Source organism: Diuraphis noxia, unplaced genomic scaffold (genome assembly GCF_037042655.1).
Source record: "Diuraphis noxia isolate RWA-SAM2 unplaced genomic scaffold, SU_Dnox_SAM2 contig0003, whole genome shotgun sequence".
Lineage (NCBI taxonomy): Eukaryota > Metazoa > Arthropoda > Insecta > Hemiptera > Aphididae > Diuraphis > Diuraphis noxia.
Window position 1 is genome coordinate 4,593,865 of NW_028301713.1, and position 144,179 is coordinate 4,738,043.

Below are 144,179 nucleotides of genomic sequence, written 5' to 3' on the forward strand. Positions count from 1 at the left end.
CCAGTTTTTAGATCGAGCATCGAGATTTGTGAGTAATCATTAACTTGTTTGCAGACTTGCAGTTCGATTGCTAATGAATCAATCAATAAATTAATGTTTCTGTTGTTTAATAAAATTAATGGATAAATGAAAAAGTTTACCAGATGTGAAGACAGATGATTCAGACTCTTCTGAATACTTTTTTAGAAATATTTTGTTTGAATCGTTTTAATTAGTGGAATTTTTATAGTAGATGATCTATATTTTTATTTTAAATGTGATTGCTGATCTAAAAAATGTCGTACATTTTAATTCATAACAGTATTATATCTTTCATATTAGTATAGACAGTAATAGAGTCGAAAAATATGCTTTTAATCGTATATATTGGTTTGGTACTTATAATTATAATATGCATTCTAGATACTTGCATAAATTATATGCTGATAATTTTACAATGGATTATGGTCATATTATATATTATTCAAAATTCTAGAAAATTATGATTAATGGTGATAAATGTATTCAAATTGTGTAGTTGTTCACTATTATTGGTGATCACCTGCAGGTACACAATGAATGTTTTTGTAGTAATGATGCCGGTACTGATTTTAAGTAATTTAGTTGCCTAGTATCACATATATGATATGTACTATGTACCTACAGATATTATATATCTGTGCCTAGTACCTATTAACTTAAGCTTGTAATGCAATTTGATAAAAGCTTGTTTAACTGATACAGAATAATAATTTACTAATACTAAATATTTAAATTTAAAAAGAATAATTTTTAGAATAAATAAAATATTAATTTTTAATTTTTTTTTACACATCTTATAATTATTATTTTATTATCAAGCAAGTATAACAATATTTATTATCAAGTAGTATAAAATAATAATAAAATATTCATTAGGTACATTGAAGATTGAAAATTATCACAATTACATGATACAATTATATGGGCAATTAAATATGAAAATAAATTGATTAAACATGTATTATAGGTACTTATTTTTTATACAGCTAGGAGTTTGGACACTAGATATTATAGGTAATAATAATATAATACTTCATAAGAAAAATTACATAATTAACCTATTTAAAATTTATAATATGTACCTACAGATTATAATTTACCAACTTTAATATTACATTGATTATTTCTACCTTTGACTTTAATTAAACTTTGCATATTAATTATAAACCATAATTAGATAATTTCTCATGCATATAACAGACACCTAATTGTTGTAATATTGTAACAATAATCAATAACCGTTAACTGAGTACGTGTTTAAAACTAATGTAAAAAAAATCTGAAAAAAATTGTCCATTTTTAGTGAGAGTTAAAAATTAAAATACTCAAAGTACTTATAAGTTATAACAGCTATTATACAACTCTGACAAATCATGAATTATATTGTTCTTGGTAATTTTCATAAAAAACCTCGGTGGTTATACTCGTCATTCCTATACTTACTTAGGTACCTATTTACGAAAATTATAATTTGTATGAAATCGTGTGTGAGACATATATCAATGATTGAAAGTTTTAAGTTATTGACTTATTGTTACCCTACGCCATCTAAGACAGTGGTTGTAAATTGGTGTGTTATTGGCATTTCCCGAACAATTTAGCCGATTAACTTCATATACCTATATTATTAACTATTGTTGCTTAACTTTGATATTAATCAAGTTATTCGTGACATGTGAACAAAATAATCTCAACATCTTATGAAACAAGAACCCTACGATCAGGAAAGACACGACTGCTACAAAAATCACATCCAGCAACATGTATTGATACCACGTGAGGTTCAGTGCTTCGGATTTCAAATGGTGGGCACCTTTGTGACGAAGCACATACTCCGTCCAATATAGACGACTGACTCTTGAGGCGTCATCGGACGGTCTCTGAAACGGTCTGCGGAGATTATAGCATTTTTGGTGTAACTGCAAAAAAGCAGTGCACTGGTAGGTAAAATAAATAAATGATTCCGTAAAATAATTGTAAAATATTTTCAAAAATATGTCACATAAGCATCCCGCATCCGACAAGGTATACAACTACTAAAATATAATATTCAACTGATAGGTAATATATTAATATAATATATTATTCAGATTCACTATAATCAATAATCATGCTCAACCCCATATTTTCCTTTAATATTTAATTTATTCGAATTATGATTTTTGATATTTAAAAATACTTACCAAAGACAACTTTTCAAATTCAAAAATCAGAATTTGAATACTTAGAGTGTCCTGTGGAGATACGCTGTTTTTCAAATGAGAACTCCCTGTTTAAATAACTAGACAGGTAGGCCCAGAGCTTTAGAACATCAATCATCACAATTATATTATAATCTGTAGATCATATTATCTACTTTGTGTTGTGTAAAACTTCTCTGATGGAGTTCAGAAATCGTTGTTCGGTGATTGACAGTAATTCCATTGTGATCGCCATGCCCGCGTTCACTAGACTTAGCAAGTTTCTCGGTTGATCGTAGTAAAGCGGAAAGCCCGAAACCGGAACACCTAGGTACGTCCACTGCTTCATACACGCCAGATATCCCGCCATGACTTTTGAACAATTTGACGTTTGGGTGCACTAATTATATAATAATATGATCATAATATATATAAAGATTAAAATAAATTAGCTAAGTCGTTAATCGATTTAAAACACCTATTATATTTACTTAGTGATTGTTAAATGTTTTTAATGAAATTTGTGGCCCAAACTTAAAGTACCTATAAGTACTAAGTATAATAAGAAGATATAGGTATCTACTAATGACATATACCTACCTATTAATAACAAATTTGCATTTTTACTATTTTATAGTAACTCTGAACTTAACGTTAAATATATACAGTTTTCATTAGTGCGACTAGTTATTAGCGTTGTATTGAATGTGTTAAAATATTTTGGTACACAATTAAATAATGATTAATAGTAATTAATAATAATGAAAAAAAAAAACACTCACACAGAACGTCTGCACGCTGAGGAAACCAGTTGACTGTCATCATCGCGTTGTCCAGTTTGTCTTCCATTTCACCTTCATATTTCCACAAAACTCTTTGATGAATTCGTCGGAATACATTTTTAAATATATCCAGTATATGGTCTGGTAAACTTGACATGGCTATGACTATATTGACTAGTATGACTGACCCAAACGTAAAATAAATAACTCCATGTGGGGAATTTTCAATATATTCTCTAATATTCTGAAAAATTAAATATTCGTTATAATTTTTTTCAATCTATAATAAATTTCAAAACTGAGATTTAACAGTGCTCCGGGATACAGGGAAGTCGGAAATTGGAACTTTTCAACTTTACTATAACAGTTTCAACTGTTTTACGGAATTTACTGTAATAACTTTAAAGTTTAAATTAATTAAAAATTCATGATAATCGGAGCGATCAGAATCTTAAAAATCTTAGTTGAAACTAACTTTCAAACACTCATACATATTGTGTTTAATTGGATAGATTATAGTAATTAATTACGTCGATAATACATTAAATGAACTATGAAATTATTAATATCATTATATTATACATTATATATTATATTATTACATATAAATATATATATTACAATTATTCTTGTATCGTGGAAGTTTTGACGTGTAAGTGACCTTATGTTCTATTTTGAAACAATACCAAATAGGTAGGTATACTTGAATGAGTTGAATGTAGAAACTTCAGATTATTATTTTACAATATTAAACACGTGGTTATTGGCATTGCTATTGGCTATTGCTACATGTTTTAAAGGAAGGTAGAGTATGTCAAGATTTTAATTTTAGAAAACGTAATTGTATATTTCGAGTGCTTTATAAATTTAAATATTATGTGTTAATGTTTTAACCTTGTATTATCTCAAGCAATATATAATATACTAATATCTCGTGTAACTGTGTAAGTTATTCCTTTATAGATATAAACAAAAGATATGGTTTTGAGATTTAGCACACCGACCCACAAATCAATAATAACAATAAATAGTTGACAATGAAATAGTATTTATGTTAATGTGATTCTAGTGTTACTGGTAAATAACTTTGTACAACTAATAAGAGTGAGGGTTGAATCGCACTTATTTTTGTCAAATTTCACTCCGGATAAACAAACGGTAATGTTAGAAATTCAAATTCCACCAGTTTAGATCATTATACATTAGGTATATACCCCGTTTATAAACGAATATCTCAATACCAATCGATGGTTGAAAGATGATTTTGATTTTTAATGTCTAGGTTATATGTTTATAATATTGCTTTTAAAATAACAATTAGCCACGTATACCATGTATTTGCAATATGCAATTTTTAATTTCTATGATTGCAATTTGAACACTATCTTTAAAAAACACGAGTGCAATAAATTCTATAACATTTTGGTTTTTATACCATTTCTATAATTTGAGTAGAGGGGCTCACTTTTCAAAATTTCTCAGTGTCACGTAGAACATGAAGTATCACACTAAAAAAGCACATTTATTAAGATTGCAATCTAGAGTTTTTACTTCGTGAAGTTGGTGAGGGACGGGGGTCAGCCATTGGGTTAATTCGACAGGTTTGGGAGGACAGTAGTCCATCAGATAATTTTAACCCTATTAATTGCACATATTATATGAATTTGCAGTGATGGGAGGAGAGGGTGCAATGAAATTATTTTTTATAATTAATTTTATGGCTATTTAATTACAATTTATTGTAAGTAATTTATTTGTAGTTTAAGTTAATTTTTTGTAGGTTGTAAAATCATTAAATTACTCACGTTACATTTTTAAATACGTTTTAAGAAAAAAATTAGGAAAATAAAAGTTTTTTGGAGGGAATCTATCCCCCTTACAATTAGGTACTCCCCTGGTTCTATTATTGAAAACTACTTCATATTTGCAATGAAGTTACTTTTTTAATCCTATAGACTATAGAGACGTAATGTATGTCGATCAAATAAAAAAAAAAAATTAACTTCTCTAATATAATGAATTGCAGGTCACCCTATCAAATGTTCATATATATAGCCATATTAAAGTCATCGTGTACTCGTATATTACTCACGGTTGGTAGTGTGCCACTGTTTCGATCCATCAAGTGTATTCCACCGACGTGTATGACGTTGGCGGGCAGTAACATAGTTAGCTCTGTGACGTGGTGGCTATTGACGAACACGATCGACGGTTTAGTTGGCTCGTCGATGTCGTACGGCTGTCGTAGGGCCGTGCGTTCGGAGTACCACCGGACCAGCTGCCCATAGGCGTACATTGCCGTATTGACCAACCTGTGCCGGAACGTCTGGACAGCAATGCTGAGCCGTAGAGCAGGTGCGGCACGTACGCCGGGTTGGCCGAGTGGCCGATGATGGACGGTTGCATGTACGTGATCATGGATGTCGGTACCACGTACACCATCCATGGGCAGCCCAATGGCAGCGGCCAGGTGTGCCACACACTCGGAGCCCAGCGGCTCGGTGTCCAGCAGGTCGAACTTGGCTGCCGCGTCAGTGCCGTTGACCATGAGCGCTCGAATCTGTTCCATGTCGTACACCGCGTCGCAGAACTGTCTGCTCCATCTATATTATTTAGGTATGTTTATTGTCCATAATACATTTATAACACAAATATTAATTAAATGTATTAATAATAATAATATTTAATAATTGCATAATTTAATGCAAATAATCACTTTTTGTAGGTATATTACAATATATTCAAATACTAATTATTAAGATTTTTATATCTTATTATTATAATTACAATAAAGTTTATAATAATATTATTTATATTATTATATATTATTTCGCTTATGAAAAGTAATATCTTCAATTGTTGAATTTTTATCCCTAATTCTGCCACAAACAAAACGGCATTTTGCTGAAGATAATATAATATGAATAAATTGAAAATCGAAAAACGAAAAAGTTAGAATTAATAATTACTATAGAATAGGTTAAAAATACTCTATGATAATTACAATAATATCATATTATCAATTTACATATCATATAAAAATTGTAATGATTTGCAGCGCGATCTACAAGATAAGACTATTGTAAACTGCCTCCTCGATGGTTTCAATTTGATTCTACTGTCGATATACAAGACGCCATCTCTATATTACTCTATGGTCTGCTCCATCGGACCACGGACGGCACGATGAACGATATCCGGCTGTAGTCGGACAGCACACGGGACGCCAGCTCGCCGCCGTGCCGGAGCAGCACGCCGGACGTGTCCACTTCCGTATAATTACCGTGCGCAGACGGCGGCCACTGCGCCGGGTACGATGTAAACGCTACCTGCACCGAGTGGCCGCGGTCAGTCAACGCTCGGAGCACGGCGCTCATAAAGTTCCAGTGGCTCTGACCGGGCACAGTTTCCACGGCCAGTATGTTGGCCGCGCGAAAACCAGTCGGCGGCAGTGGCGTCGCGTGCAGGCCCACATTCAAATGGTGTCGTAACGCAGAGGACGAGGACGATGATGACACGAAGATGATAGGTCGGCGACATGACAGCAATTGGAACTGGCCGCACGACGTCGAACGATTTATATACAACTTGGATGAGCAAGTGCCTCGAGAACTAAGCGCTCGGTAATCTGCGACGCACGTTGCCGCGATACAGCGGAGGACGGAATCGTTGACGCTCATCGACCACTCGATATATCGTTGCGTTGAGTACGATATCGATAGAATATTATAAGAATAATAAAACCCTTCTCGTTTTATGCTGGCCATTGTCGTACCTATAACAATATAACTACATACCTATAGGCCGTAGTGTTGGGAAGTTACAACTTCACAAGTTACTGCGTACCTAACGAAATCACTTTTTAAGTCATTTTTATAGTACCTAATTTAGTTACATTTTTTTTATTGTAAGTAATTTAAGTAAGCAACTTTAATAATTGTGGTGATGGTGAAGCTACTTTTTTAACTATTATAAAAGTAATGGAACTCTCAACCAAATAAAAAAAAGTAACTTCAAAGAATAACTTAATTACAATATTGAAAAGTGACTCATGACGTTATGTAATCACCAAAAAGAAGTAACTTCCCCAGTACTGTTGCTTATATAGGCAATAACATTAATAACTGATAACGGAAATAGGATAAACTCATAAAATTACAAAAATTACTTGAAAAATGTAATAAATTCCCTAAAAATGTAATTAATAAAAAATAAACCATACAAATATAAGTCTTTTGAAGCATATCTCAGCAGCAAAAAAACATCGTCTATAGCGTTTCAGAAAAACAAAAAAAGTCTACAGCATCCTTCTATTCCTTCTAAAAAAAAATATATATATAGTTACCTAGTGGGATATTTTTAAACATAGTCTGATATACATATTATTATTACGATGCGTTGATATGTTTGCAGACGATAAATCCGGCGCAACACAGATTGACGCAATCCATCACGTGTTATGTTTACATATTATTATCATGTTATTATTAGGGCTGTGAATTTAATGCACTAAAAAACCTTAAAAAATGCATTAAAAATGTCAAAAATATGCACTTAAAATGCAAAAAAAAGGAATATAAAATGTCAAAAATTATAGTATAAAATTTATTAAAAATGGTTTTTAATTTAATTTTTATATTTATATTAATATTGGATACAGGATATTAAACATTAGTACAAAAAAGTGTGTTTAATAGCTGAGAACAAATCTTTAATAAAAAAGACTGACGATTTAAGTGGACTGTATAAGACTTTATTAAACACGAATAGCTGTAGGGTCGCTCGCTGTGCTCGGTACAAGTTTCGATACGCGACTGCTTATAACACAAATTATCGCAAGTACAATATAAAGATAATAATATAATATGGCTGAGATAGCGAGCGGCGACAACTAATAAAGTAATAATAATAATAATAATATAATACCATTCGAGCGCTAACATACTCCCGGCATGAAAATATTAATTTTCAACATAAACAATAAAAAATAAAAAAAAATAATAATTTTGATTTGAAATACTAATAATACAATAATACAGCTGATATATCATAAGCGTATACTAAAAAGATAATAATAATATCAATAATTTACGAATCTCATTTTTCAATAAATATAAACATAACGATAAGAATCATTTACAAATTTTAATGAACAAAAAATATTCGACCAATGCGTAAAATAATATCGGTAAATAAGCAAAATGGTAATATTATAGAGATAGAAAAGGTGATCGATAACACGCATATACATTATGTAGATAAGGATAAAATAACATCGCATAAAAAGATATTCTGGGTTGACATGATATTTAATTTCTTATTTTGTAATAATATAGATTATAATATAGATAATTTTTATTCAATATTACCCTCAAAAGGAAGTGGGCATAATGTCCGAACCGCCCTTTTAATCTTACGGCCTGCCGACACAACTTCTGCTGACCGAATGATTCCATCGGATTCTCGAAAAACGTGGTCGATTACTCCCAAACTCCACTGTAACGGAGGCAGATTGTCCTCCTTCACTAGAACTACTGTACCTACGTTCAGCTTCGGACCCTTCTCCTTAGACCATTTGGACCTTTCCTGAAGCTGGCACAAATACTCTCTACTCCAACGACGCCATAATTGTTGGGAGTATTGAGTAACTCTACGCCATCGTGTTAGTCGATTAATCGGTGTATCGGTTATGTTTTCTTCTGGCAACGCGGTGAGAGAGTCTCCTATAAGGAAGTGCCCGGTGGTGAGGGGGCTAGGATCGGAAGGATCAGACGATAAGGTGGTTAAAGGACGTGAGTTCAAGCATGCTTCGGCGCGCGTTAATACAGTACATAATTCTTCGAATGTTAGGTGAGCTTCGCCTAATACCCTTCCTAACAGCGTTTTCATAGACTTGACCGCAGCCTCCCACAGTCCGCCGAAGTGTGGTGAACGAGGGGGAATGAATAGCCACTTTACACCGATATTCGTAAAATTCCGCTGTAGGTCTTCTTGCGATAGTTTCGATTGAAATAATTGATGTACTTCTTTTAATTTTCTATTAGCGCCTACAAAATTGGTCGCATTACCACTATATATAACAGCGCTTTTACCACGACGGTCGAAAAACCGGTTTAACGCGTTCAAAAATGCTTTCGTCGTTAAATCGCTAACTGCCTCGATATGCACGGCCTTGGTTGCTAAACACACAAAAATACACGCGTATGTTTTGATAATCGGTGATTTACGCAACGCACTAGATTTAATTAAAAATGGACCAGCGAAGTCTATGCCGCATTTTAAAAAGGCTCGTCCTGGTTGGACGCGGTCACCGGGCAAGTCACCCATAATAGGTTGAACAAAAATTGGTTTATTGCGGAAACATTTTACACATTTGTGAACCGTATTAAAGGTCCCCACACACTGCGGCGGTAGCGATATAATGGGGACCTTGTATTGTAATGTAAGTGCCCACATCGGAGCGAAAACCGCCGGCGATAACGCAGCGGTAAATTACCGCTGCAGGAAATTGCTGCATGCTACAATTTTACCGCTACCGCGGAACGATATAGGTATATTGTATACCTATATTGTAGATATAAATATATTATATCATAAATTATTGTATAATATATGTTATTTCTGACAAAACTAATTTGATTATATGAGTAGCTAACTAAATAGTAGCGATATATCTATGTAGTAATATCTAGTGCAAATAATGTGTAAACTTTTAAATTCAAAGAAATGTTCGTTTAGCTTTATATTCGTATACTATAATGAGTATAATATCGTATCTTGTATATTATAAATTATATTTTAATTTATGTTTAGTAGGTATACTTTATCTAATATTTCCAGAAATTCTACACAACATATAGGTATAACTTAGGTACATTTAATTAGGGACTTTTGATAATTTCATAATACACGTACAAGGAACTGAACTACTCAAATAATTTATTCTTAAAAGTTGGTATTTATTATGTTAAAATACGTTCCTACACCATTTCATTCGCCATTCGCTGTGGTGCTGTCGCAGTGTCATTTATACTCGACCTTACCTTAATATTACCTTAATAAGTTATCATGACGATGAATCTTTCTAAAAAAGAAGATATCTAGAAATTAATTCTCGTTGTGCAAAAATATCCTCTTATGTATGATATGACGTCGACAGAATACAAAGATATAAGGAAGAAGGATTATACCTGGGATAATATCATAAGTCTAGAAATGAACGGAGTAAAAGGTAAGTACATTATTTAAATGTATATAATATTAATATAGTAATAATTTACTAATTGCATTAAATAATAATTGTGTATTAGCAAAAGTATCATCGTATATTAACATAATATGAGTAATATTTTTTTTTTAAATATTGAAAACAAGTATACGAGTGTTCAACTGCATAATATTCTGCAATAGTATAGGATAATAATAATTAGAAAATTCAGTGGACAACTGTGTTTGTAAAGTTATGAATTAAAAAATTTTACAACATTTTCATGAATCTGTATAGATTCATTCGTTCCTCTTCGATTAGTGTTTTCAAATTCATGTAAGGCCCCTCGTTGAGTTATTTCTTCTTCGTTTGAATCCAAAGTGTAATCAATATCACAATTTTTTATGCGCAAGTAATTATGTAAAATACATGTTGTTAATATTATTAGCTTTGTAGTTTGTTATTTTAGTTAGATCGAATTTTTTTAAACTCGCCATTTTTTTGTTAAGATACCAAATGCGTTCTCAACTACCCGCCTTGCTCTGCACAGTCTATAATTATATGTATCTAGTCTTATGTCATTTCTTGATAATCGGTGTGGAAATGGTTTCATTAAATAACTTTTTAAAGCAAAAGCTTCATCTCCGATAAGAACCATTGGGGTATTTTCCTCTTGACCAGGTAATGGTATACTTTTGGAACGTTTAAATTCCCGGCTTCCAGCCGTTTACCCATTACAGACTCTTCTAAAATGCCTCCATCAGAATTTCGTCCGTAACCTCCAACATCAATACAAATAAATTTATAATCTGGATCTACAATCGCTATCAAAACAACTGAAAATTTTTTAAGATAACAAAAATTTCTAGATCCACTATTATCCGGACATTTGATGGTAACGTGTTTCCCATCAACACTACCGATACAATTTGGGAATTGCCATTTCTCGTAAAAACCGCGAGCCGAAGCTTCCCAAATTGCTGTAGTAGGCTCAGGCATAAACATTGGTCCCATTATCTTGATTATAGCTTCACATACTTCTACAATTATTTTACTAACTGTTGAAAAACCAACACGAAAGCTGTGTCCAATAGTTGACAGGGAATCAACAGTTGATAAATATCTTAAAATTAAAATATTCAATAATTAATACAAATAAGTTGTTTAAATGATAAATTTACTTAATAGATTTCATATTATTTTATAAATAACATATTTAATTTAATAACCTATATTTTTAAATAAAAATGTCGTTTGTACTAGACACTAGTCTTTGTTATACATTTATATATATGTATAATGATTTATCCTACCAGAGTTGGGCATTATTCGAATTATTCCCAAAAATCAAATAAATAATAAATTTACCTAAATCCTATAAATAACGTTCGTACTAAGGTTTTTTTAATAATATTTACTATATACCATCATTTTACATGTCAAAATAAGTATTAAATATTATTCATAATTTTAACGACTAAAAATATTCAGAATGAAAAATTATCCTTTATTCATATAAATAAATAAATTATTCATGCTTTTATTTTAGATTTTGAGCAGAGCGAATATTGATTTTAAAATGATGTGTTTTTTATGTGTGTACACGATAAGTTGTCGAAATAATGCTTCGATTTTCAACTTAAGTAGCTTTTGAGGTTAGAAAGTGAATCTAGTTCGTACACTGGGGATGTGAAATTTAGAAATTCACAGTAGTTTTCAAAAGAACCGGAAAAAAACAATAAAAAATTTAAGGAAATACGGGCATTTTTACGCAAAATCAATTTTTTGAGAAAATCGATTTTAGATATTGGTGTAGGTAACTCTAAAACAAATTACCGTAGACACTTGACATTTTTACTGGATGTTTATATTGGCATTTTCTATACTTGATAACATTTTCAAGCTATTTTTAAGTTATTTATAGAAATTATAAATTTTCCGTTTTTTTTTTTAAATTTTTTATTCTATAAATGTCAATAAGACTGTATTCATTGGATCAAAAAACTTGAGAATTTAATACAAGGTTCTCCATAAGTTGGTAGTAGCAGTTGGTAAATATTAAAATACATAGGCACGTTTTTTTCATAACCATTAGAATTTCAAAAATATTGAAAAAATTTATTTTATTGAAAATTTACAAATTCTACTCTATACAGTCTATACACTCCTTATTTATTAAATGTTTTAACCTTTAATAAATACTTGTTTTACATATTATTTTGGGTAATTTATTACTAATTAATATAAATATACTATATAGTTATTGAGATAGGTACCTAATACACTAAAATGTGTTTATTTTATATTTTAACTTTTAAAGGAGAAATTTAAAAAAATAAATGGAAGAACTTGAGGGATTCTTACCAGAAATATTTAAAAGCAAATAGTACAACTACGGGACAGGCAGGGGCGTCCTTGTGGGGGGGCGAAAGGGGCGATCGCCCCCCCCCCGTAAGGTGACTGACTTGCATAGTAATTATTAGTAAATTTTATAATTTATATTAAATTATTTGACATTTATATAATATGAAATTTCAGTAATTTCACAATATTATCTTGTTATCAAAACACGTATTCGCGATCATATAGTATCATACTAGTATCTATAAACCTTGCAACTACTCCACATGGCCATGATAACTGATAAGTGGAGTCAACTGATAAGTGTTATAGATTTAAATATGATAATACGTTATGTCGTTATGATAATATGATAAATTAAATTATCAGGATTAAATATTCCAAATGAAGTGTTTGAAAAAAAAATGGTTCATCACTCAGTATCTGAATCCCATATTCTCATGTAAATTAATATTTATTTTTTTATTATTTCGCCCCCCCCATAGCCAAGGTCTGGAGACGCCCCTGGGGACAGGCTGCAGGTGCTTCTAAAGAAAAGCATTTAGATTGCTATAAAAACTGGACTTGGGCTAAGCATTTAGAATTTTTAAGACCACATTTTAAATTTGCTGCGTAAGTGTATATAATATGTTGAATATGACGTATACATGTATTCGCATTAATATTTCATATTAAGATAAAAAATTTTATTAGCGTGTAAAATATTATTTAATAAAATATAAATTTGACATAATATATACAGCCCGTGTAAAATAAAATAAAAATGTTTTCAAACAAGTCAATTGACGGAATTTGATTAAAAATACTAGAAAATGAACTAAAAAAGCAAAATATGACCTAAAAATGCGAAAAAATGACCTAAAAAATTAAAAACGTCAAAAAATGCAAAAATATGCAAAATAAAAGTTTCATAGATGTATTCGTTATTACATAATTCAAATTATGTACTCATACAAAGCTATGTTTTACAATCACCAAAAAAAAATGCACTTTCTTATGAATTCACAGCCCTAGTTATTATTTTATTAATTATTGTAATACGCACTTTGACTTTACCTATTTTCTGCTGGAAAAAAAGCGTAAATTATTGTGAAGACGTTCACGTTCGTAGTAATATAATATATATATATATATATATTTTTTGAATTTGAATATCACGTGCCATGAGTGGTCTTATTTGCAGTTACATGGTACCTATATAAGCATAATAATATTATATGGTTATGGAATGTGGTTTATAATATGAACGATAGAATAGAATGAACTGGCATATACCTAGCGGCTTAAGTAGATAATGATATCGTTCAAAAGTAGGTACACCAATTTTCCATGTAGCTAAAAATAGCTGTGTTATATTACAAGACTTATGCGTAATAAAACATATCATTTTAGGCTAATGACCTGTGATGTTGAAGCCTTTATTCCAATAAAAAAAACAAACAAACAAACATATCATTAATCATGATCGTTTATGAATAGGTATATAATACATTATGGAACTCATCGTTTGGCAATACAAGGCAATTATTAGGTTAAACATTTATGTATACATAATTAAACTTTTATGCATAATCAAAACTTTTACGTTTGTTCAAGTATAAAATGGTTTATCGTTATATGAATAGAAATATTTTTAATGATACATAAAAGTATTTTATTTAAATATGATTTTGATTATTCCTATGAACGAAAAAAATAACTTTTGGACATATCAAGCCAAAATTATAAGTTTTTCAAATTTAATTAAAAATTATAGAGCTGATGGTTGGAATATGTTATTGTCCATCTGGAGACTATCTTGATTGCATAACAACAACACAACCACAACATTATAACGTGATGTCATCCAACTATTGTTTGAGTTCGGTCACGTAAGCCTCTTCATATATCATCTACATATCACTTAAAATCGTTTTCATATAATATAGTCAGAATTATTTGATACTGTTTTATTTTTAAAGAATTACAAGATAATTATAATAAACGATAAATAAATATTATTTACAAAATTTTTTTCGACTCGGGAGAAAGAATTATATGAATACCATGTCTTAAAAATATAATGGTTTAGATATGAATCAAGTCACAAGCGAAAATAAAACGCAAAGGAATGATTTCAAGCACTATTGCCTATCATATCGTTACGAAACGACAAGCACTTTACACATTATAAATTATGAACAGTATTACTATTAAATCATATCATAACATTAGTGCAGCTTACATTTAGGAAAATTGAATTGTAAGTATTATGTTTTACATCCTATGTATTTTCAAAATAAAAAATCGAAGTGTAAAATTTACGGGTCATTGCCTAAACGATAGGGTTTTATAATTATTAATTCCTAAATGGAATGCCAAATTTTCAGACAGTTGCAAATTTGCAAGTATGAAATTTGTCATTAATTATTATTTTTTTATATGCTTAGTTGTTAAGTAACTATTATAGGTACTACCTATATTAAACAATATTTATATTATATATTCATTATAGTCTATTATTAAAAGAATATAAAAAATTAGCTATAGAAATAATTGTTTTTAGTTATTTAACTGGTGACGTGGAAACCATATATAACATGAATTATTGTAGTAGACCTCCATAGCCCTATATTGGCTATATTACACAAATTATATCTAACCCTAAATGTTAAATTTTTGGGTGAGACTGCAGTAAGAGTGATTCATTAGAAGTATATCAAGATGTTCAAATATTATCCTAGAAGGAAATATTATATTATATCACTAAATTTATTAAAACCCTTAAGTTATTCAAATCTCAACATTTTATTAATAAAAAAAAATATATGATAATACTTATTAGTTATTATATCAGAAAATCAAAATAACTAACATAATTTATATAAAAATTATAACGATTTAAATTAACCACATATAAAAATTATAATTTATAAACATTCGACAATATTTTAGTTTTGATTATACTAGTTACAATTAATAAGCTCTTCATCTTATTTATTCAACAATAACTCCAGTAAATTTAAATTTGTATAAGTATAATTCCATTAATTTAACTAAAATATGATTTAATCTCTATATATACTTATGGTATACTTACTAATTAGTTACTATACTTAAATGGACTCATAAAACCGTAATTTATATATAAAAACTTTCCAAAATAAAGTACTTAACTTACACAATAGCCAATAATAATAATAATAATAATCTATTCTTGGGACAAAAATTAATTTACAATAAAATAACCTTATAAAATATTCAACATAAGATTAAGCAGTTACTATAAATTAAAAGTTGGGTAACATTTTAAATTATAAATTTGATTTTTCTTTATATTTAAACACGGCATGTATTTATGAACATTATCATCATAGTTAAAAAATCAATATTAGCATTATTACCTCTGCCGCCATTTAAACGTTTGTAGACGAAGATTCCACTCAAGTTTTATTTATATCTTTTATGTAACACACATTTTTGTATCAAATACTATATAATACTATATCATGATCTAAAATTTTGAACATTTCTTAACAATACTGAAAAAAAAATCCGAAAGTCCGTTATAACACTTATAACCCGAATGAGATCCTCTTTCGACATTTCAATCAAAGAATAATTATAAAAATGAAATAACTGCTAATGAAAAGTGCAAAGCGTTCAATTCCGATTGGCAGCGACAAGATATTGTCAGATAAGGTCGATTTCTCAGTAATGAACGTATAAAGGGGGGGTTAACACATTCACCTAGTCGTGTCGAGTGAACAACTTTCTCTGATTGGCTGAACTGCGTGGTTCCATTAACGTATACCATAATATGGTATATTTTATCACACGATACTTCTGTAACCAAACGTTACCGCATACTTAAAAGGCGGGTTCCCATTATACGCGTGTGCCAAGTAGGAACACGTAAAATGTTCAGCTAACAACACAGTAACGTGGTGGTTAATCATGTGGTAACCTTACCTGACCAACAAATTACAGCAAAGGATTTATGCGAACGTGTATAGTGGAAACCCACCTGAATTTGTTCAACTTTAGGTCGTGTGGTTACAGATATGTGCAGAAAAATGATAACGAAACAAATTAATTAATTAAAATAATAAAACACCTGGAAAGATCATAACTAGATACGACACGACACGACACAACATAAATAAGTCGGATTCACTGCAGCTATACGTTATGTGTCATGTTATTTGGTAACCATAATAGTTTAAAAGTTAGGCCGTATTTAATTCTTGGTATCCTCGGTTTTAAATTGGTAATACCACTATATCCAAAGTCAAAAGTCCAATCAGAAAGTGGTTTGATCGACACGACGTAGCTATGAATCCAGCTGAAGTGTAAACTCCCCTTTATTGTTATAAGCTTACAGATGTTAAGTAGAGTGTTCATGGTACAAGGTATGTGATACATGGTAGGTATATGCTATATGCTATAAAGATTATGGTAGAGACTGAACATGGTTTTAAAAAGTGCGCCAATTATTTTGATAATAACCATTAATGGAAATTTGCTTCGTGTAATGCTATAACTCAATAACTCTATAGGAGAACTGTAAACAAATAAATCAAATTTAAACGACAACTTATATAGCATCGATTAATTATTTCTTAAAATGTTATTGATGATTGTCAACTAACTATTTCTTAACAGTAATGTGACTTTGGTTAAGTTTATACAACTTTAATGTATAATATTGAAACCAACGGAATAGAATAAACGTCAAGTAAGCAAAAATAACAAGTAGTATAACTACAACAGTGATTATATCTAACAAAAAGTATTGGTACCAAGTCAGATTAAAAGCTTTAGAGTTCAAATGGGAAGCTCCGTTATGGCGAAGTACATATTCAAACCAATAGTTGACCATTTCTGATGGCGGAAGTGGACGATCCTTAAAGTGTTTCGAAACGATTTTTGCACGGATAGAGAACCTATACAAAGTAAATACAATGTTGTATAAATTCAACTTATTTTATAAATTAGCATAAATAAAAATAAATTACCTACCTATTATAAATAAAGTACCCATGAACATTTAATTCATTAGATATAAGATTTATGGTTCATATAAATAAAATAAAATGTTTGAGTTCCCCTCAAAATATCCCGTTCATCAAAATACCCCTCGTTCAAAATGTCCCAATTAAAAATATCTTAGATTAGCTAACCAGGGAAGGCCAACTATGTATGTAGAATTCAATATATATTCAATAGGTAGTCATTTATGGTTATCTCATTTTCACTGTATTTATATCATGCCGCGTAATAATGTACTATTAGAACTAACAAATATATTATTACAATTACGTAGGCCTTCAAGGAGCAAAAATTACATATCTGGTGAGCTACCCGTTAAAAAAAGAAAGTTTTCGAGAAGTTGGTTAGACAATTAAAAGAAGTGGTTCTTAACTATATGAACATGATGTTACTAAACCTAAGTATATTTAAAAGATATTGCGTGTAACTTTTCATTTAAAAAAAATCTTTATATTATGTATGTCATGTGTAATTTATTTATGTATAATTTTTCAAATAAAAACAATATTTTTTATATTATAGGGGGGGGGGGGGCGAGGTGGCCGAGCGGTCTAACGCGTCGGCTGTGGCTCAGCCCGACCGGGTTCGATCCTCGACCATCGGGCGGCATTTTTCTCCGGACAAGTCACGGTGTCCAGAGAACAAGTGCCGCCATCCCCCCACTCCGGGGCATGGCAGAAACCTACGGGTGCCCTAATATAGAAATTCTGCCAAAACTTTCCCGCACGTGTAACCAACTTGCCGTTCCATAAAAACCTACAGTACTCTACCCACTTCCCAATGGCCTTAGTTGCCGTGGGATAATTAAAAAAAAAATATATATTTTTTATGTATACTTAATTTAAAAATAATGTTATTTTAATATAATACGATAATAATGTACACTGCCAAAAACGATTAAAATTTAATTAAAATTTCTAAAATAATTTTAAAAAAAAACAAAAAATATAAATATGAATTAAGGGATAATATTATTGGGGATATTTTGTATATAGGATATTTTCAACATAGGATATTTGTAACGGGGATATTTTTAACGTGGGACATTTTGAACGTGGGATATTTTGATGCACGGGATATCTTGAGGGTGCACCGAGATGGTTTACCCATTTTTAATATACATTTTAAGATAATTATTAAATGGATGTAAAACTTAAAAATTAAATTAAATATTCAAATTTGAGTAAATATATTATAATAAAGATTACCAAGTTTTTTTTTTTTAGAAGCTATTCAAGATTCAAACATCATGTATTTGCGTATATGTATATTATTGTGATCATGGAATGGATTTTATTGTACCTAACTATTAAAGTAAGTATTATAAGATTAAATGATTAAAATATATGACTAAAATAGTTAATTTATATTTAAGAAATAACACGTAATATTGTAATTGTAATATACAATAATATTTAAATTATTTGCAAAGTTGAAAATACATTATTTAATCCATAAAAAATTAGCTGAATATTATAGTGGTAAATATTTACACATAAGATCATTAAAGCAACATAATGATTGTTCGAGTATTAGATTATATTTTAATAATGGTGATACCCATTATTGTCAATAAGGCCATGCGTAAAAAGAACAACTGTCTCAAGTACTGATTGATCAAATAAAAACAATCGGCGTTTTATCTAAATTCAACTGTTTTGAACTATATACAGTAAGATTATCTTTACTATAAAATTTAGTTTGAATTATTATAGGTAGACTGTTTGTTTATATTATATTATTTTAAAATAAAATGAAACCAATATGTTATTGATTGATTAGTGGTTATTTTAATTTGAAATTTATTATTAAAATATATTTATTACTTTATTGAAAAAAAAAAATTGGAAAAATTGACTTGATGCTGCTATGAAAAAACATACCAGTGGAGTTTACATATTTTTTTTCAGGTAAAAAAAATGTACCGGTGGAGTTAAAATTTTTTTTTTTAGGTAAATTAAACGTACCGGTGGATCGGTGGAATTAACATGAAAAAAGGTCTAAAAAGGTCACAATCGGTGGAGTTTACATGCGCCCAAATGAACTTTATTAAATTCACTTACTTTTTATCATTTAAGAGCTTGTTAATGTTTTTCAAAAACTCAATTTTATTAACAGTCAATAAGTCCATCGATAACGCCATTCCCGCGTCCACCAAATTAATCACATTTCTTGGTTGGTCATAAAAAAGAGGGAATCCGAGAACTGGAACTCCAGCGTCTACAGCTTCATACACTCCAGATATTCCACCGTGGCTTATGAATAACTTTACTTTTGGATGAACTAAAATTTAATTATGAAAAATTAATAACTTATAACTGATTTGACGAATTTGATATTTTCATAACTTACGAAGAATATCCCGTTGTGGGAACCATTTTCTGGTCATGATATTTTTAGGCAAGTCACTAATTTCACCATCATACTTCCACAATACTCTTTGAGGAACTTGTGCAAACACTTCAATAAATGTTTGTAGAATGTGTTTTGGCAATGTTGCCATTGATGACACTGATCCAAATGTAAAGTATATTACTCCATGTGGCGAATTTTCAATAAATTCTAATATGTCCTGGATAATATAAATTAAATAATTAAAAAAACTAATAAATAACAGAATTGTTGGTATTATTAATTATTTTAAAAATCTTATGTTTATTAATAGGTGCAGTATATAATTATAATCCAACACATTTTTTAGAAACTTTTTGAACATTGTTTGATTACTCGTAGACTTTGTTAGACTTTATATTTTCACCGGTTAACTTTTTGAGACAACATCAATAACAATTCGTATGCATAATATACGTTATTAAAGGTAGTGATTGTTATGTATTATACTGATATAAACTTTTTAGTTGTTGATTATTATTTTAGTCTTATAGAGGAGGAAAAATCAATGACCAATTTAAATAATTAAAAATAAATTGTTCGATAAAAACCCTGATCGGGGGCGAAGCTTCACAAATAATACAATTTTAATGGGAAAAAATAAAAATAAAATTTATATTTTTAAATTTAAAAATGTTTTCACTAAAGAAAATCCGTATGCAAGTGAGCAATTCACAATTTACTTAATTATTACTTTTATTTTTTATGTTAATAACCTTACGTAAATCCATGAAGCTAATGCAAGGGTTATACTAACCACATAACCATCTGTACCTGTTAAGTGCTACCCAACGTTATAATATACGCTGTAACTAATACCCAAATCGTTAATACTCACTTCCGGTAACACTTTGGGTGGCTGCAGATGGATGCCTCCGATCTGTATCATTTTGACTGGGAACGGTCGCGGCGATTCGGTGATGAAATGTGTATTGATAAACACCAACGATGGATTGTGCCGGATGCCGGCTATGTCGTAGGGTCTCGGTTCTCGGTACATCATCCGCACGTTGGTAAGCCACACTACAATTTTGACGTACGCGAACAGCGCAACGTTGGTCAGCCGCTGCATGAAGCCGTCCATGACCGCTCCATTATACAGAAGATGCGGCACGTACGACGGGTTGGGCTCGGTGCCGAATAACATTGACTCCATGGTTATCATCGATGAGGGGATCACATAGATTTCAGGCACCCGCATCTTGTGCGCCAGGTACGATAGGCACGGTGAGTAAAACGGCTCAAGCATAATTACGTCGTACCGTCCGTCGGCACCGCGGTTTAACAGGTCTCTGATCGGCTCAAACTCGTAAAAAGCGTCGCAAATGTCACGCTCGTGGCTGCGCTTCGGCCATGGAGGCAGTATGTTCATCACCGACCCGTACTGCTCGATCATTTCCATTGCGCCCCTTAACGGGTATATTGGTAACACCTGCGACGCATCAATTTCCGTGTAGTTCTCACGGTTGTTGGTGAGCAGCGGCGTGATGACGGTTACATGGTGTCGGACCGCCAACAAGTCCAGAATGGACTTCATGTACTGCCAGTGGCTTTTACTACCACACGGTTCTATCGCCAATATTCGCGCCCCAAATATGATCCTGGGACAAGATTGCACGGCTAGCAACGATGTCAACAGTAATATGTTCATCCTATGTGTACACTGTACAGTTAGATTAAACGATTGTGTTTTAGATTATTTGAACGTACGTATAACAAATGAATGTATCTATAATATCTATATTTTTAATGACGTGTTTATGTTTTTTATATTATTTTATTTGTCATCAACATTTGGGGTAAGAAAATTCACTTTTTTCTTCATTAGCATATTTTCTGATAGAAAATTAAACTTAGCTGGTGAATTTGGGAGGTAAAATTAGGAAATCCTCATAAGTTTTTGACATTGTGAAGAAATCAAAAAAATGAAATTGGAATCAATCTTATTTTTTGGTGTAATTCAAAAACTAAGAACCGTAGCAACTAGAAATTATATACAGGATATTATATGTAATATACAAAATAATTTTTCATACATGGTATATAATTTGGATTTTCAAAATATTTAACTATTTTTCAAGCTAAATTTATAGATTTTATGAATTTTTTAATTTTTTTTTTTTTTAATTATTGTAGATAAAAACTTTTCAAGTAAATACACGACTTAGACAATTTTATACAAGGATTCTTATATAACTTACTTAAATAGCAGTTCAAACATATTAAAGCTGCATAGGCAAAGTTTATTTTTATATTAATTTAAATTTTAAAGTTTCACAAAATTTACGAAAATTTTAAAATTATTTTGTAAGGAATTCATAAAAGTTTTTCTGTTCTTAGCTTATTACTAGAGACCGGAATTATATTCTTTAAAAATAGCCAAAATAAGATGCTAATAATTCTCTTAAAAAGTTTAAAATATTCTTCCAATATTCTTTAAAAATCATAATAAAATATGCCAAAAATATGATTTTTGCTTGGAGCTAGCTATTTTTGTGTAGTAATTCCATTTTTTGTCGGGCGTTGTTATCTTAGATAAGGCTCATATCTTATATACTACAGTGGATTGCAGCACATTATTACGTAGGATATAACAATCGTATATACGATGGACGATGGTATATAAATATATAGATTATAGGTAGTATATTTTTAATATCATATCATTATCACTATTATCGGACATAATATAATTTATATTATTTACGTCACTGCAACCAAAAATATCGAACATCTATACAAATTAATCGATATATTCTCTAATATTCTTTATTATACAAAATATTCTTTTATCTTGAAATATTCTCAAATATGCAAAAAAAAACTTTTGCCATTATTACACCTGTTTCATGATTTGTAAAGATTTCAAACCCCCGTCTGACTGCATAGCCTCATAAAAAATATGCAAAAGAATAAAATTCCGGGCTCTACTTATTATATTAGAAAATTTAATCAAGAATTATTTACTAACTACTTACTTTTTTTTTTAGTTTGGTTTGTTTTTGCATCACATTATTCTCTAATTTTATTTGATTACATAAACAAGTTTTTAATTTATTATTTAATACAGATATATAGATCATATTTTTATTTTAGATTCTGATTATTCTGAGCGGGATGGTACAATAAAGTGCTTGTTAGAACTTTTGAGAGTTCAAAATTGAATTTTCTGCTGTTTTTAAGAAATATTCACTTGATCATAATCGTTGTATGTATATATTTGAGTACCATTTAGCATAAAATGAATCACTCTGTATACTGCAGTAATGTGTCTACTTTTAATTTATAAGAACATACCAATATTATACTAAATATAGGAAATTTATTATGTTTGTTATGTATATTGAAATAAGTAAACTTTGAATTGCAATACTATTAAAGTGTGTAAAAGTACGATGCACAAAGGCAGTATGAATTAAGAATATTAAGATTCAACCAAAACAAAAATTAGATACATGCTAGTATGCTACAAAATTATTGTGCGTCATACATGTTACTATGTTAGTTATTACATGAACTACCTTTGCCATAACACATTTGCCTAATCTCCTAATCGAACAACGAAATTTAACATGAATAGATTCGCTGTATACCAATTGAGTCCCTATACCTGAAGGGGAAAAAAATTATATACTTATTGAGTCCCAGGTACAAACGAGATATATACTAATTGAGTTATATAAAATATAAAATCAACCGCCCGAGTCCAGACAAAGCGGAAATTATGCCGCAAAGACGTGTCTTATAAAAGATAAAGAAAAAGAAATTCAACATCAAATGCAGCCTGCTGTTGCAATCAAACAAAATAAATAGATTTGAATATGTACAATGCTTGTCCCATACATTTTTACCAATATAAAGAATTATAAATTATTATCATTATCTATATTTATTAAATTATACACAATTAATTATTCATACTGTATTATTATACCTCTACATTATTATATATTTATATTATAATAAAATATTTAAAAAAACAAAAAACATTTTTAACCATTCCTGTAGAATTTTTTGCTACAGATAGTCCTAAATCTGTAAAAATGGGAAGGAAAATATTTTTTTTTTTAGTTTGACGGGACTCAGTATTAAAACATGGACTCAATTAGTATTACACCTAAAATTTCACTGGACTCAATTGGTATACAGGGTGATTTTTTTATCATGAACCACTCTTTATTTCAAAAAGTATCAGTGTTTTTGAAAATATTTTTTTATAAAGTTTCATGTTGTTAAAAAAACAACGTTTTTATTGAAAAATTATGTTTTTTAATATTTTTTATCCTTATAATTTTTTAAGTTTTTTACTTTTTTGAATGACAACCTAGAGTTTTAATTTCATATTCCAATGTAGAATATTTTCCTAAGTATTTTGATACTTAAAAATCAAATTTTGAAAGAGTAGTTTATGAGTTATAAGTATTTAAAGTTTAGATTGGTAGAGTGGAGTGGTACGGGATTACCCCGTAAAATGATTTTTCCACTAATCCACTTCTCTAAACTTTAAATACTTATAACTCATAAACTACTCGTCCAAAATTCGATTTTCACGTATCAAAATACTTAGGAAAATATTCTGCTTTGGAATATGAAATTAAAACTCTAGGTTCTCATTCAAAAAAGTAAAAATCTTAAAAAATTATAAGGATAAAAATTTTTAAAAACGTTGGTTTTTTAACAACATGAAACTTTGTAAAAAAACATTGATACTTTTTGAAATAATGAGTGGTTCATGATAAATCACTCTGTATACCCTAAAACAACCAGGGACTCAATTCGTCAAAAAAGGTTATACTGGGACTCAGTTCGTATGCAGCCAATAGATTATATATAAGTTATATAATAGGGTATAGGTTCTTGCTCGTAAATGTGTGCACATAATTATTGTTAAATTTTCAAATAAATCTTCATTATAAGAATATCTATATAGTTGGATAATATTTACATAATTTATTTCTTAAAACCAAAAAAATAATCATTACAATTAATAATCAATTATAATTGGCTAAAATTTATATTTGGTATAAATAATTATATTTACAGCTAATATCTTTCTATTGTATAACATTTGTTTTGCAATTTATTTTATTGTATTTTATTATTTACATAATCTTTATAATATGCGCATTACTATTGTTTTTATTCCACTGATAAATTAATAAAATTATAAAGGATATCTATTCCACTCGTTCGTGATTACTAGTTATTTAAATTTGTGTGTAGTGGTTTTTTGGATAGAGAACGTTTTTATTTATTTATGCGTAAATAGAATTTAAGTTAAACTGTAAATAACTCAAATTTTTTTCTATAAATTAACTAACTGAATGATTAAAATACTAACACTCAGTAAATAAATAAACTGAAGTTCTAATAAGTTTATAATCATAATAATTATATTTATTTAAGTCATACAAATAAGTGGATTAATATTATCAGATAAAAAATTAAAAATAACAAATATTAATTGAAACTCGTAATTATTTCGGAATCAGTTCCAAAGTCAGGATACTTTTATGGACTATTGATATTGATATATATTAAATAATTAGTGAGATTAGATGACAAAATTTTATACTTTGACCATTAGTTTAGAGATAAATTATAAAAACACAATATCTTAAGTTCTATGGTAATATTGTGTGAGATTTAATATGTAAGTATTTGTAACTAAAAATTGTATTATATTAACTAGGAATTTCGTGTTTATGAAACTTAAAAAATATAATATAATATATAATAATATAATAATAATAATAATATAATATAATATAATCAATATATAAATGGACTGTATTTCCTTAGCAGTGAAACTAAGTTCATATTATACAAATATTAATACCTACAAGTTTTGTACAAAAGTTCATGTTTTACCTTAATTTTTTGTTTGTTTTCCCAGCCGCTTTTGAAAACTATTGAGAATTTTTTATTTTTGAACTTTTTAACTCTCAGACTTCAGAGTATTAACTAGATTCACTTTCCTACCAGAAAAGATACTGTTGAAGAAAATCGAAACATTTTTATTGCCCAAAAAGGCGATGAACGGCAAAAAAAAAAATTTTAAAACACCACATAATAATAGTTGTAAAATCAATACATTTATCTCTCGGCTCAGAATCTAAAAAAATCCTAAGTATAAATGTAATTTAAATTAGGCTCATTTTTATGGAACTATAAATAATAAAATTACTTAACATTGTTATTAAGACTTAATTACAATTTTAGTGGAAATGTTTTTATGACTAATTAAACATTAGTTAAATATATATAATACGTTTTTGTACTAACCTCCAATCTACGAAATCGAACAATAATTATAGCGATATTTGTGTTATTGTAAAAAAGTGCAAAAAGCTTACACACCACACAAGTAACTATATACGACATAAAAACCTGAAACCCTTATTTATATATACCTGTTAGTAATTACTTATATATAGGTACTCAAGTATACTTCAGATATTGGTTGGCAAATTTCGCAATAAGTAGCAAAAATTCATGTCAATGAACTTTAATCATCATCAAGATATGTATGTTCTGCACTCAATCAAGTCTTTAAGTACAATTGTTATAATCATAAAATTTAATTTGTACATTTCTGATACTTATATTGGCTTATTGCATGTTTTGCCGATTGTATGGATTATGAATAAATACTTGTGCAAGTGGAGTGCACAATTCTACAGAAATTTTAACAATCTGTATTTATCAGTAAAATAAACTGAAGAGATGGAAAAAAAATTATTAATATTAACATGAATACATGATTGAAAGGACCATCCAGACGGCTGTGGGAATTACTTATTAGTTGTAATTGTGGCACGTAGGTACTGTGTAGGCTTAGTTAAAGAAATCCCATGGCCAGTAGCGCTTGTGTCTTCTTATTGGATTTTCAGGAAGTTTGATCTAGGATAGATTATGACGTTTAAGATGATTTGAGTGGCAACGGAGGCGTTTATAATCAATCAACTTGTAATGGTAATTAAGATAAATATATATAAAGATAAAAGTTCAAAGAACTCAGATGCGTTTTAATTTTAAACAACTATATAGGTACCTATCTGTATAATAATTTTTATGATATTTTAGCACTCGAATTAAATAATTTAACAGAAAATGAAAAAAAAAATGAAATACTTATAGTTAATATATTTAGATTAGGTACTCAAGTATACTTAGATCTTCGTCGATACATTTTGCAATAGATAGCGAAAAATCATGTAAGTGAACTTTAATCAGCTTCAAGATATGTAGGTTCTGCACTTATACTATACAGGGTGTCCCGTGAGGATATATACCATCATTAGCTATTAGATTCGCCGCCTGGATTAAAACCAGTTTTTCGCTGTTTGCTTGTTTTATCCATGAACTAAAAAAATTATTAAAAATATTGAAATTAATGAAAATAAAATGTTGTAAGGTCAACATTTTCAACAAAATAAACTATATTATAAAGAATGTATCTAAAAAATAATTTTTTTTAAACTTTTACCAAAAAATAAAATTAAGTTAAAAAATACAATACATGTGGCCTTTGTCTTTGTGAGTCTGATATCAAAAACAGATTTATGATATATTCAATATGTTCAATTAAAAATACTTTTTCTTATATTCTGATTTCTGATCTATATATCTAAAAAAAATTAGGAGAATACAAACCTGATTTCCCTCCACGTTGACATACAATGCTTAGTCGAATTTTCTTTTTTTTTTAACCAGCTTTTTGTTTTTTTCCTATTAGTTTCAATCAATTCCGTTTTTTTCGTGTCTGTTACAACACCCTATCATATTTTTGTTAGTTATTTCCAAATTTTTAAATGATATTTTTTTTATAATATCAAATAATAGCAACCTTTAGAAATAATAAACAAAAAAATATATTCTATTTTTGTGCGTTTAATAAAATTACATTAATAAAATCGTTTTTAGATTCTTTGCTATAGCCTATGCTCTATATGGATTGAAAAATTTAGCTTTACACATCCTTTAAATCTCAAAAGACGAGGAATCTATTGGCATTTGGCATATATTTTTATTTTGAAAACGGACTATTAGTATAGTTTTTGAGTCTATTAACTTAAAATATTCCAAACTAGATTAAAAATATGGTTTAAATATGTACTACATTGAGTACAATATGCTGCACTTATTAAAATTGCTTAGTTACTTAAATCTAAACAATTCATTAAAAAAAAAAGGCTGTGGGTTACTGTAATGGATGGAGTTAAATTTGAATCCAATGATATTATATAATTGTATACGAAAAACGATTCTGAGCGAAGACGGTTTATCTGTCTAGGATATATTATAGATGATTAAAAATTTTCAAATCTTAGATTTAAAAAGAAAATTTTTTATGAATTTCTAGTTTCAAATAATTTGCGAATTTTCGTGATTTTTACGTATGTTGTCAAAATTCAATGATTGTAAAAAAAAATTGTGATTATAAATTTATTTTATTTTTCAACTGCTATTGTTAAAATGTGTTAGAAACCTTGAATTAAATTATCAAGCTTTTCTACCGAACAAAAAATTTTTTATCGATATTTATAGAAAAAAAAATCAAAAAAGTTGAAAAATTAAAATTTCAGTAAACAGCTCAAAACAAATCTCAATATTTTGAAAATTTTATAAAATATAGAAAATGTCTATATAAACATTCAGTGAAAATTTCAAGTATCTGCGGTCATTTGTTTTAGTCTTTTTCATGAAATTTTCACCGAATGTTTATAAAAGTATATTCTATCCACCATGCAATTTTCAAATTTGTTTAGAGCTGTTTACTGACATTTTAATTTTTCAACTTTTAAATTTTTTTTTCTATAAATATCGATAAAAATGTATGTGTTCGGTAGAATAGCTTGAAAATTTAATACAAGGCTCCTAGCATATTTTAGATTCTGAACGAAGTGATGAATGTATTGATTTTACAATGATGTTTTTTTTTTATGTTTGTTTTTGTGTCTGTGTACAGCATAACTAGTCGAAATAATGCTTCGATTTCAAACTTTTGGGGTGGTTTCCGATGTAAAAGTGAATATCCTTGGTGCATTATAGACGTCAAGAGTAAACATTTTCCAACAGTTGTCAAAAAAATCGAGAAAAACAAAAAAAAAAGACAGAAAAACGAGAATTTTCACGCAAAACCAATTTTCGACCAAATCGATATTTTTATATGGTTGTAACTCAAAAACTAATCACTGTTAAAACTTGAATTTTTCACCAAATGTTAATGTTAGTGATATCTATATACAGTTTAATTTTCAAAAATTTTCGACTTTTTTTGAATTATTTATAGACCACTGAAAATTTCGAATTTGCAAGTAATTTTGAAGTTGAAAAATCATAAAATTTTTTGTGTTTATAACTAAGAATTAAAAATACAAAACTAAGTTTTCCATAAGTTTTCCTTCAAATAGCTATAGATAGAACTCGAAGTTTCATTATAGGAAAAATTTTAATTCGTTTTAAATTTTTACGAAATAGCGTTACGATAACGATTCATCCTGAAACGATTTTAAATACATATTTGTTATTATTCAAAAATTATAAGTCGTAGATACTTGAAAATTGTATCAGTTATTTATATTGGCGTTTTCTTTACATGATTTAATTTTGAAAATATTTTGACTTTTTTCAAGATATTTACAGACAACTGAAATTTTCAATTTTTCTGAAAATTTTCTTTTGAAGTGTCGATAAAATTTTTTTGGCACTATCAAAATACTTGACAATTTAATACAAAGTTCCTCATAAGTTATTCTTATAGTGATTAAAAAATTATAAAAATACATGTGCAAATTTTTTTTTATTAGCATTTGAAATTCAAATATTGACTTCATACGTAAAAATTACGGCAAATTTCAAATTACCTTAGATAGAAATTCATAAAAGTTTTTCTTTTTAAATCTAAGATTTGAAAATTTAATACAAGGCTTCTATCATATTTTTACAATAGCAGTTGATAAATAAAAGAAATATATATGCATAATTTTTGTTTTAAAGCATTCAAAGTTTGAATTTCAACAAAATACTTAAAAATCACGAAAATTCGCAAATTATTTTAAACTAGAAATTCTTAAAGTATTTTCCTTTTATATCTAAGATTTGAAAATTTAATACAAGGCTCCTAACATATTTTTACAATAGCAGTTGAAAAACAAAATAAATATATAGTCACAAATTTTTTTTTATAAGCATTTACAGTTTGAAAATTCATAAAAATGCTCTTTTTAAATCAAGGATTTGAAAATTTTTAATAATCTATAATATATCCTAGACAGATAAACCGTTTCCACTCAGAATTGTTTTTCGTATACAATGATATAATATCAATTTGACTAAATACATCAAAATTACGGCAATGTTCAAATTATGTTAGATAGAAATTCATAAAATTTTTTCTTTTTAATTCTAAGATTAATTGAGAATTTAATACAATGCTCATAATATATTATTACAATAGCAGTTGAAAAATAAAAGAAATGCATAGTCACAGTTTTTTTTACAAGCATTTAAAGTTCAAATTTTGATTAAATACGTAAAAATTACGGCGATGTTCAAATTATCTGAGATAGAAATTCATAAAAGTTTTTCTTTTTTTTTTTTTTTTTTTTTATTAATTAGCTTTCAGTAAAAACTATTATAGCTCGACAATTATATAAGTACAAGATATAGATAAATGACAGTGTGGTGTTACAATAGTATATAATTACAATGGTATAGATAAGAATAGAAAGAAAGAAAAAAAAAAAAATTATATAATTATACATTGAGAAGAATCTTGATAATTTATATAATATTAATTAATAATATAAATTAATGAAATAGTATCATAAATTATAATGAGTGCGTAGTTAATTTGATAAAGATAATATATAGCGAGTTGATTGAGGGAAAAAAAATTGGATTATGGTGTAAATTGTTTTTGTAGAATAGTGGTGAGGAGGGAAATGAGTGAATTTATAAGAGCGGAGAGTTCTGTGATAAACTTAGCTAACAAATTATCATTTGGGAAATTATTATGTGATAAACTGTTATCGGAATTAGTGGTAGAGGCATAGGAAGCTACGGGAAGAAGAGGAGGAATTTGGAGAGGGGGGAGCGTAGGAGCAGTATTCGGATTTAAGTAATTTGATTTTTGTTGAATCGGCTGAGAACGTTTCTTATGTTTGAGAAGTTCATTATATTTTGTTGCTTTGAGGTTGGCTTGGTTTTTAATGATATTTTTGTACACGGGACAGCCCTTGTAGGAGGCTAACCTAACCTGAGCATAATGCACATTTCGCGGGAGTGGTAGGTGGTTTTGAGCATTCGGCGGAGAAGTGATTATCTCCGCATTTGACGCACCGAGGGTTATGGTGACAAAAGTTACTTGTATGAAAGTAAGCCTGGCATGACTTGCATTGAGGAGGAGCACGTTTTTTTTTTGGAAGTTCAATTTTGATTTTGGTGTGTAACAGCGAGTCCAGATTAAGAATGTCGCTATTATTGGTTGCAGGTTTTAGATCGATACGAAAAAGAGGCAGTGCATTTTTGTTGGTACGGTGTAAAATGTTGGTGACCTGAATAACTTCATGGCCTTTATCCGTGATAAAGTTTTGTATGTCTTCCACGGGCGTAGACGGGTGGAGGTGTCTGATAAATACACTATACGGTTTTAATGGCTTGGGCAAGTGAGTATGGAATTTGAACTGCTCGTTATCGGCTAGGTAATTAAAAATAGTGTTCCAGGCAACTACGGTGCCAGCGTGGATAATCAAATATTTGGGAGTTGATTTAAATAGAATGTTCGACGATTCAGTTATATCAAATAGAGCGTTTTTGAGCGTGGAAATTTCGTATCCTTCACTTACGTAAAAGGGAGGTGTCTAAACTTTAGTAGGAGAGGATGACTCCATGTTGGCCGGCGGCATATTGAGCTGATCCTGAGATGACAATTTGACGGGTGGAGGGCTGAACACCTCCGGAGGAAAATCAGCATCTTCGGAGAGAGAGGCGTATCTGTTGGGAGTAACAAATATTATGCTTTTTTGTTCGCTGTCTTTGGTAGACGATGATGATAGATTACGTTTTGGGATATTACGGGACATATTTTAACTGGGAATAGAACGCCATTAGCGAATAGCGATAACGGACGGAGGTCCTGCACGTCTGCTCACGATAAGCGTTTACGATCGACTGTGTTTTTTTCTTTTTAATTCTAAGATTTGATAATTTAATACAAGGCTACTAACATATTTTTACAATAGCAGTTGCAAAATAAAAGAAATACATAGTCACAATTTTTTTTTTACAAGCATTTAAATTTTAATTTTGACAACATACGTAAAAATCACGAAAATTCGCAAACTGTTTTAAGCTAGAAATTCATAAAAAAATTTCTTTTTAAATCTAAGATTTGAAAATTTTTAATAATGTATAATATACCCTAGACAGATAAACCATCTCCGTTCAGAATCGTTTTTCGTATACAATGATACCTATCATTGCATTCAAATTTAACCTACCCTAGTCAGAGGTCTATCCACCCCATCCCCAAATGTACAGCAGAGCGATACCCACTTACTCGCTTTTTTTTACAATGGCAGTTAAAAAATAAAAGAAATACATAGTCATCATTTTTTTTTTATAAGCATTCAAGTTTTGAATTTTGATAACATATTATGGAAAAAATAACGAAAATTCACAAATTATTTTAAGCTAGAAATTTATAAAAAAATTTCCTTTTATATCTAAGATTTGAAAATTTAATACATGGCTCCTATCATATTTTTACAATAGAAGTTGAAACATAAAAGAAATGCTTAGTCACAATTTTTGTTTACAAGCATTCAAAGTTTTAATTTTAGACAACATACGTAAAAATTACGAAAATTCATAAATTATTTAATGCTAGAAATTCATTAAAAAATTTTCCTTTTATATCTTAGAATTAAAAATTTTCTATAAGGCTCCTAACATATTTTTACAATAGCAGATGAAAAATAAAAGAAATATATTAGCACAATTTTTTTTTACAAGCATTCAAAGTTTGAATTTTGACAACATGTGTACAAATCACGAAAATCACGAAAATTCGCAATTTATTTTAAACTAGAAATTCATAAAAAATTTTCTTTTTAAATCTAAGATTTGAAAATTTTTAATCATCTATAATATATATTCTAGACAGATAATCTGTCTTCGCTCAGAATCGTTTTTCGAACTGGTTTTACTAACCCGTTTTTCTGTCATTTTTTTTTTTTGTTTTTCTCGATTTTTTTAAAAACTGTTGGAAAATGTTAACTTTTGACCTTTATAATGCACCAAGGATATTCACTTTTACATCGGAAACCACCACCAAAGTTTGAAATTGTAGCATTATTTCGACTAGTTATGCTGTATACATCAGACTCACACCCACACAAAAAAAACACACATCATTGTAAAATCAATACATTCATCACTTATTCGTTCAGAATCTAAATATATATATATATATATAATAATGCATATTAATATTATACCAGAAAATCATAACTAACATTCATTTATAAAAAATTACTACAATTCAAAAATAACAACATATAAAAATAAATTTTTTAAATAATCGGATAATATTATTGTTTTGATCATACTATTTACATTTAATAAGGTCGCCTTATTCAAAAAATAAAAACTCCAGCAAATTTAAATTTGTATTGTTATTATGGTTTCTTTTATTAAACTAAAATATGATTTAATCTCTATACTATGCGTATAGTCTTATGTAAGAACCTACTTGTTGTGTGAGTGTGATAAAGTTTATTGACAAAATACACGTCCTGTTTAGGAACAAACCGGGGTTTACATATAACAACTTTTTGAAACATTCTACCTAACTTACATAATAACAACAAGAGTAATCAATACATAAATAAAACTACATTTACAATAACTGCTTAAAATATTTAACATATTAAGTTTAACAAATTAAAAAGTAGGTAACATTAAAAATTACAAACTTGAATTTCATTCCTTATATTTAAACACGCTTTGTGTTTATCAATGTTATCGTAATCAGAAAAATCACTATTATTTGTATTACCTGCCGCCATTAAAAAGTTGATAGACAAAGATTTCATGATCGTTTAATTTATATCTTTTATGTAGAACAAAGAACTTTAATTGTAAAACCTGATATGAAATAGACAAACAATGTTACTTCCTATAAATTTAAATTTAAATCTTAGAAAACATACTACATAATACGATCTAAAATTCAAATACAAAAATTTGAGTATACCTTATCCCATATACAGAAAACACCCGAAAATACATTATAACCCGAATGGGGTTCATTTCTGACATCAATTAAATATTAAATAATAAGTACATATTTAAAAAAAGTCATAACGCCTCACGAAAAGTGATCTCTCAAAGCCGATTGACAGTGTCAAAATATTGTCAAAACTAAGCCGGGATATCCGTAATGAACGTTATATTGTTGTCAGCTTGTAGCTGTTATAAGTAAAGAATCCAGGCGCGCACCCAGAATTTTTGTTTGGAGGGGGCTTAATAATTACACACAAGTAAACAATTAAAACTAATTTTTAAATAATCACTTTTATTTAATATCGCCATATAATGTTTTATTATTATGTATTTAATATTTATAATTATATTTATAACTAAATCAATTTAAAATTTAAGTTTCCTGGGTCCCTTTTCAGAAAGAACTGTTAAAATTTCGGATTCTTTAATTTGTATTTCTCGATGTATGTGAAGATTTGCCAGACCATTTAAACGTGACTGTCCCATTGTGTTTCGGAGATAGGTTTTAATTCGCCGTAGTGTGGAAAACGATCTCTCAGCCGTACTTGTACTTACTGGTAACGTTGCAAATATTTTTAAAAGTATAAATACTGATTCAAATATTTTAACATCACATAAATTTAAACCATCAATTGCGTTTAGCGGTAAAGTATAGCCACAGTTTTTGAATTTTTCATACCACAATTCGAATTCGGCCTTAGCGACAGAAAAACTAATTTGTTGCATATCTTTTTCATAAAAGTCAAAAATATTTTTAAAACTTGAAATTTGTTCATCTGTTGGATTATGTCCGGTTGGTAAAAGACATTTAAAACTTGTGAGGAGATTTTTATGTTTCAAAAATCGATCAGAAAGACTATTAAGAAATGAATCGACCCATGGAATAAAAATTGAACGTCTATAGTATTCTTCAATGTTTTCTGATGGTGTATTACATCGCTTAGTTTGGTGTTTTGTTAGTCTAGGTATAGACATAGTCAAGTCTAAATTAGAGGAAACTTCTTGTGCTTCTAAAAATAATTGCTTAAATTCATTGTCAGCATTACTTCTAAGTCGTCGGAGAATAGACACTACACTTTCTACTTGGTTAACTGCAGTAGAAAGATCTATATCTGTCGTTTGAAGTATTTTACTTATTGGTAAAGTATAAGCTAATAATTTTTCTGAACAGAGTAATGAAATAATAAATGTAGATTGACGAATACCATTTAAAAGTAAAAATGCACCTGATGAAGAGTCTTTACAGTTCCACGATTGAATTTCTTCTAACGCCGCCACTACAGGTAATAAAAGTTGATTGAATACTATTATTGAATCGTGTCGTTCAACCCATCTAGTTGGACATAGTTGAACAAGTTTAGTTTTATTAATATCAGGAACTAAAAGTTGAATTTGATTTTTTAAAACAATCTGACGTTTTGGTGTATTAAAAAACGTGTACACTTTTTCTATAACAATAGTAATATAATTAAGAAGACTACTACTAGTACCAACTTCAGGTTTCTTTCGTTTTTGACTCATTTTAACTCAGCTTTTTTTACACATAACACATAAGCACATTCAACACAGCACACAGCGATCACAGAGAAAAAATCGAACAGACTGAATTATCTAAACGAGTTTTTCATGCCACGACAGACAGTCGAAAGTCATAACAATCATTGTTATCGAAGTTACCAATCAAAGTCGATCCTACATAATCGCTACTCGCTACTCGCTAATATCTACAAATCTAAAATTTTCAACGAAATAAGAAAACGGCGATTCCCACAAACCTTATCGCCTAATATTGAACTATTATTATATATATGTGTGTATCTACTATCTAACATAATACAATTTGAAAATATAATATTATCATTTATCATTATTATACTATTATATTATTTGCTATAATAATATATAATTTAATGAAAAACAATTTTTTTTTTTGGGGGGGGGGGGGGCTCAAGCCCCAAAGCCCTCCCTTGGGTGCGCCACTGAAAGAATCTATGGGATAAGGAATATATTGTATGATATATGGTATTAGGTATATCTGTATGATATATGAGTTAAAGTATATGGTATAAAGGGATAAGGTATAGTTATATTATGTGTAGTATCTATAGTATAAAGTCTATGGAAGAGTATAATATGTACAATATTTAAAAAAATGCACCAATTATTTTGATAACATCCAATGAAAATTAGTTTCATGAAACGCTCACTTTTTGTGCGTCAGATTGTAAAAATGAGTACTCAAAGACCTAATTCGATATTTTAGATAATTTAATGAACATTATCTTTGGACTGTTTAAAAAAATATAAGGAAAATTAAACGCATTTAGGTTTTAGACTATATAACTTAAAAAACATTAATACATTTTTTCTTGATCTATAATTATCAACTACCTATTTCTTAACAGTAATGTGACTTTGGTTTAGTTTATACAACTTTAATGTATAATATTGAAACCAACGGAATAGAATAAACGTCAAGTAAGCAAAAATAACAAGCAGTATAACTACAACAGTGATTATATCGAACAAAAAGTATTGGTACCAAGTCAGATTAAAAGCTTTAGAGTTCAAATGGGAAGCTCCGTTATGGCGAAGTACATATTCAAACCAATAGTTGACCATTTCTGATGGCGGAAGTGGACGATCCTTAAAGTGTTTCGAAACGATTTTTGCACGGATAGAGAACCTATACAAAGTAAATACAATTATGTATAAATTTCAACTTATTTTATAAATTAGCATAATTAAAAATAAATTGCCTACCTATTATAAATAAAGTATCCATGAATATTTAATTAATTAGGTATATGATATATGGTTCATATAAATAAAATAAAATATTTAAGATGATTTGCTCAATTTTACTATAATTTTTAAGATAATTATTAAGTGCATGACAAACTTAAAAATTAAATTAAATGTTCAAATTTGAGTACCTACATAAATTATTATAAAGATTAACCAGTTTATTTTATAGCTATTTAAGATTCAAATAATAAATTTGCGTATATATTATTGTGATCACCGAATGGATTTTATTGTACCTAACTACCTATACAAATAAGTAAAATAAGATTAAAATATATGACTAAAATAGTTAATTTATATTTAAGAAACAACACGTAATATTTTAATAAATTATAATATTTAAATTTTATACTTGCGAATATATTATTTAATCAATAAAAAATTTGCTGAATATTATAGTGGTAAATATTTACACTTAAGAACATTAAAGCATAACATAATGAATTGTTGGAGTATTAGATTATATTATGATATTATAATGGTGATACCCATTATTGTCAATAATGACCACGCTTAAAATGAACAACTGTCTCAAGTACTGATTGATCAAATAAAAATAATCGGCGATTTATCTACATTTATCTGTTTTGAATTGTAGACGGTAAGATTACTTTTATTATAAAATTAAAATTGAATTGTAAAAAACTATTTTTTTTATTATATTATTTTAAAGTAACGTGAAACCAATATGTTAATGATTTAATAATGGTACCTAATTTTAATGGTAATTGGACCAAATGACTGAATATCATTATTTAACGTCCATTATAGTAAGACCATTCATAAAAAAAATATAAATAATGTATTAAAATATATCCAACAATAAGCCATTTATAATAACACAGGATTACCTAATTAAATTCACTTACTTTTTATCATTTAAAAGCATGTTAATTTTTTCCAAAAACTCAATTTTATTAACAGTCAATAAGTCCATCGATAACGCCATTCCCGCGTCCACTAAATTACCCACATTTCTTGGTTGGTCATAAAAAAGAGGGAATCCAAGAATTGGAACTCCAGCGTCTACAGCTTCATACACTCCAGCTATTCCACCGTGGCTTATGAATAACTTTACATTTGGATGAACTAAAATTTAATTTTTATAAATTAATCACTTATAACTGCTTTGAAGAAATTTATATTTTCATAACTCACGAAGAATATCCCGTTGTGGGAACCATTTTCTGGTCATGATATTTTTAGGTAAGTCACTAATTTCACCGTCATACTTCCACAATACTCTTTGAGGAACTTGTGCAAGCACTTCAATAAATGTTTGTAGAATGTGTTTTGGCAATGTTGCCATTGATGACACTGATCCAAATGTAAAGTATATTACTCCATGTGGCGAATTTTCAATAAATTCTAATATGTCCTGAATAATATAAATTAAATAATTAAAAAAACTAATAAATAACAGCATTGTTAGTATTATAAATTATTTTAAAAATCTTGTGTTTATTAATAGGTGTGTACATATTATAATCCAACACATTTTTTAGAAACTTTTTGAACATTGTTTGATTACTCGTAGACTTTGTTAGACTTTATTTTCACTGGTTGACTTTTTGTGACAACATCACTAACAATTCGTTTACATATACGTTACTAAAGGTAGCGAATGTTATGTATTATACTGATATTAACTTTTTAGTTGTTGATTATTATTTTAATCTTATAGAGGAGGACAAATCAACGGTCAATTTTATTAATTAAAAATAAAAATAAATTGTTTGACAAAACCCTGTTCGGGGGTGAAGCTTCACAAATAATAAAATTTCTATTTTTAAATTTATAAATGCTTTTCATTAAAGAAAATCCGTATGCAAGTGAGCAATTCACAATTTACTTAATTATTACTTTTATTTTTTATGTTAATAACCTTACGTAAATCCATGAAGCTAATGCAAGGGTTATACTAACCACATAACCATCTGTACCTGTTAATTGCTACCCAACGTTATAATATACGCTGTAACTAATACCCAAATCGTTAATACTCACTTCCGGTAACACTTTGGGTGGCTGCAGATGGATGCCTCCGATCTGTATCATTTTGACTGGGAACGGTCGCGGCGATTCGGTGATGAAATGTGTATTGATAAACACCAACGATGGTTTGTGCCGGATGTCGGCCATGTCGTAGGGTCTCGGTTCTCGGTAAATCATTCGGACGTTGGTCAGCCATAGCACGATTTTGATGTACGCGAACAGCGCAACGTTGGTCAGCCGCTGCATGAAGCCGTCCATGACCGCTCCGTTGTACAGAAGATGTGGCACGTACGACGGGTTGGGCCCGGTGCCGAATAACATTGACTCCATGGCCGTGATCATCGACGAGGGGATCGCATAGATTTCAGGCACCCGCATCTTGTGCGCCAGGTACGACAGGCACGGTGAGTAAAACGGCTCAAGCAGAACTACGTCGTACCGTCCATCGGCACCGCGGTTTATTAGGTCTCTGATCGGTGCAAAGTCGTAGAAAGCGTCGCAAATGTCGCGCTCGTGGCTGCGCTCCGGCAACGGCGGCAGCAAGTTCATCGCCGATCCGAACTGCTCGATCATTTCCATTACGTCTGTCAATGGGTAGATAGGAAACACCCGCGACGCGTCAATTTCCGTGTAATTTTCTCGGTCGCCGGTGGGCAGTGGCGTGATGGCCGTCACCTGGTGCCGGACCGCCAACAAGTCTAGTATGGACTTCATGTACTGCCAGTGGCTTTTACTTCCATACGATTCTATCGCCAATATTCGCGCCCCGAAGATGATCCTAGGATACGATTGCACGGCTAGCAACGCTAGCAGCAGTAACAAGTTCATCCTAAACACAATATTACATAAATGTATCTATTAGATTTGAGTGTAGCAAATGAAGTCTCATCTACTGTATTTACTATGATGTGTATGTGTGTTTTTTCTGTCTGTAATCAACATTTATGTTAATAAAAATCAACCGATTTTTACCAAAAATTTTTTTTAAAAATCGGAATTTATACGTAAAACTAATTTTTGAAAAAAATAAAAATATTGTAGTTTTGGTGTTACCCAAAAACTTATAATCGCAGACAATTGAAAATTTCACCGAATACATTAATTGATTTATACAATTTTACTATTTTAAGCCATTTATAGGCTTGATAATGTTTACGAATTTTACAAATTTTTTTGAAATACTAGTGGTAGATAAATATTTTTCACTAAGTAAACAACCTTCAAAATTTAATGCAAGGGTTCTTATAAAGTACTTCAATGGTAGTTCAAAAATATTAAAGCTTTATTGGCATGGTTTTATTTTTATATGCATTCTATGAATAAAAAAGTTTATTGATTTAGATAAAGAATGTGGCTTTAAAGATTATATAATAATTATGTTTTTATATAAAACAGCTAGGTACTGTGTTATAAAATGTATGATTTTGTTTGATTACATAATAGAAGTTTTAATTCAGATATAGATCATATTTTCAATACAATGGTTTTTTTTTTTTTGTACAATCTATAGTAAAATAGTTGTTTAAATTTTAAATTTTATATTTCTTTTGATAAAGTGAATCTAGTTGGTAGATGAGAGTTCAAAATTGAAAATTTACAGTCCTTTTCTAAAATTATGGGAAGAACAATATAGAAATACATTAAACAAGAATTTTTACTCAAAACAATTTTTTTTAAATCGATATTTTATTTTCTTAAAATTCAAAAACGAATAATTCAAATAAAAATTATAAAAAAAATTAAATTAAAGTAGTAGCACACTAGCACATAACATTTTAATTGTCGATTGATATACTATATTTTAATAAAAAACTAGAATAAATTGTATTGTTTAATATTGATAGTTAAAAAAACGAGTATGATAATATCAATTAAACATTTTTTTTCTTTAACAAAAAACCAATTAATTCTATTGGTAGATTATTAAAAAAATAAATACATACATAATATATACACATGTAATGTATATACGTGTTTATGTACTAACCTTAGTTTTACAGATCCCAAAGAAATACATAAATCAATTATGAACTGTAGTATATTGAACAAAATACTTGTTCGGTAGAGTACAAACGAATGTCAAAATAGTTAATAATATGACTTGAAAAGAATCATAAAACGTAAATAGTGTAGGTAAATACTAAGTACCTACATAAGATAAAAACAATTAACCAATAAACGTGCAAATCTTAGTAGAAATCTAATATAGATAACATTCTGTGTATATGTATTAATTCACTGCAACTAACAAAAATGCAGGTCGATGAACCTAAAACCACTATCACAATACTGGCATTAATATATATTTTCAATAACATATAATTAGAACAAACCTATTTTTTTTCATTCAATTGAAATTGCAAAGTATAAATAACTTTTGCCTCAATGTACATAATGTATGAAATAAACAAAATTTATTACCCATATACAATTGAACGAAAATTTACTTAACTCACTAAATTATTAAATTGTTGATGGAACATTAAATATTAGATTATTTTATTCAAAATCATAATATGATTCTATATCTATGTTATCAATGTATTACAATCCCCTATTTGATAACACACAAATTAAACAATAATTATAAAGGCTAGACAAAATAATTGATTCACATTTCATGACTTGTGTGTTTTGGTAAATTTGTAAAATTTCAAATGTTTAAAACCTAAACCGCACATAACAATGGTATAATTATCAATTTAATCATTATTTGTCTTAATATTTCACTATTGTTGAAATTAAAATACTTTATTTAATTATTTCTAATTTATTTGTTTTAAGCCAAGTTAATGTACCTAATATATATATATATATATATATATATATATTTATGTATTTTCACTTAAATATATCAAATAATTTTGATACAAATGTATGCTAATGAAGTATGTCATAATACAAGTTCGCAACATTCTGGTCCAATACTACTCCCCTCATCAAAACTTTAAATGATTATTAATTATAACCTATAAATTATAACTGTTATACCTAATCAATTGTAGGTACTCGTTAGAAAATCAATTTTATGGATTTAAATTTTACCGAAATTAAGTCACTGGTATATATTAATACAAATTTATTTTATATTAGAAGAAAAAGGTATTAAGTATACTATATAGCACAGTTTAAATTCAGGTCAATGAACTTTAATAGAGTTCACAAATAATTACACAATCATATTTTATATTACAACCTTGGATAGTCTTTATTTGTAAAATGTATGCAGTTGTGTAATGTGTAAATATTGTAAAAAAAATTGCATTCTATATTTCAAAGAGATTCTTTTAATGGCAAACACTCAATTTTTCGAAGATACATTGATATGCTTGTGAAAATATTTTTTTACGTAAATTGTAATCAATGAAAACAAAATTGTAACAAAAATTATATTTTTATTTTTTTTATGGTTATTATTTTGTTAATTGTTTACGTTGTGCGTATTGAGCTTCGTTAGTTTTATGTGTATATTTATATTTTAGTGTTTACATTTTATAGTATCTAAAAATGTACTATGATGATATTCAACTTTTAGGGTGATTCTACTGGCAGAAGATTGGATCTATTTGGTACTTTAAAACAAGTAAAAAACGTATCATCTATAAGGTTTAAAAACTTGATTCAAGCCAAGTTAAAGTACCTAATATAAACATATATAATACGTATCTTCACTTAAATATACTAAATAATTATGATACAAATGTATGTTTATTTTAAAATACAAATTGCTAATTTTATATTTATTTACTGCCTTTTTTAAAGAAATATTCACCATCGTTAAATACAATAAATACGTATACATTTAAGTATCATCTAGAATTCTAGCATAAAATGAATCTCTCTGTATGTACCTACCTATAATGTTTTAATTTATATGGCATATATACTAAATAAAGCCTTGTTGATACTGCATAGTGTTTGCTATGCACAAATTAATAAACTTCGAATAACAATACAATTGAAGTGTATAAAAATAATATATACTGTGCATTTTAAACCAAAGCAAAAATAAGATACATATTACAAAATCATTGCGTGTCATTCTTATTAATTATTAGTTTATTGCATAAACTAATACACTTTTGCCCCCATTTCTAAATTGAACAACGTAATTTAGCGTGAATCAACTATAGCTAGGTTCTTCTGCGTAAATGTATGCGTGCATAAATATTGTAAAATTGTTCAAATCAAACATCTTCATTAATACCTAGGTATAGTTAAATTATTTACATAATTTATTTCTTAGAACTAATAAATAGTCATTACAATTTATGATCAATTATAGGTAAATGGCTAATCTTTAATTTGGTATAAATGATTATATTTACAGATAATATCTTTTATTTTTTTTTCAATCTATTCTACTGCCCTATATTGAACTAATGTAGCAATATTAAAACTATGTGAAAATATGAAATAATTATTGAGCATATTATAAATTATAATACTATTAACATCTACATAATATACGTATTACTGTTGTTTTTATTGCACTGATAAATTTTAATGCAATTTTTTATTCTAAAAAATTATTAGATTAATATAATAATATGTATAAGTAGTTGTTTTTTGGTTAGAAAACGATCTAATATATTTATGCGTAAATAGTAAATTAATTAAACTGTAAATAATTCGTAGTTTTTCATTATGCTAACTAGCTATTATATTAGTTGAAAATTAATTTTTATTGCTACCTATATAAGTACCTATTTAGATTAATAATTACTAAAATACTAAGTAAATAAATAAAGTTGTAATCAGTATAAAAACATAATATTTAAATTTATTTAAGTAATAAAATGAAATACGTTAATATTATCAGATAAAAATTAAAAATATTAAATATTAAATATTAATTTGTAACTCTAAATATTTCGGTATTAAAGAATACTTTTAAGAACTATTGATATGTATTTAATAATCAATGAGATTGGTTGACAACGTATTTATAATTAGACTATTAATTTAGAGAAAAACGATAAAAATACAATATTTTGGGTTCTATGGTAATATTGTGTGAAATTTGATCTCTAAATATTTATAACTGCAATTTTAATCGATTATATAGATTATTCGATTTCGGTATATCATAATTATGATTAAAAATGAATTAATATAAATGGATTATATTGCCTTAGTTGTAATAATAATTATTATTAAGTTCATTATTCAAATATTAGTACTATTTATTTTATCATATTTTGTTATCACAACATAATGATCACTAAGTAATCATTGTTTTGTATAAATTTATCTATTTAAGATCAAAATATTATTTTAAGATAATTGCTTAAAATGGCTTAAAAACTAAAATATAAAAATTATTTAAGAATCTTAAATATTTGTTCTATAATATTATATTATAACTACGATAAATTTTTGAAAAGTAAAATACATACAATTTTTATTGAGATCGTCACGCGTCGTCACCGTATGATTAAAATATTAATTTCAAATAAAAAATCAGACTAAATTATAAACACAAAATCCCAAATAAACTTTCAAATTTTTCAACCAACAAATCTGGGGTGATAATAAGAAATCAAATGTTATAAAATCAAAACTTTTCAAAACACTATTATTTGTAAAATAACCAATGAACCGCACCAATCACCATCATTGTCATTTATATCTATAATTTATATCTATAACACTTCAAACTAGTTTTATTCAAATTTAAAAATTATAACACTATCTTAAACACGAAGCATTAGTGTTTTTTTATAAAAGATTCCACTTCATCTCCTTTAAAAACCTACCTCTTCATAATATTTAAACTAACTGCATTAACAAGTTACAAAATTAATACAAATCCCCGAGGACGATAAAAATAAATTAGTGTCCAACGATAAAAATTATCTATAAATCTATAATTATAAAATTACAAAAATTATGTGGTTTCTTCCACTGATCATTATTAATCTTCATTTAATTCATATTATTCTTATCATGATCTAGTTCTTTATGGGGTATATATTTTTTAAAATGTATTTAAATATTTTCAACGAGATAAAGGAACCAATCACATGACATTCGCATTAAATGTGCCACTAAAATAGAATGTAATGATTTAGATCTCTGATGAAGTATCTCATAATAAAATAAAATTTAAAAAAAAAGTAAATATAAGCGTTTTAAGTGATGAGTTTTATATGATTTGAGACTATATAATAATTATTTATAATAATTGACTAACTTGTTGACGTAATTTTTATACTTTTCCAGTAGTACCTATATGGACTATGGAGTGTACATTTTGAGTCAAATTTTACAGTAGGTTTAAAATAATTTAGTATGGTAGTTAAGTCCGCTTTACATGACCATTGATGTACGCATTTTTTATAAGGTTATATGATTTTTCTCCCTAACAGTTTTCCATCACTGCGCAATTATATTTAGAAGTTAGGTACGTTTAAAAACGTGGAAAAATGGGTGGTGTTCGATATTTAAAGTGGACTGTATACTTTTATTTTAAGTTGGTTAGTGTTTTATTATATTATACACAATAATGATCTTCGGTAGACGGTAGTAGAACGTTCGAAAGACTACGAATGGCAATTGACAACTGATCGGAAAAAACATTATTGAAGTTACGATCGACAGGCGAATAAATGTTATCGCGGGTCGCGAAAGTCGAGATAGTACAATTTATTACAGTGATATTATAAGTACCTACCTAACAGGTGGAAAAGGATTAATGGTACAAATAGACGAATCTATAAAGAGACATATAAGATACATTTTTATAAGTCGATTATAACTTCAATGACAACTGGAAATTACAAGCTCTAAATATTAAGGTAAGGTGAGAATACATTTTTTCGCGTAGATAGCATACGCCGGTAGATAGCATACGACACGCGTATACCAACTTTTGATCACTGAATTCGAATATTTTCTAAGTTATATCTTACATACTTGTATTTGACACTTTTTTGTGTGATGATTGATAAAAAAATTTTATCACTAGGTAATTAATAGGACAATAGATAATTAATTATATTTTTTCAAATTATTGGCATACGTCAAATACATTACCGGTTTTTAAAATAAAACGATTTCATCTACCAGTGAAAGTGGAATTGTAATAAAAGAATAAAAGAAAAATATAAACATTATACCTACTTCTAATATATATATACTTCTAAATATCAATTATAATACACGCTATCAAATAAATTAGATAAATGCGTATGTAATTAATATGGATCTTAAAACATCGTTCAAGTTACTGATAAATGTATACACGGAAACTCAGAATTTATACTACTGTAACTCATCGTTACCTTTATAAGCAAATATAAAAATTCTAATCATTAAATAAACGTTATCGAATGATTATACTAATATATAGCCAATAGGCACTACCTTTCAGGTCATGACAATAATTATTTGACAAGCTTTTGGAATCTTAGGAAGTTGTTAATGTAAACATACAAAAATATAACAATTAAGAAACATTGGAAGAAATGCACTATAACACTTTTCTCACAAATTAAAAAAATTGTTTTTTTTTTCAATATTGATTCTGAAATTTTTAAGGAAACCAGTATATACCGTTATCAAAGGAGTTATGAAAAAAAACTTCAAAAATATTGAACTTTCAATTTTTTTTTAAAAATTATTATTTATTGAACCTATACAGTTTCCGAAAAAAAGTAGACTGTATTTTGTCACTCGACTGCTATGCTCCACAAATCAAAAATATCTTTAGGTTTTCTATAAAAAATCATATTGTGCGAATCTCGAAAAAAAATGCCTCTAAAATCATAATATCGGGGATTAAACCCCAAACAATAATTTTACGAAGGAAGTAAACACCATAAATATTTTAATTATAACATTTTAACATTTTAATACTGATTTTCAGAAACTAATTCATAGTTTCAAAAACAGCGTCGAAACACTCGTTTTAAAAAAAAAGTTTTGAAATTTTTTGAGGATCGTAGTAAAGTGAATTTTTATCAAAATACCAAAACTAACCATTTATTTCTCGGTGACTTTAATAGTCGAAACATAATTAAACAGTAATTAAATATACCTACCAACTAATTAGTATACAAGTATAAGACTTACTTATTTGGCAAGAATTACGAAAAATGTTTTCCCAATAAGTATTCTTCTTTTGGTATTAGGCGTTCGTTTTTGTACAACGTGTCCTAAATCCTGCTAATGATCACTGTATTTGTTCCTTCACTAAAAACCTAAAAACACATATATTTTTTACAAATTGCATTTTGTTTATTTATCATTTATACAGTAATTGTTTCCGTATTTCCCACATAATCACTTTTGATTTTTTTTTTTAAATTTACTCAGTCAAAATTAAATTTATTGTAGTTTTGAATAATCATATTCACTATCCGGTTTTGAACGAACATGTTCCTTATTAATAATACTTTAAAATGGTTCTATTCTTTAATACAGTAGGTAATGTATAAACTAGAAAGTTTATCTTTTTCGGCTTCCATCACTTTTAAACCTTGGTTCCACCTCCTTAAAACCACCAAAAATACAATTATCTTAATTCGTGATTTTGGCAATGGCTGAATATTTTTTTCTGCTTAATTTCAAAATTATTTTCCAATTTGTGCACGTAATTATGATGACAGCGATATTATGTAAATGGATTTTTATATTTTACTATTATTCTTTTATTAAATTTACAAAATGTTTGACCCAATTAATACAATTTTATTGATATTTAAAGAAAAAAAAATTTAAAAAAATGAAAATTGAAAATTACCAGTAAACATCTTAAAACAAGCCAAAAATATTTTGAAAATCTTATCAAGTATATAGGAAGTGATAAAATAAAAATTTAGTATAAATTGCAAGTATCTATAATAGTCGTTTTTTTTTCAATTACAATAAAATATAAAAATCGGCACATGAGAAATTTAGTGAATATCCAATGTTGTATAAACATTTGAACTGAAAACGCTCATAAAAATTTAATTTGACAATCTAGATAGGTACTTTTTTTTCTGATAAAGGCGGACAAAGTTATGAAAAATCTTGCATTAAATTTTCAAATCTTATACTCAAATTGGTGTATAGAAAATGCTAATATTTGAATGTTTATTTAGTGAAAATTTCACGTTTCTAGTTTCCTACTGTACAGTAGGTCCAGTAACTTACTGGAAAAGATACTGAAGTTGAAAATTCAAGTATTATTTCGACTACTTATCGTGTACATAGACACATGAAAAAATAAATAAATAAAAAGCACACCCAATTGCAAAACTAATACATTCATTCGATGAAATTCTCTGTTCAAAATCGAAAATGCTAATCCCTATTATTGTAGGAGAAAATATAGTGATAAAAGTGAGTAAGCATAGCCATAAAGGGTTCTTTAAGGCAAATATTACTTTAAATTTACCGGCTAGAAAGGTATCTAGTTAAAATTATAAAAATTGGAAAGAAAATAATTTGATACTACAACAATTATAATTGAAAAATTATTATTAAATATTACTCTATACTCTCAAGGAGTGCATTATTATTGTTAAAAGTAAAAAATATTGTTTTCCAATGATAAAAAAAAAAAAATACAATATTACATAAACGTTGTTTTTTTTACGTAGAAAATGTTACCTGTATAAATCGTGTAACATTAGTCATTACCTACATGGTTTTATTAATTTATATTCTATTTCTATTAGAATGAAGTAGATTATTAAATATAGTATTAAATATAATATGTATAGTATTCAGGACATTCAGGTCAATGAACTTTAATAGAAGTCGCAAATACTACACACTCTTTTATGCAACAACCTTGTCAAACCTACTATGTGTATTAGTAAAATATTATATTCAATCGCACAATGTATTAAACATAAACTCAATATTAATGTAACAAGTATATATACATATATATGTATATATATATATATATTTGTTTTAATAAGTATACCTACTCACTACCTAGAACTGCTATTGGTAATTCTTTAAAAGGTAAAACTCCTTTTTCAGAAATCTATATTATTTTTTTTTTGTGGAATTTGGAATCAATTTTTTTAAGAACATGCTTTTTATAATATTACTTTTTAGTTTTTTTAATCTTTTGAATGAAAATAAGTATTGGTACATGTTTAGTTTTGTATTCCCATAATTTTTTGAGAATTTCAATGTACCTATACAAATTGAATTTTCAACTATAATAGTTATTTAGTTATAAGTTATAACTTAGAAGTATATTAGAATCCACGTATTAAAAGTTTAGATGAGCCAGTGTTGTGTTGTGTTACAAGTAAATCTCGCAACAATCTGTTCCAATACTATTTCCCTCACCAAAACTTTAAATGCTTATTAATTATAACTGTTATTAATTAATTATAGGTACTCGTTAGAAAATTGATTTTATGGGTTTAAATTTTACTGAAATTAAGTCACTTGTAAATGAATACATATTTATTTTATATTAGAATAAAGAGGTATTAAGTATACTATATAGTACAGTTAAATTCAGGTCAATGGACTTTAATAGAGTTCACAAGAAAAATACACAATCATTTATATTACAACCTTGGGTCCTTGGATATTCTTTATTTGTTAAATGTATGGTATTGTGTAATGAGTAAATATTGTAAAAAAAAAAATTCAATGCAGGTATATTTCAAGGTGATTCTTATAATGGCAAACACTCATTTTCTCGAAGATACATTGGATATGCTTGTGAAAATATTTTTTTTTACGTAAATTGTAGTCAATTAATACAAAATTGTAATAAAGATTATATTTTTTTGTTGTTTTTATAGTTATTATTTTGTAAATTTTTTACGTTATGCATTTTGAACGTCGTTAGTTTTATGTGTATACGTTTTTAGTGCCTAAAAAATGTACTATGATATTCAACTTTTAAGGTGATTCTACAGGTAGAAGATTGGATCTATTTGGTACTTTAAAAGAAAAGTAAAAATGTATCATCTAAGGTTTATAAAACTTTTATAAACTTGATGAAAATATCTAGTAAGTTTATTTAATAGAAATTTAAAAAAAAGCTTGGTGTGTAGTCACAATACATTTTTATGAGCGATTAAGTTTAAATATTAATGACATTTGATATTCAAACGTATAATAACAATGTATACTCAATCAATTGTTAGTATTTAGTTATTATTCAAAAATATTTATCGTATATAAACATGAAACATTCAACTGTTATTTAAATTATAATTTTCTATACTCAATGTAGTTGTCAACTTTGTTTTGTTAATTTTTTTTTAACACTAGATTCTAATAAAAAGCATAGAAATTGAATACAATATTCCACATAATTGATTTTTTAAGATTTTAATAAAATAAGTATTTATAGAAAATTAACATACAAAAAATACAGTAACTTTTTTTTATATGCGTTTCAAATAACAATTTTGACAAAATAAGTCTGTGGATAGAAATTTATAAAAAATTTTATTTAATATTGTTCCCTTAAACGAATTAAGGGATGTGAGAGCATACACAAATTAAAATGTCGTGATTATAAACCTAAGCGAATGGTATAGGAATAACGCAATAATTAGGTCAAATTTATAATATGCATTAGTCAGTGTAGATAATATACTAGAAATTAGAAGTTCACCAACCTTAACCAGTGAGAAAAAACGCACCAGGATGTTTGGACCATATCATTTACATGATTCATTTTCCAAATGAGGGATAATTTTAAACTGGTTTAGGTAGTATACTGAATTTCTGACATATTTCTGCTCAAAAAGCAGATAGATAGTACACAGACACAGACTCATCACAAACAATGCTAAGAACATCATCAAAGTACTTAGTATACATATATATTTAATATGTCACTTTTTATTTAAATCTCTAAGACAAGCACATCTAAACATACGAAATCTTCAACATTATAATATAAGTATAGATATATAGGTTTATGATAAGACTTACTTGGTTAATAGAGTCACTAATGTATGATCTCCAATATATATTATGTATATATTTTTATTGTTATTGTCACTTTTACACGTTAAATAAATAACTACTATAAAAAAAAATATTTTATTCTATAGGTAGATACAACTTCAATCTACCGTGATTTAGCACGGAATGATAGATTGTCATTGAAATACTTACAATTTATTTCCTCTCTTACAAGACGAAAATATATTTTCCTTATTCATTTTCCTTATTCATTATATTATATAATTAATTAAAAACTAAAAAGTTCACCCACCTTTGGCAAGGTCTCCATTACATACAATTTCGTCATAACACAACTCATCACTCTTATATTTTCTTGAACTGATTGAAGTTAAATGCATAGTTTTTTTTTGGAAAAGTTGGCTACCATCGGCATTCGTGTGACAGGTGATCTACCGAGGGGTGGGTGATCTGCGAATTCAGGACGAGTGATCTACGTATAGTATAAAAACACATTTTATTTTTTACTACGAGTACGTCATATCATACAAATATTCGTCAAATATAAAAAAGCGAGTAAGTCGTGGATGTCGCTCTGCTATACAGTAGGTTGCAAGTGGGTTACTATAATGGATGGAATTAAATTTGAATCCAATGATAATATATCATTGTATACGAAAAACGATTCTGAGCGAAGACAGATTATCTGTCTAGAATATATATTATAGATTATTAAAAATTTTCAAATCTTAGATTTAAAAAGAGAATTTTTTATGAAGTTCTAGCTTAAAATAATTTGCAAATTTTCGTGATTTTTACGTGTGTTGTCAAAATTCAAACTTTGAATGCTTGTAAAAAAAAATTGTGATTAGGTATGCATTTCTTTTATTTTTCAACTGCTATTGTAAAAATATGTTAGGAGTCTTGTATTTAATTTTTAAATCTTAGATCTAAAAAGAAAAAATTTTATGAATTTCTATAAAAGATAATTTGAATATAGCCGTAATTTTTACGTATTTAGTCAAATTTGAACTTTAAATGCTTATAAAAAAAAATCGTGTCAATGTATTTTAACAATATATTGTTTCAATGTATTAGAAGCCTTGTATTAAATTTTCAAGCTGTTCTACCCAACAAATAAATTTTTATCGATATTTATAGGAAAAAAAACTAAAAAATTAAAATGTCAGTAAACAGCTCAAAAAACATTCAGTGAAAATTTCAAGTATCTGCGGTCATTTGTTTTAGAGTTACACCAAAATAAGAAATCCAGTGCAAATCCAATGTTGTAAAAATTTAAATTCCAAATGCTCAAAATAATTTAATTTGAATTTCTGGTGGACATTTTTCTTGTGATAAATATTGACAAACTTATAAGGAATCTTGTATTAAATTTTCAAATCTTAGAATTAAAAAAATTTTTTTTATGATTTTCTAGTTTAAAATTATTTTTGAATTTTTGTGCTTTTTACGTATTTTGTTAAAATTCAAACTTTGAATGCTTATAAAAAAAATTATGACTATGAATTTATTTTATTTTTCAACTGCTATTGTAACAATATGATAGAATCCTTGTATTAAATGTTCAAGCTTTTCTACCCGACAAATAAATTTTTATCGATATTAATTAAAAACAAACTAATAATGATCGAAAATTGCATATGCCTATAAATAGTTCAACTTAAGTCGAAATGTTTTGAAAATTGAATATACTTTATATTAATATTCGGTGAAAATTTCAAGTATCTATGGTCATTTGTTTTTAAGTTATATCAAAAACCAAAATCGATTTTATCGAAAACTGATTGTGCGTATTATTTCCAGTTTTTCCCTTAATTTTTAATTTGTTTATTCCGATTATTTAGAAAAATATTGAGAAGTTTTTACTTTTGACCCCTCAAAATATACCAACTATATATTCACTTTAGTACAACATAGCACAATAAGTATATAATATGATATTATAGAAGTGGTATGAATATTTTGAATTACCAATTCACCCATTGATGACACTTGGCTGGGAATTAACACTGTCTAGAGTCTAGAACTTGGTTTTTTTTACTTTTCTTTTTTTATAACAAATCGCGGCACCAGTTCCTTTTTAGACGACGCCCGGCATTTCCCGGTATGGTTTGGGTATAGGAGTAAAAGCTTAAAAAAAAAATATTAGTGAAAGGCAGTTTCGACTGAACTACCTTTTATACCGACCTAACTGTTAATACCTAGATATTTGCTTATAATAACCACCTACCGGTAATGGATGATTACTTGGAAGCAATCGTGAGATGGACTGTAGTCTGTAGATAGACTGATGGCGACAGCATCGGCATTAACAAATTGACGGAATCTTCTATTAACCATCTACAAACGAAACAAAAAATTAATAAATATTAAATATTGAACAAAAAATTCGATTTGAAATAAAAAATAAAAACTTACCCTCGGCATTCGGAATCGTAGACAGCTCGATTGAAAATAATGCGAAAATCTGAACATTTCATTAAATGTATCTAATTTCTCATGGGTGTGAAAAAAAACGCACTTGGATGTTTGAACTTTGGAACAATATGGTTCATTTACCCGGTAAGTGGTATGGTATAATTTTAAAACGGTTTAGCTCAGTTAATTTCTAGATTGTCGTTGTTTACTGCAGTGCTACCAAAATACCAAATGGTACGATCTTGGTGGAAAAATACGATTTTTCATAAGTACGATCGCTGAAAAGACCTATAAGAAGAAGTATTGGAATTATAATACCATCTTTTCACAAAAATTTTTAAAAGAAATTTTTTTTAAATTGAAATGAAAAAAATTCAATTCAAATAATTATATCACTCAATTTTCAACTGCCTTTCAACTTTAAGTTTTCAAGTAAAGGGCAGGATCTATTTAGTTATAATATATTGCATTTTTCATTCACGACACGCCAAAATTGTTTCACTTATTCTGTGCCTCTATGGTGAGACCATCTTAACAAGTTTCGAGTACTGTATGGCGTATTCCGTGTACTATTGGCGTATTGGAAATATTATAGTATTAATTTAATACTATTAAAATATTGTTTTTTGTTGTTTTGTCCTGGTATTATTGGTATTAACCACTGACCACTAATATTTTATAATTTAAATAAATTAAAACGATATATTTCAAATAACAATAAAATATGGTTGAAACAAAAAAAAATCCGATATGAATGAAAGGTATATTTATAATATATTATAATATTTATGTAAATTGGTCAATTGGTGTTATAAATATAATAATAATAATTAATTTCAACGAGTGAGGTGAGTCAGCGAACAAACTGGCCTGCTATCCGTGTTGTTTTTTTTTGTACCAACTGTCATTAAAATTAATAAAATTTGACATTTGGTGGTCTCGTTCTCGTGAACTATTGTGAGTCGTAAATAAAAACACCTGATGCAACAATATTTAAATATTTTTCAAGATTATTGTTTAATAATTAAAATGATAAATAGTTATTATTAATACTTCAGTTTTGTGTAGTAAATTTGACTGGGTAGATAAAATGTAATGTTCCTTATTTCTGTTAAACCATTACGTACAATTATTAAAAATACGATATAATATACTTATGTTATTTGAAAATATATGGCCAGACGTGACCACTGATTTTCATAAAATTATCCTCAATTACAGCTTAGAAATAAAAAATAAATATAATGTTATATTGAATTATTAAAATGACCTTCTGGTTCTTTTCATACGTTAAACACTCAAATCAAGCCATCAAGGCTCAAATCTGTTATTTTTTATTACTTAGTTGAAAAAATAAATAAACTAAGAAAATCATCGATTTTATGTTAAAATCGTTGGCCTAACTGCGATGTTCAGAGTTACAACGAAGTACGAACATAAGATGAAGAGTCGAAAAATTATGCCTAAAATTAAATATATAAATTAATGACCAACGATTGTTTTTATTTTATTTCTATACATCAAAATTTAAATGTATTCAACCATTTAAATATATTTTTTTCGAAAATAAAAAACTATCGATTATTTTATCGATAGTACTAGAAAATTGATAACGAATTTTACATTTTTATCTTTGGTACATAGTGTAGTTTTTGTCCACATCTTCACGTCTTCCCAGTAACCACTTCTCCTCCCACCACCTTCTACCATTATTGTTCTGTAGAAGTATAATACCTACTTTAGTATTAGTTTACCGGTTAGTCCAACCAATTTAGTTTTTGTGTTCCTCACTTAATCTAGTTGTAATACTTATTATATTTGTAAAGGTTATATGATATCTACTTATAAAATCATGACATTCTTGAAATGGGCCATATTACCGTTAACGATTTTCACAATTTTCGTGGTGATGTACAGCCAAGCATCGGAGAACCAACAGAAGAAAGGACCTAAGGTCACTGACATCGTAAGTTGAATTGGACACGTCAATGAACTCATGTTCACAAAGCACTCAAAAATTACGAATGTTTATCTTTTGATAGGTGTGGTTCGACATCAAAGTTGGAGCAAATGAACCTCAACGAGTGGAAATCGGAGTGTTTGGCGCAACTGTACCCAAGACGGCACAGAATTTTATTGAGCTATCGAAAAAACCAGTTGGCGAAGGTTACAAGGGCAGTAAATTTCACAGAGTTATCAAAGACTTCATGATCCAAGGTGGTGATTTTACAAAAGGTGACGGTACTGGTGGCCGTAGCATCTTTGGAGAAAAGTTTGCTGATGAAAACTTTAAGCTGAAGCATTATGGTGCTGGTTGGCTATCTATGGCCAATGCCGGAAAAGACACAAATGGATCTCAATTTTTCATTACCACTAAACAAACAGCCTGGTTGGACGGTCGCCATGTTGTATTTGGAAAAATTATCAAAGGAATGGTAAATAATATATAAATAACTAAAATATTTTAAATAAGTATTTAGTTAAAATTGATTTGATTATTTACAGAAAACAATTAGAGAAGCAGAATCAGTAGAAACCGATTCCAGAGACAAACCAGTTGATGGTATTGAAATTGTCGATAGTGGACACATCCCCGTTCTAGAGCCATACCCAGTTGCCAAAACTGATGCTATCGAATAATTCATTAACTACTTTTACTAATTTATATTTTTTTAATACAACATAATATTGTTAAAATAATATTTCAATAGCCATATCAATGGATAATAATTGTTATTAATAAGGAACTGAAAATCAATCACCTATTTAATTATTAGTTGATAAAATTGTTTTTCTGTTAAATTCCATTTTTGTAAACATAATTTATTCACTATAGTAAATATTACTTAAATGTGTTTTGTATCAACCTAGATCAAATAATTGTTGTAATATTCTTTAATTTACAAATTTTGTATGAATATTTATATTATATGTAATTAAATGTCCATGTCCATATTTCAATAAAAAAAAAACTAAACTTTATTTTATTTTTTTAAATATTACTTAAACAGTACATTATTAATCTACAAAAAATGGTTTATGATTTACATAAATCAAATTACAATAAATCACTAATACCAGGACGTCTAAATTCTCGTTTTTTATATGGTCGGCCTGATTGATAGCTTGCTCCTACTAATGATTCTCTGTTGTTTGTATCAGATCTATCGATCATTTTAATTTCTGAACATAGAAGAGAATCAAGTGTCTAGAAAAAAAAAAATTATCATGATTATTAAATACATACTTATAAGAAGTAAAAATAAAATTGTATTACTTACAGTCTCAGTAATCATATTTAACTCTTCTAGTTGGTTAAATATTCTATCTAGCTCTAATGATATTTCTTTATCGTTATGTTTTTCAGCAGCAGCTTTCACTAAATTTATCTAAAATAGTATAAATAAATATCAATAATATTAATGTGTGTTGCTATTAAACAATTATGGATTTATTTAAAAAATAAATAGTGTTACAAAAGTGAAGGTATCAAATAATATAGGTAATTGTTCAATTTTTTCAAATAAATAGAGATATTAATCAGATTATATGACAAACAAAAACATATTATTCGTTAACAGACTCTTCCTCACAACACTTTTCCGAATCATTAAACTAATTAAGTAACTATTTTAGAAGATAGGTTGAATTTTTTTTTTAATGAACAAAATTTTAATTCAATTTCGGCCATTACTATTTTATAAGAAAAAAAAACATAAAATGTGAGTAGTATTATTTCTTAACTATTATGATATAATATAAGGAACTAATAAAATTCTCTTAATTATAAATCAAATTTATTTCAATTGACCATTTTATTTTACATGTAATAAAAGGTTAACTCAGTAAAAGTTTTTTTGGCTTAAATCATATTATAAGTTATACATTTGGCACTTGTTAAACATTTTAAAACTACTTAGATAACTAGAATACTATTAAAAACATAATTTTTAAATGAAACATTATAATCAAATATAAATGAAATATTTTCAACATTATCTGTTAATTCAATATAATATTCACTATACTCAGCAAAGTTGTAAACAATTCATAGGTTTTGGATAGAAAAAAATAACAAGTAATAGGTGAACTTTGGCAATTTACCATAAAGACAAAAATATACTTTTATTTGAATTTTGTTTATTTTTAAACATGCCTAAAATTACATGTATAAATGTTATGTTTTTTAATGCATTAATACTGAACTCTAATGAAATTATTCTATAAATTTCATCAATTCCATTGTATGGATTGATTTTAAATATTTTACAACCTACTAAGATCCAATTATTTATAAACATTTAATTATAGACAATAATTAAATAACTATCGTTGGTCAAAACTAACTTATTATAATAAAATATACAAATAAAATTGATAGTCAGGCAAGAATAATGGACCAATGATAATCAACTGCTTCCTATATACTAATATATTTCAGTAAATTACATTACTAATGTAAAAAGTTGTTTATAATTATAATTTTTTTATTTTGTTTTTAAAATTAGTTATCATTTAACTAGCAGCACTAATTTTATCTAACAACTTTGTAATTAAAAAATAAAAAAATATTTATAGCTGAACGTATTTGAAGTATTTAAATATTACATTTAATTGTAATTCACCAACAATATTTTTATTTCACTATTAGAAGCAAAATGCATTCAAAAAATGTTGAAATATTTAATATTAATCAAATATAGAGTAATAATAATTTATCAATTATTAAATGTAATAATAATATACTTACGACATCTCTACAATAAGTTTGTTTTATCACAGGGCCACCAGACATTGGTTGATCTAATGATAATACACTTCTTAGAAGAGGCAAAGCATCAACAATTCGGCCCAAATCACATAATGCAACCACTTTTATATTACGGAGTGTCACATATGATTGATTTCGCACCGATGTTATAACTTCAAGAGCGATATGAGGACTATTTTGATTGATTGCATTAGCAGCAAAAAAAGTTATTGTTTTTCTGATTGGATTATGGCCAGCTTCTTGTTGTTCACTCCATAATTTACATGCATATTCAAAACTTTCAGTTGTATTCTAAAATAAAATTACACATATTATTGGAAATCATTAGCAATTTTTTAATTATTAAACCATTTTTGTTATGAACTTTAAAGACACATCTGTTAAAACAATAGAATTTTAGAAATGGATAAGCTAAGGCAATCTTTAATATTTAAATAATGCTCAATATAAAATAATATGATTCACAGAAAACATAATATAAAAATTAATTTCCTCAAGTAGGTCACATATTCAATGTACCAAAACGTAAGCACATATTGAATAAAAATCTTACCAATTTATAACATGCAGCAAAAACTAACATCATTACGCCTTTAGGAAACTTGGCAATTTGTAATTGTCTATCTTGAATTGTTTTATATACAAGTAATATTTGATCAAACTTTTCATTTACAAATAATAAGTCCATGAGTATTTGATAAGAACTTAAATGATTGAAGAATCCATCCATTTCCGGATCATTAAACAACTAAAAAAGATTGCAATTAAGATTTTTGTGTATATTATAATATTTACAGTTTATCTTTACTTTCAATGCAAGATCAGGTTTATTGAGATGATAATACATTCGCATCACAACTGGACCAAAAGTAAAATTTCCAAATCTTAATCCTTGGTTTTGCTTATTATACCTACAATTATTATATTTTTAATTGGAATGTATACATTTTAAATAAATCAAAGAAGTAATACTTACTTTTTCATCATTTTTTCTACAAGCGTTAAATCTTCTTCATTATCACCTACCATGTGTACAATTTGTTTTAAGTCTTCAGTAAAAATTAAACTACTAGACTCAGGATCTGCAAAAGACTTCATACGCTCTCGAAATAAATGTTTATCTGAATCAGAAAATTGATTATCAATTTTTTCTCTGAAGAACTCATATTTATCCAATCCTATGGCTGCACGCTCATACAAATTACGTTTACCTAAATAAAAACATGGCATATTAATAAAAACTTAGGTGAATAAATAAATTATACTTAATTATATTCTAATAGGTAGATAGTCATTAAAAATGTATTATTTTATGTTTAAACTATATGAACTTTAAGTAGCTAATATTAGTGTGATGTATTCAAGTAATGGCATTTTCAGTGTCAAAATAATAAAACTAGGATTATGTTTAACTAGTCAAGTGCTACCAATATTATTAGATTCCAAGTCAGGTAGATTTCAATAAAAACATAAATAAAGAAGTAATTATAGTTAGGAATTTAGGATGTTACAAGTATATTGCTAAGTGTTTATTAATGATTTACTTAAGTTAAATTTATAAAATACATACTATAATAGTCTATATTTATCTATATTGTAATGATCTCTGAAAATCAGTATAAAACAAAAGAAATACAAGTTAGGAAAAAAGGATATACTTTTAGAACATAATTTAATTGAAATTGTGATATACTTTGTTACACACAATTTGAATAAACATTTTTGTAAACAGAAATCACATTGTCTTAAAATGGAAATTATAAAATAATTGTAAAATCCATTTGGTAAGTACTATTAAAATGTTAGTGAATTACTAATTTTTAAACAACAAGAGCACTTTAATTATTAAATATGGTCTGAATCATTTTTAATAACTCTTAGAACGATTTGTCAGACAAATTATTAACACCATAATATGCAATATGCAAAAAGCATGTCATAAGACAAACAAGGTCATTTTTTTGTCGAATCACCACGAACTTACATAGAACGTTCTGCACGATTTTTGAAGAACCTAATCCTTGTCTGCAAAAACTGATCAGTGACTTCGAAAACATAATTAGATTTAATGAAGTCTTATATGACAAAAAATAGTTAAATTCGTCAAACAATGAAACAAATTTATCAAATTAAAACGATAAATTAGTAATTGCCTAATTACTTCATTCGATTAGAAGTTAAGAGATTTAAAACAGAAATATTAGCTATTAAGTAAAGTATTTCTAATTTGGTAATATTTGTTAAATTATAAAAAATTAATAATTATTTGATGTTCAATGGAAAAAAAATTAATAATTCATTGATTCGATATTTCAATGCCGCTTTAAAATTTGAGGTTAGGTTTGATATTAAACGGCTGTTATCACTAAACTACAGACCGTGGGCGTGCGACCCAACCTCAACCAACGCCATTTGATAATAGAAAAATCGATAACTAAACGTCCCAAACATATGAAAATTCCTCAATTATTTGGGAAAATGTATTGCTTATTTGCTTATAGCTTGGCTTAACCTACTCATGGTATAACTAATTTAGAAACTAAGGTATAAGTTACAACTTACAAAACTTTTTTGAATGAAAGATCTAATTCTTATAAATTAGTTGTATGGGTTCTACTACTTCTACTTCTTTTAAAGGCAAATGCCAAGTACCAACAAGCTACAATTGCTGATACAAAGGTATAGGCAAGTATACCTATCACAATATACAATTTTAATGTTTTTCGATAAATCCATAATTTTTGACCAAAATAATAGGTTGATATAAATTTAAAATATCTAAAGTTGTATAACTTAATCCTATATTATGCATTTATGCTGAATTTACTTGCTATGTAAACGACTGATGTGTCTATTGACATCCAATCAAATTTTCTCCAGATGCTTTTGTAAGCCAAGTTTATGTACTGACTCCAAAATACATATCCTATGGAGTATGATGGACTATAGTACCACAATTTAGGGCACTAGCATTGGTTAATTATAATAATTGTACTATAAGCCTTTATAATAAACAACTATTAGTACAATTCAAATAATCTATTAGACAAACACAGATTTTAACATGTATAATGTGGATAGTTTATTAGAATATAGATTCATAAAACTTGTGAATTTTAAAAATTACCTGACAAAAAATAGGTTAGATTGTTATAAAAATAATACAAAAATGTTATTAAACATATTTTGTACGTATTTCAAATCTCATCTTGCTAGGTTAAGAACTTAAAGTTCTGAACTGTAACTGTTAGATATGATATTTTATCTAAATAATTGATTAATACAATAATACATAATATTGTATGATTTGTTTAAATATAATTTGAAACAAGAATGATATATTTAGTTGTAAAGGAAAATAATGATATTTATAATATAGTATAGGATACACTATAATATAATATTATGTCTATTATTTATGTACTATCAGAGATCAATAGTAATTTTTTTTAAGTATATTTTTCAGATAAAGATATACTTATACACACACATAAAAAAAACAAATGCTTCTTCTATTTAAACAAATTTTGTATTTTTATAAACTATATCTCTTTTCTATACAGCATACAAAATAAAGAGACAAAGCCTAAAAATAAATTTAATACAATTATTTCCTAAACAATAATTTGCCTTAACATAAGGCCAGTCTACAATACACAACATATATGTTTACAAATTAATTTACATCACAATATTATAAATGGCAAAAGAGATCAATAATTATTGCTCATAACATTTTTAAGCAACTACTTATAATCAGTACAAATATTAACAAGGGTATGTCAATTTAATTGATTGCTTGTATAACAAGCTATGTAATATTATAAGTTTTCCCTCCTTTTAGGTCTAACAAGTGGACATGTCACAATAATATGAATTAATAATGTGAAAATTTCAAATTTGGTAAATTTAGACACATTAAAATAATATCATAAACAGTGATATAAGTGACCTTTCTTGTTGTTTAATATAATCACAGATATTTTTTGATACTTCATGAATATTCAAAATATTGTTAAGATAGTTAAGAAAAATCAATAATTCAATATTTCATTAGAAATACATTACATTTTTAAAGGAAAAAAAAAGTAACAAAAATAATAATTAATAGTAATTATAAAATAGTTGTATGAAAAAAAAAATGTTAAATTAAGATAAGCAAGTTATTTAAAAAAAAAAAAATTTTAAAAAAATTGTAAGATTTAGATGTGATAGCATTGAGATTAAATTTGACATTGTTATGAAAAATGTAATGTTTGGACTGGTATATTATGTTTAATCATGATTAAATAATTAGATTAAAAATTGTAGACATAGCACAATTTTATGGTTTTATACACGGTATTAAACTGGAAACTGATTAGATACTTTATAAAAATTTGAATCTAGATCAATGTCTTTCATGTCAGAGTCAGATGTTGAACTTTCCGCCTCTAAGAAATCGTGTTTCTGTATAGAATAAAAAACACAATACTTTAATTAGTTAAACAATGGAAGTATAAAATAATCTCATACTTCTGCTGAAGAACTTAATGAAAAAGAATTTCCATTTGGCTCTTGACAATATTGTGTCATCCTATAACGACGTACTCGTAAACCAGGTCCAATTGGACGCCTACCAGCACTAAAAATAAATAAAACAATACATTAACATAAATCAAATAACAAAAAAAATAAAAATATTTTACCTTTTTCTCCTTAGATTGAAGTTACAAGAAATAGGTTCATTATCCTGATAGTAATCTGATAAATCAGTCATATTAGAAGGTCTGTTATTGTTAATTATTTCATTTACTTGTCTGCCCAGTCTATCTAAATGTTCATCGTCACTCAGTCTCACACCACTGCTACAAGAACTTTCTTCACCCTTTAAAAATAAAATAAAATATATAATTAATAAAATTGTAGACAATTTATTTTAATATTTTGATATTTACCTGTGAATGAGCAGAATCTGACATGTTACCATTGAGAATATCTTGTTGAAGTCCTGAATCAATATTTTCAGTCTGTGTTTCACTGTTGACTTTATTGCTATTTATCTGATGACAGTTTTTCCAGTTTGTTTCTTTTGGAGTATCATACTATAATTAAATATTTATATGAGTATATGGTAAAATTCATTTATTTTATGTTTGAACCTTTCTATTTTTTACAATTGAGCATATGATTTGAGCTTTCCTCGGTCTTGTTTTTCGTAGATTTTGTTTTGGTGTAACAGCAATTGATTCTGGGTTATTTGAATTGCTTCTGACTTGAGCATAAAGTGTAGCTTTGGTTAACTGCTATTAAAAATATATAAAACAAAATAAAGTTCTACTAGTTGTTCATAAAAAATTAAATTATTATTAATTGAAAATAAATACATACGGGGTCAATTTTTTCACAAAGTCTTTCTGGCGATGATGGTGATGTGGTAGTTGAATCAGATTTATTCTGTTTGTTCAATTTATCTTGAGCTTTTAACAAAGGTCTTATGAGTCGTTTTTTGTATACTTTAGACATTTGTTTTTCTCTTCTAACATGATAATTATATATATTAATTAGAGTAGGTGTTAGAAATTATTATTTAAAAATTTAAATATAAACCTAATTAAATCATTTTCTCGTTGTTCTAATTGTAATAACACAGCACTTAGTTCCATGTACAGATTATTGGCACGTTCCAATTTTCTCTCATAATGTTCTCTAATGTCTTGTGCGTGTTTTAATTCATTTTTTCTTTTTTTAATAAGATCTTCTTCAAATTTGGGAATATGACTTCCATTTGTCTGCATTTGTAACATGTGTATTTGTATTTCTTTCTTCCATTGAGCCTAAAAAATCATATTTTATATTTAATCTTCTATAATTTGTTTTTAGTACAGAGTTAATTATTTAAATCAGGGGTCTCCAACCTACGGCCCGCCAAGCTAATTAATGTTTTGAAAATAATATATTATTTTTCATTGTTTTTAATTTATTTTTTATTGAATTGATTAATAAAATAAAATGAATTTATAATATTTTCTTTTGCTAGGTATATTATTCATAACAACTTATAATAGTTATACATATACACTAATACTAACTAATAATAGATAAACTCGTCAATCACACTTATCTGACTTATATTGTACTCGAAACTTACGCGATGATGGTCAGATAAGATACGATAAACTTTTTCTGTTGTAATAATAACCGTAAAATCTTGTCCATTTTCCAACATGCAACAAATTCAAACTTGAAAATGATGAAGAATTCCCTACCGATTTTGGTGTTGGAGTTCTCACCTACTTGAATGAGCAGTTCCAGACGCGGTTTAGAGATTTTGAAAGTGCAGAAGACCGTATTCGAATTTTTGAAAATCCGTTTGCCATAAAAATAGAAACTTTACTGACAGAGCTCCAGCTTGAAGTTATCGAGCTCATATCAAATAACAATCTTTAAAGACTATTTCAAGGAATCCAGTCTCCAACAATTTTACGCCATGTTGCCAGAGGAATCATTTCCAAATCTCAAAAAACATGCGCGTGAAATGATGTCAATATAAATATTGACTCAACATACTTATGTGAGCAGACGTTTTCAAAAATGAAATACGTCAAATCTAAGTACAGAACTAACTTAAGTGACGAACACTTACAAGCTACGCTGCTAATTGGAACCACGAAGTCTGATGCAAACTATCAAGACATTTTAAAAAACAAGCAGTTCCAAACGTCTCACTAAGTAACTTACTCGTATCATAATAAAACAAATTTTGAATTATAAAACAAAAAGATTATATATTTTAAATAAACATACATCTTTTTAAATAAATCTCATCTATTCTTATTTATTTCTCAATCTCACAACCTATCCTAGATTCCTAGATAGACAACAATTTTTTTTTTTTAGACAACACATTTCTAAAAATGTTGGCCCGCGATGCCAAAGCGTATATCAAACTTGGCCCGCCGTAAAAAAAGGTTGGAGACCCCTGATTTAAATAATATTTTCATCGGTATTGTTAATTTATATTTATACCTGTGTTTTAAAGTATTCATCTGGTGTGCTCGCTAGCACTTGAGAACTGGCAATGTCTAGATGCATCATTATGTGTTTAAAAGATGGTCTATTACGTGGTTTAGCTGCCCAACATTGTTTAATTAACAATCTAAAACCATCTGGACATGATGAAGGTATTGGTAAGTGCAAAGAATTACTTCCTACACCCCATATAATAGCTGATGAGTCTACATCTTTGTATGGTGTTTCGCAAGTCATAAGTTCCCACAAAACCACGCCAAATGACCTAAAACATAATACATACAACAAAAATTGAATAATTTATAAAAAATATTTATCAAAAGGTATTTACAAATTATTTACCAAATATCCACTTTTTCTGAACAGGGTTCATTTCTAATGATTTCAGGAGCCATCCAGGCAACAGTTCCAGCAAAACTCATTTTAGTACTTATCTCATTCCACTCTCGGCTTGTTCCAAAATCACTGATTTTTACCATTTCTTGACGACCAATCAAGACACTTTAGAAAAAAATTGTAAAATATAATTTCAAGCAAAATAAAAATACAGTTTGTCAATTTTTACAATCTACATACTTGGGGCTTTTTAGATCTCTATGAATTATTTTGTTCACATGTAAATAATGCATGCCAGATGCAATTTGCTTAGCCCAGGATACTAATCGTATGGGTGGTATTTCTTCACCATCTCTAAGTAAATTATAAAGCGGTCCATATGGACAATATTCCATCACTATGCAATAACATGGAGCTTGAGTACATACCCCCCTAAAAAGAAAAAGAAACTTATTAATACTTATCTAATACAAATAAAATGTTATAATATACTACTAGTACTTAATTAATTATTAATATTCTCACCTGAATTGCACTATGTTGGGATGATTCAGTTTTCTCAAATGTCTGATGTCAGTTTCTTTTTGTTCGCGCACTTTCTTCACCGCTACAATTTCATTTTTTAATTTTCCACTAAATACAGCACCTTGGGCTCCTGAACCTAACCATTGCAAATCACTAATCGATTCAAATGGAATATCCCAGTTATCTACAAAATACCATAAAGATAAGATTTTTTTGATTTTTCTAATTTTAAGATTATTATAAAATTAAAATATCATAAAAATAGTAGGTAACTGAGTGAAATAATAGAGAATTAAAACTAAAAAAATCAATCAAATATATAACAAATTAATTTTTAAGAGTTACATACTTAAGAGAATGTCACATCTGTAATGTTTCAGTCTAACAAAAGTACAGTTACAACATAGTACATATTATATTCATTTTATTCTGTTATTTTTAATTATAAAGTCATTTAACCTATTCCCAAATGTAAGTCAAAATATTATCCAGGGCCCTGCATATGTTTTATTTTTTTGGTATTTTATTATTGAAGTTATGAGCATTATTTTTTTTTATTTTTTTTATTTTACAAATGCACATACACAATCTATACAATTTGCACAATCAGCGTATACGATAAGAGTTAAAAAAAAAAACATGGATTGCTTGATGAAGAAGCCACCCATTAGAGGCACTTACTTACTTGACGAAATATTTAGGGTGATTGTGGGATATTTAATTTAAATGGTCACGACACCATTTCCTTTTGAGTCTACGTTGAGGATTTCCAGGGAGTGAAAAGGTATGTAGCTCTTTTATTAGTGGGTTAGGGTGATTTTCAAGTTTGTCAAACAAACGTTTGTAAAATAGTTTCACTTCAGTTACAACAGGTAGAATACCTAGATCTTGGTGGAGAGTTACATTAGAGACGTAGAAGGGAGCGTTAGTGATTTTTCTGAGGGTAATATTCTGAAAGACTTGAATTTTATTTAGATTTGATTTTTTGGCAGATCCCCAGAGTTGTAACCCGTATGTCCATATTGGCTTAAGGAGAGTTTTATATACAAGTAGTTTTGTTTTTAAGTAAGTAAATTTATTTTTTGATAAAATTGTTTTTAGCGATCTAGATCGAGCGTTAAGGATTAATCTCTTAGCTCTTATATGCTTGTTCCAAGTTAATTTTTGGTCAAGGATTAATCCTAAATATTTAACAGCATTGAGTGATGGGATAGGTATGTTATTAATTGAAACATTTGGGCATTGACCGTGTCTAAGGGTAAAAGTTGTATGAACTGACTTATGAGCATTATAAAACTAAAAATTGTTTGTAAATATTATAATTATTAAAATACTCAAATAATGAACTCTTAAGCTAGCCATTCAACTATAATTAAATAATTTTGTAATTACCTTGATAAGATTTAAGATCATGGCCGTTTCCTTTTCCCATGATTCCCAACATTGGTTTTAAGCATCCCAACAATCCATCAAACCAGCCACTGGGTTTTAAGACATCAGATTCAATTTTATTGATCCCGACAGCATTATCTTTGACTGGTTCCTTATCTTTTAAGTTTCCGAGTTCTTCTTGAATGCACAACATACTGTTAACAATATAAAATTATATTGAAATTAAAATTATTTGGTAAAAAATAAAACATTTTTCAATCAAATAATTATTAATGTCTAATGTATCTTACTATTAGTATATAAGTATAATAATTAAATATATTATAATAATAAATGTGTTAGTTGATCAACATAAACTAAATTTAAAAAAATTCTACTTATCATTTAAGAACTATAGATTTTTATAATAACTGTTCATAAAATTATTATTTTATATGTAAATAATAAATAATAATAAGGACATCAGGTAAGCAGAATCAATAAACATTATTATTATTTATCAATCAACTATTATATTTGTCATTATTATTATCACCATCATCATTATGTAGATATCATGGCAATAAATAATAATAATATCCATATAGAGTATTACTCAATGCTCAATAATAATATGGTAAATATCTACACTGAAGTCTATATAGATATTATAAATTATAATTCATACTCCATAACATTAATCAAAAAACATACCTACCTATATAGTACTGAATATGTTTCGTGATTTTTAATTTTTAAATGAGATATTCAGGACAACATAATAATAAGTTATTCACATCAATGAAAACACTAAAAATTGGTACTTGACAATAAAGAAAAGAACAAAACGTTTCAATATATTATTACAATAGGATTATAAAAATAAAAATAGTTATAATATAATTTAAATAAATGTTCAATGATATCCACATATTACATAATACATTAATATTACAAACGATTTGACTGTTAAATTGAACTAATTAAATCTATTATCCTTACTAACACTGGTAATTAGAATTAGAAATCGTTACGTCACACTATTTGTACACGATAAATTATCATTTAAAGTATACCTAGTTTATCTATTTTTTTGTCATAAAATGTAGGTAACACTCAAGCACACAATTGGAAATTTAAAAGGCGGCTAGGCAGTCTCGATAGTCGGTAAAAAGACCGCCTACACTCAGTCGTAAATAATACAAATTTTAAAATTATCATCCCGCTCACCCGCCCTTTCAAAAGGCTTTTACAATAATGTTATATACAAATTACGAGCGATAACTTTCCAACAGCCGTGTCGATTGACGTAAAAACTATAAAATAACAATTATTTTTCTATCGTATGTCGCAACCGTGGTCCACCAGGCTTGGCCATAGATTACAGATAATATTAATATATTATAATATGCAATATGCAGCTACGATTGCAACTGATCTCGATACAAGACGTATAGGTACAACTTATACTATAGCAACACGTTGTACGAATTCCCGAAACTAGTGTCTACTCACTTTTTGTCACTGAGTTTCAAATTTGGCATGGTTTTGACGAACATGTCGCTCAGACTGTACCTCATCTTCGGTTCTGGATCACACGTGTATCGAATACTTTCCGGTCGAGCGGCCTCTGTAATCGCCGATTAACAAACGGTAATGCACAACCAAACGAACGAATACGGTTCGGCATACGACATTGCCCGATGTGCTCAGAAACGGCGGAAACACGGTGAAAAAACTTTGAACCGGATGCGCGGGGAATACCTATGGGTCTCTCATTCAAAACAATAAGTTATTTATTGTGGTCACTCAATTTCTGAAATGAATGTACTGTTGAAATGTCCAGGCAGTTAGCCGTAGCAGGACGTATAAGTGTGCAGAATCAGGAAACGTTTTGTCTGGGCCGAAACACGAGACGCACGGCACGCACCACGCGAAAAATTGAAATCCGAAATACGAGAGAAAAAAACACCGCAGAACGCACGTGTGAACAGCAAACGAGAACTCTGGCGGACGGCGAGTCGGCGATAGTTGTAAGTTTGTGACTGCCGTAGAGCCGTCTGGCAAATGGCAATTAGCAATAATAATATTTAAGGACAATGACGTGTGGTTTAGGCCGATAGTGGGGAAGAGTGAGACTGAAAAGCGCGCGCGACCGACCATAACTTACAGCCGAACGACCTATAGAATTTTAACTGATAAAACAATATTACGATACTAAAAAAAATATTATTATAAACTCCCTGCCCCGCGATCCGATTATGATGATTTGGTTATTACTTTAATAGGTCGTTAGTGTTTGGACTTAATTCGTGGTTCTGTGGATAATAGCCGACAAGTCTGATCTGCACACAGCTTGGCAGATGACTTGCAGCCTGCAGGTGGGCGCTTGTCAGTAAACTAATAAATACCTATCATAGTTTAAAGAGGTCCAAATGTCCAATGGACATTGACCTCGAAACAGTTCGAGGTATTACCTCTTTATCGTTAACACCGTAAGTTATTGGCGAGTACAATATTTTTGTACGAGCTGTGTCTACCTAACCTATGGCCTTTTATTGGTTATTATTTATTACCTATTGCCGGTTGGGTTCAAACACATTTTGTCGGCAGCCGGCGCGCCGCGCCGGCTTATCGAAAACATAAATAATATTAAATAGGTAACCATCTGTTGGTGTACAAAACGAAAACAAATATCGATAAAAATCTTTGTACATCTAATCAGTCACTTTTCCCTTTGAAAGGGGCGGTGAAGGGGCATTAAAATATGCAAGTAACAATAACTGAACGTTTTCATTAAATATTTTTTGATTTTCATTGTTTGCTCATCATTTTGGTATAGGTATAGTCTATAGTCTACTAATAAAACATATAAAAAAATATATAGTAAAACATATAATGTATTAAACATATTCAAGCGTATGCAAAGTAATGTAGGCAAGTATATACATATTTTGTTTTATATATTATGAATAACAGACATATAATACGAAGTAACAGATTTAATGAATTTAAATTCTGATTTAAATGGTATTTTACTATGGACGGAAATCTGGACAATCAAATGGTACGATTATCTGATAAAGGGATGACTTTGGCATTAAAAATATACACTATAAAAAAAAATAAACGTATAAATGCTTAAATATGATGAGGACAAAGTTTGGGACCTATTTCGGCAGGTGTAGAGAGCGAATATTACATAGGTAATATAATACTTATATAATACTTGCATGAATGACTACAAAATATTTAATGAATAAATAGGGAACTATTGGTCCCTTAAACATGATTTAATGGTCCATGACTGGTCCAATAAATTAATTTATTTTTCACGCAACCCGGCATAAGTTTTTAACTGACATGGTTATTACACCCGTAGGCCGTAATATGTTACTAATCCCCCTTAATATACACTCACTCAACCTTCATCGCTAAAAACTGTTTTGCAGCCGGAACCGGTAGGAGTAATTTTTTAAAAATGCAAGGTGCCAGGTAAATTTAATTTGCTCCAAAATTTCTTATTGAACGGCAGGTAGGTATAATATTATTGTATAATTTTAAATACTCTTATTATTATTTTAAAACACTGTATGTAATTAATTTAATTTACGTGCCACGGACGTATGTCTGTTAAATATTAAGTACTATGAATATATTATAAGTTCAATAAATCTTATACAACGGTTGTAGTCTATATATAAATAACGGTATATTTCAACAAAGAACGTATAGAACTTAGAAGGGCCGAGAGACTGTATTGACTGTAAGTTGTGCGCCTAAACTTTTCTACGATCGTTGCTGGAGAGGACACTGGAGCCACAGCCCCACCACTAATACTGCGTTAAATAAAGCCGGATTCACAGCTATACGCCGTATGTCACGTCGAGTCGATCAAACCACATTTTGATTAGATGTTTAACTTTTGGTATGGTGGTATAACCAAGTTAAAACCGAGGATACCAAGAATTTAATACGGCTCTACTTTTAAACCGATATGGTTACCAGTTGTAACCATAGTTACCACGCCCTCACGCGACACTACACACGACGTAGCTGATGAATCCGGCTTAATGGTCTGAAAATATGGATTATGGTCATAACTCATAACCAATTACCAAAGGAACGCGACGACATACCGGCCTTGATCTAAAGGCGGGTTTCCACTACACACGCCAATCCTTTGCTGTGATTGGTCGGTTGAATTAGGTTACCACACGATTAACCACGTTACCATGTTGTTGGACACAGCAGAACATTTTACGTGTACACACGGCACTCGTGTATACTGAAAACTCATCAAAATACCAACCGATTTGCGTCGCTTTCCGTAAACGTATTCGTTGTTCAACCAACTCCACAATATTATACCAATAATTAATTGTCATCCGTATTGCTACAGAGAACCGCACTGTATATAACCGTGCTGTAACGTTTGCTACACATACGTCATAATATTTTATGGTAGGTACAATTTTCGAGTAGGTTACTGGTAACTGTTTGTTCTATTCAAAGTTTTAAAACGGTCGTCGTTAGTATAAGTTGTTGGGTATTTCTATCATTTTCGTTTTTCTGATCAAACCGTTTTCGTGTCGCCGTCCGCAAGTGCGTATACCTATTTAGTATTATTAAATTTCCTATAACATTATTACAGGTAGTGTGCAGTTGCAGTGTACAGCGCGACAAAAAACGTGTATTTTATATTTTTACGAGCCTTAATATAACCTCTGGTCCACCAAAATAAAAGGTAAGACAATAACGCACACCAGTCATATATAGGTTATCAAATAAGTATTGAGCTATATCCGGTATTTAAAATATTTTGTTAAGACGTGTGTTCACAACTTGTCATGTTGAGAAACTTGTAGGCATATTTTGTTACTTGCATATTAAATTAATTTTACATCGAAGTTATTATATCTCTACCTTAAATGTTTATTTAGAATAATTAATAATCACGGCAATTAAAGTGTTAAATTAAAATATGTTCGTTATTTTAGACGATAAACGCTGCTGTTAATTAATTAACACTATACACATACATATATCTATAATATATATAAATATATTTAATCATTAATCTCTATAATAATGATTACGCGTGAATGTGTGTTGTGACTTGTGTACACATGTCGCGTGCCGGCCGGTGTGATTATTAATTTGAATGCTATATTATATACTGTCATTTCGTGACTATTTATACACCACAAAAGTTCGTTTTATTATTGTCATAGGATTATTACTTATTACAATCATTTTGAGGACTTTAATGGGATATTGATCAACCTTTAAACGATTTAAGATTTTAAAAAAAATTGTTAGGTATATTATACCTATAATGTCATTATATTTTACAATTGCAACTTGCAACTATAATACCAGATTTTTTTAATCAAATATTATATTGAAAAAAACATTTTGATTTATTTTACGTATACAATAGCATATTTATATACTTATTTTTGTAATGCTATAAAAAATATATAAATATCATCCGTATAGTCTGTTGTAGTATAATATACTCTATATATTATAATAGTAATATTATGTTTATTTTACTATTAACTCATACTTATAATTTGTCTTATTATAATTATATTGATTGGTACCTATAATGAACTTTCTAACTCAGTAACTCTAAGCTTCCTCTTAAACACAATCTTCTCCTTCATCTTCTCTTAATTCGTTCCCCTACCCATTGTATTCTTCATACCATAGAAACTATTTGTGATTTTGAATCAATTTTCTTTTTATTATTGATCAAAATACATCGACAACTAGGCCATTAGTAAAAGAAATTTTTTTTTTGGTTACATTCTTAGTATTTAAATATTTAAATTTTCTACATTAAATTAAATTGTACAATTCTGTCTTTTTTTTAAGAATAAAATTAAGTTTTTTACATCCTGTGGGTTTGGTCCAAGTGCTTGACAGATTTTTTCGGAGATGTGAAATTGATTTCGATACGGGTTGTATTTTTGTAATTTTCTTTTATTACTCATCTTTTTCCTCTTGTAGTTGCAGAACCACTCTCTTCTCACTTTTCGTTTATCCCTCTTAAGATATCAACTTTTCTTAAATTCTTATTTTATAATTAACCACTTTCATAAGTCGTAAAAATTAGAAATTTTATATTTGCTGTTAATTATTGTGAATAAAACATAAACATAAACACAATCAATTTTGATTTAAACATGAAACCCTATTTTCTAGTTTTAATAAGTACACTTAATAGCTTTATAATTACATAAGCTAATACCTCCGAGGGACATAAGGTAACAATCGTTAGAAGACGCGTTAGTACCAGCTTAGCGTATTCATAGGAATAAATTTGATAATTTATTGGTCATAAATTCATAACATTCATAACCAATCTTATTCACAAATTACAACTTATAAACTATAATATATTGGTAAAAATGTTTTTATATAATTTTTTTTTTTTTGGGGGGGGGACGATCCCATCTGGTTCGGACACACTATGAGGAGGGGGAAAATGAATCAGTAGGGCAGTAAGGAAAATTATTTCATTGCTCAACCATACATACAGGAAAAGTGGAAATTACGAGAAAGAAGATTTAAGAACTTTTTGGATTGGAACCTACATAAACATAATTCAAGAAAAACTCGAGGTGGTGAAGTATAATAATGACGAAAACATTTTTTTGGAATATGGATACTATAAAATAATATGATGTCAATAAAGAAGAACACCTACAAACGCTACATAACAATACAGTGTATAAATCCATTACACATATTATTGATTATAAATGAAAAATGTAAGGATATACAGTGAAACCTCTAAATACCGGACACTCTTAGTCTCCGTAATTTCGTCCGTTATTTAGTGGTGTCCGCTATTCAGAGTGGTGGGGTGGGGTGGGGTGTGGGGGGGGTAAATTTTTGAAAATAACTCAGAGAAATTAATAATTTCATTTTATGTAAATCATTATTTTTTAATTTATACAATACTAAAATTTATAATAATGATATTTTGTATTTTTGTATTATTAAAATTATGATATTACGTATGTAAAAATTAGTACAAATGTAAAAAAAAATAATTTTAAAATAAAAATAAATATTTATTTAAAAAATCAGTTACTTTAGATAACTTCACAGAACATAAACTAGAAAAATGTTTTCATCGACGCGATAATGAACGGATAAGATAAACTATAATTGCATTTTTCGCGACACACCCACGGTATCTACATCATTAACGACGATAATCGGCGATCACCAGCCTATCTTACGTCCGACAAGCTGCCCGCCGTGCTTTGTCGTGTGTTCAGCCTTCGAAATATTTATTTTTCACACGATTATTCTATATATTTAGGATAATAATTGTCAAAATTAAAATTAAATTGCCATAAAAGTGTCCGTTATTTAGGGGTTCTCCTATATGAAAGTAGTGAAAATTTCCGTGTCCCCACAAAAACATCCGCTATTCAGAGATGTCCGCTATTTAGAGGAGTCCGTTAAGGGAGGTTTCACTGCAGTATAAATAATTTTCAAAATACAAAAATTCGTGCCTATAGTATTTTATCCATAAGTTTTGAATACATTAAGATAGTAAGTTACATATAAATGGAACAGATTAACTCGAGTTAATTTATTCTAAAAAAAAAAAATAGAAATGTTGAGAGGTTAACTGAGGGCAATGCTTCCAATAAAGCTATTTTAATTATTTCATATTGTCTTATAATATGCTTATTGCTGGCTGAACATTGGTGGCAAATAACTAATTCTTACTAAAACAAAGGTCAGATGGCATACACAAAAAAATATTTTTTTACTGACAAGACTATCATATATTCAGGTACAATAGTTAATAGGTAAACTATGTTTGTGTTAGCCATCAGGTTAGATTATACAATATAATATTGTGGTATATGCAGTGGATGTTTTTAATTTTCCATGCTTATTAGTTATTAGTAAGAATTTCTGACTTGTGACTACCTATATTCTATTTTATAATGTGCATTGTACAAATGGTAATATTTTCGATAAACCATAACTGTAGAAGATTAGTTAACTTTTATTATAGGCTACCAATCTACTTAAGATAAAAATTAGGAAAACAAATTATTGTTTGTGACCATTTAATCACTCAAAATTTCCTGCAGTTGTATACAACCACAAAATTGAAAACATAAAAATGTTAAGTAGTACCTACAAATTATTTATTTTTTTAATTCTTTAACTATTATGATGCACATAATTTAATTAAATGGTATATATTAATTTATAAAAAAGCGGGTAAGTGGATATCGCTCTGCTGAACATTAAGTGTTTGGGTGGACTTCTGACTAGGGTAGGTTAGATTTGAAAAACGATTCTGATCGGAGATGATTTGTCAGTCTAGGATATATTATATTTAAATATTGTCATATATTCTATTTTTCAATTAGGAAACATTTTGCATAAGGTATGGTTAATCAATTTTTCCAAAAATCATTGCATGTAGTTATCATAATTCATAATACCTTATATTATCATAGATATACGTATACCTGATTTCATTAAAATTTAAAACTCAAACATTGAAAACATTTTTCCTATAATGACGCTTCGAGTTTTCTCTATAGCTACTTGAAGAAAAACTTATGGAAAACTTAGCGTTGTATTTTTAATCCTTAGTTATGAACACAAACATTTTTATGATTTTTCAACTTCAAAATAATTTGCAAATACTCATGGTTTTGACGAATTTTTGTCAATATTTGAACTTCAAATGCTAATAAAAAAAAATTGTGCATATGTATTCTTATAATTTTTTAATCACTATAAGAATATCTTATGAGAAACTTTGAATTAAATGTTCAAGTATTTTGATTGGGCCAAACAAATTTTATCGACACTTCAAAAAAAATTTCAGAAAAATTGAAAATTTCAGTTGTCTATAAATATCTCGAAAAAAGTCAAAATATTTTGAAAATTAAATCATATAAAGAAAATGCCAATCTAAATAACTGATGAAATTTTCAATTAGCTACGACTTATACTTTTTGAATAATCACAAATATTTCAAATCGTTTCAGGATAAATCGTTATCGTTACGCTATTTCGTAAAAATTTAAAATTCAAACGCACTTAAAATTTGTCCTATAATGATGCTTCGAGTTTTATCTATAGCTATTTGAAGGAAAACTTATGGAAAACTTAGTGTTGTATTTTTAATCCTTAGTTATAAACACAGAAATTTTTATAATTTTTCAACTTTAAAATTACTTGCAAATTTTCGCGTTTTCGACAGCTTTCGTAAAAATTTAAACTATAAACGCTTAAAAAATTGTGATTAACGATTTTTTAATTTTTTTTTAGCTACAATAAGAACAACTCATAAGGAAACTAGTATTAAATTTTCAAGTTTTTTTGGTCATCTAAAATTTTTTACCGACACTTCAAAAAAAAATTCTCGATAATCGAAAATTTCAGTGGTCTATAAATATCTCAAAAAAGTCAAAACATTTTGAAATTTAAACTGTATATAGATAACATTAACATAAACATTTGGTGAAAATTTCAAGTATTTACAGTGATTAGTTTTTGAATTAAAACCATATAAAATAATCGATTTGGTCGAAAACTGCAAGTTTTGCGTAAAATTTCCCGTTTTTAACTGTCATTTTTTTGTTGTTTTTTTTTTCGATTTTTTTGAAAACTGTTGGAAAATGTTAACTTTTGACCTCTATAATGCACTAAGGATATTCACTTTTACATCGGAAACCACCCCCAAAGTTTGAAATTGAAGCATTATTTCGACTAGTTATGCTGTACACAGACACAAAAAAAAAAAACACACACATCATTGTAAAATCACTAAAATCAATACATTCATCACTTCGTTCAGAATCTAAAATGTATGGTTTACATATAAACAGTTGTTTAGTTCTTTAAATACAAATCATTTTCATTCTTCTTTTACTAACACATATAATAAACCATGTTTATTTTAAATTCTATGCATGAATGTAAGTATCAAACACTGTGACAACATGCGACAAAACACATTTAGATAACCGACCGTGATTATCAAAATATCATCAGACTATCTGAAATCAAAATTTTCTTGATTATAAACTTTACTTGATATTAAATGCGATTTTTGAAACATTTGAAACATTGAAATTCACGAGCAATATAATTTTCAAGAAATATTTTCTGTACAAATGTGAAACTTTAAAATTTAGAAGACTTCATGAAAACAATCAGATAATACCAATAAGGATTACAAAAATGAATAAGACGCGTTGAAAGTTCTTAAATTAACGTGTTAAATCGCCTTGCAGCACTGCAGTACGGTGTACACATATACACACACAGACACAACTCATAGTGTATATAGGTACACTAAAATACGTAACACACATAACATAAGCGCGTTAAGGAGACTCGCCTTTTGGTAAAATACTCGCTATTGGTCGATTCGCTAACCGTACAAACGCTATTGTTGACGTCCTGTGAAACATCGTGTGGCTGTTGTTGCTTGGACCTCCTGCGCAGGAACAATTTTTTTATTAGCATAGTGATGGCAAGTGGACCTCCTAAATATCCCGAATAAATAACTCGTTATGTAAGTATCGCACGGCGTGTGTACATCGAACAGACGTGACAGACGCGAACTTAGAATAATACTAATCGAGCTTACTACGATGGGTAAACGCTCCAACGCCACACCGTAACTGCCATATTATAGAATATGGACAATTATCGGTGTAAAAAAATCGCGACTACGTCACATTGTACACTTAATGCGCGAGTGTTAGTAAACATGCATTCATGCATATATATATATAATGGCATGTATAAACAAAAAAAATTACAACGTACATATACAATAAATATATTTTTTTCATATACAAGTGAATGTGTGTGTGTATCGTATACCTAGTACATTATACACCGAATGAGAGAATTCTCAAATGCAAACAAATGACGACAATAGCACACGTGATCAATGCAGACGCGCGTTTATGGTGAATGTATTGCAATTAGCGACGAAGTATACTCGAAATACGTATAAGTAGGTACCTACGAACATTCCTTGCAAAAATACAAATTATATTTGGTTATACACTTTTATACCTATCCTATATATATATACGTAAAATTATAGTATATACTAAGATACTTATTTAGGTACCGTTATAAACAGATGCATATAACATAAAAAGCTTTATAGGTTATTTATATATATTATATGGTGATTGGAGGGACACTTTCCAATATAGGTAATAGGTATATGTATAATATTATAGTTTCAGGCGCATCGTTCGACAAAAGTCGACAATAATATGTACCGTAATATTTTTTTTTTAATGGTTAAATATCTAATACATAATAGGTTGTTTGCTTCAACAAAAGTATTAAATTTTAACATTATTATAATATGTTATTGTACAATTCAATTTTTTTAAATATAAATTTATGTTTTGATAGTTAGAAAATGGACCAATTGCTTGGTACAGGTTTTCAGGGATGTCGAAGTCTTTCTCATTCCTAACTTCATTGGAGTTTGGGTAGTAGAATATGATTTGTTTGATGGAGTAGTTTTCATTGCATGTTGCGCAAAGGGGTGGATCTGTCTTTGTCATAAGGTGTCCATGTGTGAATTTTGTGTGGCCTATTCTAAGTCGATTAAAAATTACCTCAATTTTTCTGTTTAGATCAGTCTATTTCGGCCAGAGTTCAACAGAGTGCTTAATTTCTCTTAACTTATTTTCCGTGGTCGTGTGCGCGTGTGCCATTTGGTGTTCCACAAATCAATGCGATATTTGTTTATATTTATCTTTATGTAAACAAGTGATGCAAAAGTAATTATTTCACTGGCACGAGTGCACGACAATACCGTAATATTATTTCATTACTATACTACGTATTATTATGTCTTATATAAATATATAGTATAAAGTATTATGTGTCTATAGTCTACAGTCTACACATGAACACTTATTATTGGTTTTGCACTAATGTGTTATTCGTGGTTATTACTTATTTATTACGTCTTTATAAATTCTTCATCTTCTTAATTCTTGACCGACTTAGTCCCCACGAATATATTAAGTACCTATAGTACTCGTAGATACCACCGACTTTACTCGCAGTGTAGAATGAAAACAAAACAAACTACATAAGGAACTAAATAGCTATACATATATCTGTGACACGTGGAAATTAAACAAATATTATTATTGGTTGTGGCACAATAATTTATTTAAAAAAAAAAATCTATTTAGTATTTAGTATTTACTATCGATGAAAAGATTTAAAATTATTGATAAATTATTAAAATTATTTGTCTATAGAACTAATAAATAAAACATTTATTAAAATAATTAGGTAAAAGCTATACATAATAAAAAAAAGTTTTGCGTGGGTATATTACCTATATATCACTCGTAATTCTAAACGTATATTATTAAACTGTAATACTAAAGTTTACACAACCTATAATAATAATACATATTTTTTATAAATTATAATAATGTGGTGATTACTGATTACAAATGTACAATTGTCAGTTAATATTATAAGTACAACTTTATTTTACTATAATAAACATGTATAAATTGGCATATGAAAGCAATTAAAATATTGTTGTTATTTATTTATATTTTCAAAGAAATATTTATACATTGTTAGTTATAATATACAATTATGCATATTTTATGTTATTGGTAATTATTAATTAATTAGTTTATTAAACTTCCAAATGAATAAATAACAATGGAAAATTGTTTATGCCTTCATAGAAAATTTATTTAATTATTTACCATTGATAAAATAGTAACATTTTAATTGCTTTATACGATGTTGTATATCAGTACCTATATATATTAATGAATAGGTACATATTATACAAAATAGAATTACCTATAACAGTCTTAAGTTGTATCGTACTTATTAAAGCAGTGGCGTACCCAGCATTTTCGAATGGGTGGGGGGGGGGGGGCTAAATCTATATCGGTATTCGATACCATAATATACGTAACGTTTATGCTTTGCTTATACTAAGTCATTGTTACTAAAGATAATACGTTGTATTCAATACAGTTCTTTAGAAATATCATGGTTTGTACTTTGTCTTTTATAATATAAAATGTATTCCAAAACACGGTCAATGGGGGGGGGGGCTGAAGCCCCCTAAGCCACCCCCGGGGGTACGCCACTGTATTAAAATGTCATACAACTTTTTTTTTCAAATTCTAATTTTTATAACTGAGAAATCCCATACGTATTAACTAAATATAAAATAATAGATCACAAAACAATATAATAACAGATATTCTATTTCTAAGAAAGGTATTAGTTTTATTTTATCATCATTTAAATTTATAAAAAATAAATAATTAAGTTGATTTTAAAATGGCTAATAAAGAATGTTTTCATATTTTATCATAATATAATGTTGACAGCATAGACATTATTATAACTTTTAAATGAGAATAATAGCACCTATTTAAGACAATTGGTGAAAAATTATTTTAAATTAACTAAACGTGCGTTGCTGTTATAACTAGCAGTCAGGTTTGTTTTTAGGGATGCTACCATATACTCTGTTATAATATGTTATATAGCTGTGTAGGAAATACTTAAACAGAATCTATAATAAAGCTTGGTATGTTCTCTTGTTGATGTCGTGGGTAAATAACATTTAAGACTGTAGCAAGACCTTTTACGCAAATTAGAATTTTAATATATGGTTGCATTTATTCGTAGAACATTTAAACCATTTTTAAAATTTTCTAAAATTCTCAGGGATGGCTAATTTACTGATTTCTAATATTTCTACAATTGGAATTATTTAAATAAATTTCTTAAACGACTACTGTCGACTGTTGGATAATACTTAATTGGTTGTAAGTTCTAGGTACTTACAAGTTTTAATGGTAATAGTATACACTATATAATATATATTATATAAAATTTAAGTATATAATATATTATACAAAGTATATAGAGCAATGTAAGTATAAGTATGTCTGTAATGTCGGTAGCACAATACTACAGAGAATACAATATAAAACTGATGATTTATTGTTAATAAATTTTAATTAGTACTTATATTAAAATATAGATAACTGCTAACTGTATCATATGTATACTTTTATAAATTTATATACATAGATGCAAATAGGGAGGCGGGACTTCGCGGATATTAGCACCCCAATTTCAAAATTATCAACCGCAAATAACGTTCGTGTTTATCTAACAAAAACTTCTTCCTAAGATAAAAAATCTAAAATAAGAAAATGCATAGCTTAACACCATTTGGTTTTTTTTTTATATTTCGCCTATGTCTATATGTTTATATTCACAAATCACGTATAAAAATAATTAAATAAAGCCCGGTTTTCATTCACATTTAACCATCAGATAACTTGAGTTATCTGACAGATGAGAAAAGATTGATAAATTTTGGTTTTTCAATACAATAGATATTATTTAAAATGTTTACTGTAATATTATTATTATTTTTTCCTGATAAATAAATTGTTATATTGTTAACAAGAAAATCGTAATAATAAATATATAGATTAAAATAAATAATAAATAAAATATTGAGTTATTTATATCAGAAGTGATAATATGGTTAAAAAATAAATCAATGAGTATTATGACACAAATTATTATATTATAATATGTTATGGAATAAAACGTTACTGTCTATTAAAAAAATATTAATTAATTAAACCTAGAAATTACATACTATGCATATATCTATAAGATAATGATGTACAATATATTTAAGCTTTAAAATTTAATCAATCAAATCGTAACAATTAACTTATAAATACAGGCGTATATTAGATTTATTATTTAGTTAGGTATAATAGGCGGATCATATTATAATAATCAATTTAATTTGTAATAAAAATTGATAGAACTATTAATTGTGAACGTGGACATTTATAATGCATATAACACAATTATATTACATGGTATAAAATATGTATAATACAAAAATATAAGTTATATTCGTGTACTACCCATCTAGTATAGTTAGTCACTGGGTAACAATTTTGTTTTTAATATTATTAAGACATATTTATTAATAAGTCCTAACCTATGAGTTACTATATTGAATATGTCAAGTTAAAAAATTTCTCGTGTGGATCAGTTATTTTTATATTCACATAGTACTTCAATAAACGGAAATATTTGAATATTTTTAATCTTAAGAGGCATAATTATTGTTTGAATTATTACAACAAGTATGTTTTTGTACATAATTTTCTTATACCTATACCATAATAGTAAAAGTTTATGATGATAAAAAAAAATACTACTTTAAAGAATAACCGATAAAATGTTCAATATATACCCCTAATTAGATATATTTATCTAATTAGGGGTATAGTAACTTTAGTTAGTGTGATATAAAAATATAATGTGTATGGGGCATGTCCATTGATCATATAGGTACGGTTAGGTAGACCATAAACTCATATATAAACTCAAAAACTTATAACAGAGGGTATATAATAACCGTTTAGGAGTTAGTAGAACGTGTTTAGATTAAATAATAGTGGTAGTGCATACAAATACACGGAACACTAAAATATGTAATCATATAAATACACTAAAAAACAAATAATCACCGCAGTTTAAAAGTATACACTTTCTTTAAAAATACGTGCAATAGTATAGTCACTATACTGTCTATACTCATCTGTAGTTAGTAGTTACTATGTTAGTTACACAGCATATACCACATAAGTTCAGTCAATGGGAAAGAGATCGAGGGCCCTTGTACCCCCTCCCCTCCCGCCACATAAATAAGCCACTGGGAGTTCACCTATATATAGATGAATGTTTAAACATACCTTTGAGTGAGTTTTTCACCGGCTTTTGATATCCCGCCGAATCGGTCCATTTCTATGTGGGCGGTTAAATTTGGGGCACTTCCGGCCCGCACGGTATCCATCGCTGTCACTCGCACTGCAGCTATGTATGTATGATATTATTATAAAGTGATCCTAGTGATCCTACCTACGCTGCACAACGGATTTCCTGGGCAAAAGACTTGCAGTCGAAGAACTCGCTAAGCACGAAACACTCGCGGAGTTAAACATATATAATATATTTATTATTTAGAAAACGAAACGGCGAAGATCTGCTGGATTGCACAGACACGCGGTGGCGGATGATGTCTAAACCTGTACGCGACGCCGCGACGGATCGAGAACTATAATGTAATATTTTGCGCACCTTCTTCTGCACTATCGGTAGCTGCAGGTGTACGCGAATTTCTACCTGTCGTGTAATATAGGTCCACCAATGATAATGATATTGTAGTCAGCCAACACGTTCACATAGTAACAATAATAATACATAAGAACGCACTAATATACACTTGGACACCTTCACGAGCACAGAAAACCGGTATTGCCGTCGAGGCGTCGACGTGCGTAGCCGAACCGCGCGCACAAAGACCTTGATGATGACTAATCTTTGCTCTCCGCACGGTCACTGTATATAGGTAGGTGCACACCACAGGAATACAACACGTCCTCCCCGCCCATGTACTATCCTCTCCAGTGTGTATCGCGACGTCGTCCTTTTACCACTCGAAGCAGGTACCAAACATCATAAAAGATCTTCTCGGTATCGGGTTTCTCACCTTTCCACCACCACCACCACCACCTCCACCAGCGTTACCACTACGACAAGTCACAACCGGCACAGCCCGAGTCGGTAATCGTCGTGGTATTCGGTATTATTGTTATGAAAAAAGTGTTCTTGCAGCACAGTTGCTATTGTACTCGCTACGGTCTACGGCGTGCACTGTTTCGTGATGCGTACCTCGTCTATCGGTCGATACGATTGTATAATGTTATTATTATTATTATTAATGCTGGGCAAATGCCATAAACGGTACCGCCGCCGCCGGAAGACCTGCAGACGCGATGCACTTTTCGAATCGTGAACACGCGTACATGCGTCCAACGCGGAGCGCCGACTGTCGCGAATATACCATTTGACCGTGATGATAATTTTCGGAGTGCACGCGGCGGCAGGGACGAGACACGAAGGTTCTCAGGTTCGCCACCGTGTCTACACGGGGGTGAGGGTCCGCGTCGTTCCGGCCGGCCGGTCGATCGCATGGCGCCATGCCACGCCGCGCTGCCCCGGCGCGCTACACCCTCACGCCGACTGCGGTGACGTCACGTCTGGGCTGGCGACCCGCGCACAGGGGTGAATGGGAGGTTGTGGTGCGCCAAGTGTGGGTGGCCGCGGGGTAAAAGTTTTTAGGGGTCGCGCCGCGCACTACGTGATCGGCTCTGCGGTCCAACGATTTCCCTTACTGCACCAGTATAATAACACTGCAGCAGGTGAGACGAAACGAGACCCCGACAAACATTTCGCGCCCTTCACCGTACATCGTTACACGTACCTATGTATGATTACAGTGTCTATATACGGTTTAATGTGAGAAAAAAAACCATTACATCCATTTTTGTGTTTTTATAACGCACGAAACTATAATATACAACAACCCAGAGAATTATAACGCAACATAATTAGGTACATAATATTGAGAGAACCATATAAAATATAATATACTGAACTTAATTGATTATAATTTGCTAAGATATTATACGGCCAACCTAAAATCGAGCTACATAAAAATTCTATTATAGATGTACTTATGTTTCAGATAATTATGCATTGAAAATTTACAATATAGATACATAATAATAATAATGTACTTACCTATTGAAGTACTGAAATGAATGTGTACCGCTGTTATTCTGACTATAATAATACGATGTTTAAGTGATATTCAGTTTATGAGTTATGGTAGCGAGAACACGTTTAAAATTCAACGATATAAAGGTATCAAACGGCGATAAGACCAGACAAATCTGAAATCAATCATAATTTAAGTCCTAAATAAAACATAAATACATTTTAAGACATCATGCATTTTAAATACAGATATTTCTATTATTGACATATATAAATTATAAATAATATTCTTCCCTTAACGCGAGATCTTTTTTTTTTTCTTAAAGAATAAATGTTATTAAATAATCATTTTTGTTGGAGCTATAAAATGTAATTCTTATTTTCATTCTATTCATGAAAAATATGTTTTTTAATCGTAATTCTTAATACACACATTTCACGTGACGTTTTAATACATATTATGCGAATATGATATAGTAACTACCTACTATGTTTGTAATTTAAGCTAGATACGAACTATATGATAACGATTACCGTGATTGTTGCAATATCGACAGTTAATATTGAGATAATTTTATATACGTAAGAACAATACAAAAAAATTATAGTTGCTGTTTCAATTACATAAGAGCATACTAAATAGTAAATATGCATCAGTGTCCAGTGATATCGAGTAAGTTAATTTATCGTTTTAGAAAAGTACTCATACTCTACCTATCTTATTTTTTTTTTAAATACAAACTAGTTAAATTAAATGAACCGGAATATATATATAATTTTTTCGTAAATTTTGTAATAACTTGAATGCTTTTGTATTGATTTATTTGCCTTCAAATACAAACCCTATTAACGACCTTTTATAAATATTCTGAGCTGAGCGATGAATGTATTCAGTATTGGTTATACAATCATATACGTGTACGTGTTTTTTTGGAAATCTGACGTCATGGTTAATGGCAGTAAAATTACTAAAAATACTTTGAACTTCAGCTTTTAGGGTCGTACGTAACTAACACTTTGGGGGTTAAAACTAAAATAAATTAATTTAACCTATTGTATTACTATAATAGAAAAATAAATTACTTTACCAAAGAACAACCATACATAAAATCTACTTATAGTAACACATTTACAACAGTAACCCACACTAAAGTTTACTTGATGCACAGCAGAGCTGTGTACATCTCTACTGGCCTTCTTTTTTATGTATCCATTTTATAACGTATTTAAAAGAGTGGTTATCATTCAAAAGAAAATAATTGTCCATAATTAAATAATAATAAAAAATAATTAATTCCATCATGTTTGAACAATTGAACTAACCTATGTAATAATTTAATATATTTAAATGTGTTATTATAAGTTATACTAAGTATACCTATATATTTTATTCGTACACAGATTTAAAATTAAATAAATAAATAATAAAAAAGTGGACTTTTGAGTTGAATTTTACAATTAACTGAATTAACATCCTGTAAAATATTGACTACTCCTACCTCTATATATTATTGTATGTATATAATATATAATTACATAACAACCTTCGCAACGTAACTACTAACCTTGTAATTTATATTTAATCAATTTTACGTACCTACCCTTTATTATCAAAAGTTTTCGATGTCTTAAAGTTTCCTGTACTGCATTTACTATTGCCGGTTATATTATATTATAATACTACAACAACATGGTAATATCGTCACAAACCAACCCATATTATATGAAACAAGGAAAGTATTTAATAAATCAAAATATTAAGTATATATTATTGTTATTATACTTGAGAATTGAAAAAATAATCATTTTTTAATTTTTATTATATAAAATATAAATCTCCTAATAATAATGTTAAAAAATTATGTAAACTAATCTTTGCATAATTTCATATTTTTCGCTTTTTGCCGAAGATGCCTACAAAACGTAAAATCAGTAAAAGGTAGGTGGATATATAGGTACAGATTTATTACAATTTATTCTATGTACTTACCTACTACTATTATTAATGTTAAATTAATTAATATACATAATGTTGAGTTATAATAAAGCATTGAACATTGAACATTTGTTACTAAAAATGTATATTACTACCTACTGGGTTTCTATCTATTTCAGATTATGAAATAAAAAGAAATAGGTTACTTGCAATAGTACCGACCACATTAAAAGAAAACTGACAATTAGTGGGTGGCCAAAGGGTGGACATTTAGGTAATCTAATATTTTAGTTAATATTAGAGTAGTGTAAACAATATAAAAAATTAAAATATAAAAAAATGGTTCACTATCAGCATAGAACAATTAGAGTGACTTGTCGAGGAAGCCTAAAAACTATATATACTTTATGATTATAAACATATAATAGTATATTATATTATTTATACATTCTATGAGCATTATGTATTAGTATCAATATTCAATAGGTATATGTCTGTATGCTTCCTATACCTACCTAACATATATTTTTTTTTTTTTTAAAAACAATAATAAGTGTTTAACTAATCAAATTAAATAATAATTTTGGTTTGACGTGGTTGTTTCAAACGCAGTCATGCGACGTGATTTAAAGTACACACTGCCACTGCCACTAGTTCCCGGATGGGTGAACACCCAATGGACTATGTTGTCGCGGGTTAATTAATGAAAACAAAAAAAAATTATAGGTAATAATTAATAAACATAGTTGTGTGTATATTATATTTTATGATAATCGGTCAAAAAGGCTATTTTGAAAAATATTATACAAAAAGGCCATCAACAAAATATTCTATTACATTTTTATTCATAATTATATTATACATATAAATTATTAATATTATATATAGGTAGGTATTTTATATACGTATAGACGTATACAGTTAATAAATATTTATTTAAAAAATATAATTATAACTATTATTACTATATTAATACATTAAACTTGGATTAGATTACATTTCCTTAAACTTAACTACATTTATTTTATTCATTATTAATCATACAAATATCGATCAGTGAAGTAATGTTACGTTTTAAACAAAAGTCAATACAAACATCCGTACACTCTACAGTCTACACTAATTACTATTATTAAATATAAATTATTACGTTTCCTCAAACAATGACCTATGTGATTTAATAATTCTTCTATTGTCAATTCATTATTACTAATTATTTTTAAGTACATAATAATTGTTTACCTAAATAGTTTTTGCTTTGTCGTAAGACGGTGAAAACACGTCATGCAGGTGTAGCGTCCTGTTAATTGTTTTTGAAAAACGATACACGTCGCACGATCTAGTGTTCTGGAAGTATTCGTAAACAACAATCATTACATATGACCCAGAAAGTTGAGATAGGAAATATTTTGATAGGAAATGAGAACGTGCGATGTGCGATGTGCCGATGTCACGTTGGAAAGTAAAATTTAAACACTAAACATCTCATAGCTAGTTCACACTCACTTGTGGAATTCGGCGTCCAATCCAAAATGTTTTGATGCATTTCCTAATTAATTTTTTCGATTTATTATTTTTTTAAGTCTATAGGAATTTCAGCAAATAGGTATTATTGTTTATTTCGTATATATTATATATCACTGTGAAACGTTTAAATTTAGAATAAGCAAACACAATTGATTTTTTTTAATGTATACAATCCTGTCTATACCTGTTTAAATAAATACAACTACATTTCAGATGTATTTGTGTATTTTTACAGATTGTATTAACATACAGCAATTGGTTTATTTTTCAAAATGGCACTTTCAAAACCGGCTGAATTTTTAGAAGGTTTAGTATTGACCTATTTGGAACGCTTGAATTCAAGACCCATTCGCACAAAGTCGATTACCAGGTATTATTTTTTAATAAGAAAACATGAGTGGTATTTTTATTAAACATTTTTTTTTAGTTGTATTATTGCATCACTTGGAAATATTACTTTACAAAACATTGCTGGAGCTAAGATGATTGACCAGGATAGTGTTGTGGCTTTTGGATTATTTGGGTAACAAAAAATCTAAACATTATAAATGTTATTTATTTTTAAATTAAAGTGTAATTTTTGTATTTAATACTTACAATATTAATGCAGTGGTCACTCTTTTTTTCAGTCTCTTATTTGGTGGACCAGTGCCACATTTTTTCTACGAATCTTTAGAAAGCACTTTCCCAGAAAATTCATCTAAAATGGTTTTTTTAAAATTTGGTATTGAACGTTTGTTATTTACACCATTTTATCAATTTCTTTCATTGTATGTGTTGTCAAGGTTCGAGGTATGAAATTAATAATTTGCATAATAACTACTGAATACAATACTATAATAATAATGAATTGTTATAGGGAAAATCGCATGAAGACACAATGAAGCAAATATATGCAATTTACTGGCCTATATTAAAAGCAAATTGGCAGATTGTCTCATTGGTCCAGTTCTTTAACGTTAAATTTGTACCTCCAATGGTAAATTTTTTATAATTGATTTATTGACATTAATTGATTAATTCAAATTTTGATTCTAGTTACGAGTGTTGTTCCATAACATGGTTGGCTTCTTTTGGGCAATGTTTATAACTTACAAAAAACGCACAGACGATTTCAGAAGAGCTAATATTGTTAAATAATAAAGGATGAAAATTAAGAAATTAGTTTAAAATTGATTATACCTATATTATTCACATTCTTAATATTTATTATTGACTAGTTTTAATCATGAATTAATTTATCTGAAATTTAATATTATATAAGTATAGTTTTATCTAATAAAAACTCGGGAAATGCTCAAATAGGTTGGTGTCAAATACAGATAAGACTTCAGAGATAAATAGCTCCTGTGTTTAGTTTTGTATTACATATTATATATTTTTGTACTTAAAGAAATATCTATTAAACGTTAATTATTGAAAGAAAGTTACTGTGCATTTTGTGAATTCAAATATTATGTAGAACAAATATATAGCAGTTAAAATAGAATAAACAACTTTCCAATTTAAGACTTGATAAGACATAATAATTTATTTTTTTTGTTTGCTAATTTATTATTCAGAAACAATTGATTAAATACACTATTTTTATAATTATTAATTCGATTATAGCAAAGTACTACGGTCAATGTTATAATAGTCTGTAGTCATAAAGGACATAAATGTGTTGTAGACACCACGTGTAAAGATTATAATATTAAAATTTAAAGAGAAAGAAAATATCTCCAAAAAATAAAAACATTGTAGACTGTAGTCATGGCTTAAGATAAACTTTATCTTAAGCCATGACTGTAGTTAATTTTTATCTATTATTTATATTATTGATAAATTTTTATTCTGTGATAACGAAGATAACGTTGATAAGAAGATAAATATTTTTTTGTTTCATTTAATAAAATTTAAATTGTATTGTATAGGTTGTTGATCAGCGCTCGATTTTGGTTCTTACATCCTGCCGAATTAGAAGCCTCGAGTATTGAAAATTAAAAAATCGATTTTTAAATAATAACACCCTTAGGGGTTAGGGCCTTAGTATTCGATAATCGGTTAAGCTTATAATTTACTGTAATTAATCAACAATGTTGAGTATAGTATAATTATGTATTGTTAAGTAACCATCTAGTCAATTCATTAAAATGATTTTGTTAATAAAGTCAATAGTTTTCATGTTGTTTGTAGCTGAATCATTCAGTACTACATCAGAGGATGGTGTTAAGTATGCTAATAAATGTGAAGGTTTGTGATTATAATTAAAATGTATTATTATTTTTACCTTTACTGGCTAATAGTTTTCAACTATTAACATACGCTATGTTGTGTTTTGTTTTAGTTTGTAAAATATTAGCGGAAGAATTAGAGGGTCGTCTACAGGAAACCGGTAAGACGAGTGAATATTTGGAGCTTGGTTATTCAATTGATCTGCCAAAAAAGAAAAAAGAGTACAAAAAATCGTAAGTTATAGAATATCATAAATGCTTTACACTTGGTTTATATAAAATATTTTATTTATATTATGTCATTTAGGGAACTACGTTTAGTCGAATCACTAGATGGTCTTTGTGAAAGAATACTTAAATATAATATTCATAAAGAAAGGACCGATAGTACACGATTTGCTAAAGGAATGAGCCAAACTTTTCAAACATTACATGGCCTAGTGTAAGTTAGCCAATATTATTATAAATTCTTTGCAGCATGTAACTTTTAAATTCTAAATACATTTGTCTGTTATTAGGAATAAAGGTGTAAAAGTTGAGCTTGGAATACCATATGAACTTTGGGACAAACCTTCAGTTGAAATTACAAACATGAAAACTCAGGTAAGTAATAGTTTAAAATGATAAATGTTTAAAATACTAACGTATATTTTAATTTAAGTGTGAAGATTTATTGGAAACCTACGAATCAGATATAGAGCAATGGTATTTTAATGATCAAGCTGAAAGCTTAAGAAGTTATTTATGCAAAAACCGTGCATTAAAGGATTCTGATCAAAAATGCTTAGATGAAGTATCTCCATCTAAAGGAGATACAAGACAGATAAATCAAGAATTGTAACAAATTGATACACGTTTGGAAGTTTGTATATAAAGTAAATATTTCATAAACATTATCATTGAAAATACATGTAGAATTTAAAATTCATTAATATGACAACGTAAATTACTTATTTATAATAATGAATTAAGTAAATATGGTAATCAGGTACTTTTTATCTTATTATACCCTGTAAATTATTTGAATTCACTTAAACATAGAACAATAAATGTAATATTGTATTTTTATGAGTATATAATAAATTGATGTGTCCAAGCCTTTTTGTAAATTATCACTACTTTTATAAAAATTAAAATATCTATTTTGAAATAATAATCCTGATAAATGCATCATTATTGTATCACTGATTAGCAACTTACCGAGTATCAAAACTGATTGTTTTAAATAAATATTTTTTGTAATTCTTGTGCCATATTTTTACTGTATGCAATAAAACACATTTTACGGCTCAACTATTAGTGATAATTTTTTTAAATAGTTATTGAGAATATTTTTATCTCAAGATCAAGGGCATCCAATTTGTTAGTGAGGCTAGATTAATTTAAGCAAGTAGAAGTTATCATGGTGCACACATATCTGTTATTACGTTTACATGCACAATTAAAGTCGGTTTAAAATCTAAAGCGACAATCATGCATCATGTAAACGCTTTAAAGCGACCTTAATAACATAAACCGTTTTTATTTTAAGGACACTCAAATATGTGATTTGACCAAATTAATTCGGTTTAATAAATAAAGTCCGGGTGTATTTTTGTACATGTAAACACTCTAAATCGATCACATTTATTTTGATAAGTGATAACATATTTTCAAAAATAATGAATATTATAACATACTGATTTAATATTATTAAGACTCACATGTAAACGGGTCAGAAAATTTAGGTTGACTCAAAATAAAATCGGTTTCAATTAAGAACAGTTCAACTCGTATCATGTAAACGTAGTAAATATTTTTATAATACATTTTATTTAAATTATACCATAGAGTGATCACAATCTGATTACAATAACAATTATACATTCATATAGGTACTATTAATCATTCTTAAGTTTATTTTATTTTTAAATATTGTATAATTTTTTTCTCAAGTTAATATTTATAAAAAATTGATGTTTATAGAAATTAATATTTTAATACTTTTAATTTACTGCGGACTGCGAGTTAAGACCGCCTCAGCGCTGGATAGATAATGTATCGATCCACCTAGTTTTTTAAGCGGCCCATTTACAAATGAACATTTCTAAATTAACCTAGATTTTAAGAAATGTACAGAGGTAAATAAATGAATGCATTTAGATTTGTGGTATGAAATAATGGTCCATACACTTACGATTGGCATTTTTTTTTTGAGTACCTCACTGAGTTTTCTTTTTAGTTCGCCACTTCAATCCGAGCCTGTATACCCCTGCTCAAGACAGCCAAATTATAATATTGCCTTTAAGGCACAATTGTTCATTATTGTTTAACTTTCCTTCTAATTAAAAAAAACCTAAAATATTAATAATAAGTTAAGTTAGTAGTTAGTACAAATTGTACTGTATTGATGGCCGGATGATTAACAGAATTGGTCATTCAGTAATTGATGTAACTGCTGATTGGACAGTGTTTTCTTTTGTCGTATTTTGACCTTTTTAATGAGGAATATGCTTTATAGCTGGTATAACACTTTAAACACCACATTGCACTTCAATATTTGTTTTCCATTAATAAATGGTAAATGCAAAACATTTATTGAAATGGTAAATTCATTCATGCACAATTAAAAATTAAACTAGGAATATACATAGAATAAAACAGTGGTAAGTAAGTATGATTTAAATTAACATTTTATTAAATGTTCAGAATACATAAAATTCACATCAATATTCTAAAAATCACTGTATAAACTATTAAAACATTTTTTTTTTTTTTTTTTAAAGAAAAAAAAAAGTTACAATAACATAATTAATTATTCAACAAGTGTACCCTAATATATTAATGTATTTCATCATTAGAATAAGTTAGTAAATAATTCATACATTTTCAACTTCATATTAGGCTGTAAAATAGATTTAAAACTTAATTCAATAAGATTTTAAAACAAATATAATTATTTGTTCCATTGGCATGAGGCCACATCATGAAATATGAATGAAATACAACAATAATAACAGTGTACTTAAAATATTATCTTTAAATAATGTCATCAATTCATCATACAGCTTGTATCAAAATTAAATTTGAACAACACTTAAGCATTGTTGGTATAAGTCTGGTGTGTTGTGTGTATGATTTTTAATCAAGTATGCTGTAAATTCTATTTGACAATAATATAACTTGTATTATAATAAAATACATTTCCCAAAAACTGGCTTAATATTTCTACACTAAGTAATTAGTAATGATAAAGTATCAGAAAACATAACTTGTAAGACCTAAGACTTACCAATAAAATCTCAATGAATGTGGGATTTAAAAAATTATTGACTAGAAATGGGTAAAAATAGATTAGTTATAATCTAAAATAAATTTCACAACCGTAAATAGCATATTATTAAAAGTTATTTAACATTGTTTCTAAAAGCATAAATAAATTATTGTGTGTAAAGAGCTGTATTTTATACTAAGTAATCTTCTAACTATTATATTATTATTTTAAAATCTATTAAAATTATATGACTACATCCATTCAAAATTAGAACAAAATGGTTAATCATTTCATTTTTTTATTTGTTTAAAGTTTGATGTGTTCTACTGTATATTTATAAATATTGATTTGGTGGCGGGTTAAGAATGATTGACTAGTTTCTGCGCATAACTATTGATAAAAATTATATATTAGTCTATAATAGTTAAGTATTAACTTAATACTAAAAAACAAAAATTATATACTTACTGTAAAAATTTACTGTAACCAAGCAGCAGGTGCCCATAGTGGTTCAGTTTTTAATTTATGGTCAGCTTCTAATAATTGCTCTAGAGCTGACTTGAAATCATCATTTACTATTACTTCATCAAACCAATGATCATAAAGAAATTCTATTCGTTTTGAACTCCTTAATATCTCATTGAACTCATCATCCTAAATATGTTTTCAAGTAGTATATTAAATTTTTTTTTTCAATGTTCACTTACTGTAAAACCTCTAGAATTTGTTTCATCAAATGTTGACATAGCAAATGCTGCATTTCTAGTTGATTTTAATATGTCAAATGTTGGTGGCTTGATGTATACAATGTAAGGTTTTATATCAGGGGTGCGTAACATTTTTAATGCCTTCAACAGTTAATCATTATTTTATACATTAAAAATAGCTGTTGCCTGTTATAATAAAAACATGAATTTTGAATTGTACCTGATAATGTGGATTTATAATACACGTAAGTCCGGAACGTATGATTGATCTAACACTTTCTAAAGATGTCCCATAAAGATTGCCTTTGTATTCACCAAATTCTAGAAATTCACCACGGGCTATTTGTTCTTCCATCAATTCTCTTGAGACAAAATTATATTCTTTGCCATTTACTTCTCCAGGCCGAGGAGATCTGGATGTATCTATAAAGTGAATTAAGTAATATACATTTTTTTCATGTATCTACAGTAAATAAAAATATTTCTATTGTATCAATAATTTCAACAATAAACTATACTTAAACATTATTTTTCTATAAGTACAATAAACACATAATAATTTAACTAAAATACCTAATTAAACTAATTATAGATATTACTATTCATAAATATGTAATACAGTTGAATAATTTTTAAAAGGTACTGTTTGAGATATTAAAATAAATATTTAGAATCGACCTATCCATTTAGAAATTTTATTTGGGAAAAATATATGTTACTGAATTCAAAAAGTAAACAGGGTTTTGAAAATATTTATATATTTGTTCTCTACTCACGTGGTACAGGTGTGTGATATTTGTCAGGATTAAGTTCCATAATACGTCTCTTCAGCTCATTTCTACCAACACCAGGTGGACCAATTAAAACAATGGGTCGAGGAAGTTCATTTCTTGGATACAACTTAACCACCTCTTCATATGTAGCAATATCTTCACGGTCATAGTCATCACTTTCAGCTGCGTCATAGATAACTTTTTTAACACGTGTACGTACCGAACATTCGGACGCCATGTCTTCGCCAAGATCGTTCAGAGCGGCCAATGACCCACATAATGGGTCTTTGGCTAATGAACGGTCTGGCAAACATGTCATACCGCCCCCACCAATACAACCCCCATTAATGGTATCCATGACCCCTGTAATCCGCAAACAAAGCCAAATGTTAATCACAATACACTACGAAACAAAAAACATGTTAATAAAAAAAAATAAAAAAAAATAGGATAATCAACACACTAAATTAATAAAAATCTATACTATATACTATATTTGCTGCAAAAAGGAAAAATAAAATACCTGATAGTAAAATAAATATAGAAATAGGTACTTTTTACAATATTAAATTTATTGGTGATTATTAAAATTAACCTGAACAAACTGCTATTTAAATTTAAATGGTATGTTTATACAATACATAACACTTATGTGTTTATGTGCTATTCATATAAAATATTAAAACTAACTCCATTTTCAACATAAAACCTGTATACAATTTGGACATGAGTTTAAAACTATTATAGAATATTATACATACCTAATATACTATTACAATTTTTAAATATTTTGTAACCCAATGGCCTATATCGCCGAGAGTATATTTCGTTTTAATAAAAAAAAATCTTTTAGATAGGTCATAGGAGTAATAAATTCCTTTTTTTATTGATCAGTAAAATGATTGTATTATTCACTTTATCAACAAACAAAGTTAATGTGAACAAATTATGATTATTTAACTATATTTATTTTGTATTAGAAATATTAAACAAACATTTCAACTTACATTTCTTTTTTTGATCGCTCATTGACAATCTTTCATGAATTATTTTACGTTCTTGTAGAGCTTTACTTGGTATAAGTCCAGCTCTCATATTACGGTCTCCCTCTTTCCGGGCTTGCCACCTAGATTTGTAAATTGAATTAACCAATCATAAATAAATTTTTTTTATTATTATAAATTACCAATAAGGATCATCCTGACTAACGATATGAAGTACTTCTCCTTTGGTAAAACTTAGACCGGCTTCTTTGCATGGAATGTAAGGATCAACATCAGTGTTAAAATCAAAATGTGCACGGACTTTCATTTTACTTTCTCGCAATCCACCTTTTGGGTCTGCCGGAATCAATTTGAATGTTATAGTCCCTTCAGAATGTTGCTATAAGTAATCCAAAATTATTACTTTCCATTTATTTGATTATTAAAATTTCATTTTATATACTAGTATTTGGAGGACATCTGCTGGTGACTTTCCTTCAACATTAATTCCATTCACTTCACAAACTTCATCACCGACGTTTATTAAACCAGATCTGTCAGCAGCACCACCATGCATGACCCTGGCTATAATTATTTTTCCATTTTCTTCATCAGTTTTTATTGTGGCACCCTGTAATTTTTACCAGCTATTGTAATATTGTAAACTTTACAACTAATGGTACTTTATTGTGATTTTTTTTACTTGTTTAATTTTTATGGATAAAAAGTATAAAGTATTTTTTTTATTTTATTATAAAATGAATAAAAAATAAAAATAAATTTAATCATAGATTAAATTATATTATAATTTATCTTCAAGTTTAACAAATGAGTTCAACATACTTTTTATTTCTACTTATTGGTTTTTTTTTTTTTGTAATTTTAGTTTAGACATAATTAATTAATTTAATAACTTCACAAAAGAAACATTCCCTCTAACAATATGAGTATTGTAATTTCATTTTTTTTTTTTTGGGGGGGGGGTATATAGGTATATTGAGGTATTTTGAGCGCAATTGGTTTATTGGCAATAGTTTAGAAAACATTAACAAGAATACTGAGAAGTATAAAAACTAGGCCATTAAAAATTAGATCACTAATTTAAAACCATGCTCACTTAATAAACGACACGCATTAATTAACTGTTTTATGTCTATAAATAATACATTAAAATGTTGAAAACACATTTTAACCACAGAATTTTATGTACAATTCTATAGAAAAAGTTTAAAAGCTTTTAATGGTTTCACAACATTTTAATCAAATGTACACCTGAGAAATCTATCACCCTACTTACCACAATAGGTTCAGCTGAATCAGGTTCCCCATCCTTGTGAAATGCAAAACAGTTAATACAAAAAACAATAGATTAACCATTAAGAAGTTATGGCTGTGAATTATTAAAAAATAAAATGCAAAAAAAAAAAAAAAAAATGTATTAGTTACATAAAAATATATACAAAACAAACACAAAAAACAAAACAAAAAGTGGACTAGAATAAAATTAAGACTTTAGCATTTTTTGAAAATAAAAAACTACAAGCAAATGCCATAGGTATAACTTGTGGAGTAGATGGTGTAGGAGCCCAAAGTTATATTATTATTAGAAACCAATTTATTGTTGAAAAAAAATTGAGACTATAGCAATTGCTACATGGTAGTGAAGAAACAAGCACTTATATTAATATAGATTTAAAAAAAAAAACAATAGTTTACAACGGCATAATATAGGAAACGCTCATGCTTAGGACATTTCACTACATATCAGTACCAATGGTTCAGTGCTTTTAACCAATTGCACAATCTTGATTGTCTCTTCATCCTCATCCATTTCTTGAGGAATGTCTGGCAGTCGAGGTAGGTAATCTTTTTGAGCTACTGCATCATGGGCACACAAAAGTCCCTAAAGTGTTCATCATAAAGTCATCATTCAAATACAATACCCCGTTGATTTTTTACACATTACCTGTATGTGAGGGTTTTGTAACAGTTGAAATAGTTGTCTGGATGTATCACTGAGCGAAATCCTGGGCAATATAACTTCCATGACGTCCAATGTGGTTTGCATGGAACTCGACAATACTGGAGAACATCGCCGATCGTCGCGTACCCGATCAACAATGCTGTTGTAGACTTTGAATAGAGCGTGTAGTTCCTTGCTTTGCAATAGGTTGGACAAGAAGTCCAGTTCTTCTTTTGACGCGGATATGGCATCTCGTGATCCCACCAACGACTCCAGTAGGCCAACCAGAGCTAAACGAGAAACAAAATACAATTACAGGTAAATATGTCCACAGCGTTTAAGGAAGTTCAATAGTCAGAATCGTAGACACTTTTCTTACCAGGATTGAAGACCCCACTACTAATGTTCTGTTCCATCGCAACGCTCATGTCTTTTCAACAGTACACCTGTAACGATACACGGTCAGAAGGTGAACAGAATTATTCATCATCACGTCCATCATCTTACTTGTGCGAAGACGCGCAAAGCAACAGAAGAACGCCCGTCGTCCTCGACAATAATCGTCGACATCACCTAGTCGGAGTGCGGTCCATACACACTACGACGCAGCAAGATGACGTGCACACGCGTCTAACGGTAATTGGGTGACAATTTTCGGCAATAATCAAAAGAAAATTCAGTAGGTCAGTCACCGCTACAGCTTCGTTTCGACATAATACTATATTATTGTGTATAAGCGTATTTGTCTATTTTTTTCTTTCATTTTATTTTTTCCCGCAGGACTGGCTGGCGCGCGCGATCCGATTCTGGGTCAGCTGAAAATCGCCGCAGTGCCGCCAACGCAGGGCGCCTCCCATCCCCTCCTACAATTCCACCAGCGGACTTTGTGGGGCTGCTCCGCTGCTCCCGTCAACCCATCCGTCCGTCGAAGGGCCACCGGCAAATCCGCGATTTTAATTACAATTATTGATTGTTATTATTATTATTATTTCTATCCGCTGCTGGATCCGGCTGGATGTAGCCGCGTTGGCGTTGGCGTATCCGATTCCGACAATCTGACCGATTTGTCAGAGTCGGACCGTTGGAGAAACTATGTGCGACAAAATCCCTACCTCGTCGGTTTCGCGCGATTTTTCGCAACGATTTCAATACCACATTTTAGTTGCAAAAGTCTGAACTGTTTATGTGTTTGTCACATTTCGTGACTTCTCCCATTTTTGTCCCGTCCCGTTTCTCAGGCACAGAGGCGCTGCTACCTATCACAAGATGTGGTGCTCGTCGGATCATGCGTCCTCAAACGAGTCAAGACGTAGACGCGGACGGTCTGTGCGCGTGTCTACTGTCTGTTACCGCGGCCGACCTCGCGCGCGGGTTATGAATAGAAGCACCGCGCGTCCTACGCGTCGTGGCGTCAGGCGTGTCTATGCGACCGAAACGTCTGCGTCGTTTGTTGTCGTCACGTACTCACGTCCACGTCCGCCGTAAACGTAATTCGTTGTCAGTTTTCAGGGACGTGAGCGCGGCGACATACATCACCCAGCCGCCGATCAGCGTTATCGCGATGGAAATGCGCCCGAAATAAAGTCACGCGCGCATCTGCCGTAGTACTGCAAATCTGATATGCACCGTTGTCGCGAAGTTAATAATATCGTGTTATAATAAATTAATAAATAATAATATATTATATTATGGTCGTCGAAATTAAAAGATTACGTTTTTGAACTTGCTACAATTTTTGTGGTATATAATTTTGATTTTGTATTATTTGATGATTACTAATTAATAACTATATTTTCATTGGGCATAGCACGTTTAGATAAATATCAAAAATTGTGTATTGTTATTGGCTGTATTGAATGTTAATAATAAAATATCATAAAAGTCAAAATAGATTTACCGTGACATAGGTCATAGACGATACTGACAAAAAACTAGGGGGAGGGAATAATTTATAAATCAAAATCAATCCCCAAGTTCTAATCTTTCTCTCCGGTTAAGAACAATTTTACACCATACGATCTATCATTTATATAATAATCAGCTATTCCATAAAATATATGTATATTGTATAAGTGTATAACATACCTATGTTTGGCGACATAACTAGGCAATTTCTATCAAAAGCATGCTAAGGTCATTGCGGAGAGCGGCTATTAGCATTGATTATTGAATAGTGGTTGCATCATATGAATGGTAAATTGGTAAACAAATGTCAAATATTAACATCACATTGTCTATCTGTCTACTATATTCAGTGGCGAACCCAGGGTTTTAGTACTGTGGGTCTGCCTCGCTTACAAGTGGCCACTGTGTAGAAGGATCAATCAACTGTACATTACAAAATATCGACTATCGGTAATCGGTGTATGTTTTGTAAAGGGAGCCATGCGTACGGTACTACGGTATGCAAGTTTTTCGATATTATAATATTTGTTGATACGCGCTGGCCGTACGATTTCTTATGCGCCATTTATACTTCAATACCCAGTATGCATATCTTTCTATACATCATAATATATTTATACATTTATGATTTATAATTATATTTTCATAGAAATGTTCTTAAACCTGTGTATATTTTATAAATGACTTATAACACCTATATTATTATTTAATATTATTTCTATTTTGATTATTGTAGTATTGTACATATTTATGTAGTTTGTCATTTTGAGAGGCCACATTTTACTGAGGAAAAAACTGTGGGTCAGCTGACCTCCCAAACCCCCTCCCCCTGGGTCCGCCCCTGACTCTATTATCATTAAGACATTAATCAGTGCGAAAGTGCGATTAGTTAACACAGCATTAAAATAATCAGACTATAAAAGTGTTATAGCAGCACGTCTATTTTCAGATAAAGCCGCGATATTTTCGAGAAGGCATGGGTACATATTATCTACCAGAATACTAAATTATGTTACGATACTCGAATTCCGCCTTGTACCGGAAACTGGAAAGTCGCCACATATTACATAAGGGAGACCATGACGAGAGCTCTTCAGGCGGTTAGGAATACTCACGCACTCTACAGTCTACAATAAACTTGAAGGCAAGTCGTAAAATCACTCAAAGTGTCTAAGTATCAGGTGTCAGAGTAAGGTATAACACCTCCACGAACTAAGATCTTAGACTAAGACTCTTCTATTATTTTGGACATCTTTTGGATTATTTTATTTATGTTATTTATTAGTTAACTAATATATTTAAATATATTTTAAAGTATAAACAAACATTATATTAAATTTAATTACATCTTTATTCCTGAATTGATGTTTATATCGACACGAGTTGGGACATAAAAATAGGTACCTAATTTTTTTTGTAATTATGGTTTAGGATCCCCTTGTCTACACAATTTCGCAGTTGACTATAAATGAAGTATGGTGTAGATTCGTAGTATAAGTAAATAGGAAATAGCTTAAAATTAAATTTAACATTATGAAAATGTGATCGTGTCTTGTAAAACATTTATACCATATACGTAATAGTTACAAGTACCCATGAATATTATTGAATAATCAAAAAATATGTACATTATGGTATTAACAGTTAAAATGTGAACTTGAAATGTTTAAAAAAAATTGTGCTTATAAGTAGATATTATTATATGCAATATACCTAATAAATAATAATATATTTATATTATTTTTTTTGTTTACAATTTTAGCTCAACATTTATAGAGAATAACAATTAAACAAGATAATTTTAATTATATAATATATTAATTATAATATAGGACTAGATGATGAAGCCAATATATATTACATTATATTATATTTTTATTTTATGAATGGGTTTTTTCTAGTAGAAAAAATGCTTCTATTTTTATTATCAATATATTTTCTAAGAGAAAAGTTCATCTAGATCAAAAGTAAATGTCAACTGGTTTTTTTTTTTTAATTAAAAAAAAAACAAGAATTTTTAGGTATTACCAGTTTTTTCCTAAATTTATTTTCCTACATGTTATAATTTTGACTATTTTTAAGCTATTTATACGCATGTGAAGTTTTCAGTATTTTTCGTAAAAAATGTTTTGTTTGGTCAAAAAAAAAAATGTATTCAACATTACACCTTTAAGTTGTTACTATTAGAAACAAAAATAAAATAGTTTAAGTTTATTCTATAAATATTTTTAGATTCTGAACGAAGTGATGAATGTATTGATTTTACAATGATGTGTGTTTTTTTTTGTGTCTGTGTACAGCATAACTTATTGTCTAGTCGAAATAATGCTTCGATTTCAAACTTTGAGGGTGGTTTCCGATGTAAAATTGAAGATCCTTGGTGCATTATAGAGGTCAAAAGTAAACATTTTCCAACAGTTTTCGAAAAAATCGAGAAAAACAAAAAAAAAATTACAGAAAAACCGGAATTTTTACGCAAAATCAGTTTTCGACCAAATCGATTTTTTTATATGGTTGGTTATGTTAGTGTTATCTATATACAGTTAAATTTTCAAACATTTTTGACTTTTTTTGAGTTATTTATAGACCACTGAAATTTTCAATTTTTTTGAGAATTTCTTTTTGAAGTGTCGGTAAAAAAAATGTTGGACGACCAAAAAAACTTGAAAATTTAATACAAGGTTCCTTATGAGTTGTTCTAATTGTAGCTAAAAAAAAATTAAAAATCGTAAGTCACAATTTTTTTAAATAAGCATTTATAGTTCAAAATTTTACGAAATCTGTCGAAAACGTGAAAATAAGTAATTTTAAAGTTGAAAAATTATAAAAATTTTTGTGTTTATAACTAAGGATTAAAAATACAACACTAAGTTTTCCTTCAAGTAGCTATACAGAAAACTCGAAGCATCATTATAGGAAAAATTTTAAGTGCGTTTGAATTTTAAATTTTTACGAAATAGCGTAACGATAACGATTTATCCTGAAACGATTTTAAACATTTGTTATTATTCAAAAAGTATAAGTCATTTATACTTGAAAAATTTTACCAGTTATTTAGACGACTGAAATTTTCAATTTGTCTGAAAATTTTTTTTTGAAGTGTCGATAAAATTTTTTGGCCCTATTAAAATACTTGAAAATTTAATACAGAGTTCCTCATAAGTTATTGTTATAGTGAATAAAAAATTATAAGAATACATGGGCACAATTTTTTTTTTTATTAGCATTTGAAATTCAAATATTGACAAAAATTCGTCAAAACCATGAATATTTTTTTTTTTGTGTTTGTCATTACGTTTTGGGGCAGTAAAAGTGCTTTGACTTTTAACTTCAGTACCTTGTTAAATCAGAAAGTCAATCTGTTTGATACTTTGGGGGATCAAAAGTAAAAATTTCTTATATATTTTTCTAAATAATCGGGATAAACAAACTAAAAATTAACGGAAAACAGGACATTTTACGTACAATCAGTTTTCGACAAAATCAATTTTGATTTTTTATGTAACTTTAAAACGATGGACCATTGATATATGAAATTTTCACCGAATGTTTATATAAGTAAGTACCTATGTTCTATCCACCATGAAATTTTTAAAAAAATTTGACTTAAATTGAACTATTCATAGGTATATGCAATTTTCAATCATTATTAGTTTTTTTTTTAAAATTAAAATCAATAAAAATTTATTTTTTAGGTAAATAATCTTGAAAATTTAATACAAGGCTCTTAACATATTACTACAATAGCAGTTGAAAAAAAAAATAAATTCATTGTTACAATTTTTTTTTATAAGCATTCAAAGTTTTCCATAAGTTTTGCTTCAAATAGTTATAGAGAAAATTTGAAGCGTCATTATAGGAAAAATGTTTTGAGCGTTTGAGTTTTAAATTTTTATGAAATCGTGTAATGATAACGATTTATCCTCAAACGAGGTATATGTATATCTATTATAATATAAGGTATTATGAATTATGATAATTACATAATAACTATACTAATTGATTAACTATGCCTTATGCAAAATGCGTCGTAATTGAAAAATAATATATTTGTTTCAAAATAGAATATATGACATAATTTAAATATAATATATCCTAGACTGACAAATCATCTCCGTTCAGAATCGTTTTTCGTATACAATGATACCTATCATTGCATTCAAATTTAATCCCATCCATTACAGTAACCTACCGTACAGCAGAGCGACATCCACGACTTACCAGCTTTTTTTAATTATATCATTTGATAAAATGCTAATATCTTTAGTTCAAGTTTCTACGAAAATTCAATTTTGAATAAAATAAAGATAATAGATATTGTTGAAAACGGGTTTGAGTATAAAAATTTCCATTTTTCCATATATATTTTGTTTTCTCCAATAATTATTAAGAGAAGTACGTAGTTACCTGTAATTTTCAACTTTTGACTTTCCAAAGTACCAACTTGATTCACTTTTCTATCAGAAAAAATATTAAAGTTGAAGATTGAAACATTTTTATTGCATTTGCATCCATTAGTTGAACTATCGTCAAGTCAATAAATAATTAATATACTTACATATTGACATATTATTATTATGAATGTTGATCATGAGATGAACGGAGCGTTCAGATTGTTAAAATATTAAAACACAACGATTTGCACTGTAGGGTTGATGATATTTCAAATTTGTATGCTGGTATCTGGTATTCGTTATTACAAGTATCTACGGTATTACTGAAAATAATACATAACCGGTAACCGGTAATTACACAAAAATACCGCATACCGAGTAACCATTAGTTATCGAAAATATTGTACATCGGTAAATACCGAATCTCTGGGTAATAAGGCAGGTTTCCACTATATTATATTTCCGTGTACCGTGTTCACGTAGTGTTTAGATATGTTCAGATATGTTCAAGAACACGGTCACGTAGTAAATCGCGTGGTAACATTACTTAATCACAGCAAAGCAAAGGATTTACGCGAACGCGTGTACTATGGAAATCCGTCTAAATATTGTAAAAATAGTTGTTTTTGTCCCGAGTAATTTAATACCAGATAACTAATGATGAAAATTATACTACAATATTGTGTCGTTATGATTATTTAGTATACAAATAATGAATAATAAATGTCGGTAGAAAATATTTCCTGTAATTACCGAATCACGATTTTATGGTATTTTAAAATACCGAAAACACCGTCAGCGACTAGCCATAATTTGTAGTTTGTTGTTTCATGGTCGGAGCATTCAGAGCATTATGGGATGACGAGGGTAAGTTATATTTTCTTACAAATTTAAAATATTATTTTTACCCCTACATATACATGTATAATATGTATATATCGTTACCCTAACACAGTGGCGTCATTTGAGGGGGGCAAGGTGGGCATTTTCCCCCCAATGTCATTAGCGGGCTACTATCGGGCCGGTCGACTTGGCCGGGTATATGGTGCTAGTTTTGGGCCACAAGCCCGCAAAAATGATTCATAACATTCATGTCATTGCTAAATAGAATATAACCATGATTCGTGGCTCCTACTAACACGTAAATAAGTAGCTAATAGCATTGAGCATATATTAATTACTCAATGCTAAATACTAATAGGTAATATAGGGTATCCCTCTACATATTATATTTTATATACCTATGTATTAATTAGTCATTGTTATCTTTAAAAAAAAATGTGTTATTTATGCTTAAAGTAACCACAGTTATCACAGATAACTAACTAGTATGTATATAATTGTGTAAGACGTAAGAAGACTGTTTGTACTGAGATAAAAATGTAATTGTTAGTGAGTGGTTTTTTTTAAAATTATGGCCTATGGGCCGGTCAAAATTTTTGCCCCCCCCCCTTTCAAAACCTGAAATGACGCCACTGCCCTAACAGCAACAACACTTGTCTCCAAAAGTACAATTTTACAGGATGACCAAAAAACTGTTTAATTTTGATAGTTTAAAAATGTTCGTAACACAAAACACTACGGTAAATATTGTACATATTACGTGTTATTACACATCAAATTCAGATACGTGTTGTCACTATAATCTAATTTTTGGGATTATCAGTTTGTTTACGGGAAATATGGTCAATGAAACATGTGCGCAAAGAGATTCTAAATATTTTGATAACATAAAAAAAAATCGAAAATTTGCAGATACGTGTTGTTGCTGTTAGGGTAACGATATACACATTATTTCAAGGTTTTAACATAAATACATGCCCATTTCAAAAAATGGTATCTAAGGTTAAGAATACTCCGCACACTAAACAACTTTTGCATATTATAGAATGTACAGGCTGATTTTGTATGCACGCTTAAATATGATTTATACCCTTATTCATTCAAATGGTATTATTGATTCGTAGGTATTCTATTTAAATTAAATTAATAAGATGGTATACAGTCGAAAATTCTAAGAATATGCATTATGCATACCACTTTAAAAGGTTCATCGTTGTAGTTTGTCTCGAATATAAGTATACTTACACAATATTGTTTTGATGTGCAACGATGTAACTATGTCAATATTTAATGCAGCACTGTTAAACACAATATTGGTTTCAATACCATGCAAAAGATCATCACCAGCATTTAAATTAGATAGTTCCAGACTTCAATTCATCCCTCTCAAAACATTACTATACTACAGGAGTTGTTATAATAGGCGTGTAAAACGACTTTATAAAATATAATTCAAATTACTTACCTATACCCATAGGTGCAAAATGACTAAATTTTTTGGAGGGGGCTCAAGCCCCCCTCTCCAAAGGCCATAATATAAGTAATACAAATTTTGGAGGGAAACGCTCTCCATAAAATCCCCCACCCACTGAGCAACTATCGTTACGGATATTATATAAAAATACAAAGTATTACATTTTTAGAATATATTTATTTTAGCAAAATTCTCCGTTTTTTTTTCAGCAAATACATTTAAAATATCTTCTGTATTTATATTATTAGATAAATCCCTCTCAATATGTAGAATAGATAGAGTTGAAAGCCTAGTTTGATCTATAGTTGATCTCAACCAAGTTTGCACCCTTCTCATGGCACTAAAATAAGATCGTTCGCATGTAGCTGAGCTGATGGGTATCGTTGTCGCAAGTTGCAAGTTGTTGCCGCCGCACAGGTTAGGATACTGTTGGACTAATAAGCTCAATCATATCTGTTATATCTAGATTTCTATAATAGATGTCTGTGATCGTGGTTTGTCACATATAAATTACTTATCTACTATCAAATATCAGTTTGACCACGAGGCACCATTTACCATATTATATATCTATGCGAGGCACCGACTAAGATATGTATTTTTATAAAGATTTATAAAAAAAACTATCATAATAACAATTTTTTTTTCAATAATTGTATTTTGTAATTTAGTTAAGTTTAAAAAAAAATACATATTTAGTACTATAGAATATAAAAATTAGTACTAATTACTAGATTTTTAACTGGGGGGACTTGATCAAAATCTAGGGGGGCTATGCCCCCCCCCTATTGGCGCCAATGCCTATACCCCTAGATTTTAAAAATATTGATCGTACGGAATTAATAACCAATATACAAGTATTTTGCTCCTTCTACAATATAAATGTGCAATCAATGTTTAATATTTTATTACTTGATTTCTCACTCTTCTGTATAGAGACAGGAGTTTAATATTTTTTACCCCATTTTTTTTACCATTCCCCAGATCATCATATAAAAAAAATGATAAATTTAAATATATACTTTAAAACACATTAGAAGTATTAAACGTTTGTAAATAATTTTGTTGTTGTAAGAAGTGTTGAACCCCCTGCTACCCCCCCCCCCCAAGTGTCAACCGGCCTTGCTTACAGTATGATAATACTAACAAACAAATTAATTTATCGTTCCACAGTGGAGATTTTAAAAGTAGCTGGTATGCCTACTAAAATCTTAAAGCCTAACCAGGGCATCAACCCGCGGTACATTTAATATTACATAATATATTGAATGCGACACATATAATTTGGCACGAAATACTCATTTCAATTTTAGATTTTGAGCCGAGCGGCGAACGATAAATGTAAATTATTATTATTTATTGTCGTTGGAGGTCGATAAAATATTTAAGAATCAAGTGCAAATTGTCAAGTTAGGGTAACTTGTTTGTTGCTCTTTTCACGTTTACATCTGTGTCCCGGAGCCTATATACGCGCGCCCATAGTCGGTGCGTTCACCTGTTGTACATTTATACGGTAAATTAATAATACCTATTACCTGCCATAATCGATCTATATCTCATAGTGCGGTTTAACCTTTTTGAATTTCATTTGCATCACTCATCGCTGGCCAATCCACCCCGAAATCTATTCTATAGCGACCGCATTAGGTATATAATACACATCATATAAGTACTATATTAGCTTAAATTTCTAATAAAGTACCATTGAATTTTACTTTTCAAAATATTATAAAATAATTAATACATATTTAATTATATAATTATTTACTATTTAGGCTGCATGTGTCTTTTGCGATGATAATATAACCCTTTATAATGTGGTTTGGTGGCCTCACAGGCACAATTGTAGTATTGTACGCTCATTCTGCGGAAACGCGCTGAGTGTACGTACATGCAGCAGTTGATAGCTCCCGGATGGGTGACCACCATATCCTTGCCACTCATACGCAAATACGTATTACAACCTACCAAATTAAAAATCTACAAACATATACACAAAAATAACCACTAACGTCCCACCCCACATCCCAATGGCCTATGTTGCTGCGGTTCTCCCAAATAATAACAATAAAAAAATAATCGTATATGACGTATATATTACATTAATTATTATCAATTGTATTTTTATTTTATTGTAATCGCTTTGCTATACTTATTTTCTAATAAAAAGCAAATAAAAAAATATATATATATTATTAATTGACAATTGCAGTCACCTACCTATGTATTTTGAGTTGTGAGGGGGGGGGGGTAAATACAAAATCCCTTGATAAAATAAGAAAATCAGAATTTTTAGGGCTCAGTTGAGTAAAATGAGGTATCGCGCAATGAGAATTAGAATGTGTTATTACAATTAAGTATTTACCCGATATTATAAATTATGGTATACCTATATGAAATCATTTAAGCAATTTCTTCGTAAGTACGAGTATATCAATACCAATTGGCATAATTAATGTTATTAACTTTATAGGTCATGTTGGGCATAAAACAGTCATCTGTCCAGAAAAATAAAATATTAAAAAAGGAATACAACAATGGCGCCATTTGTGCAGTAAACTTAAAGCGACAAAACGTATGAACACAAAGTCAAGGAATTCGGAATAATGATTAGGTTAGGTTAGGTTAGGTGAGGTCATTAGCGTCGTGAAATTTTGGAGGCTTTGAAGCATATTGTACATATATTTGAAATATTTTTATCATCACCCCTAATAAGTAGAAGTTCTCGAAGGGTTTTCAAACATGTAGGCATGTAGCAATATTAGTTCAAATAATACTATACCCCACCTCCACTGGGTTAGGTTAGGTCCATTTTCTTTTTTTTCCTGGTTAGAACCGACAGCAGAGGAGGATCTGTTTGCACAATACTACTCCTCTGCTGCCATCGTTTATTGATGAATATAACGTTAAAACATATAATCACAATACTTAACATCAAATATATACATATTACAACATCTAATGCTACAACATAAATGTCCCATAGATAAATGATGACGATCTGGTTTATCGATCCTATTCTCGGCCCGGTGTCGCACACACCCGCAGGCCTGGCATCCCGTTCTGCTGTTTTGACGGAAGGAGCTCAGACGTTTAGAGCAGCTCTTGCTTCGGCCTCAGCTAGCTTCTCATCTTGCCCTTTGCAGCAGGTTAGGTCCCTTTAGGCTTTAATGCTCTAGATGTGCAATAACAAAGGATATTAAAAATTGTGCTCACATAATGATTTTGTTTTGGTTAAACGAAGGTCGGATATTTGTTTGCTTATATAAATGAGTGGAGGTGCAATTGGTTACAGATTATAATAGTAATATCAATAATAATAATAATTATTGTGATAACAATAATCTATTGTAATATGTATAGTGTATACTTAATATTAGTAGAAAAATTGCATAATATTATATGTACCTACTGGCCGTTCTACGTTACCATATTGGAAAAATATAAGCGCAATAATATTATTATTTTTGTTTTTCCTGTGGTTTTATTTCATGCTAATAATTTCCCCAGTAGTAAAAAAAAATGTTTACATTCGAGAGACATAGTACCTCATTGATATATGTAGGCACGGATCCATAGGATGTAGATCCAGGGGTGCAACCATATAAATATTATGAAATAAAAACAATCTATGCAGTTATTGCAGTACGAGTAATATGACATTTGATTTTATTTTTTTATGGGAAGGGGGTTAGTCCTCCACTTGATCCGTCATTGATATAAACAACACACTACATTCATTATTATTAAAAAAAAAATAAACCACAATGTACAATATAGGTACATAATTAATAATTAATAATACAAATATGCAACTAAAATTTTTTTTAGATAGCATTCAAAAATCTTGATTTATTAAATTTTAAGTTTTAACAATGTCTTTAAATTCATAATTTTATTAATGCGCCAACTTAAATCTTATACCTTATGCCAAATTATAACTTTTACATACTATCTTGTAGCATGTAATTACTAATTGTGTACCTATTAGGTACTTATAAATAAATTGTATAATACAATTTGTTGGTAACCGGATAACGCACTCGATGATTCATTCAATGTTAGTGCATTTTTTTTAGCTGGTTTAAATACTAGACGACCCAATTATTGTACAGTCAATAAAAAGTATATTGTGTTGAAGTGCATAATATATTTTATGTTAACCTTAAACGGGAAATCGGAAACTCACTATATATAATAATAAATAATAATATATAATAGAAGAAATGCGCAATTTGTGAGTGGAAGCCGGAAGTAGAGTGTGAAATTATTTAGATTATTTTTAAAATGCTGTATTACATTTGGTTAAGTATGTCAAAACAAGAATAGAAACGTATAAGGCAACTTTCCGACGGGTTTGTCCCACAAAACAAGCAACTTCAAACATTTTATCCATTGACACAAATATACAATCGCGGAAATCTACAATCGTGATTCGTGAGTAACTATAGGTAATATGCTATAGGTACTCACCTATAGCATATTAAAAAAAAAAAAAAATAACGAATCTACTTTAATAATAAAATAATAGTCACAATATATACTTATTATTTATTAAATTATTAATTAAAATTGAAAAAAAATAATACTGAAATAATTTATTCTATATTATTAATACAATAATAATAACGCATATATTATATATATTAAACAATATAGTATACTCACGATGCATATTATTATTACACATATATTTTTTTTTATTTTACAATTTGAAATACACAATCTATACAACATAGCACAATAAGTATATATGATATTATAATAGTAACATGAATATCTTAAATTGAAATCACCCTTTGGTGACACTTGGCTGGGAATTAACGCTGTTTAGAGTCTAGAACTTCGTTTTTTTTTAAAAATATTATTATATGAATTCAATTTTAAATTCGATACAACTGTTTAATTACTATAAAGTTAGTCGAATCGTAATGCATTTCAGCTCGTCGGTCATTTTCATGTTTATCATATTTACGAAATGTAGAAATTGTAATATTAAATAACAATTATATTATATTTATAAAATTATTAGAAATATATATTTATTAAAGAGGCTGTATAAATAAAATAAGAAAAACGCAGTGAGTTATATTCGGAACATCTAAGTTTATTAGTCAGTACTTAAGTCTAAACATATCTTATTTTTATAACTTCAAATAATACAAATTCTTAAAAATCATGACATACATATTATTGTTTATTAGACAATTTGATTTTTAATATTAATATTTTCTCATATTATGTATAACTGAATTAAACATGGAATGTGATTTTTTTTAAACATAGTTTACATAAAATATATATCTTACAGGTTGACGCTGATTTACAATATGATATGTTTAAGAGATGATGGTGATTATTACATTGTTTTTGTTGAACATAAATGATAATAATATATCAAAAGTAGATTTAAATAAATATAAAAAAAATTACAGACAAAATGTAACGAAAGAAAGTAATAGTAGAACAATGTAAGTAAGATTTCAATCAACCCCGTACGAAAGGCAAACTTATTTCAGGTACCGAGTAAAAAAATACAAAAAGTTAGTTTGTTTGCCTAACTGAAACGTAGTAGGGGTTGTTCTTGAAACTTCCACTTCAAACTACCAAGGGAAGAAAAGTACTTATATTTAATAATATACATTAGATTTATTAATATAATAAATCATGGTTATTTAGCAACTAGGTTTTGGAAACAATGGTTTCGGCCTGTTGATGGTAATGTCGGTCGAGGTCTTCATTTTAATTCCTGAAACATTTATAATCATAACATTAGACTATGAAAATAACTAATATTTTAGTTTTTTTTAAGAATGGTTATAACCACAGAAATATTTTTTTACGGTATAGTTAGCATTTTGTATACTTTAGGGAAATTATGAAAAAACTGTTACCCTCTAGATGCTTACTATGTTTTAAATAAAATAACTTATTCATTAATCTTGTCTTTAAAGGTTTACAGAAACTAACCGAATGTTAAACGTAAAGTCTCTTTGAGTTATCTATATATTTTGGAGTGTAAAAAATCATTTTTTGTTTTTACTGCAATTAATACTATGGGTTGGCTAGGTTAAGTGAATAATAAGGTTTTAATTCAATATAATTAATATTCAATAGCAAAAATATTAAATATGCACATAAAATCAATACTTAACGTAAAACAATTGTTATTATTACAATTATTTCTTTGAATTTCCTTATTTTTTTTTTATAAACATAATTCAATTGAGTTAAAGTCATATTAATTAGGAATTAATTTACATGTGCCTACTACACATAGTACTTACAACATATACTTATATAGAATTAAATATTAATAATTTATAAAAAATAATAATACTTCATCAGAAAAAAAAGAAAAATCTCGTATTTAAATCTGAGAATAGTAACGACTAATAAATACATTCCTTATACGATTTTATCGGTAATTATGGTATAAATTAATTTTAATTCAATCCAAACATTTTTTATAATATGGTGACATAGTAAATATTAATTGACCCTTGCATATCGCGTATATAATTAATACAATTAATTTATAGCACTAAAAACGTGTAAAACATGTTCAAAGTGGTTATTGTGTTTTAAACAAAATTTTTCAAACATTATGACTTACCGGTATAGTGGAAATTCGCGTTTTGAATGAGCAAGTCGATTTGATTTTGATAAGCGTTATCTCTTCAGTTTTGGACAGCCGTTATAGGTCTAGGTCGGCTGTTGGAACCGTCTAATCCAGGTTGACAGCTTCGGTGGCTCTCCGTTCTAAAAATTATAAAATAATAATATGATGTTAATATGACGCAAACAAAATACAATCGGAAATTTGTTTTTTATACATTAATGAATTCCTGCACCACAAGACGGACGGTCTTGTATAATATGCCTAATAATTAAAAGATAATAAAACGCACAAACAGCTTCACCATATTTATGTATTATATAGGTATACGTATATGGTCTAGATACTTAGAACAGCTGATTGCAATACTACATTAAACAAAGATGAAATATTTTAATAAAAGATGGGACAGAAAAAAAGTCGTCCGTTGATGAGCATTATGGTGTACAATATAGCTAATATGCGTGAAGCATATCATCTAAATGGTATATAATATACATTCTATAAATAAATTAGAATCGATCATTTATCGATTAATGCGCGATGATGATTTTATAATTGCTAAAACCTACACGACAAATACCAATATTTACATGTATATACATGTTCGTGGATATATTATTATATCGTTAATATGTTTTATTAATCGCTGGCAATGCGCGTGTTGTAAATTGTACCTATATTATATTCGTACGCGGACACATCCTACAATTTCCTAAATCGATTTCCAGATAATAATATATACGGTTGAAATTACATTAGAGAAATATAATAAAGCGATTAAAATGACAAATGTATATGTTATAATAATGATTGTTTACCGATCGATTTTAGAGCACAACGACACGCTATTTCCTATACTGCTGCACATGTTGTATAGAATTATTATAATATTAATATTATGTGAAATTATACGCAGTGATGAGCGTCTCGTGGGTATTGGCGGGAATAAGATGGCGCGGAGAAAATATTTTTAGAAAAAAAATTGCTTGAAAAATAATATTGAATCCCGGAACGTTCGATGGTCGGAACACGTGTGCGCCGACGGGTAGGTGTAGTTGAACTGAGCTCGCACTCACAGCGGAGTCATCATCATCACCGTTGTCGTCGTCGTCGTCGTCGCCGTAACCGTCACCGCCGCCGCCTTCACCAACGCCGCCGTCGTTTTTATCTTTCTTCGCGCGCGCGTCTGCCGCGAGATAAATGAGATCAGTCGGCCGGTCCGAATAAAATATAGTGCAGCTTACCTATATAATAATAATATGTATTACCGCGGGCACTCTACAGTCTATATATACAGAGCACGTCGTTATAAAATACGCGTTTTCGTGTGTGTGTTTTGAGATCACGTGCGCGATATATAATATACAGAGTGATTCGCACACCTGCTTTATTTGTAGGCGTAACATGGCCTTTAAGTAACAGACGGTGGGCGGTTGCCGGTTAGGGGCAGGAGGGGGGGTGGTATTGACGGGTGGTTCCACTGCTCAAGTGATGACGTTTTCTTGATCGAAAAAATTGGGTACGGTGACCTTCTAACGTTATAGCTAGGTATTTTTGAGTTAATATGGGTATTTTTAAAATTGTAAGTATGTATTTAGGTACTATATAATATTATGTATATAAATTAATAAAACAAAAATTAACAAGCATTAACCCAAAACAATCTGAGTGAGCTTCAATGTCTTCAAACAATCCTGGTGGTGAGAGGGGGTTGTTGAGCCCCAACACCAATCTGTTCTCCAAAGTAACCCATATTATGATGATGATCTTCCCCGTTTTATCCTTAAATAATTCAGTTACATATTCATTAATCGAATTTAGATTTTTGAAATTGTTTAGTACGCCGTAGGTAAACTGCCTCGAAGATTATATTTCTAGATAATAAATATACTTAGAATTCGTATACTGTTTATAAAATTCGTCAGGTGGCGACACAAATTTTTTTATTCAAATGAGAACCACACTTTATATATGCAGTTGCTTTGAATTGTTGGTGTTAGAGTGAGGCATATGATTTTTTTTTTGATGTTGATTCAGCATATACAAACGGAAATTCAAACAAAGTTCAACTATTAGTAGTTTTTCTATATAGTTATTAAACTTCATGAAATACTAAGAATAATCCATAATAATGATTTTACATAAATTATAAAAACGTTGTAATGTATTTATAGTCAAATCATAAAAGGCTAAAATATTATTTGTGATACCTATTATACTATCCATGTGCACATGATTATTATCCATAGCAGACATAGTTCGATGATTATTCAGAAACAATGCTAATTCAAATTGTTATTTAGATAAGTACATTCAAATGTTTAAATCATCCATCTGTTTAACAATTTTCAATGAAAAAGGTGTAGGTTCTCATTTGAATAAATAAGTTTGTAAAGCCACTATATACTCTTTAAATAGCATAAAAAATCCCCAGGCATTTGAAAATATAGTCTCTTGGTACACTTAAAAATTCTATAGCTCTCAGAATTTTGAATAAATTAGTTAATCTAAAAAAAAATTGGGGGTAAGCATACAGCTGCTGAATCACCCTGTATACATATATATATATGTTAACTGTTCGCGGCACGGTATCCGACGAGAGAGAACACCTAACGGGCGGCCTTGACCCCTAAACTCAACCGTGCACAGATGATAACACATATATCGCCTATTGCTATATAATAATAATAATAATAATAATAATAATAATAGTAATAATGTGCGCGCGTTCGAAAAGTATTTCTTTTTCTTCTTACTTCTCCTCATCATCCATCCTCCATCCGTTTTTTCCAGTTCCCCTGTCCCGAAGTCTCCCACCGTTCTTTTTTCCTATTCTCTTCCATCACGCCTTTTCTCACGAGTGGTTCCGCCTTTTTCTCTTTGTGGCAGATTTTTTCCCCTCTTCCCCACATGTGATTTTCTCTTCTTTTCGTTTCTCTTCTCCAGCACACACACACACACACACACACACATATTGTAATATTCTCTTTTTTCGTCTCCGGAGAAAGGCGCGTATACAATATATGTGTGTACCTATAATAGGTATACGAAACGGTAGCCGTCGTCGCCGCGCGGGGTATCAAAAAAAATTACAGTAATATCCACAAATTTTACGTCACAGGACCGTTATAATACGGTTTCGGACCCATTTCAAACCTGTCCCGTTAGGTACACGCCGCGCTTGGCTACTGGTTATGAAAAACGTAAAACGCCGAAAATGTATCAGTTTTAGGGGATTTTTCGGATCGCCGTGTTTACAGTTATAACTTATAGTACTTTCTCCCCGGAACTCCAATGACCTGTTCCGTTAGTTTCAGATAAAAAAGAAAATGATACATTAACACAGATATGGAGGTATATACCTATACCACGCGTATTATATGCATACATACGCTGCAGACGTCGAACGCTAACCTGCTTTGTACGCATCGCATTGTGTCATCCCGGACCATCATCATCATTGTTGAGTAGGTACCAATACCTATATATGCGTACGCACTGAATGGAATAGGAATAAAAGAAACAGAAGCCAAACGGTAGGCTATTCGGATAATGATTTATATTATACATCTTTAGAGAAAAAAAATTGCGTTTAAACCGAAACGTCCAAGAGAACCGTACCTATAAGATATAATATTAGATTATTATTATTATTATCGTGATGTGATATCGTCATGGCGCGTATGTGTATTGCATTTTATTAAATCGTTAAGAGGATGTCGGAGCACTATTTGTTATCTCTCTCTGACCCACGCTCAGCATAGACAAAATGCATTGTTTTTAAGCAATTTTTGAGTAAAATTCATCCATTACAAAAAAGATAGAGAATTATATTTTTGAGGGAATGACTAATCGATGTTATATTTCAGCGCTTCTCAACCTGTGGTACGCGTACCACTAGTGGCACGCGGAAAGCTCATAGGTGGTACGTGAAGAAAATCTACCTTTATAAAAAATTAATTTATTAACAAAATTCTATACGTAACACATAAACGTATACATTAATAATTTATTAATATGCGAAAAAATTGTCAGGTGGTACGTAAAAATTTTCAAATTATGTAGGTGGTACGTGACTATAAAAAGGTTGAGAACCGCTGTTATATTTGATTTTGTTTACCACTAATTATTATTATTAGGCACAACTTCAGTATTGTAATAAATGCACTGCTATGCAACACTATGATATAAGTGTATAATACTATTATGGTTATTACAATATAATAATATCATAGTACACCAACAAAATAATTAAAACATAATAATTGTGTTTACACATTGAAATGTGTAAACGAAACTAGCCGGGTGTTTACATAATATAGAACCTATAATAATATATAATATATACATATAACTAAATGTTATTGAGAGCATATATCATACTATTCATACTGCACGTTTATTATGAAACGTGTATAATTGAATGCAAAAACAATATTCAACAATTTATAATATTATTGAAAAACGAGTAGAAAATTGACATCTTATCAAATTGTCTATAGTTGTTGTGTTTCACGAGGTCGAATGAAAACTAATAAGTTTTTAATAATTTAACAAATATATGCAAGACCTTACTATGTATATGCAACCATAGATTTCGTCATTTATTATGTATCACAAAATAATTTATACCTTATGCTATACAACCTGTTAAAAAATTTAAACAGATACATTATAAGTTATAACTATTAATTAAAATTTATAATATGACAAAACATCCGCTTGATATCAAATTTTGTTTTCCATTTAATCATACAACACATTTGAATAGCTTACAATTTTACCATAGTGCACGTGTCTCATTGTGTGTTACAGACTCCACGTGTACTTGAGTACCTATATACAAATAACAGTGGACGAGATGTATATCTATATACCTACTGCAGGGAGAATAACGGTGAAATGTTTATAAGAAAACTACGTTACACTAGACACGAAATTCGATTATTCGAATGGAAACCAAAGACTTTCTTTATTGTATGTAACGTATTGGCCGATGAGGAAAAAAAAGAGAACATCTCCGAACTCTCTCTAATAACCGAATAAAATAATATGTAAATCGTTTTAATGTGCTCGCAACTGAAGGATATATTTCAATAAAGCATACTTTGAAAAGAACACAATAAAAATATAGATAAACCACCGCAGAAGAGGACAACGCACGCAAAATTCGTCACCATTGTATATTATACGTCTATCTTTATCTATCGTTGCTCACGCAAATCGATAAAATCATACTCGCGGTATATATATACATAATTAAGTTTTATAAATATTAATATTATATGACTACAATAAATATATTATATATAATATGTATGTATACAGGATGATTCACCAGGCAGCTCATTGCTCACCCTTATTGATAATGCATTTTTAAATATATTCGTAGACCATATTTTTAAAATGTCTAGTTTCCAGGACAGCAGTGAATGTTTTGAAAATTTTGATATACCTAATTCAAAATTCAAACGAGTATACCGTATATAGCCTTTCAGTTATTAAAATGTCGAGGATAATTAATTGTCCATAAAATTAATATTACAAAAATATTAAGTATAAGTGTAATATTGGATCTAGTATTTATCATATTTGAACCGTTTTTACAAATAATCATCGTATAGTCACCACCATACCTTCCAAACTCATTATCAATGATTTATCATTCGTAGTACGAAAATAAAGTTAAATAGACCAAAAACAACTCATTCGATTTTATATTCAGATACGTCAACATTTTTTGAAAAATTATCCACTAAACAATTTATGATAGAAAATAGGGGGGGGGTTCGTTTGATAAAAAGTTTGTATTGTTACAAGACTGATAAAGTAATAATTACAATTTGATCTTTATGTATATTAAGATATTTTACAAATCAGAATTCGAATGACTTTTCATTATATTAAAGGAATAAACGAGAGGATCTTTTTCCTGGTGAATCGCTCTGTATATGATATATAACGTTATATGAAGTATATACACTTACTACGCATAATTTTAATATTTATTATACGTAGACTTCTCAGCAGGCACTACAGCAGTGGATTAACAACAATTAAGACGTATATAATATAAATAAATAGGTAATACATATAAATATATAATAAATCTATTCAGTTAACGATCTCCAACGAAAATTAAAGAAGAGAAAATTTCTATTAACCTTGTGATTATTTATTAGTCAGCGTAATATATACATTTATAGTTTAACATCATATTAGTGTATAATACTTTGGTGGAAAATAGTTTTTTCTTTATATATATATATATATGTGTGTGTGTGTTTAATTACCTGATATTTTATAATTTTATATACTTACAACTCTCTCTCTATATGTATATATAATAACCGTCTCTCTCTCGAAAACGAAGAATAAAATTATGAAGGTACAACGTAGCGTGCGCGCTTCTTTAAGTTACAAAAAATAGGACAGCTAGGTCAATACACTCATCCTATATATATATTATGTTATTATTAATTTAACATTTCAGTGCGAGGGAATATTATTATTATACGACTGCGAGTAATTTCTCGACGTTACCTACTCGCGTCTTGAATTTGTGTAAGTGACAAATTGCCCTTTGTCTGTGCAGATGATCAGACATTTCGGATCGGCCATGTTGTGTAATATATAATTAACGGTTCACTATTTTTTATACAGCTAATTAAATAAACCTATAATATTATTTAGTTTTGCGATCTATCTACCAATCAACGATCTATACTTAATATATGCCATAAGGATATATATACATAAATTACGATCATTACGTATACTACATGTAGTGTAGTATTCACGTATATATCGGTCTTTTGTTGTTGTTTTTTTTTTTTTTTTTGTAGAATGCGACCAGATGCTTAGGGTCAATTTTGTTCTGTACCGAGAAAAATTTAAAAATGCCTATTCACTGTTACGCCAACCCGTGTGTTGGCATATGTATATATTATATATACCTATACGTATAGGTATATACGCATGGAATATATTATAGGTACTTCGTTTCGAGTTTTTTTTTTTTCAAAAACACACACGAGGGGAAAGTCTACACACACACACATGGAGCTGCAGAGCGCACATGGCCCGCCGGTATAATATATAATCTACCGGTATCCATATGTATCATCTATATACTCCGATAGGCCAATGCCCCGCGTATATATTATACGCGCGCCTGAATAGAACAAGGTCCCGCGATAGACTGCAGTGAACATATAGTATAACAGTATAGTACCTATACCTATATATGTAATATGAATTTACAGTATATACACGCGATACGCACATATATATATATATATATATATATATATATATATATATATACATAGAGAGAGAGAGAGAGAGAGTATACGTCATAATATTATGTATATAAGGCCATCATCATTACAATAGACAATATTTTGACGTTTCTAAAATATGTGTTAATGTTATATATATGTACTTAATGGAACTACCTATATAAAATGTAAACCAATCCGACGCGAATTTATTATAATTGTGACGCGAACCTGTATAATATTTTATGGTTCATAATCTCCTCCAGCAGTCGTTGCTGCAGCATGAAACCCGACACTAGCGCGCAATTCATATAATATTGTGTAGGTACTACATAAGTATGATAAACTATTCCTATACATATTTTAATTTCGACCGTATACATTTATACGAAAATTTACGATATATTATGTCTGACGTACCATCACGCCGCTCTATCTGTATAATGTGCATTATGAGGATACTATATAGTATACGTATATATTTACTTATTAAAACTAAATTTAAAAATATACTCTCGAGATTTTTTTCTAATCAAATTACAAACCGTGCGTATACGAAGCGTACCTATATAATATAATGATATAATTCTGTATCTCGACATAAATTGCACATTAAGATATCACCGTAAAAAAAAAAAAAAACAATAAATTACACTAAGACGATTATTATTGCATCACTGTGCTATTGTATTTTGTATTCACGTAAACATATCGATATTATATGCTTTAACCAATTTCCAAATACCAAAAGGTAAGTTTAAACTTAAAAAGGTGGGTATAGTAGGTACTACGTATAATATGTATTGTAACTTTTAAGTATAATAATAATACATACAGTAATATTATACGGAGAACAATACACGAAAACAACATTTTAAACTAAAATTCATAAATTATAGTTACGATTTGTCATAAATGATAAAAACATACATTAAAAAAAGATATTCATAAAGTGTAAAGTACGTACATATAAAGCGACGGTAATAAGTGGTAATTTCAGATAGTATGTATGAGTGTGGCTGGTGTTGAAATTAAACACACACAGTACATCCAAAAACCATTTCATTACTTTAAAATCCAAGAAAAATACGAACGAAACCTAAAAAACATAATTAATTATTAGAATCGAAAATCAAATGACAAGACGTTACTTGACTACTATCAAGAAATACTCCGGATCAATGTAGTTAAATAGCAACAAAAATACGCACACGTATTTTAAGTTGTATAAATAAGTATGATAAACGTTTTTTCGAAAGTAACTGCAATCTTACAAGAATTATTATTAACTAGGTATTATTGATATCAAAATAATAAATTATTTATTACTATGATTAATACGAATTATGACATTTTCTTTGAATGTATAATCACACGAAAAATGTATGTAGTCATATAGGTCAATAATTGTGATTGATTATATCACAGTATGTAACTATCACAATTCATAACATTAATATGTGTAAAAAAAACATCGATGATGGTTAAATGATGTATATTATTATAATGACTAAATTACCTTCGATACAAATCTATTTAGCATTCACACTATGTAAGGTAATCTATATTTATTAAGTTGATGAAGTTTATTCAATAATTGACTAAGAGGAAAATCACTGAGTTCATATTAAAAATGGATTATATCATTTCAAATTGAATTTTTTGAACCAGGGGAAGAAAACTTTTTCTGGTCACCTGCCAGTAATTTATATGTAAGTAAGTAGGTAACTTTAAAAAATGTTCGGGATCAACGCAAATTTGAAAAATGTATTCATCATAAAGTATTATTATGAGCATTTTTATTTTATTCACTTTTTAATTGAAAACTGAATAACTTTTATTTTAGTGACTATAATTCAAAAGAGATATTTCAAAACTTTTTATTTTTAATGTGTATTTATTATTCATTGTTCAAATATCATAAAAAAAAAATAAGAATGTGGTGTCTTAAAAAATTACTATACTTTTTTTATGGGGTCATTTTTACTAATAATAAATTATAACCATATAATCCCAATTTATGTATTATGATAGTTATTTTATTTAATAAAAAAAATGCTAAATGTCTCCTATACTGAAACAATATTTTAAAGTAGGTATAGGATAATATAATAGTACCTCTACTATTCTATATTTCTACAACTAATTTTACTACCTCGTATGTAGAACAGTATAAATTTGTAATTCTTTATTTTTAATCTTAAAATTTGAAAACAAATAGCACTAAATTAGTAATTCAAATATTTAATGAAATTAAATCAAGTTAAAGTCGTTACTACATGATTATACCTATAGCATAAAATAAAACAATATTATATATAGGGACAAGAATTAGGGCTAGGTCAGGAGTCGGCAATTCGCAGCCCACATATGACCCTTGTACTCATTTTTTGAGGCACACGAGAACAATTTTTAATTTGTACAAAAATCCCGAACCAAGATAGTATATTAGACTTGAAACTGAAGATAAAATGTTGTTTGTATTGTAGAGATACCTTGTAGAATTAATAAACAGTCGTGAACTTAAATAAATAAATTTGATATGATTATGTATTTTTTTTTTTTTATTAAACTATAGGTGTATTCAAATTTCTGGCCCGTGAAAAATGTCAAATTTTATTTTCCACCCTTGACATCATAAAGTTATAGGCCTTAACGTGTTCCAAGGAGTAACATTTAGGCATTTTAAATGGCATATTTAATAACTGCACCGTGTGCGAGAAGAAGAAAACGAACAATGAAAATGAATGCGTGCAATCTGTTATAACGTCAAAACTAAAATAAAACCTAGCTGGCTCATCGGAGGTCACAGAAATGGCGAAGTTCATACTAACGACCAATGTGGACATGTGGTAGATCGTAAATATTGCTGACAATAGAATAGCTGCTATTAACTATAAATAACTGCGTCGACTGTATGGACTCACGACCGACTTCAAAACCAGTCTGCATTATAATACATAAATTCATAAAATGTATCCACCACCAGCTCCAGTAGGTATACTATCGGTTCCGATTCCTAAAAATAAATAACTGTACTTTAGAATGGGAAATAAATTGATTTTAAATGTTTAAAATTTCTAATATTGATCGACATGAAAGTTTTATCACGATGTCGATGTTATATACTTCAAAAACTTAAACTATAACCACTACAATATAATAATAATTACATACATTTTGTTAAAATCCTACTCGTAGAAATCAAACAATATAATTATACGCCTGAAACATTAATTATATATATTTAATATATTAATTATTAAACGTAATAAATACTATTATTTAAGTTGAACTCAGGGACGAAATCTCATTAACCTGAATGGCTAAACGATATCATATTCACGTATACTTCATATGTATTACCATTGATTATAGAATAGACTATTCTATAATCAATGGTATTACTGAACACAATTTAACTATTTTTGTTTTGTTCTGTGAAGTGATTTAAGTGAATTTGTCTGCTCTAAGTGGATACGTCCTATATGATTATTTAATATGATTTTGAAAAATATTGTATTTTATTTAAATCAACTATTGTGGCTTTAACTCATCGGCCTTAAAAATTTCTTCTCGATCACCATTTGTATCCATGTTTTCGTCTTCGGTTTCTCTCAATATAATGAAAGATTTTAATCTGGTAACTGACATCAAAAACACGTCAAAAACTTTGCTGTTCCACAAATTTAAACCTAAACGATGCGTAAATGTTATCAAGCTCACGACCCGACATAAAATGCATTATGTTTATTAATTGGAAAGTTAGTAACCATAATTCAAAGTCTACTTGTGGTTTTTTTAGTGCAATTTTTTTAAATTTAATATTTGATTCATGGTCATATTTTACAATGATTTACCTACAAGTCGAAAAACGCTTAACTTTTGTTTATGATTTTCAAGAATATTATATTACTCCGGAATTTAATTTTGAAATGTATTAAATCAATTAAAATAAAACCAAAATTAAAACTCATGTTGAATGAAGTTATTTAAACACGTATTTATGCAATAGCGTATTAAGCAACAATTGCAATAGTTTTGACACTTATCACTTAACACTAATAACAGTAACCTCACCAAAATATAATAACTATTTTATTCCTATCGATTATTTAGAAACTTTTAGACAATTTTAGAGTTCTTATAGTAGTACCTACTTAATATTTATACTTAAAATGGCTCATTTTAACTTTTAAACGTTTTCTCAGATGAGACATGGACATAGTTTCGTTTAGAAATTAACGCAGCTTATCATGTTGGCAACTATGTAAAGCTAATTTGAATTTAATTGCAGATTATAGTGTAGATTTTGAAAAATTATAAAATCAAACATGACATTTTATATAAAATATCAACGAGTAGAGTATTTGTCATTGAATTTAAAATAGCCGTCTATTAATACAATAATATATGTATAAGAACCGTATAACATTTAACAATTCGTGTACCTATTTATGAATAGTTCTAATTAAATAAAAACTCAACTGATTTCAAAATTCTTTTTAGATTCTGAACGAAGTGATGAATGTATTGATTTTACAATGATGTGTGTTTTTAAATTCTGTTTTTGGCCCTATCAAAATACTTGAAAATTTAATACAAAGTTCCTCATAAGTTATTCTTATTGTGATTAAAAAATTATAAGAATACAAAGGCACAATTTTTTTTTATTAGCATTTGAAGTTCAAATATTGACTTAATACGTAAAAATTACGGCAATTTTCAAATTATCTTAGATCGAAATTCATAAAAGTTTTTCTTTTTAATTCTAAGATTTGAGAATTTAATACAAGGCTCATAATATAGTTTTGCAATAGCAGTTGAAAAATAAAAGAAATATATAGCTACATTTTTTTTTTACATGCATTCAAATTTTAATTTTGACAACATACGTAAAAATCACGAAAATTCGTAAATTATTTTATTCTAGAAATTCATAAAAAATTTTCTTTTTAAATCTAAGATTTGAAAATTTAATACAAGATTCCTTACAAATTTGTCAATCTTTATCACAAAAAAAATGTCCACTGGAAATTCAAATTAAATTTTTATTAGCATTTGAATTTCAAATATTGACAAAAATTTGTCAAAACCATGAATATTTGCAAATTATTTTGTAGTTCAAAATTCATAATATTGTTTGTATTTATATCTAAGGTTATAAAATTTAACACCAAGTTTTCCACAAGTTTTGCTTCAAATAGCTATAGAGAAAATTTGAAGCGTCATTATAGGAAAAATGTTTTGAGCGTTCAAGTTTTAAATTTTTATGAAATCGCGTAATGATAACGATTTATCCTCAAACCAGGTATTCGTATATCTATGATAATATAAGGTATTATGAATTATGATAACTACATGATAACTACACTAATTGATTAACCATGCCTTATGCAAAATGCGTCTTAATTGAAAAAAAAAAATATTTGTTTCAAAATAGAATATATGACAATATTTAAATATAATATATCCTAGAATGACAAATCATCTCCGTTCAGAATCGTTTTTCGTATACAATGATACCTATCATTGCATTCAAATTTAATCCCATCCATTACAGTAACCTACTGTACAGCAGAGCGACATACACGACTTACCTGCTTTTTTTATTTTAATATTATTAATAAATAATTCAATAAAATGGATTTTTTAGAATTTTTAAAAATATGCTTACTAAAAATTTGCAAATATTTTATATTTTTTCTGTATATCATCGTTTAAAGAGAACAACTATAGGTTAGGTTTTATGGTCTTATTTCAGTTATATTTATCTTCAATCCAAGCCAGAATTAATTTAAATTTTCTCGAGTCTAGACAAAATTCTTTATGGATATTGATTTCATGAAAAAATTTATAAAAGTTGATACATCCTGCATGTCCTGATTTATTACATTCCTTATATATTTTAATGTTCCTCGATATAACTCGCGATTCTGTCTTAAATTGTTAACTCCATTTAATCGTACTTCTTATGGCTATAATAATCCTTTAGATCGAATTGCCACAGAGTGTAATGAAATAAAAAACTTCTAAATTTGTTTTGTACATATTATGATATTTACATTTGATACCTAAGCCAAGTTTCCTTAGGATATTATTGAAATTTGTTTAACTCTGGAGGTTGTTTACATATTTGGTATTATTATATTTATATTAATAATATTATTTAAAATTATATTATTATGTATTATTTTGCTCTGTTAATACCATTTTACGTATAGTTAATTAACTTAAGTTATATTAATGTTTATCACCTATACTGACATACTTTACTTGAGCTTTACATGGGTTTATAAATAAATACATATTATATATTTTATACTCAATTAATTAACTGTACTCTAAAATATTCACAAGTACAATTTCATCATTTTATCTATATATACTGTAAACATTGGTACTATTTAAATAGACATACTATTGCTATTTATTGTACAAATTACCATTAGTTTTGTACTCGACGAACACTTATTTTTTTTATAATAGGTCCAACCATAAAAGTTGAACGTAAAATATTTTGATGAATCCTAATGTCTTGGATAGGAAAAACAAATCCTAAACAATAAAATAAAATGACAGTCACTAAAATTTTACAAACAAAAAATCTATCAATAAGTAAATATATATCAAATCAGTTTTTTTATTTGTATGCCACGTATAGTGTATACTGTAATATATAAATAATAATAATAACATTTGTAGGTAAAACATAAAATCAATTAATATTTATTATTTATTAGTTTATTACTCACCAACATTATGATATCTGATTATTCAGCAATATGAATTTATATCAATACAATGCAACTGACTGCTTAATTAACTATTGAAGAGCGTCGCCCGAGTGCGTCCCGAAATGACACTTTTTTAATGTTCCTAGTGCGTCCAGAATAAGGTATCATCCGAGTGCGTCCCAAGAAAAAAAGGTCATATTTTTTACATAACCCGAATGCGTCCCAGTTCATTTAGAGTTACCCAGGGTGCACCAGGGAGAGGTGAACTGGCTTACACCCCAAAAATATTTGGTTATTTAATTATTATATTATAGTATTATTATAAAATTAAAAGTTGATTATTATATAAATGTATTAAATTATTTAGGCTTACATACAATTTTAAAATGCTGGGTTAATATTTAAACTATTTTTTTGGTTGACTTTTTAATGCCATGATTTTCACATAATCATATCTAGAGATTTTAGAAGTTTTGTATTTTTGTATATTTTCTTCAATGAATTTAATATTTTTTTCGTTGACCGCTCTATTTTTTTAAAACTATTTTATTAGATGTTTTATTTTCTTAGAACAATTAATAGTATATTATACTATATTACTAATAATTGTATATTTTCTTTTAACCACGCACACGGGATATACCAACATTTTTAGCGATATTATTGCGGACGCAGTTGTGCTATTAAAAAGGTACGATATGATAAACGGGACGCACTCAGGAGTTGCCCCTATTGAACTTACGATAAGAAAATCGATTTATGAATTGAATAGTACTTATTTAAAAAATAACCAGCACTACAAAGTATACATTATACTTATTAGGTACCTCATAAATCCTCGGGTATATTTTTCGACTTATCGTCACTTTTTTTGGAAACAATAAAACTCTGAAAACATTTACAATAAGCATTTGACAATTATAATTATACATTTTATCTACAGTTACTTGACCAATGCTTAATTTAAGTCAGTATAAACCTTTTTCCAATCTGGGTGTATATTAATAAATTATGTTTTTGACATTAAACAATAGAATGTAACGGGATACTGTACTAATTATTAAATTGGATATTGAACACTTAACTAATGTACCGAACAATTAAATACCATTAATAGGCTTATGTGCAGTTATTAAATTATTATATTTTAAACATTGGTATGGGTAAGTACAGTAATCGATTTTGTATATTATAAAACCCCCAACCTTTCAGGTTCACGGTATCATTTCAGCATCGACTCAAAAATCATTGTCAAGTATTTGGTCAATAATCAATATTGAAAGAGCCGTTTCTGAATTACAACTCAAGACGATTTACAAAGACACTTTTCGAATAAAAAATGACCGTAAGTATATAAATATTACCAATATTATATATGAGCTACACAACACAACGCACCAGCACTATATAGATATCTTTAACATCAACTTTATTGAGATTGTTTCACTGTGAAGCCGTGCAGGTATACTTACCTATCAGTTTATCGTATATTACACACTGAATCGTCAATAAATATCTTGACTATATTGTGTGTTCTTACTCAGAACTTTGTTTTTAGTTACACCACTTGTACAAGATTCGATATATATATGGATGCGTAGATAACCTGAACGAATTTAACAAACTAATAATTTAAACTTGGAAAATTTGGAAATGCCAATACCATTTAAATAGAGATAGAATATATACGTATGAGGATTATTATTATGAATGCAATTATAATATTTAATATCTTGATAGTGAATCAAAACCAAGCGATTATCTTCGCCTATTCATTATAAGTATAGATTCTACTAATCGCTAATAAACTAAAATAGAAAATTAATTATTAATACTTATTGAAATTTAATAGTTTTACTATTACTGAACTAGATATTCGGTGAAAATATTTATTTGCATGGATTCCTGTATAATACATACATTTTTGTTGAAATTCACATTATCCGTGATAAATCAGTCATTCATTGGACAAAAAAATGTCTAAATAAAAATGTATATTTTCGAAAAATGCTCGATCAGTGTATTTAGGCTCCATTGACGAGATACACGGTAATATTAATTTAGTCCAACAAATATTTGTTTGATTATTACTTTATTAGTAATTACTTGAGTCCCTCCAGTCTATTGCAGGTGTTGTTTAGGAGACACCATCACGTTGAAGTTGGTTTAGCAGTTACTTTAAAGTCTCTCGTAAAATGTGTATGCTTGTTTAGTAGTTTACATTGTTTATAGACAGTAAATAAACACAGCTTTCCTTTTAACGCAATTTTGAATAACTGCATAAATGAAATAAAAGGAGTGAGCGAGCTTAGTGAATCACCCTATACAGTGGTATAAAAATAATACAATATACCAGCAGAGCTTACAAACATTACGTAATATTAAAACCGTTTTCCTACCACGTTTAGTTTAGGTGCGTGAGGCTGATGGTGTCCGTGATGGCGCTGGCCACACACTTGCTGGCCGCGCCGTCCACCAGATCGCAGCTGCCCATGGTCAAGACGTCCGAGGACCAGACAGCTGGCGATACGTTACTCGAACTAGCCACGGCCCTGATGACCGGCGGTGCCTTGGCGGGCGGCCGGAAAACGGAAATGCACCACCACAATGACGTCCAAAGTCACAAGCCGCCACACCACCAAGCCATTTCCACGTTAATCCATCTGCTGTTGACCATCGGCAGTGCGTTCGCTCCTCTGGTGGGTGCAATCGTCGGGCCGCTGTTGACTAACATCGCTAACGGGATAACGTGGGCCATATCACACACCATCGCTTCCGGTAAGTCCAAACGTCCAATAAGTACAATTTGATACGTCGAAATTACGTTTACTTCACCAATAATTGACAATTACCCAATTTTAATCCAAGTAAAATATTATCAAAATCAAAGAGTACAGTTAATTATTATGCCTAACACGAATACTTATATATAAGCGATAAGGTCTGCTTACACTGCACGCGCGTAACCGTGCTTGATATAATAAATGATTCTAAATTTCTGATCATGGTGAACGAATATGTATCGATATTATTATTTTTGAGAAAATCGCCGATGAAAATTTTATATTTATAATGCTGTTCGTTTTGTATATTTATAATTTAGATGTATACACCTAATATTATCAGAAACAAATTATAAAATAGTAAATTTAATTTTAAAAACATTTCTGACCTCATAAAATTGATTTGCCCAGATAAAATGTGACCTTGCATATTTTATGTAGGTATAGGTACATGCACATATATTATTATAATATATTGTAGGTCGATGTCGACCTGATCCCGAAAGTGTGACTCTATAGTGTTGTTTGGCTTTTTAAAATGTTGAACTTGACCGATATTCACATACCCAATACGGCATTGTCAAAATCGTATGCATAAACAAAATTATGCAAGTGCCCATGTGACAAATCCGTTTATTTTACATATTATTTTTACCTCAACATTTGGTCGACAATCATTTCGTCTTATATTTTTACTAAATATATTTAAGTGATGGGCAAATATCAATGGGTAAACATATTGCAAAAACGCGTTTTCACTTGTATAATATAATGATTTTTATGATTCATTATCATTTATCATGAGATAAAACATAATCTACGCTACTAAGACTGCAGCAAGCTGAAGTGCACTTGTTCTAAGTCTAAGCTATAATATTATTGTATTATACATAGTTTAGATAGATATCAGAATCTATGATAATATGTTATGATGGGTGATGGGTGGTATTATATTACGATATATTATACGTATTCGCAATAATAAACTAGGGTCAAATGTTACTTGATATATAATTTCAAATTATAATAATGTATTAAAATTCTATCAAAGTGACATAAGCTACGTCTTTGGACTAGGCTTTCACCGTAACGATCGGTTAAGCTCGATTGATAGCATTCACTCGACTCAGACTTAACCTATATACATGTATTCGATCACACGCGGTATTATATGTTTATATGTATACATCATTATGGTGCATCGACGTTTCAGGATTTTCACCTCCACACGGATTGTTCTCACCGGAACTCGGCCACGGAACCGATCACATCAAAGAACACCTGACGTCTTATGCTGCCGAAGGTCAATCCGAAACGGGGTCCGACGCGATTCATCAAGTGCAGCAACCCACGGCCGCCACGGAACCGTCCGAACCCGCGACGGTCGATGACACCAGAAACGAAGTGAAGAAAATAGTATAACGATCCGCCGCAGACGAATAAATTACATATTACATATTACATTATATGATCACGAGTTCATGACGACCACGATTTATTATTTTTTTATAGGCATACAAATTATTATTATAGTTTTGTTCGTTGCGACTGCAGTTTAATTTATTTTATATATTTTTGTTTGTTGAACCTTCCATCTATAATATGATGGAATAAATAACAATAAATCATTAATCATTACATTTGTACGAAGTGTTCTTAGTTATGCTTTTAACTGCGTTTTGATAACGCAAAATTTGTTCATTCGATTCATTACGAAACGTCAACAAAATTTTTATCATAAATATACAATATAGCCTATAGCTTATAGGTATACAATCACCTCATACCTACGTAATATACATAAATTATAACTTAATTTAATATTGGGTTATATATAACACTATAACCCGAATATACTATATTATATTATGACCCCTATACTAATCACTAAATGGTGAGCAGTGTTTAGAAATGTTGTGTCTGTTATAACTATGTTAGAAAATATAAAACTAGCCTATTTTGTTTGAAGTGGAAGTTAAATCGTAATTATACTTACATAGATACATTATTTAGTCTTATACTCTAGATGGAATAAGTGAATTTCAGCCGTTCATTTCGATTTACATATTATATATTATATATTGGATATGTATAGTGGTTGTAACAACTATTTTGCAGAAAACCTGTATGCAAAACCAGTAAAAAACAACGTCATTATACAACTAGGTGTTAGGTACCACTTGCAGGCGGCACTCTTGCAAATTCTTCGGTATCTTTACATATATACAAATAAAATATATTTTTGTTAAATATAAGTAATACGTAACTTATAGATAAATATACCTTGAGCCTCGAGGTAGGTATCTATCATCCATATATAATTATTTGTTTATTTCTCGGGATATTTCATGGTTCAACAATAAATTTCCAAACATCCTTACGAAATTTCCACTGCAGCAATTTTTCTTTCACTTGCCACATCAACAGGCGATACGTTTTAAATGACTTCATTGTCATAATGATTTAGTAAACAACCTTTATTACACGAGATATAGTATTAATCATATATTAGTATATTAATTATCTGATAAAATAATCTAATGTTTTATCAATCTCAATTATTATTAAGTTTCAATCAAAAGATAACCGTATAATAAATATATTTACATGTTCATTCACACATATATATTTAAAAACATTACATCTACGCATATGAATTTATACTTTTCAATTTTAATTAATATTATTAAGAAATTAAAACTCAGATTATACCTATTATAGCTAAAGATATTGTTTTAATTATATATTACGTAAATCTTTAACGGTTTAAAAACGAATGGAGAATAAATTATATACATCGTGTTAACTAATTTGAATCTCAAAACTAATTTTATCTGATATTCCATAAGACATAGGTTACTATAGTATACTAGTATTTAATAATATAGCTCCTTACTCCGGGCAAAAAGTGTAGTTCCCTATTTCTACCTGTAATGATACAAAATCAAATTAGAATATATGTATTATGTCATAGATACCTAGATTCAATTAATTATCACCAGACGATAATTTAAATTTTAGTTTTTTATATGTTACAACTACAAAACAAATACGTAATAACACGTGACCTATTTTCTTTTTGAATGTATATAATCTATTATAATATACAGGTACACATATAGAAGCTTTGGACATTTACGGTGTATTATTATAATTTATAATATAACCTACCTATAGTTAATATAACGGAAGAGCAGATAACAATTTTAATTTACTATCTAGGTATAAGTATTGTAGTTGGTAGCTTTCGTTGCCACCGCATACAAATTTATAAATATTAACTTTAATCTACGCTACATGATTTTTTTTTTTTTAATTATTGTTTTTCTTATCGAATACCATGATAATTGATATTGTTATCAAATTAATTAACTAAAATACTTCATAATTGGGCATCAGCTCTGCCCATTTATTTCTAATAAATAAAAATAATATTCATTTAATATTATTGAACAGTTAAAATTGTCTATAGTAAACTTAAAATAAAACTAATTATCATCTAAAAGAATAAAAATAATTTATCTAAAATAAAAGTCCAGTTCAAAATACGACTAAATTTCTCATAATTTACAAGCTGATGGTAATTATATTTGATGTAATAATTATAATGATATTATCATGGACATACTATTATATGTGTGTATATAATATGATATGTCTGCATATGTACCTGGGACTGGACTGGAAGAGTTTCAGCCTACTATTATCTGTAAGTAATTCGGCCTATTTACCTAAATTTAACGGTCCAACATACATTAACATATTATTAAATATTTATCAATGGTATTTTCACTTTTATTATGAAAACATAAATTTAAGGTAATTTTTCTTATAAGAAACATACTTTTTGTGTATTATATAGTCTACAACACATCTTGAAAAAAAAATAGTTAGTTTTTTAAATTTGTGTTTTGTGTAAAAATGTATAATTACGTATCTTGTGTAAGTCACAAGAAATTGTATTATGATTTTTTTTTTTTTTTTTGATTTTTTATTGATCAAATAAAACTCAGCAGCCATGGCCATTAGTTACAATTTAAATATATTATTCACAGTTTTAGTTACCAACGGTGATGCAACCGTCATCGCCGTATGCTATTGTATTTTTAATTTTGTGTTTATTTTTTTAATATTTCCACGTGTTTTTGTGATAATTCTGTCAAACCTCAAAAGTGCCAAATATCTACGACATAAGTTTGCACTGATTCATATTATTAACATCATAAATCATAATATATTTTAATCGCATACCTTAAATCAAACATAATATGTTCTATGACGCTACTAAGTTTAATTAGTAAGCCCTTGCATGATATAATCGAATTGATCTTAATATATATATATATATATATATATATATATATATATATATATATATATATATATATATATATATATATATATATATATAACTTTTTTAAGTAGCCACTGTCCGGCGGGTCAGTCCGGCCCTAGTGTATACCTATTAAAAATACTAATTTTGTTTTTCTGTACTAAGTCCTTAACGCATAAGGTATACCTAACTATTGAATTAGCTGTTAATACGACATACGACGAATTAACAATTAATTAATATAACTACGGCTCCACATATTATTATATTAAATAAAGTCGCGATATTATTATTTCATCATGTGCATACTTGCCTACTTATACGGTAGATGTAGATAATAAAACCTTCGTCTAAACAAATACAAATTACTAATATAATTATTATACGAATTAAAATAATAATATAATTTCATTGAAATCGTCACATATTGCAATCGCGCGGGAACAGTTAATGCAATGGTGTGCCTATATTGAACTGATATCGATCATGATGTGCCAAGTCTTGCAATGCCTTCATATTTACGTATAAACGTACAATAATTGGTGAGCCTAGGTACAATAAAGCTACATAATAAATCATCTTAAGACTTAAATCAATGCTCTACAACTCCGAAACGCACATGGGCGTTGAGTATACCTACATATTATACAAATCTATTATAATATGGTTGTATTATGGCATAATAATCACTTCTAACGAGACAACGAGGTCATGTTGTTTGCTAACAAAAACCGATTCGTTAAAAGACACACACACACACACACAAGTATATAGGTAACAACGACAATATATACATATTACTCAAATTATTATGCGTACCTACGCTAAGTATATAATAATATTATCGTTTTGTGGGGGGTCATGTCGTGTAGAGTGTGCGTATAATCTACCACAGCCATTACGCAAGAGAATCGCATCATACACAGATGTCTATATATTATATTTATATTTTACGTGTATAGCTGAGGTAGGTATTCCTATGTCGTGTGTAGGATAATCGTATTCTGTAAGAAACTGGTTTCAATTTACTGTATACTGTAGGAGTGCATGAAGAGTGAAAATCGTATCAGATCACTGCGCAGTCCAGTCCGTTCGTCTGCAAGTACACGAGCTGTTGAAAAAAAAACACAAAGGACAATAAAAAATAATCATGAAGTGTTTAATATTCGTGGTAGCTTTGGTGACTTTCGCTACGGTTTCGGCCGACAGGATCAAGCGCGCTCCTGTAAGTATATATGGATTGTATATTATACATTTTTTTGTCATATTTTCACGCAGTTTTTTTTAGAGTCATAGACATTTTAAATCTAGTTATACCAGTGTATAATAATTTTATAATTATTATGTATTCCACTTAAGTATTAAGCTATATAGAAGATATGTAAAATTATTTAAAATGTTTGTCATATTGTATTTAATGAGTATAAAATAACGTTTATTTAACGTTTTAGTTAAAAGTTTCGGTTTACTATGAATCTCATTGTCCGGACAGCAGAGATTTTATTATGGCACAACTTCATCCATACTTCTGTAAAGTACAACAATATTTGAACTTGAACTTGGTGCCCTTCGGTAAAGCATATGTAAGTAAATATATATATAATACACTTACCTATATACACATTATTAATGTATTCTCACTTTTTATTTAATAACCACTTAAACTAACCATTAGTTATAATCTAAAAACAAAGACATTAGAAATAAATTAAAGCGGGTATTGACATGAATAATAGTTTAAAAATTACGAAAAAGTATATAATTACTGTAAGAGAAGCGTATTTATCATTTGTAGTATTTGTACTTCATGGGTACTCACCAACCATACTACTTCAGTGTTCACACATTTTAAGTTCTGAAATTATTTTAACAAATAATAAAATAATATAAATGAGTTTTTCACACTAATGAAATAATCAATTTTATCTTTAAAATAGGTAAGTATAGATATTATGTTTCTACGATATCTAATCACTAATTTATATTATAATACTATTAATACTTCAACGGCTCTATCCATAGAAATTATACTCAAGTCAACAGAGTTATTTATGTAAGTATAGTACCTACAAATATAAATATATGGGAAGAACCACTTGGGTATAATATTTGATACATCACTATATGAAAACACGATTAGACGCATATCATTTTAACTCTTAAGCCTATTAATGTTACCCAGAGGACACCTGAGATGATTGATCGACCTAAGTAATATATTCAATATCTTATTTCAAGCAATGAACACAGTTATAGCTATTTGAGGTAAAATTAACTATAGGTACCCATTACTTAATGAGACGATAGTAAACAGTGGCGTAGTTAAATATTTGTTTTGGGGGAGATAGGCATTTTTTGTAATACAATATTATACTAAATGTTCATGTATAGTGGTGAGTGGTAACTCGAAGTACAAATATTTTAAAAGCTCTAAAGCGAATCTATCCCCTTCGTCCCCTTTAATTACGCCTCTGATAATAAGTAATAATTAAAATAAATAATAACTAATAAATATAATCAACTATTTATTGCAAATTAAATACATCATTTGAAAAAAACTTCAATCCATATGTACGTGTATTTCTTACAAGATAATGTTGTTTAGTAGGTGGGTGGAATGAAAAATGTCTCAAAAAGTAATACCTATATGCATATGCCTATTATAGTACAAACTACAACATATCTACAAATCACAATATATATTATTGATTGGTTATATGTTTAATACGTCATTATTATCTTCTACAGCTATAAAGTAGGTATTTTTTCAGAACAATACTGAAATTTAAATAGTATATAGTATATTATATTTATATACGTTCGGGTTCCTAGTACTTTCTACCCGGTGACCGGTATAATGTTTAGTGTTTATATGATGATAACACATTGACATCACATTTATAAATCTAAATTTGTTGAAGCTCCATATATAGATTGGTTTATTATAGAATAAAAATTTACGGACATCATATTTTTTATAAGTTTTGTTTAAGATTCAACGTTTTGAAATCGATCGTTTCATCACCGTGTCTATTGTCTATCTTCAAAATTCAAAGTGATTAAGTTTGAAAATAAAAAATTCATTTTTCATACAAAAATGTTATATGAGTAGTAGCACCATTTTAGTAACTACCATTAAATCGAGAAATTATTCTTCCTATGCATTCCACAAGACAATAAGCATTACTATAATCAGTGGTGTAGTGGAGGGTACACGGGGGTACACGGCGTGTACACACCTCCTAATTTTATAATTATGCGTGTACCTTTAACGAAAATCGTAGTACGCGGGTACACGGAACATAAATAAGATGAATTAACGTTACCCATCAAATAATATATATATTTATTAAATTTTGATATTTAATAAGTAAAAAAGATAAGCGTAATTTGTTTATTTCACGGACTAAGAAAAGATCATAAAAGTCCATGGTTAACCAAAGTTGGTTAACCTCCCATAGAGATGCTGATGACAACAAATCAAGAAAAGTTAATACCAGCACTGCAACTGAAGATCCAAAATATAAACTATGGCAATTACTTTAACTATTTAAAATGTATTTAAAATATTTCATAATATGTTAATAATTTATATTTTGTGTTAAATTATACAATTTTTAATTTTATCAAGTATTTTATTTTTAAACATTATTTATGGATCATGAGTTTAATTATCAATCATTCTGTAGTAGGAATTATTGTATATTATATTATAGACAACTGATAAATAGATAAAATAGTGGATACTTGTTCAATATGCTATCTACCCTGAGTATTTTGTCTACCATAATTTTATGTTGGTCGATGGCTTAATATGCTATTTATAAATGAAAATTGTGGCTTTGTTTACCAAATATGTTATAATCACTAGTAGAAAACATGAACGAGTACTAATTAGGGGGGTGTGGGGGGCGTAGCCCCCCACGTTTTATTTTACAATGTTTCAAGCGTGTACCCATAAAAATTTTTAGGACTACATCACTGACTATAATATATGTACTTTGTTATTCTGGGTCGAAATTTATAGCCGACTTCCTGCGAAGGGATTGCACAGGATTTATAATCTAATTTGTAAGAATAATATAGAATGTATTATATAATAAATTCAAATATATTAAAACTATTATAAGCATATGGTGGTCGGTGTGACACGGTCATGCGCCGGCTTCCCCAGGGAATACTTGATTCCCACATAAATTCAGTGGATGAATGTGGATATGAATATTATCATAGTTATAACTTATAAATCATCACATTTTATATAATAAGAATACTATAAAAAATGTGTGCTACGCTATAATTATATATAATTAATAAAATAAGATCTTTCGTTATTTAAACAATTTTAATTCACCAATAATCATAAAGATTTGGTCTCGATCGACTAAATAATCAACTCATAACTTTGTAAATCAATTAATTTTTGATTTTAACCCTCGAAAAATATCTTCTTATATAAGAAATATAAAAACTTCAAAATATGACTACAAAATGTCAAAATATCCAAATAATTATATGCACTGAGATAAGTTTTCAACTAAGTTGTAAATCATATTTGAACTTACTTAGCGTAGAGTAAGAGCAATTAGAAAAACTATACAAATACATCAATAAATATTTTCTCTAATTGACTAGTTCTCACTCATCAGTCATCACTATAATTAAACATTTACACTTAATGCTAAAGTTAAGTCATTGCTTACATAATATTATATTGACTACATTCCTTTAGGTATCTATACTAATATATTAATGGCCTTATCACATCCTTGTTAACTTGTTTATAGTTATTTATAGGTATATTACATAATAACATGCACATATTGGTTATTAGTTTATTACATTCGATATAAATTACCTACCTACCTACCTCGTATTCATAAAAAAATTTGCGTTAAAAATGAGAAAAATAACAAATTTTTGTGACATTAATGGTGAATCCATCATTATCAAAATTTAGTGTGCTTATGTCAGGTATTCCCTGGATAAACAATTTTTATTAGATTCCCTCACAATATAAAAGTCTGATGGTCACGCCTATAATTTATAGCAAGCCTGGGCAATAGTTAATGATAATTTTTAACTGAGTTAAGTTAAGTTAATGGAAAACATTTTAAAAAGTTTAAAGTTAATAGTTAACCTAATTCTTTTTTTAACTCAGTTAAGTTAAAAGTTATATGAACATTTTCAATTAACTTATGAACTTAAGTTAAGTTATTTTTTTTTTTATAATATCCATATAAATAATAAAAATCATAAATATTATTGACCTCAGGAAATAGCCAATAGCTTTTCTATACATAAGTATTGAATTAATAGAATTAAGTAGTAGGTATGAAAAAATTCAAAATTGAAATAATACCGAAACAAATACAATCTTTTGATTTATTAATACACTAATACAGATAAGCATTATACATTTTTTTTAAATTATTAAATAAAAATAACATGGTATTTAAGAATGTACTCTGAATACTTTTTCAGGAAACTAAAAGTCTAAAACAGTTAGAGAATATAGCCAACTTTATACTTCATTATATTTATTATTTAATTATTTATAAATTAACTTAACTTGAATTTGATTAAAAGTAACTAGTTATTTATTAAGTTTATCAATTAAAATAAGTTAAGTTAAAAATTAAGTTTATGAAAATTAAATTTTAAAAAGTTAAGTTAAAAGTTAAAATTAATTTAACTTTTAACTTTTTAACGCGTTTATGCGCAGGCTTGATTTATAAATTATAGTTAGTACTGGATATTACTCTATTAGAAACGATATAAACTATAAACTATATAGTGATAATACTGTATTCCAGTTGTAATCAGCGTTTTTCTTACATTTAACTATATAATTACAATTTAGTATACAAACATTACAAACCAAAATATAAATTACAAGTAGTTAGAAACCTGTACAAATATGATAAATACATATATACTGATTTATAAAAAAGTACCTAATTTAAGATACAAAAATGTATATTATATACGTATGGGGAGTGCCTAGATATTTTTCCGAGAGGGGGTCAATATTTTAACTAGCACGTATTCAAAATGTATTTATTTCACTAAATAGTAGGTACGCTGTATCTGAATTCGTTAAAATTTCAGAGGGTTGTGAATACGCTAATCCCTCTAGGCACACCTTTGCCTATACAATATAGCAAGTATTACTATATGAATATGATATAAACCCGATGTTCACTACCCATATAAGATAGAGTCTAGATTAAGTATTATAAAATGAAACATGCTGATCGATTATTCAAATATCATTTTTTTCTTTTAATTTTAGAGTTCAGATCAAGGTTTCATTTGCCAGCACGGACCTAAAGAATGCCGTGGTAATACAATACATAACTGTGTGTTGAAACGCATACAAGATTCTAAAGCTCAAGTAGAGTACGTGAATTGTGCCATGTACGATCCGGACCAACCAGGACACATTGAGAAAACGGTACTTTTTAACATTTATACGGATACAATTTGAGTACGTAGAGCAATATAGAAAGTCTATTTAATGGTATATATACCTATGTTTAATACCTATTATAGTAATGGATAAGCATGATGGTAACTGCAGATGTAAAATAGAATAGTTTTTTACAACCATACCATTAGAGAGCAATAACAAATAGCTGTATATTGTAACTAATATAAATATATAATGCTCCTAACCATTGACACGACTGAATTGATTATATTATTAAAAAGGGTGTATACTATAAGTCTATAAACTATAGCTGCTACAGTGCTACTGATATTTAGAGTCGATATTAAACGAGAACACCTTCCATCCTGAGAAGAGGTGATTTTAATTTTACGGAATTCAGCTTATCAAAATATATTAAATGGAGTTAAGTATTGATAAAAAATGGGTGATTGTAAACTTTCCCAATTTTGATGACCAAATACATTGATCTTCCGATGATAAACTCTCCCGGATCTACTCCAAAACTACCTGAGATCTGACGGGTACATCGTGTAAACTCTCCCAGGTTATAAACTGCCTAAAGAGTACGTGTAAATTATCCCAAGTCAGTAATTACTTTTTTTTCACATTATAATTATACCATCATAATTTAATATTTATAACAATATAAAATGAGCAAACAACTTTTTTAAATTAATCAACATATTCGAATTCCATTAAAAAAATTGTTAATTATTTAAATTATAGTAAATGATAAAAGTAATAACAATCTAAATCAATTTCAAATTAAACCAACATTTTAATTTAATTTTTTTAATAACAAACATATAAGAATTTAAAAAACTTAAGATTCTATTTTTGGTCTTTTAAGTGTAGAATATTTTGCAACATAACTTTAAAACAACTCGAGAGAGTTTATATATCCCCTTTAAGAGGACGTGATATCCGCATGTGTGGTTTCTGTCATACAACTATACAAGTGTGTAACATTGCAAAAACGCCAAAAACTGTTTAGCATGAGATAGATCCACGTCTGTAGCTACTCTTAGTAGAAACACCAAAAGTTAACACAATATAGAAGATAATATTTTCTGTATATTGCATATTGTTTTTAATTGTTTGATATCTTCAAAAAAGTTATAATATTTTTAAGTTTTTCAAACTTCAATAGCTTTTGATATTTTGGTCTTATTAAAAAATAAAAACACCATGACACCGTTAAAATTCTCCTTTTTTCATGGTGAAAATTTGGTTTCTTAGTTGTAATTTTAGACTTCTAAGTTCTTCACCGCGCGAAACAGTTTTTGCTATGTTACGCACTTGTAAGACGGAGAGACAACACATGCAGGTATCACGTCCTCTTAAGTAAACATAATATTAATCCGGGAGAGATTACTTATTTTAAAAATCAGGAGAGTTTATTATACTATGTATCGAGAGTTTACCACGACTCAAAACAATTATACATATCTTTTTATAATTTAACACAATTTATCAGAAACTTCTTATTTAAATATAACGCATCACGCCCACGCGTATAAATGTATAGTTAGTAATTAAGTACCTATATCATAATATGTTATTTTTTCTGTGAAGGTATAAAATATTTTCAACTATTAGTTTTAAATTTGTTTCAGTGTGTCGAAGGAAGTGGCTTGAACGTTGACCAAGTGCAAAAATGTTTTACTTCGTCGGAGGGCTATGAAATGATGCTCAAGGCTGAGAAAGAAACCAAAGCCATGACACCTGGGCCATTGTTTGTGCCTACTATAGTGTTTGACGATGTACGTGTATAATATGTTTTTAAGTACCAAATTGATGTGTTTCATTAACCATATAATAATAATATAAAGTTGATTTTTTTAAATTTCTTAAATTTTGTTGTCTATTCAGGAATACAATGACGATGATCAAAACCAAGCGTTTGTGAATTTCGAATCGACGCTTTGCGAAAAACTAGTTAGCCGTGGACATACAGACGTGTGCTCAAACGGTGCAATCATAAACCCTCAAACATGTTGAACGATTTATCCACCATACCTAATAATAATGATCATATCAATAATGCTTTTGTTATTATTCATTATATTATCCTTATTATTATATAGATTAAAATGAAATTTGTATATAAATATTAAATTTATGTAATTTTAAATTATTAATCTAATATATTCATATATAATCACAGATATAAAATACATACATAATGATAATAAGACACGAACATCCATAGAGACGCAGTTTTCTTGATTATATCACTACGACAATATATTAGGTATTTTTCATTTATATCATTCCATATATTCCAGATTAAGATATTTCATGTATTTATCTAAAGACATAAATAAATACGTTAGTCTTAAACTATATTATTCTTATTTGAAAATGATTACATATTTATCGATATTTATGCAGTATAACACTAGTGTTTTCCATTATGTTTTCGGCGGACCAGGGTCGTAATTAGTGCTTTAGGGTTAGAGGTTCGTGGTCATGATGCTTGACAACAAAGCAGCAACAGTAAACATTATTCGTGGAGACTAATACAATTATAAATTTTACTATATTATGTGCAATGATGTTTTCAAAACATTTAGATTAATGTTATGCTATTAGCTATTTATACCGCATGAACCTACCTATTCACACTGTTCTACGGTAAGGTGGTATTGATTCAAAAATAAATAAAAATAATGTATGATAGAAATATAAACAATTGGGTATAATAATTAAATATTGATTAATATGATAAGTGCAATGTTTTTGGTAAAAATTAAACCTTCTTTAATACTAATGTTGAATAATAATAAATAATTTACTTTAATAGTATAATATCAAAAAAATGAATCATGAGATATACTCGACAAACATATCGTAGGTATAGGCTGTGACAGACAATTTTCACTA

The 144,179-nt window shown here is 28.6% G+C and overlaps 12 protein-coding genes, 2 long non-coding RNA genes and 1 pseudogene across 27 annotated transcripts; 5 read left to right on the forward strand and 10 right to left on the reverse strand.

The window, feature by feature from the left end:
- Positions 1–1,009: 1,009 nt before the first annotated feature.
- LOC107173757 (UDP-glucosyltransferase 2-like) lies at positions 1,010–6,643 on the reverse strand (annotated as a pseudogene). The gene is made up of 5 exons (XR_016190848.1): positions 6,119–6,643; positions 5,076–5,577; positions 2,984–3,227; positions 2,378–2,601; positions 1,010–1,940 (listed from the first exon to the last, which is right to left on the reverse strand). The product of XR_016190848.1 is annotated as a UDP-glucosyltransferase 2-like (transcript).
- Positions 6,644–8,210: 1,567 nt separating this feature from the next.
- LOC107173733 (uncharacterized) lies at positions 8,211–9,395 on the reverse strand. Its single transcript, XM_015524390.2, has one exon. The coding sequence runs from the start codon at positions 9,308–9,310 to the stop codon at positions 8,339–8,341; it is 972 nt and encodes a 323-aa protein (XP_015379876.2). The 5' UTR covers positions 9,311–9,395; the 3' UTR covers positions 8,211–8,338.
- A 6,060-nt stretch (positions 9,396–15,455) lies between these two features.
- LOC107173742 (UDP-glucosyltransferase 2-like) lies at positions 15,456–26,380 on the reverse strand. The gene is made up of 5 exons (XM_015524399.2): positions 26,259–26,380; positions 20,812–21,636; positions 19,935–20,154; positions 19,646–19,865; positions 15,456–17,476 (listed from the first exon to the last, which is right to left on the reverse strand). Exons 1-5 carry the CDS (start codon positions 26,355–26,357, stop codon positions 17,182–17,184), a joined length of 1,659 nt encoding a protein of 552 aa, XP_015379885.2. The 5' UTR covers positions 26,358–26,380; the 3' UTR covers positions 15,456–17,181.
- Positions 26,381–33,640: 7,260 nt separating this feature from the next.
- Positions 33,641–53,526, reverse strand: LOC107173743 (UDP-glucosyltransferase 2-like). 4 transcript variants are annotated; one of them, XM_089223581.1, is made up of 8 exons: positions 53,394–53,526; positions 53,206–53,315; positions 51,268–51,447; positions 47,145–47,272; positions 39,081–39,897; positions 38,232–38,451; positions 37,943–38,162; positions 33,641–36,951 (listed from the first exon to the last, which is right to left on the reverse strand). In XM_089223581.1, exons 5-8 carry the CDS (start codon positions 39,894–39,896, stop codon positions 36,657–36,659), a joined length of 1,551 nt encoding a protein of 516 aa, XP_089079707.1. In that variant the 5' UTR covers position 39,897; positions 47,145–47,272; positions 51,268–51,447; positions 53,206–53,315; positions 53,394–53,526; the 3' UTR covers positions 33,641–36,656. The 4 variants fall into 4 exon arrangements, with proteins under 4 accessions (XP_089079707.1, XP_015379888.2, XP_015379887.2 ...); XM_015524402.2 differs by lacking the exons at positions 51,268–51,447; positions 53,206–53,315; positions 53,394–53,526 and adding an exon at positions 50,982–51,124; XM_015524401.2 differs by lacking the exons at positions 51,268–51,447; positions 53,206–53,315; positions 53,394–53,526 and adding an exon at positions 47,327–47,468.
- Positions 34,096–35,786, reverse strand: LOC149056559 (52 kDa repressor of the inhibitor of the protein kinase-like). Its single transcript, XM_089222326.1, has 2 exons — positions 34,857–35,786; positions 34,096–34,158 (listed from the first exon to the last, which is right to left on the reverse strand). Exons 1-2 carry the CDS (start codon positions 35,784–35,786, stop codon positions 34,096–34,098), a joined length of 993 nt encoding a protein of 330 aa, XP_089078452.1.
- A 1,563-nt stretch (positions 53,527–55,089) lies between the features above and the next one.
- On the forward strand, positions 55,090–56,375 carry LOC107173783 (peptidyl-prolyl cis-trans isomerase 5). Its single transcript, XM_015524459.2, has 3 exons — positions 55,090–55,359; positions 55,436–55,828; positions 55,899–56,375. The coding sequence occupies exons 1-3, from the start codon at positions 55,225–55,227 to the stop codon at positions 56,031–56,033; spliced, it is 663 nt and encodes a 220-aa protein (XP_015379945.1). The 5' UTR covers positions 55,090–55,224; the 3' UTR covers positions 56,034–56,375.
- Positions 56,349–60,449, reverse strand: LOC107173782 (pentatricopeptide repeat-containing protein 2, mitochondrial-like). Its single transcript, XM_015524458.2, has 7 exons — positions 60,149–60,449; positions 59,141–59,375; positions 58,973–59,075; positions 58,718–58,912; positions 58,144–58,455; positions 56,675–56,782; positions 56,349–56,601 (listed from the first exon to the last, which is right to left on the reverse strand). The coding sequence occupies exons 1-7, from the start codon at positions 60,219–60,221 to the stop codon at positions 56,452–56,454; spliced, it is 1,176 nt and encodes a 391-aa protein (XP_015379944.1). The 5' UTR covers positions 60,222–60,449; the 3' UTR covers positions 56,349–56,451.
- Positions 60,450–61,671: 1,222 nt separating this feature from the next.
- wnd (Mitogen-activated protein kinase kinase kinase 13 wallenda) lies at positions 61,672–84,139 on the reverse strand. 7 transcript variants are annotated; one of them, XM_089223924.1, is made up of 14 exons: positions 83,244–83,378; positions 77,813–77,911; positions 67,429–67,622; positions 66,037–66,220; positions 65,752–65,943; positions 65,518–65,676; positions 65,173–65,440; positions 63,754–63,980; positions 63,535–63,682; positions 63,306–63,449; positions 63,102–63,248; positions 62,853–63,031; positions 62,680–62,788; positions 61,672–62,613 (listed from the first exon to the last, which is right to left on the reverse strand). In XM_089223924.1, the coding sequence occupies exons 1-14, from the start codon at positions 83,342–83,344 to the stop codon at positions 62,509–62,511; spliced, it is 2,256 nt and encodes a 751-aa protein (XP_089080050.1). In that variant the 5' UTR covers positions 83,345–83,378; the 3' UTR covers positions 61,672–62,508. The 7 variants fall into 7 exon arrangements, with proteins under 7 accessions (XP_089080050.1, XP_015379940.1, XP_089080048.1 ...); XM_015524454.2 differs by lacking the exon at positions 77,813–77,911 and having other exon boundaries at positions 83,244–84,139; XM_089223922.1 differs by lacking the exon at positions 83,244–83,378 and having other exon boundaries at positions 63,321–63,449; positions 77,813–77,965.
- A 3,780-nt stretch (positions 84,140–87,919) lies between these two features.
- Positions 87,920–89,307, reverse strand: LOC149056560 (uncharacterized). The gene is made up of 3 exons (XR_016191013.1): positions 89,171–89,307; positions 88,553–89,108; positions 87,920–88,393 (listed from the first exon to the last, which is right to left on the reverse strand). It is a non-coding gene; the product is annotated as an uncharacterized LOC149056560 (long non-coding RNA).
- Positions 88,809–89,999, forward strand: LOC107173784 (PXMP2/4 family protein 3). Its single transcript, XM_015524462.2, has 5 exons — positions 88,809–88,943; positions 89,001–89,096; positions 89,203–89,365; positions 89,433–89,552; positions 89,612–89,999. Exons 1-5 carry the CDS (start codon positions 88,846–88,848, stop codon positions 89,711–89,713), a joined length of 579 nt encoding a protein of 192 aa, XP_015379948.1. The 5' UTR covers positions 88,809–88,845; the 3' UTR covers positions 89,714–89,999.
- A 427-nt stretch (positions 90,000–90,426) lies between these two features.
- Positions 90,427–92,082, forward strand: CNPYb (FGF signaling regulator protein canopy b). The gene is made up of 5 exons (XM_015524435.2): positions 90,427–90,808; positions 90,903–91,023; positions 91,097–91,231; positions 91,308–91,392; positions 91,451–92,082. The coding sequence occupies exons 1-5, from the start codon at positions 90,709–90,711 to the stop codon at positions 91,628–91,630; spliced, it is 621 nt and encodes a 206-aa protein (XP_015379921.1). The 5' UTR covers positions 90,427–90,708; the 3' UTR covers positions 91,631–92,082.
- Positions 92,083–93,443: 1,361 nt separating this feature from the next.
- On the reverse strand, positions 93,444–99,257 carry metro (membrane palmitoylated protein 7-like protein metro). Of its 3 annotated transcripts, none has more exons than XM_015524488.2 (13): positions 98,976–99,257; positions 98,848–98,914; positions 98,472–98,758; positions 98,277–98,408; positions 97,803–97,835; positions 96,969–97,136; positions 96,709–96,905; positions 96,530–96,648; positions 95,526–95,885; positions 94,970–95,172; positions 94,750–94,890; positions 94,511–94,696; positions 93,444–94,432 (listed from the first exon to the last, which is right to left on the reverse strand). In XM_015524488.2, exons 2-12 carry the CDS (start codon positions 98,894–98,896, stop codon positions 94,520–94,522), a joined length of 1,866 nt encoding a protein of 621 aa, XP_015379974.2. In that variant the 5' UTR covers positions 98,897–98,914; positions 98,976–99,257; the 3' UTR covers positions 93,444–94,432; positions 94,511–94,519. The 3 variants fall into 3 exon arrangements, with proteins under 3 accessions (XP_015379974.2, XP_015379976.2, XP_015379975.2); XM_015524490.2 differs by having other exon boundaries at positions 95,526–95,705; positions 98,976–99,256; XM_015524489.2 differs by lacking the exon at positions 97,803–97,835.
- A 12,913-nt stretch (positions 99,258–112,170) lies between these two features.
- On the reverse strand, positions 112,171–114,774 carry LOC107173766 (uncharacterized). Its single transcript, XR_001506378.2, has 3 exons — positions 114,525–114,774; positions 113,701–113,846; positions 112,171–112,833 (listed from the first exon to the last, which is right to left on the reverse strand). It is a non-coding gene; the product is annotated as an uncharacterized LOC107173766 (long non-coding RNA).
- A 14,161-nt stretch (positions 114,775–128,935) lies between these two features.
- LOC107173748 (uncharacterized) lies at positions 128,936–132,152 on the forward strand. Its single transcript, XM_015524410.2, has 3 exons — positions 128,936–129,068; positions 130,132–130,501; positions 131,720–132,152. The coding sequence occupies exons 1-3, from the start codon at positions 129,063–129,065 to the stop codon at positions 131,926–131,928; spliced, it is 585 nt and encodes a 194-aa protein (XP_015379896.1). The 5' UTR covers positions 128,936–129,062; the 3' UTR covers positions 131,929–132,152.
- A 3,552-nt stretch (positions 132,153–135,704) lies between these two features.
- LOC107173747 (GILT-like protein 1) lies at positions 135,705–143,427 on the forward strand. Of its 2 annotated transcripts, XM_015524409.2 has the most exons (6): positions 135,705–135,806; positions 135,881–136,064; positions 136,291–136,422; positions 141,135–141,296; positions 142,910–143,056; positions 143,166–143,427. In XM_015524409.2, the coding sequence occupies exons 2-6, from the start codon at positions 135,990–135,992 to the stop codon at positions 143,292–143,294; spliced, it is 645 nt and encodes a 214-aa protein (XP_015379895.1). In that variant the 5' UTR covers positions 135,705–135,806; positions 135,881–135,989; the 3' UTR covers positions 143,295–143,427. The 2 variants fall into 2 exon arrangements, with proteins under 2 accessions (XP_015379895.1, XP_089078571.1); XM_089222445.1 differs by lacking the exon at positions 135,705–135,806 and having other exon boundaries at positions 135,837–136,064.
- Positions 143,428–144,179: the final 752 nt, after the last annotated feature.

Bases quoted from the DNA above. Each gene is read 5' to 3' on its own strand.
- LOC107173733 (XM_015524390.2), bottom strand. From the start codon at position 9,310: ATGGGTGACTTGCCCGGTGACCGCGTCCAACCAGGACGAGCCTTTTTA.
- LOC107173742 (XM_015524399.2), bottom strand. From the start codon at position 26,357: ATGTCGTATATAGTTACTTGTGTGGTGTGTAAGCTTTTTGCACTTTTT. The intron at 21,637-26,258 runs GTTAGTACAAAA...CTAACTGTACAG, and splicing joins TTCGATTTCGTAGATTGGAG to TGTACACATAGGATGAACAT. The intron at 20,155-20,811 runs GTGAGTATTAAC...TATATTATCCAG, and splicing joins CACCCAAAGTGTTACCGGAA to GACATATTAGAATTTATTGA.
- LOC149056559 (XM_089222326.1), bottom strand. From the start codon at position 35,786: ATGAGTCAAAAACGAAAGAAACCTGAAGTTGGTACTAGTAGTAGTCTT. The intron at 34,159-34,856 runs GTATTTATACTT...TTAAATTTATAG, and splicing joins ATGTTAAAATATTTGAATCA to GAAGTAACATTGTTTGTCTA.
- LOC107173743 (XM_089223581.1), bottom strand. From the start codon at position 39,896: ATGAACTTGTTACTGCTGCTAGCGTTGCTAGCCGTGCAATCGTATCCT. The intron at 38,163-38,231 runs GTGAGTTATGAA...ATTAAATTTTAG, and splicing joins CCCACAACGGGATATTCTTC to TTCATCCAAATGTAAAGTTA. The intron at 36,952-37,942 runs GTAAGTGAATTT...TACTTTGTATAG, and splicing joins ATGCTTTTAAATGATAAAAA to GTTCTCTATCCGTGCAAAAA.
- LOC107173783 (XM_015524459.2), top strand. From the start codon at position 55,225: ATGATATCTACTTATAAAATCATGACATTCTTGAAATGGGCCATATTA. The intron at 55,360-55,435 runs GTAAGTTGAATT...ATCTTTTGATAG, and splicing joins GACCTAAGGTCACTGACATC to GTGTGGTTCGACATCAAAGT. The intron at 55,829-55,898 runs GTAAATAATATA...GATTATTTACAG, and splicing joins GAAAAATTATCAAAGGAATG to AAAACAATTAGAGAAGCAGA.
- LOC107173782 (XM_015524458.2), bottom strand. From the start codon at position 60,221: ATGTTTTCGAAGTCACTGATCAGTTTTTGCAGACAAGGATTAGGTTCT. The intron at 59,076-59,140 runs GTAAGTATTACT...TAATAATTGTAG, and splicing joins GTAGAAAAAATGATGAAAAA to GTATAATAAGCAAAACCAAG. The intron at 58,913-58,972 runs GTAAAGATAAAC...AATCTTTTTTAG, and splicing joins AACCTGATCTTGCATTGAAA to TTGTTTAATGATCCGGAAAT.
- wnd (XM_089223924.1), bottom strand. From the start codon at position 83,344: ATGGATACCGTGCGGGCCGGAAGTGCCCCAAATTTAACCGCCCACATA. The intron at 65,944-66,036 runs GTGAGAATATTA...TTTTCTTTTTAG, and splicing joins CCCAACATAGTGCAATTCAG to GGGGGTATGTACTCAAGCTC. The intron at 65,441-65,517 runs GTAAATAATTTG...ATTATGTTTTAG, and splicing joins TCAGAAAAAGTGGATATTTG to GTCATTTGGCGTGGTTTTGT.
- LOC107173784 (XM_015524462.2), top strand. From the start codon at position 88,846: ATGGCACTTTCAAAACCGGCTGAATTTTTAGAAGGTTTAGTATTGACC. The intron at 88,944-89,000 runs GTATTATTTTTT...ATTTTTTTTTAG, and splicing joins CGCACAAAGTCGATTACCAG to TTGTATTATTGCATCACTTG. The intron at 89,097-89,202 runs GTAACAAAAAAT...TCTTTTTTTCAG, and splicing joins GTGGCTTTTGGATTATTTGG to TCTCTTATTTGGTGGACCAG.
- CNPYb (XM_015524435.2), top strand. From the start codon at position 90,709: ATGATTTTGTTAATAAAGTCAATAGTTTTCATGTTGTTTGTAGCTGAA. The intron at 90,809-90,902 runs GTTTGTGATTAT...GTTTTGTTTTAG, and splicing joins GTATGCTAATAAATGTGAAG to TTTGTAAAATATTAGCGGAA. The intron at 91,232-91,307 runs GTAAGTTAGCCA...GTCTGTTATTAG, and splicing joins CAAACATTACATGGCCTAGT to GAATAAAGGTGTAAAAGTTG.
- metro (XM_015524488.2), bottom strand. From the start codon at position 98,896: ATGAGCGTTGCGATGGAACAGAACATTAGTAGTGGGGTCTTCAATCCT. The intron at 98,759-98,847 runs GTAAGAAAAGTG...TTTCTCGTTTAG, and splicing joins TAGTGGGGTCTTCAATCCTG to CTCTGGTTGGCCTACTGGAG. The intron at 97,836-98,276 runs GTACTGATATGT...GCATTTCACAAG, and splicing joins TTAAAAGCACTGAACCATTG to GATGGGGAACCTGATTCAGC.
- LOC107173748 (XM_015524410.2), top strand. The intron at 130,502-131,719 runs GTAAGTCCAAAC...TCGACGTTTCAG, and splicing joins ATCACACACCATCGCTTCCG to GATTTTCACCTCCACACGGA.
- LOC107173747 (XM_015524409.2), top strand. From the start codon at position 135,990: ATGAAGTGTTTAATATTCGTGGTAGCTTTGGTGACTTTCGCTACGGTT. The intron at 136,065-136,290 runs GTAAGTATATAT...TTAACGTTTTAG, and splicing joins ACAGGATCAAGCGCGCTCCT to TTAAAAGTTTCGGTTTACTA. The intron at 141,297-142,909 runs GTACTTTTTAAC...AATTTGTTTCAG, and splicing joins CAGGACACATTGAGAAAACG to TGTGTCGAAGGAAGTGGCTT.